We start from the raw sequence: 144,179 nt of genomic DNA, 5'->3' as shown, positions 1-144,179 counted from the left end.
TAGGAACCTTAAAAATGTATGTCATCATCTAATGGGTTGATCGGCCCATTTCAATGATTCTAATATGTCCCTAAGTGTCTTGGGACCCCTAGGGACATATGTCATCATGTAATGGGTGAAATGAGGTCATAGGTAAACCTATGACCACCTTTGACCCATAAGAATGATTCTAATATGTCCCTATAGGTCTTAATACCCCTAAGGACATATGTCTTCATGTAATGGGTTGAAAGGGTTCATTGGTCAATCTATGACTTGCTTTGATCCATAAGAATGATTCAATTATGTCTTTAGGGGCCCTAGGACCCATAAGGACATATCTCGTCATGTAATTGGTCGAAGGGGGTCATATATGAATCGATAACCCCGTTTGACCCATAAGAAATGTTCTAATATGTCTCTAGGGAACTTAGGACCCCTAGGGGCAAATGGTGTCATGTAATGGGTTGAAAGGAGTCATAGGTCACACTATGACCTTCTTTGATCCATAAGAAAGATTCTAATATGTCCTTAGCGGTCCTAGGACCCCTAGGAACATATATCATCATGTAATGCCTCGAAGGGGTTCATTAGTCAAACTATGACCCACTTTGACCCATAAGAGTGATTCTAATATGTCACTAGGGACCATAGGACCCCTAGGGACATATATCGTCATGTAATGGGTTGAAGGGGGTCATAGGTGAACTAATATTCATATTCAATCCATAAGAAAGATTCTAATATTTCTTTAGGTGGCACAGGACCCCTAGGGGCAAATGTCATCATGTAATGGGTCGAAGGGGGTCATAGGGTAACCTATGACCCCATTTGACTCGTAAGAACGATTCTAATATGTCGCATGGTGTCCTAGGACCCTTAGGGAAAAGAAAATTATGTACTAGGTCGAAGGGGGTTGTAGGTCAACCTATGACCCCCTTCGACCCATAAGAATGAGTCTAATATGTTCCTAGGGGCATTAGGACTCCTAGCGAAAAATGTCGTCATGTAATGGGTCGAAGTGGCTTCGACCCATAAGAATGATTATAATATGTCCCTAGAGGTCGTAGGACCCCTAGGGACATATGTCGTAATGTTATGGGTCGAAGGAGATCATAGGTCAACCTATGGCCACCTTCAAATCAAAAAAACTATTCTAATATGTCCCTAGGGGTCTAAGGACACCTAGCAAAAAATGTCGTCATGTAATGAGTCGAAGGGGGTGATAGGTCACCCTATGGCCCACCTTGACCCATAAGAATTATTTTGAAATGTCCCTATGGGCCATATGTCGTCATGTAATGTGTCGAAGTTTGTCATAGGTCACCCTATTATTCCATTAAACCCATTAGAACGATTCTAATATTTTCCTAGGGGTCCTAGGACCCTTAGGGGCATATGTCATCATGTAATGGGTCGAACGGGGTCAAAGGTCACCCTTTGACAACTTTCTACCGATAAGAACAATTCTAATATGTCCTTAGGGGTCACATGACACCTACGGAACAATGTCATTTTGTAATGGGTCGAACGGGCACTTCGACCCATAAGAATGATTCTAATATGTTCCTAGGGGCATTAGGACCCCTAGAGACACATGTTATCATGTAATAGGTCGAAGAGGGTCATAGGTCACCCTATGACCTAGTTTGACCCATAAGAATGATTCTAATATGTCCTTCGGGGCCTTAAGTAGCTCTAGAAATATATGTTGTCATGTAATTGGTCGAATAGGGTCATAGGTCACCCTATGACCCTATTCGACCGATAAGAATGATTCTAATATGGCCTTAGGGGTCCTAGGACCCCTACAGACAAATGTCATCATGTAATGGGTCGAAGGAAGTCATAGGTAAACCTATGACCCCCTTTTACGCATAAAAATGATTCTAATATGTCCCTAGGTGTCCTAGGACCCCTAGGGACATATGTCATCATGTAATGTGTTGAACGAGTTCATAGGTGAACCTATTACTCGCTTTAACCCATAAGAATGATTCTAATATGTCTCTAAGGGTCCTAGGACCCCTAGGGACATATGTTATCATAGCTCACCTTGTGAGCTCCTTCAACCGATAAGAATGATTCTAATATGTCCATCGGGGTCCTAGGATCCCTAGGGATAGATGTGATCATGTAATGGGTTCAACGGATATATAGGTCAACCTATTACCCCTTTTGACCCATAAGAATAATTCTAATATGTCCTTAAGGGACCTAGGATCCCTAAGAAATATGTTGTCATGTAATGGGTGGAAGGGGGTCATAGGTCACCCTATGACAACATTTATAATATGTCCTTGAGGGTCCTAGGACACGTAGGGAGAAATGTTGTGATCTAATGGGTCGAAGGGGGTCATAGGTCACCCTATGACACCTTTTGACCCATAAGAATGATTCTAATATGTTCTCAAGGGTCCTTGGACACCTAGGGACATATGTCATTGTGTAATGGGTCGAACGGGGTGATAGGTCAACCTATGACCCCCATCGACCCTTAAGAATGATTCTAATTATGTTCCTAGGGGTCCTAGGATCCCTAAGGACATATATCATCATGTAATGGGTTGAAAGGTGTTATAGGTCAACCTATGACCCCCTTTGACCCATAAGAATGATTCTAATATATCCCTAGGGGTTCTAGGACCCCTAGGGACATATTTTGTCATGTAATAGGTTGAAAGGAGTCATAGGTCAATCTATCACCCACTTCGACCCATAAGAATGATTATAATATGTCCTTAAGGGCCTTACCACCCCTAGGGACATATGTCATCATGAAATGGGTTGAAGGGGGTCATAGGTCACCCTATGACTACCTTCGTTAATATGTCTCTTAGGTTACTAGGAAAACCAGGGACATATGTCATCAATTAATAAGTCGAACGGAGTCATAGGTCAACCTATGACCACATTCAACCTATCAGAACGATTCTAATACGTCCCTAGGGTCCTTCAAACCCATAGAGACATATGTCATCATGTAATGGGTTGAAGATGGTCATCGACCCATACGAAACACTGTAATATGTCTCTAGGGGTACTAGGATGCTTAAAGACATATGTCATCATGTAATGGGTCGAACGGGGTCATAGGTTAACCTATGTCCCCTTGCGACCAATATGAACAATTCTAATATGACCCTACGGGTTCTATGACCCATAGGGATATATGTCATCATGGAATGGGTTGAAGGGGGTCCTACGTAAAGCTATGACCAACATTGGCCCATAAGAATAATTCTAATATGTCCCTATGGGTCCTAGGAACCCTAGGGACATATGTCATCATGTAATGGGTCGAAGGGGGTCATAGATCAACCTATGACTCCCTTTGACCTATAAGAATGATTCTTATATGTCCCTAAGGGCCCTAGGACACTTAGGGAGATATGTTATCATGTAATGGGTCAAATTTGGTCATAGGTCACCCTATGTCCCCCTTTGACTCTAATGATTCTAGTATGTTCCTAGGGGTCTTAGGATCTTTAGGGATGTATGTCGTCATGTAATCGGTCGATTGACCCATTTCAACCATTCTAATATGTCCTTAGGGGTCATAGGACCCCTAGGGACATATGTCATCATGTAATGGGTGAAATGAGGTCATAGGTAAACCTATGACCACCTTTGACCCATAAGAATGATTCTAATATGTCCTTATAGGTCTTAATACCCCTAAGGACATATGTCTTCATGTAATGGGTTGAAAGGTTTCATTGGTCAGTCTATGACTTGCTTTGATCCATAAGAATGATTCAATTATGTCTCTAGGGGCCCTAGGACCCCTAAGGACATATGTCATCATGTAATTGGTCAAAGGGGGTCATATGTGAATCGATAACACCCTTCGACCCATAAGAAATATTCTAATGTCTCTAGGGGACTTAGGACCCTTAGGGACAAATGGCATCATGTAATGGGTCGAAAGGAGTCATAGGTCACACTATGACCCCCTTTGATCCATAAGAAAGATTCTAATATGTCCTTAGCGGTCCTAGGACCCCTAGGAACATATATCATCATGTAATGTGTCAAAAGGGTTCATTAGTCAAACTCTGACCCACTTTGACCCATAAGAGTGATTCTAATATGTCACTAGGGACCATAGGACCCCTAGGGACATATGTCATCATGTAATGGGTTGACGGGGGTCATAGGTGAACCAATATTCCCATTCAATCCATAAGAAAGATTCTAATATGTTCCTAGGTGGCATAGGACCCCTAGGGGCAAATGTCATCATGTAATGAGTTGAAGGGGGTCATAGGGTAACCTATGACCCCATTTGACCCATAAGAAGTGTTCTAATATGTCCCATGGTATCCTAGGACCTTTAGGGAAAAAAAAATTTATGTACTAGGTTGAAGGGGGTCGTAGGTCACCCTATGACCCCCTTTAACCCATAAGAATGAGTCTAATATGTTCCTAGGGGCGTTAGGACTTCTAGCGAAAAATGTCGTCATGTAATGGGTCGAAGGAGCTTCGAACCATAAGAATGATTTTAATATGTCCCTAAGGGTCCTAGGACCCCTAGGGACATACGTCGTAATGTTATGGGTCGAATGGAATCATAGGTCAGCCTATGGCCACCTTCAAACCAAAAAAACTATTCTAATATGTCCCTAGGGGTGTAAGGACACCTAGCAAAAAATGTCGTCATGTAATGAGTCGAAGGGGGTCATAGGTCACCCTATGGCCCACCTTGACCCATAAGAATTATTTTAAAATGTCCCTAGGGGCCATATGTTTTCATGTAATGTGTTGAAGGTTTTCATAGGTCACCCTATTACTCCCTTCGACCCATAAGAACGATTCTAATATTTTCCTAGGGGTCCTAGGACCCTTAGGGGCATATGTCATCATGTAATGGGTCGAATGGGGTCAAAGGTCACCCTTTGGAAACTTTTGACTAATAAGAACAATTCTAATATGTTCCTAGGGGTCATAGGACACCTACGAACAAATGTCATTTTGTAATGGGTCGAACGAGCACTTCAACCCATAAGAATGATTCTAACATGTTCCTAGGGGCATTTGAACCCCTAGAGACATATGTGATCATGTAATAGGTCGAAGAGGGTCATAGGTCATAGGCCTAGTTTGACCCATAAGAATTATTCTAATATGTCCTTAGGGGCCTTAAGAGCTCTAGGGATATATGTTGTCATGTAATTGGTCGAATAGGGTCATGAGTCACCCTATGACCCTATTCGACCCATAAGAATGATTCTAATATGGCCCTAGGGGTCCTAGATCCCCTACGGACAAATGTCATCATGTAATGGGTCGAAGGGAGTCATAGGTAAACCTATGACCCCCTTCTACGCATAAAAATGATGCTAATATGTCCCTAGGTGTCCTAGGACCCATAGGGACATATGTCGTCATGTAATAGGTTGAACGAGGTCATAGGTCAACCTAGTACCCCCTTTAACCCATAAGAATGATTCTAATATGTCTCTAAGGGTCCTAGGACCTTTAGGGACATATGTTATCATAGCTCACCCTGTGAGCTCCTTTGACCCATAAGAATGATTCTAATAAGTCCATCGGGGTCCTAGGATCCCTAGGGATAGATATCATCATGTAATGTTTTCAACATGTTTATAGGTCAACCTATTACCCCTTTTGACCCATAAGAATGATTTTAATATGTCCTTAGGGGACTTAGGATCCCTAAGAAATATATTGTCATGTAATGGGTCGAAGGGGGTCATAGCTCAACCTATGAACCCCTTTGACCCATAACAACATTTCTAATATGTGCTTGGGGGTCCTAGGACACATAGGGAAACATGTTGTGATCTAATGGGTCGAAGGGGGTAATAGGTCACCCTATGATGCCCTTTGACCCATAAGAATGATTTTAATATGTTCCTAAGGGTCCTTGGACACCTAGGGACATATGTCATCATGTAATGGGTTGAACGGGGTCATAGGTCAACCTATGACCCCCTTTCACTGTTAAGAACAAATCTAATTATGTTAATAGGGGTCTTAGTATCCCTAAGGACATATATCATAATGTAATGGGTTGAAAGGTGTTATAGGTCAACCTATGACCCCATTTGACCCATAAGAATGATTCTAATATATCCTTAGGGGTTCTAGAACCCCTAGGGACATATTTTGTCATGTAATAGGTCGAAGGGGGTCATATGTCAACCTATCACCCACTTCGACCCATAAGAATGATTATAATATGTCCTTAGGGGCATTACCACCCTTAGGGACATATGTCCTCATGTAATACGTCGACCTATGACCCCTTTCGATTGATAAGAATGATTCTAATATGTCCCTAAGGGTCCTAGGACCCCTAGGAACATATGTCATCATGTAATGGGTCAAAGGGGGTCATAGCTCAACCTATGACCCCCTTCAACCAATAAGAATGATTCTAATATGTCCCTAGGTGTCCTAGGACCCCTAGGGACAAATGTCATCATGTAATGGGTGACCTATGACCCCCTTCAACCCATAAGAATGATTCTAAAATGTTCTTAGGTGACCTAGGACCCCTAAAGACATATATCATCATGTACTAAGTCGAAAGGGGTTATAGGTCACCCTATGACCCCTTTCAGCCCATAAGAATGATTCTAATATATCCCTAGGGGTTCTACGACCCCTATGGACATAGGTCTTCATGTAATGGGTCAAACGGGGTCATAGGTCAACCTATGACCCCCTTTGAGAGATAAGATCATTTCTAATATGTCCCTAACAGTCCTAGGACCCCTAGAAAAATATGTCACCATGTAATTGGTCGAAAGAGGTCTTAGGTAAACTTATGACCCGCTTTGACCCATAAGAATGATTCTAATATGTGCCTAGGGGTCTTACGACCCCTAAGGATATATATCATCATGCAATGGTTCGAAGCAATTCATTTGTCAATATATGACCCCCTTTGACCCATGAGAATAATTCTATTATGTGTCAAGGCACTCTAGGACTCCTAAGGGCATATGTCATCATGTAATGGCTCGAAGGAGGTCAAAGGTCAACTGGTGACCCTGTTCAACCCTTAAAAAAGATTCTAGTATGTCCCTAGGGGCCTTAGGACCCCTAGGATCAAATGTCATCATGTAATGGGTTGAAGGGGGTGATAGGACCTTCGACCTATAAGAACAATTGTAATATGTTCCTAGGGCACTTAGGTCCTCTAAGGACAAATGTCATCATGTAATGGGTCTTAACTATGAAACCGTTTGACCCATAAATATGATTCTAATATGTCCTTAGGGGTCCTATTACCCCTAGGGACATATGTCATCATGTAATGGTTCGAAAGGGGTCATAGGTCAACCTATGAACCCCTTTGACCCATAAGAAAGATTCTAATATGTCCCGAGGGGTGCTAGGATCCCTAGGGACATATGCCATCATGTAATGCATTGAAGGTTGTCATAGGTCAGCCTATGACCCCTTTCGACCCATAAGAACGAATCTAATATGTGTCTAAACATCCTATGAACCCTAGGAAGATATGTCATAATGTAATGGGCCGAATGGGGTCAAAGGTAAACCTATGACCCCATTTGACCCATTAGAATGATTCTAATATACCCCTAATGGTCCTAGGACCCCTAGGGACATATGTCATCATGTAATGGGTCGAAGAGGTTCATTTGTCAAACTCTGACCCCATTCAACCCATACGAATGATTCTCATATGTCCCTAGGGTCTTCATGCCCCCTAGGGACATATGTCATCATGTAATGGGTCGAAGGGGGTCATACTAAAACCAATGACCCCCTTCAACCCAAAAGAATGAGTCTAATATGTCCCTAGGCATCCTAGGACACCTAGGGACAAATGTCATCATATAATGGGTCGAAGGGGATCATAGGTCACCATATGACCTAGTTCAACCCATAAGAATGATTCTAATATGTCCCTAGGGGCCTCAGGACCCTTAGGAAAATATGTCATCATGTAATAGGTTGAAGGTTGTTGTAGGTAACCCTATGACCCCCTTCGACCCATTAAATGAGGACATATGTCCCTAGGGGTGTTAGGACCCCTAGGGACATATGTCCTCATTTAATGGGTCGAAGGGGGTCATAGGTCAACCTATGACCCAATTCAATTGATGAGAACGATTCTAATATGTCCGTAGGGTTCCTAGGATCCATAGGGACATATGTCATCATGTAATGGGTTTAACGGGGTCATAGGTGAATTGATCACCCCCTTTGACCCATAAGAAAGATTCTAATATGTCCCTAGGGGCCTTAGGACCCCTAGGGACATATGTCATCATGTAATGGGTTGAGCGGGGTCATAGGTCACCCTACGACCCTGTTTGACCCATAAAAATGATTCTAATATGTCCCTATGGGTCCTAGAACCCTTGGGGACATATGTCATCATGTAATGGGTCGAAGGGGGTCAAAAGTCAACCTATGACCCCTTTGAACCCATAACCATGATTCTAAAATGTCCCTAGGGTTCCTAGGACCCGTAGGGACATATTTCATCATGTAATGGGTCGAAAGGGGTTATAGGTCAACCTATGACCCCCTTCGACCTATAAGAATGATTCTAATATGGCTCTAGGTGTCCCAGGACCCTTAGGGACATTTTTCATCATGTAATGGGTCGAAAGGGGTCATAGGTCACCCTATGATCCCCTTCAACCCATCAGAACAATTGTGATATGTCCCTAGGGGTACCGGGATGCCTAGGGACATATGTCATCATGTAATGGGTGAAACAGAGTCGTAGGTCAACTTAGGACCCCCTGCGACCCATAAGACCCATAAGAATGATTCTAATATGTCCTTAGGGGTCCTAGAACCCCTAAGAACATATGTCATCATGTAATACGCCGAAGGGGGTCATAGGTCAACCTATGACCCCCTTCAACACATAACAACGATTCTAATATGTGCCTAGGGTTCCTAGGACCCGTAGGGATATATGTCATCATGTAATTGGTCGAAGGGGGTCATATGTCAACCTACTACCGACTTTGACACATAAGAATGATTCTAATATGTCCCTAGCTATAGTAGGACCCTTGGGACATATGTCATCATGTAATGGGTCAAAGACCAACAAAATTGATTATAATATGTTGCAAGGGACCCTAGGACCCCTAGAGACATATGTCTTCATGTAATGGGTCGAAGGGGGTTATAGCTCACCTTGTGAGCTACTTCAACTCATAAGAATGATTCTAATATGTCGATCAGGGTCCTAGGATCCCTAGGGATAGATGTCATCATGTAATGAGTTCAACGGGTTTATAAGTCAAACTATTATTCCTTTTGACCCATAATAATGATTCTAATATGTCCTTAGGGGTCCTAGGATCCCTAGGACATATGTTGTGATGTAATGGGTCAAAGGGGGTCATAGCTCAACCTATGATCCCCTTTGACCCATAACAACAATTATAATATGCCCTTTAGGGTCTTAGGACACTTAGGAAAAAATTTTGTGATCTAATGGGTCGAATGGGGTCATAGGTCACCCTATGACACCCTTGGACCTTATAAGAATGATTCTAATATGTTTCTAAAGGTCCTTGGACACTTTGAGGCATATTCCATCATGTAATGGGTCGAACTGGGTCATAGGTCAACCTATGACCCCCTTCGACCCATAAGAACCATTCTAATTATTTATCTAGGGGTCTTAGGATCCCTAAAGACATATGTCATCATGTAATTGGTTGGAAGGTGTTATAGGTGAAACTATGACCCCCTTTGACCCATAAGAATGATTCTAATATGTCCCTAGGGGTCCTAGGACCCCTAGGGACATATTTTGTCATGTAATAAGTCAAAGAGGGTCATAAGTCAACCTATCACCCACCTCGACCCATAAGAATGATTATTATATGTCCCTAGGGACTTTACCACCCATAGGGACATATGTCCTCATGTAATAGGTCGACCTATGACCCCCTTCGATCGATAAGAACGATTCTAATATGTACCTAGGGGTCCTACGACCCCTAGGGATATATGTCATCATGTAATGGGTCAAAGGGGGTCATAGGTCAACTTATGACCCCCTTCGACCCATAAGAACAATTCTAATATGTCCCTAGGTGTCCTAGGACCCCTAGGGACAAATTTCATCATATAATGGGTTGAAGCGGGTCATAGGTCACCTTATGACCCCCTTCGACCCGTAAGAACAATTCTAAAATGTTCCTAGGTGACTTAGGACCCCTAGGGACATATGTCATCATGTACTGGTTCGAAGGGAGTTATAGGTCACCTTATGACCCTCTTTGGCCCATAAGAATGATTCTAGTATATCCGTAGGGGTTCTACGACCCCTATGGACATAGGTCATGTAATGGGTCGAACGGAGTCATAGGTCAACCTATGACCCCCCTTCGAGAGATTAGATCATTTTTAATATGTCCCTAAGGGTCCTAGGACCCTTAGGAAAATATGTCACCATGTAATGGGTCGAAGGAGGTCTTAGGGAAATCTATGACCCCCTTTGACCCATAAGAACAATTCTAATATGTCCCTAGGGGTCTTAGGACCCCTAGGGACATATATCATCATCTAAAGGGTCAAAGTGGTTCATTGGTCAACATATGACCCCCTTTGACCCATGAGAATGATTCTATTATATGCCAAGGCACCCTAGGACTCCTAGGGACATATGTCAGCATGTAATGGGTCGAAGGGGGTCATAGGTCAACCGATGACCCCGTTCAACCCTTAAGAAAGATTCTAATATGTCCCTAGGGGCCTGAGGACCCTTAGGGAGAAATGTCATCATGTAATGTGTCAAAGGTGGTCATAGGACGTTCGACCCATAAGAATGATTCTAATATGTTCCTAGGGGCCTTAGGTCCCCTAGGGACAAATGTCGTCATGTAATGGGTCTTAACTATGACCCCCTTCGACCCATAAGAATAATTTTAATATGTCCCTAGGGGTCCTATGTCCCCTAGGGACATATGTTGTTATTTAATGGGTTGAAGGGGGTTATAGGTCAACCTATGAACCCCTTAGAACCATAAGAAAGATTCTAATATGTCCCTAGGGGTGCTAGGATCCCTAGGGACATATGCCATCATGTAATGCATTGAAGGTTGTCATAGTTCAGCCTATGACCCCCTTCGACCCATAAAAATGATTCTAATATGTCCTTAAAGGTCCTATGACCCCTAGGAAAATATTTCGTAATGTAATGGGCTGAACGGGGTCATAGGTAAACCTATGACCCCCTTTGACCCATAAGAATGATTCTTATATATCCCTAATGGTTCTTGGACCCCTAGGGACATATGTCATCATGTAGTGGGTCGAAGGGGGTCATTGGTCAAACTCTGACCCCATTCAACCCATAAGAATGATTCTCATATGTCCCTAGGGTCTTTATGGCACCTAGGGACATATGTCATCATGTAATGGGTCAAAGGGGGTCATAGTAAAATCTATGAGTCCCTTCAACCCACAAGAATGATTCTAATATGTCCCTAGGCATTCTAGGACACTTAGGGACAAATGTCATCATGTAATGGGTTAGAAGGAGTCATAAGTCACCCTATGACCTAGTTTGACCCATAAGAATGATTCTAATATGTCCCTAGAGGCCTTAGGACCCCTACGAATAGATGTCATCATGTAATGGGTCAAAGGGGGTCATAGGTCACCGTATGACCCCCTTTGACCCATAAGAATGCTTCTAATATTTCCCTAGGGGTCCTATGACCCCTAGCGACATATGTCGTCATGTTATGGGTTGAAGGGGGTCATAGGTCAAGCTATGACCCCCTTCGACCCATAAGAACAATTCTAATATGTCCCTAGGGGTCCTATGACACCTACAGATAAATGTCATCATCTAATGGGTCGAAGGGTGTCATAAGACAACCTATGACACCCTTCAACCCATAAGAATGATTCTAATATGTCCCTAGGGGTCCTAGGACCCCTAGGGACATATGTAATCATCTAATGGGTCGAAGGGGGTTATAAGTCAACCTATGACCCCTTTCGACCCATAAGAATGATTCTAATATGTCCCTAGGGGTCCTAGGACACCTCGAAAAAAATTTCATCATTTAATGGGTTGAAAGGGGTCATAAGTCACCCTATGACCCACTTCGACCCATAAGAGTGATTCTAATATGTCCCTAGGGGCCTTAGGATCCCTAAGGACATATGTCGTCATGTAGTGGGTTGAAGAGGGACATTGGTGACCCTATGTTCCCCTTTGACCCATAAGAATGATTATAATTTGTGCATAGGGGTCTTAGGACCCCTAGGGAGAAATGTCTTCTTGTAATGGGTTGAACGGGGTCATAGGTCATCGTATTACCCCCTTCGACTCACGAGAACTATTCTAATATGTCCTTTGGGGTCCTAGTACCTAAAGGAACATATGTCATAATGTAATGGGTCGAAAGGACCTATGACCCACTTTGACCCATAAGGACTATTCTAATATGTCCCTAGGGGTCCTAGGAACCGTAGGGACATATGTCTTTATGTAATGGGTCAAAGGAGGTCATAGGTAAACCTATGACCCCCTTTAACTCATAAAAATGAGTCTAAAAATTTTCGGACATATGTCATCATGTAATGGTTCAAAGGGGTTCATTGGTCAACTTATGACCTCCTTTGACCATTAAGAATGATTTTAATGTCCCTAGGGGCCCTAGGACCCTTAGGGACATATGGCATTAAGTAATGGGTAGAATCGGGTAATCAGTCAGCTGATGACCCCCTTCGACCCATAAGAAAGATTCCAATGTATCCCTAGGGGCCTTAGGACCCCTAGGGACATATGTCATGATGTAATGGGTTGAGCGGGGTCATAGGTCAGCCTAAGACCCCCTTTGACCCATAAAAATGATTTTAATATGTCCCTATGGGTCCTAGGACCCCTAGGGACATATGTTGTCAACCCATAAAAATGATTCTAAAATGTCCCTATGGTTCCTAGGACCCGTAGAGACATATGTCCTCATGTAATGGGTCGAAGGGGGTTATAGGTTAACCTATGACCCCCTTCGACCTATGAGAACGATTCTAATATTCCTCTAGGTGTCCTAGAACCCTTAGGAATATTTTTCATCATGTAATGGGTCGAAAGGGGTCATAGGTCACCCTACGATCCCCTTCGACTCGTCAGAACAATTGTAATATGTCCCTAAGGGTACTAGGATGTCTAGGGACATATGTCATCATGTAATGGGTTAAACGGGGTCGTAGGTCAACCTAGGACCCCCTACGACCCATAAGAATGATTCTAATATGTTCCTAGGGGTCCTAAGAACTGTAGGGACATATGTCTTCATGTAATGGGTCAAAGGAGGTCATAGGTAAACCTATGACCCCCATTGACCCATAAGAATGAGTCTAAATTTTTTTCCACATATGTCGTCATGTAATAGTTCAAAAGGGTTCATTGGTCAACTTATGACCTCCTTTTACCATTAAGAATGATTCTAATATGTCACTAGGGGCCCTAGGATCCTTAGGGACATATGGCATCAAGTAATGGGTAGAATCAGGTAATCGATCAATAGATGACCCCCTTTGACCCATAAAAAATATGCTAATATGTCCCTAGGGACCTTAGGAATCCTAAGGACAAATGTCATCATGTAAAGGGTCGAAGAGGGTCATAGGTCACCCTATGACCCCCTTCGACCCTAAAGAACGATTCTAATATGTTCCTAGGAGCCCAAGGACAACGAGGGACAAGTGTCATCATGTAATGAGTGGAAAGGGGTCATAGGTCACCCTATGATCCCCTTTGACCCATAAGAACAATTCTAATATGTAAATAAGGGTCCTAAGACCCCTAGGGACATATGTCATCATGTAATGGGTTGAACGAGTTTTTAGGTCAACCTATGACCCCTTTCGACAGATAAGAATGATTCTAATATGTCCCTTGAGAACCTAGGAACCCTAGGGAAATATGTCATGATGTAATAGGTCAAAGGCGGTCATAGTTTAACTTATGAACTCCTTTGAGCCATAACAACAATTCTAATATGTCTTTAAGGGTCCTAGGACCTCTAGAGACATATGTCATCATGTAATTAGTTGATGGAGATCATTGGTTAACCGATGACCTCCTTCAACCCATAAGAAAGATTCTAATATGTCCCTAGGGACCTTAGGACTCCTAAGGACAACTATTGTCATGTAATGGGTCGAAGGGGGTCATAGGTCACCCTATGACCCCCTTTGACCCTAAAGAATGATTCTAATATGTTCCTAGGGGCCTTAGGATAACCAGGGACAAGTGTCATCATGTAATGGGTGGAAGGTGTTCAAAGGTCACCCTATGACCCCATTCGACCCATAAGAATGATTCTAATATGTCCTTAGGGGTCCTAGGATACTTTAAAAAAAATGTCATCATGTAAAAGGTTCAAGGGGGTAATGGGTCACCCTATGACCCCCTTTGACTCATAAGAATGATTGTAATATTTTTCTAGGGGCCTTAGGTCCCTTAGGGACAAATGTCATCATGTAATGGGTCGAAGTAGTTCATAGGTTACGTTATGATCCCCTTTGACTCATAAAAATGATTCTAATATGTCCCTAGGGATCATATGATCCCTAGGGACATATGTCATCATGTAATGGGTTGAAGGGGGTCATAGGTAAACCTATGACCTCCTTCGACCCATAAGAACAATTCTAATATATCCTTAGGGGTCCTAGGACCCGTAGCGACATATGTAGTCATGTTATTGGGCGAAGGGGGTGATAGGTCAAACTATGACCCCCTTCGACCCATAAGAATGATTGTAATATGTCCCTAGGGTCTTTAGGACCCCTAGGGGAAAATGTCATCATATAATGGATCAAAGGGACTCATAGGACACCCTATGACCCCCTTCGACCCATAAGAATGATTCTAATATGTCCCTAGAGGTCTTAGGACCCCTAGGGACAAATGTCGTCATGTAATTTGTTGAAGGGGGTCATAAGTCTACCTATGATCCCCTTCGACCCATAAGAATGATTTTAATATGTCCCTAGGGGTCCTATGACCCCTAGGGACTAATGTCGTCATATAATGGCTCGAAGGGGATCATAGGTCAACTTATGACCTCCTTCAACCCATAATAACAATTCTAATATATCCCTAGGGGTCCTAGGACCCCTAGCGACATATGTGATCATGTAATGGGGCAAAGGGGGTGATAGGTCAAACTACGACCCCCTTCGACCCATAAGAATGATTATAATATGTCCCTAGCGTCCTTAGGACCCCTAGGGACAGATTTCATCATATAATGGGTCGAAGGGGCTCATAGGACACCCTATGACCCCCTTCAACCCATAAGAACGATTCTAAGATGTCCTTAGAGGTCTTAGGACCCCTAGGGAAAAATGTCATCATTTAATTTGTCAAAGGGGGTCATAAGTCAACCTATGATCCCCTTCGACTCAGAAGAACAATTCTAATATGTCCCTAGGTGTCCCAGAACACCTAGGGACAAATTCCATCATGTAATGGGTCGAAGGGGGTCATAGGTCACCCTATGACTCACTTTGACCCATAAGAGTGATTCTAATATGTCCTTAGGGGCCTTAGGACCCGTAGGGGCATCCCATCATGTTATGACTCGAAGGGGGTTCATAGGTCACCCTATGAACCCTTTGACCCATAAGAATGATTCTAAAATGTCCTTAAGGATCCTAGGACTCCTAGGGACATATGTCACCATGTTATGGGTCGAAGGGGGTCATAGGTCAACCTATGACCCCCTTCGACCCATAAGAACGATTCTAATTCGTCCCTAGGGGTCTTAGGACCCTTAGGGACAAATGTCATCATATAATGGGTGGAAAGGGGTCATAGGTCACCTTAATAATTCTAATGTGTCCCTAGGTGTCCTAGGATCCCTAGGGACATATGTCATCATTTAATTGGAATGAGGTAATAGGTCAACTTATGATCCCCTTCGACCTATAAGAATGATTCTAATATGTTGCTATGGGTCTTAGGATCCCTATGGACATATGTCGTCAATTAATGGGTTAAAGGGGTTCATTGGTCAACCTATGACCCCCTTTGACCATTAAGAATGATTCTAATATGTCTCTAGGGGTCCTAGGACCCTTAGGAAAATATGTCATCATGTAATGGGTGAAATGGTGTCATAGCTCTACCGATGACCCCCTTCGACCCATAAGAGATATTCTAGTATGTCCCTAGGGACCTTAGGTCCCCAAGGGACAAATGTCATCTTGTAATGGGTCAAAGGGGGTCATAGGTTACCCTATGACCCCCTTCAACCCATAAGAACACTTATAATATGTCCCTAGGTGTCCTAGGACCCCTAGGGACAAATGTCATCATGTAATAGTTTGAAAGGGGTCATAGGTCATCCTATGACCGCTTTCAATCAATAAGAATGATTCTAATATGTTCTTAGGGGCCTTAGGACCCCTAAGGACAAATTTGATCATGTAATGGGTCAAAAGGGGTCATAGGTCACCCTATGACCCCCTTTGACCCATAAGAATGATTCTAATATGTCCCTAGGGGTCCTATGACCCCTAAAGACATATGTTGTCATGTAATGGTTCGAAGGGCACCATAGGTCAACCTATGACCTCCTTCGATCGATAAGAATGATTCTAATATGTCGCTAGGGGTGCTAGAACCCCTAGGGACATATGTCATTATGTAATGGGTTGAAGGGGGTCATAGCTCAACCTATGAACCCCTTTGACCGATAAGAATGGTTTTAATATGTCCCTAGGGGTCCTAACACCTATAGGGACAAATGTCACGATGTAATAGATGAAAGGGGGTCATAGGTCACCCTATGACCCCGTTTGACCCATAAGAATGATTATAATATGACCTTAGGGATCTTAGGAACCCTAGGGACATATGTCCTCATGTAATGGGTCGAAGGGGGTCATAAGTCACCCTATATCCCCCTTTGATCTAGAAGAAGAATTTAATATATCCGTAGGGGTCTTTAGACCCCTAGAGACATGTGTCATCATGTAATGGGTTGAAGGGGGTCACAGGTCACCCTATGACCCCCTTCGACCCTTAAGAATGATTCTAATCTGTCCCTAGGGTTTACATATGTCATCGTGTAAGGGGTCGAATGGTTTCATATTTCACCCGATGACCCCTTCAAACCATAACAATGATTATAATATTTTCCTAGGGGTCCTAGGACCCCTAGGGACATATGTCATCATGTAATGTGTCGAAGGGGGTCATAGGTCACCCTATAACCCCTTCGACCAATAAAAATAATTCTAATATATCTGTAGGGGTCCTAGGACCCCTATTGACATATGTCATCATGTAATGGGTCGAAGGGGGTCATAGGTCACAATATGACCCCCTTCGACCCATAAGAATGATTCTAATATGTCCATAGGTGTCCTAGGACCCCTAGGGACATATGTCATCATTTAATAGTTCGAAGGGGGTCATAGGTCACCCTATGACCCATTTCGACCCATAAGAATGATTCTAATATGTCCCTAGGGACCTTATGACCCCTAGGGACATATGTCATCATGTAATGGGTCAAAGGTTGTCATAGGTAACCCTATGCCCCCCTTCGACCCATAAGAACAATTCTAATATGTCCCTAGGGGTCTTAGGACCCCTAGGGACATATGTCATCATGTAATGGGTCGAAGGGGGTCATACATCAACTTATGACCACCTTCGACCCATAAGATAGATTCTAATATATCCCTATGGGTCTTAGGACCCCTAGGGACAAATGTCATCATGTAATGGGTTAAAAGAGGTCATAGGTCAACCTATGACCTCCTTTGACCCATAAGAACTATTCTAATATCTCCCTAGGGGTCTTAGGACCCCTAGGGACATAAGTCATCATGTAATGCATCAAAGGGGGTCATCGGTCACCCCATGACCCCCTTCGACTCATAAGAATGATACTAATATGTCCCTAGTTGTACTAGGACTGTTAGGGACATATGTTGTAGTGTAGTGGGTCGAAGGGGATCATAGGTCACCCTATGACCCCATTTGACCTATAAGAAGGATTCTAATATGTCCAACATATGTCGTCATGTAATGGGTTGAAGGGGGTCATAGGTCACCCTATGACCCCCTTCAACCCATAAGAATGATTCTAATATGTCCCTAGGGGTGCTAGGATCCCTAGGGATATATGTCATCTTTTAATGGGTTGAATGGGGTCATAGGTCACTTGATGACCCCCTTCGACCTATAAGAATGATTCTAATATGTCTCTAGGGGTCCTAGGACTCCTTGGGACATATTTCATGATGTAATGTGTTGAAAGGGGTTATAGGTCACCTTATGATCCCCTTTGACCTATAAGAATGATTCTAATCAATCCCTAGGTGTCCTAGGACCCTTAGGGACATATGTCGTTATGTAATGGGTTGAAGGGAGTCATAGGTCACCCTATGACCTCTTTCGACCCATAAGAATGATTCTAATATGTCCTTAGGGTTCCTAGGACCCGTAGAGACATATTTCGTCATGTAATGGGTCAAAAGAGGTCATAGGTCACCCTATGACCCCTGTCGATCCATAAGAACGATTCTAATATTTCTTTAGGGGTCCTAGGACCCCTATGGATATCTGTCTTCATGTAGTAGGTCAAAGGGGGTCATAGGTCAACATATGACCCCTTCGACACATAAGAATGATTGTAATATGTCGGTAGGGGTCCTAGGACCCCTAGGACAAATATTGTCATGTAATGGGTCGAAGGGGGTCATAGGTCACCCTATGAGCCCCTTCGACACATAAGAATGATTCTAATATGTCACCATGGGTCCTAGGGGCCCTAGAAACATATGTCATCATGTAATGGGTCAAAGGGGATCATAGGTCACCCTATGACCTCCTTCGACCCATAAGAATGATTCTAATATGTCTCCAACGTCTTAGGACCCCTATAGACATATTTCATCATGTAATGGTTCGAAAGGGGTCATAGTTTGCCCTATGCGCCCCTTTGACCCATAAGAACAATTTTAATATGTCCTTAGGGGTCCTAGTACCCCTAGGGACATATGTCATCATGTAATGGTTCGTAAGGGGTCATAGGTCACCCTATTGACCTATGACCCTTTTTGACCCATAAGAATGATTCTAATATGTCCTTAGTGGTCCTAGGACCCCTAGGGAGATATGTCATCATGTAATGGGTCGAAGGAACCTATGACCCCCTTCATCCCATAAGAAAGATTCTAATATGTCCCTAGGGGTCCTAGGACCCCTAGGGACAAATGTCATCATGTAATGGGTCGAAAGAGGTCATAGGTCATGCTATGAGCCCCTTTGACTCATAAGAATTCTTCTAATATGTCCCTAAGGGTCCTAGGACTGCTAGGGACAAATGACATCATGTAATGGATCAAAGGAGTCCTCAGGTCAGCTTGTGACCCCCTTCGACGCATAAGAATGATTCTAATATGTCCCTAGGAGTCGTATGACCCCTAGGGACAAATGTCAGCATGTAGTGGGTCGAAGGGGGTCATAGGTCACCCTATGACCTCCTTCGATCGATAAGAACGATTCTAATATTTCCCTAGGGGCCTTAGGACCCCTATGGAAAAATGTTGTCATGCAATGTGTCGAATCCTTCGTCCCATAAGAATAATTCATTTGTCATCATTTAATGGGTCAAACTTGGTCATAGGTCAACCTATTACCTGCTTCGACCCATAAGAATGATTCTAATATGTCCCTAGGGGTCCTAGGACCCCTATGAACATATGTCATCATGTAAATTGTTGAAGAGGGTCATAGGGTGACCTATGACCCCCTTCAACCCATAAGAATTATTCTAATATGACCCTAGGTGTCCTAGGTCCCCTAGGGACATATATATTAATAACAAAGCTCATAATAATAATAATTTAATATAAAAATATATATTATATTTTAAGATTATAATAAGAATAACATAATATATTATTAAATATTAATGGATTATATGTTATATATTTACATTATGTTATTATATATATAAATATTTAATATTATAATATATTTTTACATAGTAATATAACTCAAATAATTGATAAGTTATAAACTATTAACTCACAAATTTGATTTTCCCTCCAATATGACTTTAGAAGGCATATCGCATATTTGGTATTACTGGCATCAATTTCTAACATATTCCCTGTCCCTGCAAACCCAACAACATCATTTTTTGAGTTTTTTTTCATGAGTTTTACAAAAAGTTACATTTTGGGGCCCAATCAATTGAAAAAAGTTCAAAAATATAATAACCCTAGGTGTCCGATATTGTCATCTGAATGGGGAGCAGTGGTCATCAAAAGGCTAAACACAAAAGGAAGATATCCAATGAAGACATTGCGACATATAGGGAAAGGGACAAAATGGAACACTGAAGAAAAAGACAAGGTATGCGAAATATCAGTCAAGTTGACGATGAATTAGTTGAAGGTGAAATCATAGAGTCAGATAATGAATATGTATAGTTGGAGAATAAAAATATACCTATTGAAAATGATAATGTCGAAATTGAAAATTTAGAGAATGAAAATTTTGAAGACGAAATGCTACCAAGTCATAATCCAAATTGCATAATTGACCATGTCGAACATGACAATGCACATGAACCTAATGCACAAAAACCTTACATATCTTCTAATTATAATCGACATGAAGGTTCTAAAACACCAAAATGGATAATTGAAATTGTTGAAATGATCATTACTAATTTAGAAGGAAAAAAATTAGAAAGAACCATTCGGTTATGGGCTTCAAGACTATATAAGATGCTTTTAGACAACAAGACAGTAGTAGAGCAATATCAGCTTTTCATGCACTTATTAAAGATAATAGAGTTTCTCTAAGGGTTATTACAACCTCTTTGATAAGTCATCGTTTGAGAAAGGGTAGATATATAAGACAACCTTGTATTGATTTGAATTTAAATCGTACTACTTTGAGAAGAGCACTTAGTCAACAAGAGAAAATTGATGATCCTCTTCAAAATGAAACATGGGCATTTGACGGGAGACTTTCACATTTTGATAAGAAGCTATCCAATGATGTGAAGGAAGAAATTACACAATTTTGGCAATCTAACTCATGAGTATCACCCAATGCTAAAGATGTGTTAAAGTTGAGAATTAGCATTAGAGACCGCATGCCACATCCTAAACACTATTTGGAGGTAAGTCAAACTATGTTCTTCAAAAAATTTAGAGAGAGTCATCCAAGTCTTCATATATCACAAAGGGCATTTGAATCTTTGAAGCCATTTTATTGTGTGCCACTCAAAATTTGAAATACATGTTGTTGCAAATATCATGTTGAGTTTTCTGTGCACCATGAACTATTACGTTCCATTCATTCTACTTTGCATAGTAAATAAATGTTAGAGGATTCTGGTGCTAGTGAGCTTCCAAAATCATCAAGAGACTTGCTAGATCAACTTTTATGTCATAGAGTTGATGGTTGTTTCTTTTATAGAAATGTTTTCTTAAGTTAGAAGTATTCAGAATGTGGTGGCTTATCCAAATTTGACACATGTTTCCATGAGGGGTGCGAACAAGATCTTGGAAAGACAATAGTAAAAAAAAAGGTATATGAAATGGTGAAATACATATTGAAGAGTGGAGGTGAGAGCTCTAGATGTGAATTGGTTGAAAAAGATATCAGTGTGGCTAGTTTTATTTCAGATTTTAAGGAAATTTTTTTTACAAGTATGCAAGACATAGTCATAGGTCTTAGTGGTTGGATCAACAATTTAGAATGTGCAAGGAGATTTTTCCCATTGGCACTATTATATCAGTTGTCGATTTTGCTGAGAACTACACATTGCAACCTCAAAATGAGACATAATCTCAGTATTACAACTCTATTCAGATTGCTATTTTTGTTCACATAACATATAGACATGCCCCTAATAGTGTGGAAGATAATCAGAAGATTATTAGAGAGTATCATTTTTATATGAGTGATAATAGATCTCACTCTCACGAGTTTGTGCAACATTGTTTTGAGAATTATTTTGATTTCTTACATGAGCATGCAATTTCTATGGATAGACATATCATTTGGTCAGATAATTGTACAGGTCAATTCAAGAATGCTCACATATTTTATTGGTTGTGTAGGATGCACATAGAGAGAGGGGTGCCTCATATTTGGAGTTTCTTTGAGTTTGGCCATGGAAAAGGGGAACATGATGGAGCAAGGGCATGTGTGAAGAGAGCTCTAGTTAAGGAGCAACTGAAGACTTTAGCAACAGAGTTTCTTGATGCTCATAGCATTGTTGATTGGTGTAGTTTAGCATTATCACAGGGGGGGGCCTCTTGATTTAGTGGTACACAGGTTCTTTTGGTTGGTTGAGGAAGGGTCCATAGCTGATAGATCAGATTGTGCTATAGTGAGAGACTCATAAAAAATGCATTCATTCCAAAGCTCTGATTCTAGTACATGGACCATTTGGACACGACAAATAGCTTTCTTTTGTCCTAGTTGTTTTCAGTGTGATTGGGATCACTATGATTCAAGTGAGTGGGTGGACACATGGGCTCCACATTATCTTACTCCATTGTCTATCATACCCTCTATCAGAAATGATGATATGGAAATTTCACTTGAGCATAACCATCTATCAGATCTACTTCAGCTAGGACATGTCTTTCCATTGGTTGCACCACAGTGGAATGATGAGAAATCTAATTATTGGTTACCACATTGTGTAAGAGGTAAACAAAAAATTGCACAACTAATCACAGATGATGATGGATTCACATATCCTACTGGTTCAGTGGTTGTGGCTGGAACATGGCTACGGACATACATGCTTAGAAGGAACAAAATTCTTGCATTTAAAGACTATCAGAAGCACAAAATAATTCTCATGTATTTGCATCTTATTGTAGCAACAAATGTAAAGTTGTTGAAGCATCAAGGAAGACCAAAAGTAAAAGAACTTTTCACTATTGCTAATTCTAATCATGAAGCCCTGTTGGAGACCCTAAAATAGAGAGAGGACCCTATTGGAACACTCGACTAGGTATATTTACTTCTTCTGTTATTTTTTTCATAATGATTAAATGAACTGATGATTATCTTGTTTAATACAATAAGTTACTATTTTTTTTATGATATTGGAATGTAGGTATATTATGAAGAGTTGATGGGGGGAGAGGTGTGGTATTGGGGAGAATTCTTAAGATTTATGATGTATTATGATGTAAAATGTGAACTCTTTTTGTATATGGTTTTTGTAATAATGAAAAAGATAGGTTAAATTGGTTGCATATTCTAATTTGTATTTTGGTAGGTTCTTTGTAAGGAATTATAAGAGGAAGATATTGAACAAGTTCTTGAAAATCATATTTGCATGTGATACAAGGCTATAAGGATAATTTTAAGAGCATTTATAACTATATGAAAGATAATTGCTTGCAGATATCTTATTACAAGTTTGGCTTTTTCCTTATTTGACATAAAGCTGACATTATGATTATTAAAACTATTTTTATCAAACTAATCAAATAAGAAAAATCTAGAAAGTACGGATGAACAATTATAATACTTGATTTCTTCCATTTTGCAACCAATCATGGCATTTGAAAGCATAAAGAGTCATAATATTGTATAATGTTTTGAAAGACTTTCATATTGAAAAGTTGTAAAGGACTATGAGATTTGAATTTTAGTAATGTCTAGGTTTTCATAGGGTAAGTGAGTCATTAGATAGGTCCTAATAAGGTCTCATAATAATCTCAAGTCATTTCATAAGTTGAAAAATTCAATAAGTCACTTAAAATTTAGCTTATTGCTTTAGAAAATTCAAATCTTGAATGTAATAGCTACATGAGCATTTTGGAGGGAAACTCCATAGTTTAAATTTTATGAAAGAATAGGAAGTGAAAACAATTGGAGGTGGTTGAGGGGGTTATTAACCATCCCTTGAAACTTATAAATAGTGTTTGTACGAACTATAAGGACAGTATGTACAGACTGATTCTGAATTCTGAATAAAAAAGCTTGGATTTTAATAGCAATTTGAAGGTTCTTTGGAGTTTCTGAGTTCTTTATGATATTCTAATGCGTTGAAGCATCTTCTAAGATCTATAAGGAAGTTTAGGACCAAGTTTCAATTTCATTTTTGAAGGGTTATTCATCTAACTTGCTGATTGTTGGTTGTAGTAGTCCTTTTCAGAAGCATTCAGACAAATTTTTCATCTAATCATGGTCATTTCATGAAATGCTTACCTGATTCTTCATGGAATGCCATTTTCCTAACATATATAATGTCTTCTAACCCTGAAATGATCAACTAACCAGAATAATTGGTGGCCACCAAACATAAAAGGGTGAAAACAAGGGTTGAAAGTGAGGGGACACTCCTATAGGAAGAGATTTTCCTTAAAGAGGGTAGTGTTTGTGAGTTGATTCATGTTTATGGTGATAAAACATAGATTTCTTAATTTTGAATTAGTCCAAGAAGGCTTGGCACATGTGAGATTGGTGATGCCCTAGGAACAAGGGTTTTGAGAAGGCGAATTGGGGCTTTTGGGGTTAGAGAACCCATAGACTGAAATTGAGAGTGGATTTTCCTAATTGAAGTCATTTTAGGAGCCTATGAAAAGTTTGGAGTCCAGATCTTAAGTCCTTCTAGTGGTTGCTTTGTAAATGCATCTTTTCTACATTGTTAAAAAATAGGAGAAGTGTGAAAGTTCATTGATATTTTTCAAAGAAAGGGTATCTAAGTCTTATATATATTTTGTGAAAGGATAAAGGGTATCCAAAAAATCCATTTATTCAAGGAGTCTTTTGGAAAAAATAAAAGTTATTTTCCTATTTGTCTTGCTGCTGTCACAGAATTGAAAAGTTGCATAGACAACATTTTGGCATGTTGTGCATTTTGGCTTGAAAAGTATTGAAACTCAAGGGTAAGTGTTGGAACATGGTGAAAATGTCAAAACAAACTCATTGAAGCCTTAAAACCTCCTAGAGTTGACCATTTGTGAGATTTGACCATCAAGACTTAGAAGGGTCACTTGGCACATTGTTACAAATTTTCTCATTTTAGGTTGTTACTTGGGTCCATCACCCTAGCCTCTGCATCACTTGTATATTGTCAATATTTGGGACTAAAGAAATATGTTGCATTTGATCCTCTCCATAATCATCTTTATGTTCAAGTGCATCATGGTTCATAGTGTTTCTCCTTTTTGTTGGTTCATCATGGTTACCATGCATTATTACAACCATGCCAACTCTTCCTCCATTGGTTACCATGCTTAGAATCATTGGGAAAATTGATATACTCTGAATTTTTAGTAGCAAGGTTCTTACAAAAAACTTTTACAATACTATAAAAATAATCTTCTAAGCTTTGGTTAGCTACCATTTCCAAATGAGCTATTTATTAATATGGTGATTTAACATCATTCTAATATGTTGAGCTCTTAGGCCCACCCCTTGAAACAAGAGTAAAATCGATAAGAATTTTTTTATATGTAGTCTCAAGCCTCCCCAACTGAACTAGTCATTACCAAGGTGGTTCAACATCACCCATTAGTGTTGAACCCTTAGGCCCACCCTTCCAATAGAGAGAAAAATGGGTTCTTAGTCCAATAACATTAATGAAATACAGGGAACACTAGTGCAAAGCACCTAATCATTTTTCTTTTCTTGATGTAGTAAGGTCTAGGGATAGATCTAATGATCTCCCTGTGACCATCCACATTTGTAATGGACACAAGACCCCATGGTGCAACTATAAGCCTTGGCCATCAATTGGTCCAATAAAGTGGATTTTTGGTAAATTCCATGTTTTTTAGGTAAGTCTAGATGTTTAGAACATTATTAGGGTCCCTAGGAGTTTGTAGAGTCCATTTGCAATAAAACTTGTCTTAGCGCAAAAATTGCAAAAAAGTTGCTTAGCAACTTTTGCAATTTTCTAGACAACTTTTCAAAATTTAACTCCTAACGGCTATAACTGTTTGAATTGTCAGTACCATTAGCTTCGGGTGGGTGGGTGAACCCTAGTAACACCCTTGTTCTAGCTAAGGAGACCATCCATCGTCCATGGCCACCCCGTACCGAGGAGTCCCAAAGGTTCTCTAAGTGCATTTTGAGGTCGATCTTCCAATGGTCATAACTCAGAGCTCGTGAGGGCTATCGATGAACTATTGAATGCTAAAAGATGGTGATGTTGAGGTCTAAAATAACCTATCCCATTTTTGAGAGATCACATTCCATTTTCATTCGGCACAAAAATCTCGCTCGATGCCAAAACTTGTAGTGTGCCTTAGTTCATAGGTGCACCATAGTATAACTTTGATACCGCTGATCTTGGCATTGAATTGTCAACCCCATTAGCTCTGGGTGGGCGGGTGAACCCTAGTGACACCCTTGTTCTGAACCTAGAGACCATCCATCATTTGTGGCCACCCCGTACTAAGGAGTCTCCAAGGTGCTCTAAGTGCATTTCGGGGTTGATCTTTCGAGGGTCATAACTTGGAGCTCGTAAGGGCTATTGATGAAATGTCAAATGTTGTGGCCTAAAATAACCTATCTAAAATGCTACCTGGGATAGTGATGCTGAGGCCTAAAATAACCTATCTCATTTTTGAGAGATTACATTCTGTTTGGATTCGGTATAGTGATCTCGCTTGATGCCAAAACTCGCAATGTGCCTCAGTTCATAGGTGCACCACAACGTAACTTTGAAACTGCTAATCTTGGAATCAAATAATTAGTGCCATTAGCACTGGGTGGGAAAGTGAACCCTAGTCACACCCTTGTTCAGGCCATGGAGACCATCCATCATTTGTGGCCACCTCGTACCGAGGAGTCTCCAAGGTGCATTTTGAGGTCAGTCTTTCGAGGGTCATAAATTGGAGCTCGTGAGGGCTATTGATGAACTGTAAAATGCTACAAGATGATGATGCTGAGATCTAAAATAACCTATCTCATTTTTGAGAGATCACATTCTGTTTGGATTTGGCACAGTGATCTCGCTCGATGCAAAAACTCGTAGTGTGCCTCAGTTCATAGGTGCACCACAGTGTAACTTTGAAACTGCTGATCCTAACATCGAATCATCAATTCCATTAGCTCTAGGTGGGTGGGTGAACCCTAGTCACACCCTTGTTTCGGCCATAGAGACCATCCATCGTTGGCGGCCACCTCGTATCAAGGAGTCTCCAAGGTGCTCTAAGTGCCTTTCGAGGTCAATCTTTTGAGGGTCATAACTCAAAACTCATGAGGGCTATCAATGAAATATTGAATGCTACAAGATAATGATGTTGAGGCCTAAAATAACCTATCTCATTTTTGAGAGATCACATTTCGTTTGCATTCGGCACAACGATCTCGCTTGATGCCAAAACTCGCAGTGTGCCTTAGTTCATAGGTGCACCACAATGTAACTTTAAAACTGCTAATCTTGGCATCGAATCATCGGTGCCATTAGCTCTGGGTGGGCAGGTGAACCCTAGTCACACCCTTGTTCTAGCCATGGAGATGATCCATCATCCACAACCACCCCGTACTGAGAAGTCTCTAAGGTGCTCTAAGTGCGTTTTGAGGTCGATATTTTGAGGATCATAACTCAAAGCTCATGAGGGCTATCGATGAACTATTGAATGTTATAGGACAGTGATTTTGAGGCCTAAAATAACCTATCTCTTTTTCAAGAGATCACATTTTTTTTGCATTTGGTACAACGATCTCGCTTGATGCCAAAACTCATAGTGTGCCTTAGTTCATAGGTGCACCACAACGTAACTTTGAAACCACTAATCTTGGCATCGAATCATCAGTGCCATTAGCTCTAAGTGAGTGGGTGAACCCTAGTCACACCCTTGCTTTGACCATGGAGACTATCCATCGTCTGTGGCCACCCCATACTGAGGAGTCTCCAAGGTGCTCTAAGTGCGTTTTGAGGTCGATATTTTGAGGGTCATAACTCAGATCTTGTGAGGGCTATTAATGAACTATTAAATGCTATAGGATATTTATGTTGAGATCTAAAATAACCTATCTCATTTTTGAGAGATCACATTTAGTTTGGATTTGGCACAATGATCTTGCTTGATGCCAAAACTCGTAGTGTGCCTTAGTTCATAGGTGCACCACATCATAACTTTGAAACCGCTAATCTTGGAATCAAATTTTTAGTGCCATTAGCTCTAGGTGGGTGGGTGAACCTTAGTGACACCCTTGTTCTGGCCATGGAGACCATCCATCATTTGTGGCCACCCCATATCGAGTTGTCTCCAAGGTGCTCTAAGTGCATTTTGAGGTCAATATTCTGAGGGTCATAACTTAGAGCTCGTGAGGGCTATCAATGAATTGTTGAATGCTACATGACGGTGATGCTGAGGCTTAAATAACTTGGAGCTCATGAGGGCTATCGATGAACTATCCAATCAAGTCTCTTAAGTTGAGATATTTTGAAGTTATGTTGAAATTGAAAAGTTGTAGTATGAGGACAATAACAAAGTGAAGTGCTAGTTATCAAAGATTATGAATCTATGAATGACTTGGTGGTTGAGAATATAATCCATGGTTGAGGAGTGGAGTCCTTAATTGTGTTGAGGATAGATTTTAAGAAAAGAGTTAGTTTCAAGGTTGAAGGTGGAGTTTAAAACCAGATCTGGGGTTATCTGAACCTTATGTAGGAGGTTAACAAGTGTGTTTATGTCATGATAGCACTTCAAATTATACATTGCATCCAAATTTGATAATAAAGGTTGTTAAAATGTTATTCAAAAATTATTGCATTTGAATCGAATATAACAAACATGAACAATACACATGATCCATGATAAATTGAACAATACTACATACTAAATTAATATGTATATCATTGTGCACATAAATGACAAAAATATATATCAAAGTACATGTATCCATAGAAAAAACTTCACACAAATATATATCAAATATCATGTATCCATAGACAAAGTACTCAAATATATATCAAAATACATAGATCCATATACAACATGTGGCTGATCATTCCATCAGAATGTGTATAATATCAATGTTTCTATATACAATGTGGCATATGCCATCTCAAAATGTCTCATTGATGCATCCTACGACAACTATACTATCCTAGGGTGTTGGTGGATGATCAAAATGTAGCCTCTTCGCTACACTAGGTGGATCGGATGCCCCCTACATAAACAAAAAAGGAAAACCTAAAGTTAGACTACTAAATTTATATGATTCTTTGTATCTAACATTGAATTACTCAAATGCATAATGATATTTTTTGTAATGGAGATTTATACTATCAAAATTTCATAATAAATACCTCTCTCATTAAACTCCTGCACGAATCAAGAGTCCTCTTGTATGCCCTTGGCAATGCTAGTACCTCTCTGATTGTGGGCTGTATATGTTCAAATACATTTGTTAGATGAATCTAAAATTTAAATTATAACATTATAATTCATAGCATGATAAATTTATAACATATTTAATCATGAATTCAAACTACAACTTACTATTGTAGGCTCCTTCTTAGGAGTGAGTGGCCATGTCATCAAATCTACATAACTCTCCCATCAGACTTCATGTGCACTAGGAGTCTCCTATGAGATACAAAATAGTAGTTGTTAATATCACGGAAATCAATTTTGAATTTATTACGAAGATAAGGATAATAAAAAATAAATGATACTTATACATACAATGGGGCTCTCAGTGCAAATGGAAATCCTTGATGGTCTACGACGCAAAATCTGTACAGGCTCATGTTGCCAGTAACCACACCCTTTATACAATAAAGAATGTAATTAAATGGCATTACCACAAACATTTTACAAGAATGCATTGATATTTAATCAAATAGAAAGCACCTAATTACCTTTCCTTTTTCAATGCATGCTGGCTCAGCTCCCATACTTTGTCCACCCAGGATAGGTGGTACCTGCAAGATAAAAGAAAGATTAGCAACTATATATTCTACAATATCAAATAGAAAAAAAATGTGAACATAACATAATGTACTGTAGATGTCTCAAGGCCAAATGAAATGGCTGAGAGCGTGGCATCATTAATCTATTTGAGCTCCTCCTTAGTCATCAACTAAACATGAATGAAGATTAGAAAATATAAAAGTTAATATAGCTTAAAAATTAAATTTACTCTATTATAAAGATTAACTTTAAATCACATATATCATAGCAAAAAAATATATACACGTACCAACACCGAAGGAGTCCATGCCTCTTCATTTCCCTCCTCTCTCACATCAGGGTCTGTAGCCTTTATGTGTGTGTCTAGTGTATCCTCATCTAATACAAAATGATACTTAGGAAGATCACCTATGGGATCCAAGAAAATATTCTTGCATGTAATGCAAGTGTGAGGCACACAAATGTGTGATGAGCTAGCCAATGATGAACTGGCACCAACATCATCAACACGAGGAGGCAGGACTGACCTAGCCTGAGATATCATTAGGCTACTCAGCCTATGAATGGCTCTGATGGTCTGAGAGCTAGGCTCTATCATAATATCTAGATGTTGCACTCAAGGAGGAGGGGAGATATTAGTGGGGGGGACAAAAGTGCTAGCTTTATTCTATTGGGAAGAGGGTCTATCCTGAGGAGCTCCTAATCCTACACCCATGTTGGGCTTCATGCTCTAATAGTTCACTTTAAGTTTCAACACAAATTCTGCATATAATTTTTTAAGGAAATAAAATGCCATGTCTACATTTCCATGTGGAGGGATATCAAAGACCATCCACCGATGATCCTAAAAGTTTGCACGCATGGCATTATTTGTGCGCCATTTAATTGATAGTTTGGATTTTTTTGGGTTGACTAGTAAACCTATTTTGGGTTCGTAAAAAGGCTAGCCAAATCGTCTTTGCTTATGTTAAGGGCTCCAACCTCATCATAATCCAAACCATCATCAAACATCTTGTGCATTTCATCACGCCAATGAAGAGTGGCATTTTGTTGGTTCGTAAGGGTTTTAATGTTATCCACTATGGTGTTTAACGTGGATAACATAGGAGCCAATGCAGGTACATTAGTCTATATTCTATGCAAACCTCTCAACTCAGTGAGATTTTCATTTATCAAATCCTTGATTCGATGAGGGTTTTGAGGGGGTAGAGGATCATTTGGTGGATGGTTTTGTGGGGGTACTAGATCGTTTGGTGGGGGGTTACAAGTAATACTATTTCTTGCCTTGGTGTCATCATTCTGATCTGCCATTCCCATTGAATTGCAAAACGTAATATATATTAAAAAAAAATGTTAATTTTAACCATTTGTTTCAAAAAAATCCTAGATTCAACTAAAACAAACAAAATCATCCTAAAATCTATTGAATTTAGGTTAAAAATGAGTTGGAAAAAAAAAAACATGCCTTAATATCTGATATCCGATCATGAATCGTATATGCAATCGCCCATGCAATACTAGCCCCAAATTAGCGTAATAAGAGGGCTCGCGGGTATGTGTTTTTATTTTTATGTTATGCATAGGTATTGGATATCCGATATGCATGCAATATTATATATAAATTATAACATATAATATCTTACATTTTTATTATTATATTATATTTTATATATAATATATTACATTCTATATATTATAATATAATATATTATTATATTATTATAATATAATAATATAATATAATTATATTATTATAATGTATTATATTATATTATTATAATTTAGAATATATTATACTTTTTTATTATATATTATATTATATTATATTATTATAATATAATATGATTATAATATAATAATAATAATATATTATAATATAATAATAATTATTGTAATAATATTATTATATTATTATAATATACTAATAATAATATTATATTATAGTATAATAATTATAATAATTATATTGTTATAATATTATTATGCTAGTTATCGTATATTCAATATGAGATCGGATATTCGATATCAAATCAGATATCCGATGTCAAATCGGATATCTAATAAGGCTTGGCCTTACCTTCCAGGTTTGGTACCTAGATAGGTGAAAAAAAGTCAGAGCAGATTTTGAAGTGCTTTTAGATGTCTTCAAACTCTACTTTTTTCACATCGCCACTTTTTGGTATACCATGATCCTACACATACCCAACTCCTAGATGACAACTAATAAATAAATGCATTTAACCTAAGTAAACTTAAGTAAAGCGTAAATAATAATAATTTACTCAAACATAGCTGACAACTTTTTTCTCCAAAATTTGATAAAATGAAAATGATTTCTTAAGAATGTTCTAGGCTTTCCATAAATGTAAGGTTTGTCAAATTAGGAGTTATATAGGTAATTATTACTTATTTTCTTAATGAAGTTATGTATAAAGTGTTGATTGACACACTGCTTGAAAAACAACTATAACTTTCAAATGGTAAACATTTTCCAAACCCAAAAGATGCATCACATTATATGCTCCTACTGTAACAAAAAAGAAAGAAAAATTAATTTTTTGCAGAGTTTTGAATTAGTAAAGGTGGTCAGACACTAGATTTTTTTAATTCTAAAAATACTAAAGTAGAAAATTAATAATTATTTATTTATTTAGAATAAAAATAAAAAACAATATGTGTCACATCTAGGCATGAGTCTACTTCTTCTATCTAGAATATTATTTAAAAGTATTATTATTTAATTTTGATTTAGATGGTCAGACATACATCTATTTCTTATTTTTTCTTAAAAGTTTTGTATTATTGCATTAAAATTCAAAAATTTTGACCAATCAATTTTTTAATTTTTTTCAGTTAAGGCCTAGTATTTTAGAAATCAAATTCAATTTCCTAGATATTCTTTTGTCTCAAATTTTAGATATAAAGTTTATAACAAGTATAAAATTGAACATCAAATTGGCATAACTTTGAATTGCTGATTTTTATTGCTACTTAAGAGCATAGTTTTGTTGACTATGATCTTGCATATACCCAAAAGTTGAAGAGTGAAATAAAATTTGAGAAAGAAACAAATGGGAGACTGAAAAGATTAGAGGAATGTATCAAGATGCTAGATGAAAAGCTTGGAGGAAAGACGCAATTGAGAGATATATTTGGTCTAGACTATACTAAGCATTTTACTATTGAGCAAGGAGAATCTTCTAAAAGTAAAGCTAAACAAAGGAATGTGTACACCAATCTGAAGCAAAAAAAACCTACACACTCCCACTATGGAAAGCTTGGACACACAACAAATATTTGTAGGAGAAAAAATGATAAATCCAATGTTACTACCAAGTTTGATGGTTATTGTTATCATTGCAATAAGTATGGTCACCAAACATATGAGTGTAGATCAAAGTTCAAGAAGACACCTAAGAAGTATACATTCAATGAATACTATCATGCCTACAACAAGTTTGGACATAAGTCTCAAGATTTTAGATCACAAATGTAGTTTAATTGGTCACCAAGAAAGAAGGGTAATACTCATTTTAATATATGTTTATACTAGAAATCACACTTTGGTGTGCAATAGGTATGCCAAAGATATTTTAAAAAATTATTAAGAAAAAATATGCTTTTTATACAATTGTATCTTTATTAAGACAACATTAAGTAGACTGGTCTAACATATCAAAGATCAAGATATGTATATCATTTTAAATTATAAAATATATAATAATAATTTCCTAACAATTTTAAAGAAGGCTAAATTTTGATATATAAATTTAAAAATGTAAAATGACTACTACATTTTTTTACATTAAATTGGCCTAAAATAAAGAAGAAGGTTTCCCTTTGTCAATATCACCTAGATACAATGAGTGCTAAGTGTTCTATTCATTCTCGTGAGGTGCAATGAGTGCTAAGTATTCTATTAATTATTGTGAAGTACAATGAGAACTAAGTGTTCTATTCATTCTCTTGAGGTGCAATGAGAAATAAGTCTTTCATTCATTTTCATGAAACATAGGCCAATTAGTTTGAATAAAAAATCACATACTTGATTTCTTGTAGTAATATCATAATTTGACTTGTAGAAAATATCTCCTACTTATTAAGTAATTTGTAATTAATTAATTTGATAATTTTTAATTGAAAATCTAAAAGTTAGTTAGAAATAAAAATAATTAGATAAACTCCAAATATTTAATTTAATAATATTATTATTTTAACTACATTTTAAAGTTAAATCTCAATACAGAAATTAAGTTCAAAGTCTTAATATTAATAAAAATATGGCAAAAATTAATATTAAATAAAAAAATTAATTTTGTAAACAAATAAATTTTTTTACAACTAGTTAATTAATTTAATAAAATTCAAATCTTGTTATAATGTGTACTTTCATTTTTTATTGATATATTAAAAATAAAAATAATATTAATTCATTCAAAATAAAATTTCTCAGGTTAGTTGTAAAAATTATGTAACTTTAAAAGACTAGCACATTAATGATAATTAAGTATAATTAATTTGTTCAATAGGGTATGTGTAGGATCATGGTGTGCCAAAAAGTGGTGATCTAAAAAATATGTTGTTCTTAAATGCCTCAAAGCATTTCAAAATCTATTCTATCCTTTTTCCCACCCATCCTAAAATGAAACCAAATTATTAATACCTTTGTAAGGCCTAGTATTTCTTTGGATACTAACTCTATATGGTCAACTTAAAAAATGTCACAAAAACATGTTTTTTGGCATGTTCCTATGTGTTTTTTAGTTTAAACATGTGTCTAATGACTTCTTTTTCACACAAATTTGATGAAATAAAAAGGTTTTCTTAAGAATATTTTTAACTTTCCATAAATGTAATGTCTAACAAATTATGAGTTTAGTAAGTAATTATTATTCATTTTCTAATGGAGTTATGCATAAAGTGTTGATTGACACATTGATTGAAAAGCAAATATAACTTTCAAATGGTATAACATTTTCAAAATCTAAAAGATGCATCACATTATATACTTCTTCTACTATAAGAAAAAATGAATTTTATAAAGTTTTGAATTAGTTAAGGTGGTCAGACATACGCCTACTTATTTTTGTCCTAAAATTTTCGTACTATTACATTAAAATTCAAAAATTTGACCAATCATTTTATTCTTTCTTCAGATAAGGCCCAACAGCTTAGAAACCAAATTCAATTTCCTATAGATTGTTTTCTAACAAATTTTTGATTGAAAGTTCATAACAAGTTCAAAATTGCATGTCAAGTTGACATAACCTTGATTTGTTGATTTTTCATTGCCACTTAAAGACATAGTTTGGTTGACCATGATCCTCCACATATCCCAAAAAAAAATTAATAATAAATATTATTAAAAATTAAATATAAATTTAAACAAAATTTTAAACAGATTTGGTTTATGTTTTTGAAAAAATGACACATTTGAATTAAAAAGCTTACCCTATTTAACGATGTTTATAAAATTTATATAAAATTTGTAAAATTTAATTAATTAATTAGGGCCCTCCTATCTATTTAAGGTTCTACCTTATTATATTACAAAGGAAGGATATGAAATAGGGTTTTAGTTTGCATCAAAGTTTTGTAGTAAGGAGATTAATTTTATTTGTGTTCCTATTATAATTGGAAATGTTTTCATGGCCATTGATAGCCTCCTAGAGATAGTGCTTGGGCCATGGTGTAAAAGATAGATGTTTAATTTTTTTTTGGACATAGTAGTTGGAAAATGAGGTCTGATGCAAAATTGCATAGAAATACTTTTTATCTATAGAAATTTCATCACAAGTAGTTAGTTTTAAAATAGCTACATCCAAATTAGGTGCATTGGTGCTTATAACCTTTTCTATATTAATGTTTGTCTGATTCTTGACACCTCTAATGATTTTTTTAAACTTACAAGGCCTCTAAAAATAAAAATAACTTGACCAAATTAAAAATAAATAAATCTAGAAATAACAAAAATTCCAACTCAACTTTGACACAATTTCACAAAATAAATGAATGTCCAAATCTACCTAGCATAACTTGAATTTCCTACAATTAATGGTAAAGTGGGCCACAGATAACAAAATTAACAACCTCAATTGCATAATACTCTTAAAACCCACTCAATTCATTTTATCCAATCAACCTACACCTCCAGCAACCGATTTTTGAATTAAAAATAAAGTCTGTGAGATTACATGGCCTTCCAATTACAGACAAGTCAGGGAAGAACACACAATAAATTAAGCCACAAACATCTAAACACTTAATTATTATAGTATCAAGTAAGTATAATAGACAAGTCAGGGAAGAACAAACAATAAATTAAGCCACAAACATCTAAACACTTAATTATTATAGTATCAAGTAAGTATAATTTTTTTATTTTCAAGCCTAAATGATTTAAAAACTTGCATGCCTGCTCCATCTTCTCCTTCTTTCTCGACTATTGACCTACACATCTTTAGTTGCCTTCACTTGCTCCCTCACAATGGTTGTACTATAGAGGAAGCTATATTACTTGAATTTCCTACAATTAATGGTAAAGTGGGCCACAAATAACAAAATTAACAACCTCAATTACAAAATACTCTTAAAACCCACTCAATTCATTTTATCCAATCAACCTACACCTCCAGTAACTGATTTTTGAATTAAAAATAAAGTCTGTGAGATTACATGGCCTTCCCATTACAGACAAGTCAGGGAAGAAAAAACAATAAATTAAGCCACAAACATCTAAACACTTAATTATTATAGTATCAAGTAAGTATAATAGACAAGTCAGGGAAGAACAAACAATAAATTAAGCCACAAACATCTAAACACCTAATTATTATAGTATCAAGTAAGTATAATTTTTTATTTTCAAGCCTAAATGATTTAAAAACTTGCATGCCTGCTCCATCTTCTCCTTCTTTCTCAACTATTGACCTACACATCTTTAGTTTCCTTCACTTGCTCCCTCACAATGGTTGTACTATAGAGGAAGCTATATTACTTGAATTTCCTACAATTAATGGTAAAGTGGGCCACAGATAACAAAATTAACAACCTTAATTACAAAATACTCTTAAAACCCACTCAATTCATTTTATCCAATCAACCTACACCTCCAGCAACCAATTTTTGAATTAAAAATAAAGTCTATGAGATTACATGGCCTTCCCATTATAGACAAGTTAGGGAAGAACAAACAATAAATTAAGCCACAAACATCTAAACACTTAATTATTATAGTATCAAGTAAGTATAATTTTTTATTTTCAAGCCTAAATGATTTAAAAACTTGCATGCCTGCTCCATCTTCTCCTTCTTTCTCGACTATTGACCTACACATCTTTAGTTTCCTTCACTTGCTCCCTCACAATGGTTGTACTATAGAGGAAGCTATAATTTTATTTAATAGTTACTGGAAAATTCAGGTTCTGCCTAGGTAGAAACATCCGCAAATGTGTAAAACTCTTACCAAATTTTTTGAGAAAATTTCTCAAAGATATTTTTAAAAAAAACTTCTATTATTTTTATATTCATTTTCATACCCTCTTGACTACCTCATTGTCTAGCTTGGGAAAAAAATATTGATAAGAAGCCTTGTGTAATCAATCCACTCCCCGTCATCAAAACACTTTAGTTTCATTACTCTTTCAAACTTATCCCATGCCTTAATGCTTAAATTATCCACTACTACCTAAGACACACATGATTTTCTTTTTTGACTTATGTCAATATAACCTCAACTATGTTCTTTCACCAAATTCCATGGCTTGTGGAAAACACCTTACTATTGTGTATACACTACACTAATTTGAGTGGTTCAAATTTCTTTTTAAATTTCCTGTATTGTTATTTGATGTTTGTCATCTTGTTTTAGTTTTTTATGATTAATTATTAGGAACAACTATAAATGTTACCTCTATCTTGTTTATAATGATTGAATCTCCATTCATTTCCAGTCGCAACACTTTTTTTCACCATTTCTCTTGTCTACTCTTAAAGATTTATTCTTCTCCACCCGTTGGTCTACTATACACATCAAACCACAATGGCCTTTAACTTCTCATCTTTATCCTTTCAATTACAATCTGCTCTTTCCATCCCAGGGATTCTTCACTAAATGCATGCATGCTAACGCGAATTTCAATAGAAAGTCTGATATAGTATCGAAAGAGTTTGGTTAGAAGCAACAAAATTGCTATAATCCTAGCACAAATTTGTCTTCCTTTAACAATTTGGATTATCATTTTGGAGAAATTGATACGCACACCAATTGCTTGTATTTTCATGATATGATAGGATACGACCTTTCTTTTGTTGAATAAAATCATATCTTTACTTGCATTTGCCACCAAGCTTCTCCTCTTCCTCTTTTTGCATGTTGGCCCTGTCTATTTTTCTTGCTTCCCCACACATTTTTGGCTTCCTCATTTATAAGCCATGCATTTCAACCCACTTGAACACCCATAAACTACTTATGGCATGTATATGATATCAAGAGGACTATGAATTCAAGGAAGGATTGCCCATTGAAGGAAGGATCTGCGATTTATGGCCAGTCAAACCCAACTGTTGAATAAACAAGATACAGAGGAGAAACTCATAAAAGAGCTCTAAGATTGCATTACTAAGTCATAAAATATATAGAGAAATAATAAAAAAATTTAATTACACTAAATCTTAGTTAGATGTGGTATTAATTGTAGACGGTGCATGGACATTTATGCAATTGACCAAATTGGGTGGCTGAGAGGCTAGAGTCGGGGCTTTGTCTATACTAACAATTTGTCTCCATAAGTATAATTAATTTACACCTTCTAACATCACTCCATAAATTAACTATGTTGATTGCTTTTCAGATATCTCCTATAATCAAAGAACTATGGGTCCTAGCCTACAGCTTTGTTAGGCACCCATTTACAATCACTTATCAAATACTATCATTCATATTATTTCTCTTTCATCAAAATTACTTTGGTTTTTATGATTTACCCCTAACAAATATTCTAAAGTGGTTTCAAGCTCACCATGAACTTGACAAACATCACATGAATGGTTTTAAGATCACCGTAAACTTTGCACTCAAGTGGTCTACAAACCAAATACTCACTAGTTCTAATGACCACAAATCATCATTACAAGGAAACTTTGGAACTTTCTCCTTCTATAACTACATGAAAAATGCTTATTAATTATTATTGAGTCCATATTTAAAGAAATCCATCTATCAAAATACATGGGTACCTAGTTGAGCTGTACTCACTAATTCTATAGGAAATCTTTTCAGATACATGATTCATCGATATGCTAAATTAAACTCTAAAGTGTTAGATACAAAAGATAATGCACCCCTTATAATAGGTACTCATTTTACTCACCAATCTTAACCTTCTACTCAAATAAATCTTCTATCATATTCAAATTAATAGCTCATCCTTCAACCAAAAACTACTTCACCAAGCCTTGATTTCCTATGCCACTTTATTCTTGGAAAATGCAAGCATAGCATATATTTAAACATAGCTTCAACAACTTAATACATGCAATATCATAGAGTTACACGATACCTTGTTTTCTTATGGCAATGTCTAACACTTGACTTCCATATGCAACATTCTTCACTATCAACAACTCTTTGGGCACAACCTTTAACAATTGACTGAGATCTATCTTCACAGACCCGAGATCTTCCTTCCAGCAACTAGCATGAATCTCTTTTTTGCTTTATTATTTTTTATCTTTTTTCTTCAACCTTTTGTTAGCTGACTTCAACCTTGTCTTCTATAACCACAATTACAACTATTATAGTTGATGTCTTCAAACTCAACATACCCTTGGATCCAATAGCTAACATTCTAATGCAAAAAATTTCTTCTCACGTAATGATTTTTATTTTACCTCTTTTTCTTGAATAAATGAGCTTATTTGAATAGCTACAACAATAGATGGACCACAAACATTAACTCTCCTTCACAATTTATTCTCAGCAATCTCTTTACAAAATTGTAGATCCACTTCCACACTTAGGAAAATGGTTTTTCTCTCTTGACGTGGCAATGATTTTTCTTTTATCTTCAATGATTACAATGATCTTCTTACAAATCATTTTACTTGACCATGAGCTGGAAGTTCTCTTCCTGATTGGCTGCAAATCTCTCTTCTTACTTTGCATTGCTTCTTCTTTTCTTTAAGAGCTCTTCCTATAAACAAAGCACAACCTCAATTCTATCTACTCCCTAGGACTTTCAGAATCAGACCAACACTCCAATTCATCAGCCCCTACAAGTTCTTGGAATTAAAGTAGCTGCTGTAGAACAACATTTAGTATGCAAAGAACATTAAAAAATAAAGTAAACATTCACAAACCAAAAACTAAATTCACATATATGCTTAGACAAAGAAAGAAAACAAGAAGTGCAAACCTCACAAGAGAAAACACTCCATGCTTTCTGGATTCTGTAGATGTGTCCTTTTGCTGTGGATGTATGCTCAAGATGCTCAAAAGTTGCTTCAATGGAGATGGGTAATGGCAAATTGGTAGCTTTGTGAGCTCTCAATTTGGCATTATAAGGGTAAGATTGATGGCTTTGGTTCTCAAAATAGCATGGTAACTTTAGCTCAAAGATTGTTGATGAAATGGCTTGGGATGGGATTCAATTTATAGGCTAAGGGGTAGAGGGATGGAGGGCTTAGATGCAAGGATGGATGAAGGCTTAAGGAGGGCTAGGATGCACTCAAATGAGAGCACATGGATTGTGCTTGTTTAGCACTAATGGGAAGGTGACACTTGTCACAAGGAGGATGAGTGTGAGAGGGTAGGGTAAAGGGTTGGTTAAAGGCATGATGAGTGGGGTTGAGTATGTAAGAGGGATGTAAGAGGAATGAGTGTGGAAGAGGGAAGAGTGTGGAAGATGGGTGTAAGAGTCATGAGTGGGCTTGTAAGAGTCTTTTATGTTTTGTAAGAGCACTCATGACTTAGTGGTTGGGTTTTTTGAGGGGAGACTTTGGTTTGGATTAGGAAAGTCTTAAACTTTTTTAAGGAATGTGACAACATTAGGGGGTGGATTAGGCTTGGGTTTAGGATTAGATTAGGGATGTTAGAGATGTGCAAGTGGATGGCATTAATGAGGGTGGGTGAGTTAGTGGCTAAGCTTGGTTAGTATGGGTGGATGGGGTGGATTAGGCTAAATGGAGGATTAGAGATAGGTTAGGGGTTTTTGAATTTGAGGATTTCATTTATCAAATAGATTTATTTAATAAATGAGGATTTTTGGAATTAGATAGGAGAAAAGGATTTAATTGATAAATAATAGATTATTTGATTTATCAATTAGGACTATAGATGATTAATTAAATTAATCAACTAGGGATGGCAAAGGATTAATTAAATAAGAATTTAATTAATGATGCCTTTAGAGATGGCTAAATTAGATTACCAAAGTAGTGTAATCAAATTTAGGTGTCTACATTTTGCCCCTCTTTGACATAGTGTTGAAACAACACTATTTCAAAGAAGTTCAAATGAAGACGACACTAGGAAGATGTTTTAGCAACAAGGTTGCCCCAGTCTCGGATAAGAAGAGGAGAGACTAGACTTAGATGATGCCCCCCCAAAGGCAGCGGGGAGAGAAATGAGGCTTGATGACTTCTTGAAAAGTACAAGAAATTGAGACGAGCTGAGATGCAGGTTGGCGAAGAGAAGGGGCTGAATTATCTCAAACTCTCACTACGGGAGAATGATAAAGGGAAATCAGAGGCACAATAGTAAAGCAAGCTTAAGACTCTCCAGGATTGGGGGGGGGAGATGGAGGAGCAGAGCACTATAAAAGGAATCCATGGTAGAGAGATGGATGATAGAATGATAAAGCTGATGCAACAGGATTTCAAAGAGTCAGACTGGCGAAAGATGAGTTTCGGAGATCCCTAGGACTAGGATTGTGGATCTCGAAAGATGAGGCTTGGTGGATTGATTTGATTGGTGGATCCCTAAGACTAGGATTTTGGATCCCTAAAGCTAAGTGTGAGGAGTGATTCAAAGAGATAGTGATGCATAAGCTGGGGTAGGAGCGACAGATGTAGGATATGGAATGGGGATAATGGAGATGAAGGGAATCCATTGAAGCTTTTTGAGTGGGGGGATACTTCAAAGAGAAGTACCACCATGTAGTTGAGCACTAGATTTGCTATAGGACTGTTGGTTAATTGCCAGGGTTACCAAGAACATCAAGGCCTTTTTACCAACCGTCCAGAGGACTGACGACCTGACTCAAAACAAACACACAAGGATTTCCTCAGTATCACACATGAATCCCAGAGGAAGCAGCGTGGAAATGACACTAGGTAACCCACAAGCAGAAAAAGAAAACAAGAAAAAGACCTAATCAAGACCTTACGCTCTAATTGCCCCATTCGCAGCATACCATGATATGGAAGATCGTGGCAACTTTGAGGAGGGAACAAGGAGATTGCTTGGAAAAGATATTTCAAGACCCAAAAGGGAAGATCCCAAATCAAAAGAAAGCGAAAATCCAAAAGAGAACTGTTTGCCAACGAGATGGGTAGGACGAGGTACTAACGGACCAAGATCAGACATGAGGAAAGCTATATCCTGCAAGGATCTATCAGAGAGCACCTAAGATAATGGATCTGGATGAGTGATGTGTCTGGCAAGCTGAACTAAGAAGGATAACACTTTGGTGAGAGGAGATCTAGCTAAAGGATGCATTGGAATATCTAACCAAGGTGTGCGATGTGTGCAAGATGTTGACCAAGGATGAACTAACACGAAAGCCGAATAGATACAATGATACTAAGCTAAAGAGGATGTACAAGCTGACAGACCAAGATATGTTACAAATGTACAAGTTTGTTCATGTTTTGGTTTTTTGTGAGATGAAAATGTTTGTGAAGGATGGGATGTCTATAATAGTTGATAGGTGGATAGGTAGATGGTTTGTGAAAAGCTTAAGGAAAATGGGATTCTGTGTGTGCATGTGATAGGATACAGGCTAGGATACAAGATTATTTACAAGCTGGAATATGGTACAAGCTTTGGACAAGATTTAGATATATACAAGGTATGGTACAAGATTTACAAGGTATAATACAAGCTTTGGTACAAGATTTACAAGCTGTACAGGAGGTATTGACAAGCTCCATCAGATTTTGGATATTTGATTGGAACACCAAGGGAACAAGCAGGTGTTTTATGGGATGGTGGGTGGATGGATGAGGGATAGGATAGTGATAGATAATGGATTAGTCTTTAGCACACAAGGCGCCTGAATTACCAGGTTTTCACCAAGGTACCTATCCAAGGCGCTTGAATTGCCAAGTTTTCACCATTGGATGCTTATTTCTCTTTACTATTTTTTTGTATTTTTCAAAAGCTAGGTATACCAAAGATCTTCAAGCATAGAACTTCTTGAGATGAATGATGTTAGTGGGATCATTCAAGAGTTATCCTTCTAGTGTAGATAATTGATAGGCTTCGGAGCCAAAGGAGGCAGTAACCACATAGGGACCAAGCCATGTAGGTTCAAACTTGCCTTTCTTTTCTCGATCTGCTTGGACTTTCATATTTTCTTTGAGGACCATATCACTTGGCTGAAAGTGTCATGGGAGCACCTTCTTGTTGAAATTCTTTTTGAGACGAGTTTGGTAGACTGTGAGATGGTCATAGGCTTGTTGTCTCTTCTCGTCTAAGATATCTAGCTGGGTGAGTCGAGCTACTCTATATTCTTCATCTGAGATTTGTACTCGCAAAGATATGCGTAGTGAGGGAAGTTCAAATTCTATAGGTAATACCGCTTCGGCACCATAGACTAGGGAGTATGGAGTTGTGCCTATGGATGTACGGAAGGAAGTTCGATAGGCCCATAGAGCCAAATTTATTTGAAGGTGCTAATCACGGCCGGAATCATTGACAACTTTCTTTAGGATTTTGAGGAGGGTTTTGTTAGTTGCCTCTGCCTGGCCGTTACTTTGTGGGAAATATGGGCTAGAAAAGAGGTGATGGATGTGGAGGGAAGTGCATAATTCTTCCATGTTGAGATTTTCAAAGTTACTTTTGTGGTCAGTGAAGATGGTGGATGGGATGCCAAAGCGGCAAACAATGTGGTACAAGATGAACTTGGAGACTTGAACTCCTGTAGCTGAGACTAGGGGGACTGCTTCCACCCACTTAGTGAAATAGTCTGTAGCTATTATTATCCATTTATGTCCATCAGATGAGAGAGGGGTGATAGTTCCAACTAGATCAAGGCCCCAACAAGCAAAAGGCCAAGGTGGTGCAATAGGCTGTAGATCTTGTGCTGGAGCGTGCACAAGATTTGCATGTTGCTGACATGGGAGACACTTTCTAACAAAGTCATAAGAGTCTTCTTCAATGGTAGGCCAATAGTAGCCTACTCTAAGGATTTTTCATGCTAGGACAATACCACTTGTGTGGGCACCGCAAAGTCTAAAATGTACTTTTTTTAATGCCATCGTGGCCTCATTTTCATCTAAACATCGAGAGAGAGTATCGTGATAACCCCGACGATATAGGGTATTGGCTATGATAACATAGCAGGATGATTTTCAAATAAGGTTCTGGCGTTGGGTGCGTGTGAGGTGAGGGGATATGATACCATCATTGAGGTAAGCGTGAATTTCATGGTACCAAGGGGATTGGGGACCAACCATGATATAAACACGGTTTGAATCCTCATTCGCATAAGCGGGTGTGAGGAGCTACTCAACTAAAAATTCATACTGCGTAGCTTCTTAGGGAATTTCCAAGAGTGAGCCGATAGTGGCCATGGCATCTGCTGCCTTATTCTGCATTTGAGGCACTTGTGTAAACTGAAGCTTTGTAAAATGCTGTGTCAGCTGATCAACTAGCTCTTTGTAGGGTAATAGCTTTTCATCTTTGGTTTGATATTCATTTAAGACTTGTTTGATGATGAGCTGGGAATCGCCAAAGATTTCTAACTCAATGATATTCCATTCTGCAGCTATCTTTAATCTTGCTACAAGAGCTTCATATTCTGCTATATTGTTGGTGCTAGGGAATTGTAGCTTGAAGGCTTTTGGAATGTAATCTCCTTGAGGTGTAACTAATAATATTCTTGCCCCTGATCCATGAGAGGTGTATGAGCCATCAAAATAAAGCTTCCATGGGGGCTGTTCTTCAATTAGGCAGATATGATCATCTGGAAATTCTGTGAGCAAAGGATATGCATCTAATAGAGGTGTATCAACTAGGTGATCTGCTATAGCTTGCCCTTTGATTGCCTTTCTGTCCACATACTAGATGTCAAACTCACTTAGTAGTATAACCCACTTTGCTAGCCGACCTGTGAGTGCTGTTCTAGAGAGCATATACTTGAGAGGATCAATCTTAGAGACTAGTTGGATGGTATGACTTAGCATGTAGTGGCGAAGCTTTTGAGTTGAGAAAACAACTGCCAAACAAGCTTTTTCCATAGGAGTGTAATTGAGTTCATAACCAACTAGGGTTCTATTGATATAGTAGATGGCTCTCTCTCTGCTATAATCATCATGTTGTGCTAGAAGTGCCCCTAGAGTAGTAGGTGTTGCTGATATATACAAGATCAAGGGACGACCAGGAACTGGTGGAACCAAGATAGGGGGATTGGTGAGATACTGCTTGAGCTGATCGAAGCTGAGCTGACATAAAAGATCCCACTTGAAGTTCTCATTCTTCTTTAACAAGTGTGAAAATGGTGTACACTTATTTGCAAGTTGGGAGATGAAGCGCCGGACAGATTGAAGTTTTCCTTGAAGAGAGCGAAGCTGTCGCAGTGTCTGGGGAGGAGGCATGTCTAAGATAGCCTTGACCTTTTTGGGGTTGATCTCTATACCTCGTTTAGAAACTATGAAGCCTAGAAGCTTGCCAGATGTGACCCCAAAGACACACTTCTTGGGATTTAGCATGAGATGATATTGGGCCAACCTATCAAAGACTTTTTCCAGGTCAGCAAGATGATCCATGAAGGTGTGAGATTTGACTAGGATATCGTCCACATAATCTTCCAAAATTCTATGGATAAGATCATGGAAAATGGCTATCATAGCTCTTTGATAGGAAGCTCCAACATTCTTTAGGCCAAAAGGCATCATGGTGTAGCAAAAGGTTCCCCAAGGGGTAGTGAATGGTATCTTATGCTGGTCCTCTTCTGCAATCTTGATCTGATTATACCCAAAAAATCCATCCATAAGGGACATAATTTCATGTCCAGCTGTAAGATCTACAATCATGTCTATGTTGGGCAAGGGAAAATCATCCTTTGGACAAGCTTTGTTAAGATCTTTAAAATCAGTGTAGATTCTGATGTCACCGGAAGGCTTAGTGACAGGGACCATGTTGGAGATCCATTCTGAGTAGTCAATAGGTCGGATAACCTTAGCAGCTAACATTCTTTCTAGTTCAGCTTTGACTAGTAAGGCCACCTTGGGGTGCATTTTTCTAAGCTTTTGTCTTACAGGCTTGATCTTTGGATCGATTGCAAGATGATGAACTAAAAGCTTTGGATCAAGTCCTGGCATGTCTTGATATGACCATGCAAATTGGCCAATGTTCTCTCGTAAAACCTCAAAGAGGAGGTCAGCTTGGTCTTGTGATAGGGATGCAGCAATGTGAACAATTCTAGGGATCTCTGAAGAACCAATGTTGACTTCTCTAGTATCCTCTATTAGAATAGAAGATGCCTCTGGTCGATTATCTTGAGGAGGCAATACTAAATCCTCATGTTTTACTTGTGGCTCTGGATTTTCTTACTGAGGGGTTCTCTTCGCTGCCTTAGCTAGTCCCAGATTTACCTTAGTTCCAATTTTGGGTGTATCGAAACTAGGTTGGGGATTTTCTCCAAAACACCCCTTGGGATCTAGCTTGTAGATGTAGGTAGAATCTGGCTTTGTCTTCTTATGAGGAGTTTTGGCTCCCATGAATCTTAGAAGCACTTCCTCTGATGCGAACTCATCAATATGTATGACACTTGGTTGGTCCCAATCTATGAGTTGTGGATAAGCAAGTGGTAGGTCAATGAGATGGATGGATAGTTTTTGGAGAACAAAGTCTCCTAGGAAGATTTGGTCTGGGATATCGTCGTAGGCTCTCTTTTCAACTTCCTCAGGAATGTCTTCGATTTCGACAAGGTCGCGGTGGATGTTCGAAAAAGCGTGACCGTTCTCGTTGGTGCCCCCAGTTGTGGGTATGCCAAAGCCAAGTCCTGACTTCATTTCCCAATTATGTGCTTCGATAGGACATTGCATGCCCCTTTTTGCTGGTCCTAGTCCACCTCCTTGATAGTTCCATTTTTCAGTGATGAGCTTATGTTGTTGGGGATACTTTTGGCTGAAGTGATCAAGGCATGCTTGATTTTTTGGAGGTGCATCCTTATGTAACCAATTGTTGATATCTAGAGTGAGCTCTTCATGAAGAGGGGTTTTTGAGGACACAAAGGTGGTTGGCCCAAACTATTTGTATCGAGGAGGTGGAATCTCCTTAGCTTTGTGATATGTCGGTCGTCCATGGGTATGTGGATCAAGTGGGATTGCTCCAACAGCAAATGCATCTGACAGACTATATTCTCCACAACCTTTGTTGTTGATCTTTACGGTAGATAGGGTGGAGGCGAGGATGGTTTCTGCGTCATTACAAGTGTGGGATGATCTGGCGATGGATGTGCCGATGTCTATTCCAGGGCAATGGTTTGTATATGAAGCTTCAACCACATTGTAGTAAGCAAAGGGTTCTGGATCGACATGGATGGTTACCTCAGTGCCCTGATGCGGAAATTTGATGCACTGATGGTAGGTGGATGGAACGACCTTCATAGCATGAATCCATGGGCGACCGAGGAGGATGTTAAATGGTAGGTTTAGATCAACAACATGGAAAACTGTCTCTTGGATGACTGGCCCAACCTTGATTGGGAGCAAAATAGTCCCTTCTGTGGTTCTTTCCAAGTTGTCATAAGCTTTGATGGTGATAACTTCACTTATCATATCTGCCTCAGTATACCCAGCTTGTTTTATGAATTTTAGGGTGCAAATTTTCAAGGCTGATCCATTATCTATCATTACTCTTTTTACGGCGAAATTGGATACCATGATGGCTATGTGAAGCGGAAGGGTGTGATTTGGCTCAACCGCGAGTATGTCGGTGGGTTTGAAAGATAGGGCACATGAGGATGAAAGGTGTCCAACAAGATTACAAAAATTAGTAGTATTGATGTCAGAAGGGACACGATATTCTATGAGAGCACTGTCAAGGATGTCTCTGTACATAGGACTAGTGCAGAGAAGGTCTAAAATGGAGATTTGGGCTGGCATGTTCCCAAGGTGTTCCAAGATATTGTACCGGCTTTTTGATGGAGCTGATGGTGCTGATGAAACTAGTGGGCCTGCGATGTTAAAGTGCGCTCTTCGAGTGGTGACCACACACTCATTGTCTGGTCCTTAGATATTGATAACATTGACAAAAGGCTCTTTCTCAGATATACAACCTATAAGGCTACCATAGTCTATATAGGATGAAGTGTGGTCATTGTTCTTCCCATGCTATTGGTTTGGCTGGCGGCTGTTGGTGTTGTTTTGGATAGGTGCTTTTCCAGGATTTTGGTTTTTGTGTGGAGGAAAAGCATTTTGATAAATCTGTAAGCCTGCATTGGGAGAGGTTTGGGCACCAACAGTGATTTCCTTCCGATCAATAAGGTCCTGTACATAGTCTTTCAGTTTCATGCATCTGAGGGTGGTGTGACCGTTTACCCTATGGAACTTGCAATACTCATTGTCCTTGTACCATGCAGCTTTGGATTGGCTTGGATCAATTTTCTCGATAGGAGGAAATTTGATGAGGTTTTCCTTAGCCAATTTCTCAAAAATAACATCCAATGGCTCACCAAGGGGTGTATAGTTTTTAGGTGCAGGTTGGAATTTGGGCTTTTGCCCTGTAGCTACATTGATGGCATTAGCTTGATTGTTAGACCCTTGAAAGTTGGGTCTTGTATTGTGGTTTTGATGGCTTTGGTTATTTCGTTGTTGGTAATTGATAGCTTGTTGGTTGTTTGTTTGATATGGTGGGTTAGACTGGTTTTGAGAAGGACCAACAATATTCACATGTCTGGTGTCAGTAACCCCATCTGTTGCAACATGCTTGTTTTTGTTCCAATACCTAGACCTGTAATTGGAATGTGATTGATTTTGGTTTGCCTCTTTGTAAATTTTTACCACACCATCTTTGATGAGTCCTTGCTCAAGGATCATTCCTTTCTCTTTGATATCCTTATAGGTCTGTAAACAGTTCATGGTCATGTGGTGAGCCAAGCTAGGATGTGCATTATCAATAAAAATTTTCACCACATGGCGTTCTGGCAAGGTGCAGGATATGCGGGTGGTAAGGGTTTGCCATCTTTGCAGGTATTTGGCAAGGCTTTCTCCACCTTTTTGCTTGGTGTGGACAAGATCAACTATTGATAGCTTTGTTTCAACAAGATGGGCATATTGGGCTACAAATGCCTCAGATAATTCAGCAAATTTTTTAATTGTGCCATAGGGGATTCTATAAAACCATTCAAGAGCAGGTCTAGCCAAGCTTTTGGGAAAAAGGCACAAGAGGAAGACATCATTGTATGCCACATCCTGGCAGTACATGTAAAATTCTTTGATATGTGTGACAGGGTCTCCTTTTCCTCTGAATTTGTCAAATTTAGGTACCTCAAAGTGTTCGGGAAATGGTGTCGTGGTAATGGCTCTGTCAAATGGGTAAGGACACACATTCTCAAACTTGAATGTCTTTGGATCATTCCCTTCTTGGATGGCTTTCAGAGCTGTCTTCATTTGCTCCCATTCTGCATTGATAGGTGATGGCTGGGGTGCCCCCAATGTAGGAGTGCCTTGAGGTAGGTATGTGCTGGATGGTGCCATTGAATATGGATGGTTATGAGGGATTTGCTAATAGGGATTGTACATTGTTTGGGCAGCTGCATGGTGGATGACAGGTTGTTGAGGGGGAGGTGGCGCGTATTGCTGCATGTGCTGCGAGGCTTGCTATTGATATGGGATTTGAGGTTGGGATTGAGGAACATAAGCTAGCTATGGGATAAATGGATTGCTTTGTGGAGGTAAGGTACAAGATGGTTGTGAGGCTTGAGGAAAGGATCAGAGGGCTTGTGGGGTTTGACAAATATATGTGGGTTGTGCCCCCATTTGGGATGGTATCTGCAAATAATTGGTGGTTGGCTGGGGTGGTGGATTACCTCCTAGAAGTGGCATTGAAAAGTAGTTGGTAATAGGAGGTAATGGATTAGTTGGTGGTGGAGGTGGTGGGAATTGAAAGCTTGGGAATGGAATTAATGGGGTTTGATAGCTTGGTGGCTAGATTTGGAAGCTTGGTATAGTGGTGGCGGGAGCTGGGGTCACTTGGGAGCTTGGTAGAAGATTGGCAGTAGCTTGTGGATTTTGATAGCTTTGTGGAGTGAAGGTAGTAGCTTGTGGATTTGTGGCTGGTGGTATTGAGCTGCCAAGACCTAATGGAAATGATAGGATTGTGCTTTGGGCTGTGGTGAACAAGCTGGGGGCGATGAAAGGTTGATTAATTGGCCCCATGGGTGGCATCCCTATTGTATATTGCTGAGGTTGGCCAAAGATGCTAGCACTGATTTGGGAGATGGGTGGATTTGGAAGGCTGGGTTGGGGAGCAGCAGCAATAGTGAAGGGGGTGAACAGTGAGGTGTTTTGGGTAAAGGGGGTTTGGAGCAGAGAGGTATGAACCAAGGATGAAGTGGTGGTGGCTAGGTTGGCTTGCAGAATGGAGATTTCAACTTGGGTGGATGATGGTATTTTTGGGTCTGTTGGGTCATATGGATTGGCTAGAGGCTCTTCTTTTGGAATATATTGAGGATAATTTGGATCATAAGAGCCTATGGGTGGTGGTAGCTACCCAAACAATGGGTGAGATGGATTTGATAATGGAGGGGGTCTTCCAAAGTCAAAGGTTCCTACATTGTCCCTTCGAAAATTAGCCATGATTGTCTCCTTATTTTTGTCTATAATGGCATTTACCAATACTGCATTTCCTGGTTGGTTCATGAAAGCTTCAATGTCAGTAGGTGATGGCATAGCTTGCTTTGCGCTGAAGGATGGTTGAGTGCTCAAGGGGGGTGAGGCTATTCAATCCAAATGATAGGGCTCCATTATTTCTTTCTTCTTGGCTAAGTGAGTGACGAGTGGCATGAAAAATGCTCCTAGGGATGAGATGCAATAATGCTGATGGATGCAAAAGGGGGAAGGCTTTTCTATGCAAATGATTTCCTAGGTTGAGGCAAAGCTATATGACAAAACCTAAGGAGGATTGGGTTGGGGATTCTAACTTCAAAGATATGCTGTCAAAGTACAAAAGGTCTACTTTCCTATGTGCAAGCTTGGTGGTGATTGTGTCAACTTAAGGATAGATTGATGATCCTTTAGGAAGAACACGAGATTGACCACTTGCAGATCCCAACCTTTAGCTCAAGGTGATGAGGGATAACAAGTGACAAAGCTAGATTACCCTAGACAAAGCTCTATCAAAGTGATAACCTTGGTGAGATTGGTGGATTTGGAAGATTTTAGGAATGGCAAACTTTTAGCAAGGTGACAACAATTTTGAAAGCTTAGATGTGCAAATTTTCGATTGCTGGCTAGATGGTTTGATTTTAAATGAGATGGATGAGCTAATAATGCTTAAGGGGATAACCTAAGATGGCTGGCTTTTCTACAAAGATGACTCTAAAGTGAAGCTTATCCAAGAAGATGTGGAGAAACAAGGGTGTCTAATCATAGAAATCATGCCTAGTTGGTAAGGCATAAGCAGTATTAACTCCTGGATGTTGGCTAAATTTGATGGTGCGCTCTAACCAGGCCTCTTGAAGTGCTTCGTCGGTAGCTTTGTCTTCTGCTTTGTGGAGTTTGGCAATTCGTGGGCTTGGTGTTATTTCTTTTCTCTTGGCTGAAAGTTCTTGGTATGCTAGAGATGGCTTGAGTTTGACTTTGTGAAACTTCTGTTTGGGTTTGGGTTGTTCCGACATAAATTCCTGAATTTGCTTGGCTTTGGGAGATTTTGGTTGTTTTGCTTCAACCTGTTCAACTTCTAAAATAGGCAGTGACTACGCTAAGTGTACCCTAAGCTAGGATTGACCAAGTTTGGCAAACATTCATTCAATAAATAAAAACAAGCAATAGATAGGAACACCCAGATAGAAGTTTGTGGTTCTCATAATGTGATACCTGCGCCGAGGAGTGTGTATGTTCTACAAATGTTTTGATCAGTCACTCCAAACACATTAACATCCTAGATGGTTTTCTGCAAGGCTAACAATTGGTTTAGCTAGGGAGTCCTCGATATACATAAGGTACGTGAGGCCCAAATCCGTAGATGAGACCAAAAGGATGTCACACAGTCGAGAGGAGCGGTAACCCACTTCTCCTCTTTCACTTCTCAAGGGTATAAAGTTCCTTGAGGCTTAGCCCAAATGACAAAATCTTGATCCCAAGAGAGGTGTCTTTCGATTCACCTCTCGATTCTTATACTCCACTGGAATGCTGGAGTTGAGGTCGTCCAAGGGGTGATGAAATCCCCAAGCAGGCCTCCTAAAAAGAAACAAGGTTTTGGATCCTAATCTTATGCACCCAAGATGGCCTCGAAAGACGACAAGGGGAGTAAAGACTTGGATGACCTTGGGCTAAAAAATATGCTTGTTCTTTTACCAACTGACTCTTATGTGTGCTAATCTAGACTTTGCAAGCACTCATGTTTAAGAGACAATGTTCAATTCCAACTTGAAGCGCCAACAAAAGTAAATCGATCGAAGAATGAAAACAATAAGAAGAGTTAGGGTAAACAAAAGAAAACTCGCGCACCAGGAGGCCCTCCACGTCAAGTATCGATTAATTTTCTTTAAGGCATTCAAGATTGAGTGTGAGTTTGTTTTAAGCCTAAAACAAAAGTGTGTGAGATTCGATTTCAAGCACGCACCCGGAGGCTCTCCACGTCAGTTGTTGTTCAATTTTAGTGCCCAAACTTGAAGTTTGATCGATTTAATCTAGAGTTTTGGCCATTTAAGAATTTTGATAAAGTTAAAGCAAACATTCAAAGACCAAGTGAGTGAGTTAGATTGTGGAACATTTAACACCTTTTTCAAGTAGACCCATCCCCATAAATGGCGCTAAGATTGCAACCAATGGTTAATATTTGATGGGTTATTATAAAAGAGGTGAGTCCAAGGAACAAAGTTTCTTAAATGTCCAAAAATCAAACTTTACCTAGATTGCATGTGGAAAAGAGATTTGTTTTGTTCAATTTTAGAAGCTCCAAATGAAGTGTTTGATATTGCAATGGTTAATTGATCCTTGGAATTCAAGATTGGATTTGTTGTTTTAAGCATGCATTCCAAGGAAAGTTGATTTTAATCCATGACATTCAAGAGTGTGTTTTGAGCAACATTCATTCAATAGAAAATGTGTTTAACCATTCAAGTTCATTTTTTTTTTAGCAACATGCATTCAAAGACAAATGGTTAAACATTCAAGTTCATTTTTTAGCAACATGAAAACCTGCAAGAAACATGGTTAGTGGTTCCATATGTGCTCCAACCTGCAACGAGACAAAAAAAAGCAATTTAGTTAGTTAGCCAAAATCTTCAAAAATGAGAGCTTAACTATGAAATTTTTTTTTAAAACTTTTTTTGCTGTTTTTTCTATGCGTAAAAATGCTTAAAATGGTCTAAATCCTACGGAACCACTAAAAGTGTAGAAATAAAGATTTTAAAATAGAAATGCAACATAAGTAGGTAGAGACGACATTCTATCAAGCGGAGATGCCAAAATACGAAGACGCTGAAATACAGAGACGCTACTATTCGGAGACGACAGAACAGATTTACGGCATAGAAAATAGGTGACAAGCAGAGACACCAATTTGCGTAGATGCAGATTTTCGCAGACGACGATTTGGATTGGCGGTGGCGGAGATGTCAATTCGCACAGACACGGATTTTCGTAGATGACAGAACAGGTTGCAGATGCCAAAACTGCAGAGACGACACTGAACGAAAAAAGTTGAAAAACGCAAATTTTTTTCAGAACTTTTTTAATTTTTTGCTATTTTTGGATTTTTAGATGGTATTTATTCTTCCTAAGTGCGTTCTTTAACCTGTAAAAATATGCAAAACACCCTCACAACACACTCAAACAACAACAAACATTAGATGGTTAGAAAAAATGACATATAGATGAAAATAGATGATTAAATGACCCATAGTGGGGTCCCACCGGGCGTGCCAAAATGTAGAACAAGATTTAGTATGCAAAGAACATTAACAAATAAAGTAAACATTCACAAACCAAAAACTAAATTCACATAAATGCTTAGACAAAGAAAGCAAACAAGAAGTGCAAACCTCACAAGAGAAAACACTCCATGCTTTCTGGATTCTGTAGATGTATGCTCAAGATTCTCAAAAGCTGCTTCAATGGAGATGGGTAATGGAAAATTGGTAGCTTTGTGAGCTCTCAATTTGGCATTATAAGGGTAAGATTGATGGCTTTGGTTCTCAAAATAGCATGGTAACTTTAGCTCAAAGATTGTTGATGAAATGGCTTGGGATGGGATTCAATTTATAGGCTAAGGGGTAGAGGGATGGAGGGCTTAGATGCAAGGATGGATGAAGGCTTAATGAGGGCTAGGATGCACTCAAAGGAGAGCACATGGATTGTGCTTGTTTAGCACTAATGGGAAGGTGACACTTGTCACAAGGAGGATGAGTGTGAGAGGGTAGGGTAAAGGGTTGGTTAAAGGCATGATGAGTGGGGTTGAGTATGTAAGAGGGATGTAAGAGGAATGAGTGTGGAAGAGGGAAGAGTGTGGAAGATGGGTGTAAGAGTCATGAGTGGGCTTGTAAGAGTCTTTTATGTTTTGTAAGAGCACTCATGACTTAGTGGTTGGGTTTTTTGAGGGGAGACTTTGGTTTGGATTAGGAAAGTCTTAAACTTGTTTAAGGAATGTGACAACATTAGGGGGTGGATTAGGCTTGGGTTTAGGATTAGATTAGGGATGTTAGAGATGTGCAAGTGGATGGCATTAATGAGGGTGGGTGAGTTAGTGGCTAAGCTTGGTTAGTATGGGTGGATGGGGTGGATTAGGCTAAATGGAGGATTAGAGATAGGTTAGGGGTTTTTGAATTTGAGGATTTCATTTATCAAATAGATTTATTTAATAAATGGGGTTTTTGGAATTAGATAGGAGAAAAGGATTTAATTGATAAATAATAGATTATTTGATTTATCAATTAGGACTATAGATGATTAATTAAATTAATCAACTAGGGATGGCAAATGATTAATTAAATAAGAATTTAATTAATGATTCCTTTAGAGATGGCTAAATTATATTACCAAAGCAGTGTAATCAAATTTAGGTGTCTACTGCTGCAAGTTCACACCAATGCTAACAGAATGCAACTTCCAAAGCCATTTCATGTTGGCCTACAATGCCTTGGTCTTAGCATAAAAAAATACTTAATAGCTAGCACTTTTCATTTCACACAATCTAGCCAAAAACCTTCAATATCACTTTACCATTAGCTCTTCCAATGCCATTTCATGTTGGGCTACAATGCCTTGGTCTTAGCAAAAAAAAAACTTAATAGCTAGCACTTTTCATTTCACACAATCTATCCAAAAACCTTCAACATTACTTTACCATTAGCTCTTCCAATGCCATTTCATGCTAGGCTAAAATGCCTTGGTCTTAGCCAAAAAGTACTTAATAGCTATCACTTCTCATTTTGTACAATCTAGCCAAAAACCTTCAACATCATTTCATCATTAGCTCTGATATCATGTTGAAAGAAAGAAGATATAGAGGAGAAACCCATAAAAGAGCTCTGAGGTTGCATTACTAGTTTATCCAATATATAGAAAAATACATAATAAATTTTAGATGCACTGGATCTTAGTTAGATGCAGTGTTAATTGTGGATGGTGCATGGATATTAGTGTAGTTGACCAAATTGTGTGGCTTGTTGGAATGTTAAATGCAATGGTCATTTGTCCCTGGAGCCAAATGCCCACCTACCATCCCTGACGACCTGAACAACAAATGTGTTAAGTGAGTTTTGAAATTAGGAAAGAGGGGGAAAATGTTTTTGGAAGCATGACAAAAGGAATGTTTTAAGATTCATTCTGATCGTTCGATAGAGTAGATTAGAGACTCAATTTAGAGTTCAGCAGAGCAGATTGGAGAGTCAGTTTAGAGTTCAAAAAAGTAGAGTAGAGAAAAGAAGGAAGAAGAAGAAAGTGATCAATAGATCTAATCTCTCCAGTTGCACATGTTTCCTATGTTCACTCTGTAAGTTTTTTGTTGTTATATTTGTCCTGTTGAAATAGTGATTGCTCCAAGCACCATTATATACAGCCATTAGAGCTGCAAGTTTAAAGTTTATTGAAGCTTGAAGTTTTTACTAGTTTAGGGTTATTTTAGGGTTTTTCTGGTTGAAGTTGAATGATCCTAGATATTTTAATGGTTTAATCAAAGTTGAATAGAAAGAAAATAGGCATACTTGAATCCATTGCTCTTCTTCTATTCATTGCATTTGAGAAGTCTGTTTAGAAGCTTCAAACTTTGGCTCTTTAGTTTTAATGGTGAAAGAATTCACATTGAAATTCTTCTAAGTTATATTTATCTTCCAGTTTGAGCCGAGCTCACTTGACATCCACTACTTCCAAGCATTTCCCTTTGTGTGCCAAGCTTAATTGACTTCGTCTTGTGCTAAGCTAGCTTGGCACCTGTTGCCTATCACTCAACACCTTCAAGTGCCGAGAAAACTGAGGAAAACTAGCACTCGGCACCTTCATGTGTCGAGAAATTTTTTAAGGTTTTGGAGTTGTGAGTTTTAATTGAATTTTATATTTCTCACATGATATCAAAGCTTTAAGGCCTCACATCCACAGTGAGTTAGAGCATTTATTTTTTTTGAATATTTGACATAGCAGTAGATACAAGAAAGATATGGTAGCAACCACCATCCTTTAATGGTAAAAATTATGATACATGGGAAAAGAAGATGAAAACCATAATGGTTGCAAATGATTTATGGGAGTTTTTTATAAATGGGTTCAATGATGTGATAGACCCAACTTAGTATGTTGCCCTCACAAATGCACAAAAGACTCATTTGAAAGAGTTAAGGAGGAAAGATGCAAAGGCATTAAGTCTTATTAAAGTAGCAATGATAGAGATAGTATTTCCCAAGATTGTAGCAGAAAATTATGCAAAGGAAGCATGGGATATCCTTTAGACAAACTTCAAGGGGACTGATAAAGTTTGTACAATAAAGCTATATAATATAAGGAGGGAGTTTGAGAACCTTCAGATGAAGGAAAATGAATTAGTTGTTGATTTCAGTTCAAGGACCTCCAATGTGATTAATCAACTGAAGTCAAATGGAGAAGACTATCAAGAGTAGAGGATAGTGGAAAAGATATTGAGGAGTTTACCTCATAAATATGACAATTTGGTCATGACCATAGAAGAGGCAAAAGACCTCACTATTTTGACAATGGATGAGTTGATGGATACTCTTCAAACCCATGAACATAAGATCAACAAATCTACATCTTCTTCTTCCCAAGAGCAAGCATTAAAGGCTCAATCAAGTCCAAGAGGAAGGGGGAGAGGAAAAAATGGCTCAAGCAAAAACTCCAGAGGCTGAGGTAATGGAGGATAAGAAAATGTTGCAGCAGAAAGCTCAGGAAGAGCAGATGGAGCAAGTAGCTCACAAAATACTTCAAGAAGAGGTAAGAAAAACTACAACTCAAATAAGAGTAATGTAGAATGCTACTACTATCATAGATATGTGCATTATGCAAGTGAATGTTGGAAGAAGAAAAATGATCAATCAAGACAAGTAAATGTGGCTGATGTGAACATGGGAAGTGGAAAAAATGCCACTGCCTTCATCATGTGTAATGTTCGTGAAGAAGGAAGCCCTAAGGTTCAATACCTTGATAGTGGATGTAGCAACCACATGAGTGGTAATAAAACCTTGTTTTCATTCATTGACAAGAGTTTTAAATCTGAGATTAAAATGGGTAACAATGGAACCCTACCAATAGTGGGCAAAGGATCTATTATGGTCTGCACCAAGCAAGGTGAGAAGAAAGAAATAAAAAATGTATATTTTGCCCCTGGTATGAAGCACAATTTGATGAACATTTATCAGCTCATTCAAAATGGATACAAAGTGTTGATCGAGAATGACAAGTGTGTCATTCCTGAAAAGGATGGAAGAAAGAACTTACTTATAGTAGTTCAAATGAAAAAGAACAGAATGTTTCCCTTGAAGATAGAGACATGTTTCACATCTCAAGTTGGTGCTACACCTCCCACATAATCAGCTCTAAGGAGTGTGATTGAAGACCCCTCATGGCTATGACACCTCAGGTATGGTCATCTTAGCTATGCTAGTTTAAATTTGTTGTCAAATAAAAGAATGGTAGAAGGTTTTCCACATTGTTGGAAATGATTGAAAAGCTCAAGAATGAAGAGTGATAGAACTGGCAAACAATGTTCTCAATCATTGTTTTGTCATTGATGTCAAATTTGCTACTTGCAAGAATGACAATTGCTTTAGTGATCCAAATACTATCAATTGGTTGATTGACAAGGAGGAGGCAATCAATAAGATGTAACTAGAACACTTAGAGAAAGGTTGAAGTTATGATGTTGTAAGGAAGTACAAGGATTAGCTAAGCCATTAATGAAATAGTGTATTGATGACATACTCTAAGACACAGAGAATGGACACACTAAAACATATCAAAGATGTAAGGGTTAGCTAAGTCATTTGTAAAGCCTAACTAATTTTATTAGAGAGAGAGTCTAGCACGCTAGTTAATGCCAAACAGATTCTTAGTTGAAGCTGAGCAAGTTCAGCTTCTTCAAGTGCTGAGTGAATAGCAAATGCCGAGTGAAGATCAAGTGCTGAGTGAATATCAGATGCTAAGTAAAGATCAGATGCCGAGGAAAAATTAGATGCCAATTGAAGATCAGGTGTCGAGCATGATATAAGTGTTGAGTAACACAAAAGGTTCCAAGCATTAGTAAAATAATGATGCCGAGTTGCTGCATTATTTTGAAGATCAAAGATTCACCAGATCTGAGTTGACATGGTAGTTATCTCAAATTTTGTGAACCAGATAGAAGATAAGAGTGATGAGCTGGTGGCACAAAACACTGTGTAAAACATTTTTTTTGGCGAATACAATTGGATTCTATACAAAGTTTCTAGATAAGAGCAAGATATGGGGTAGATACATTGTATACTACCTAATCTATTAAAACCCTAAAGTTGGAGAGGGAGAATTGAGTAGAAAAGGTAATCCAGATTTATATTTAAGGAGTCATAAGGTCATGAAGTAGATATGATGGTCAAGCATGACAGCATGAAGTACTGAAGAAGGTGCTAAGGAGAAAGAGAGTACATTTACTCTATTTTGAAAGATGACCACAGATATGGTTTCATTGGTATGATGAGCAAGAAGACTCAAGGAGATGAAGCTTGAGATGACAAGCTGTCAGAGCTGAAGTGATTAAAGCCAAGCAAAGGATTGAACAGAAGTGTGATTTGTAATCTGCAAGATATGTTGTAAGTTGTATCAGATCAAAAGCCATTATTGTTACTCTCTAGCAATTGTAACAGTTAGTATAAATCCTATGGACTTAGGTTGGTTTAATAGCCATGTTGTAAATCCTTTAACATGGTGACATTCCAAGTGAATGTTCCAAAGTCCTTTGACCAAGCCCATTCCTAACATTATGGTGAAATCCTCTAACAAGGTCACATTTAACAGTGTGTTGTAAGCCTTTAACAGGGAAAAATTTTAATAGGGCATCACTTTAGAAGAGTGAGAATTAAGTAGCATGTTACTAGTAGTTTTTTCCCAAATTGGGTTTCCATGTAAATCACTGTGTCATGTGTTGATCTTGCATGTTTTATTTCTACATGTTGATTTCTTGTAACTTGCTAAGATGATTGATTTAAGCTTAGATGGATGAATAGTTTAATGGGCTCACTATAATTGGTGAAAAAGTATTATTAGGGCATATAGACCTTGAATAACTGATTCAACCCCCTTCTGAGTTATTCTAAAGAATTCTAACAATTGGTATCAAAGCCTAGCTACTGATTTAGTTTAAAGGGGCTAGAAGCAGAAAAGATCTAAATGCCTAAGAGAGAAGTTCCCAAGCTCAACAAAGACAAAATTTTTGCATGGAAAAGTTTGATGAATCTACATTTTCGATCCATAGGAGATCATGCCCAAAATTTAATTGTTACTGAACATGTTGATCCAATTGGTACTCTTACTGCAGAAGATTTGAAAAACAAATAGGAACACAATCAGACAATGATGGAAATTGCTTCTTCACTCAACTATGCTGAATTTGATGATATCAAAGGATGTGACACTACATTCAAAATGTGGAAATCCCTATTAGACATTTATGGAGGAAATTTGAATGTCCAGAGAGCAAAAAGAGAAAGCCTCAGAGGAAAGTTTGATGATATGAAAATGGAGGAAAGTGAGAATGCTACTTAGTATGCCTCTAGAATAAAGGAAGTGGTAAGTGCAATAAGATGTTTGAATGGTCAATTATATGACGATACTATTAATAGTAAGCTCTTAAGAACCTTGCTCCCTATCTATGCTATTAGAGTATCATCTATACAAGAACTAAGATGTGTACTAGGAAACAATCTAAGTTTTGAAGGAATAGTGGGTAGACTCACTGCATTTGAGTTATCTAACTTTGACAACTACAAACTTGAGAATGTTGAATTTGCTTTCAAGGCCAAGCTATCACTGAAAGATGTTGAACAAGTGAAATCAAAGAAGGGAAGAAAGATGAAATATGTTTCCAGTGATAGTAGCACTAATGAGGAAGATGTGGAACAATTGGAAGCATTACTAGCTAGAAGATTTCATAGAGGCAAAGGAAAATTCAAAGGTAAGATGCCTATCATTTGTTTCAATTGAAATGAAGTAGGACATATTGCTGCAATATGTACACAGAAAAAGGATTACAAGGAAGGCAATAAGTACAAATATAGAAGAGAAGATGATAAGACAGATTACAAAGACAAAGGCAAGAAGTGTTATATTGTTAAAGAGGATTCTGATGATAATGATGATGAAGTTTTTTATGTGGCCATGAAGGACCAATTTGATGAAGAAGAACCTATAGCACTGGTAAGATCTATGAACAAGAATGATAGATGGATCATAGACAGTGGATGCTCATATCACATGACAAGAGACAAAAGTAAGTTTGTTGACTTTACTCAGTATGATGGAAATAGTGTTAGATTTGGTAATGATGCTCCATGTCAAATCAAAGGAAAAGGCTCCATTAAACTTACAGAGAAAATTTCATGTGATAATGCATACTATGTTGAAGGACTAAACTACAACTTGCCGAGTGTCTCACAGTTAGGCAATGTAGGATGCAAAGTGGAATTTGGAAATAAAATTGCAAAAATCTATGATACTGATGGTAAATTGATAGGAAAAGGAGATCAAACAAGAAGTAATCTATTTTACCTTGATATGGAAAATGTTTATTATTTTGTTGCAAAATTTGATGATGAATGGTTATGGCATAGAAAGCCATGTCATGTCAACTTTGATAATCTGGTCAATATTAGTAAAATGAAGAAAGTTAGAGGTTTACCTAAACTGAAAAAGCCTGAAAACATCATGTGCAAACAATGTTAGCTAGGAAAGATGAAAAAATCAAGTTTCAAAAGTAAAAACTATACATCTAAAGAAGTACTTGAGTTAGTCCATACTAACTTATGTGGTCCAATAGAAGTACAAAGCTAGAAAGGAGATAAATATGTAATGTTGTTTGTTGATGACTATTCTAGGATGATGACAGTTATGTTCTTAAAGAAAAAATCTAATGCTTTTCAAATGTTTAAGAGGTATGTGGCTAGAGTTGAAAAGGAAACATGAAAGAGTTTGAAATTCCTAAGATCAAAGAGAGGTGATGAATTCGCATCAAATGAATTCGAGACATTTTGCAATGACAAAGGAATCAAGAGACAAACATAAGCTCCTAGAAATTCTCCACATAATGGAATTGTTGAGAGAAGAAATAGATATGTGATTGACTGTGCTAGAACATTAATTATGGAAAAGACTATTTCTCTAAAATATTGGAGAGAAGCTATAAGTGTGGCTATTCATACACTGAACTGAGTACAGGTCAAGAAAGGTACAAGTGCAACACCTTTTGAATTATGGTATGGTCACTCACCCAATGTAAAGCATTTCAAAGTATTTGGTTGCAAATGCTTTATCCTTAAAAATGCTAGAAATGGAAAATTTGATGCAAAAAGTGATGAAGACATATTCCTTGGTTACTCCACTAGAAGTAAAGCATATAAGTGTTTGAATACTAATACTAACAAAATTGTGGAAAGTGCAAATGTAAACTTTGATGAGCATAGAAAAATCCAAGTTGAAGAATCAAAGAGAATGGATGAATACAAAACATTTGTGTATTCTTATGAAGGAATGCCTGTTGATGAGGATGTTGTCAATCAAATTGGGATTCAACAAAAAGTTTCAGTTTCAACCGAGTCACAACTAGTAAATGTTGAGCTACATTCAGAAGCTAAGTTGTAGAATGAAGGAAATACACATTCTGATCCTGAAGTCGGTACACATGAAAGAGATTAAGAACAACCTGACAACAAAGTGCATAGTGACCTTGAATCTGAAAGATCAAACATGAAAACAAGGATAGAACCAAGATTATCCAAATATGTAAAAATATATCACGTTTCTGAATAGATAATTGGTGACTAACTAAATTTGATAATATGAACTAACCACAATAAAATTAAATTAAAACTAAAGATAAATTAACTAAATTAACATTCCCGATACTATCCTAATCTACTTTATAACCTACCCCTACACCCACATCACCAAAAATTTCCCCCAAAACCCCTGCACACTACCTAGCACTTCCTCTTAAGCACTCTACCCCAAAACACATGCGCTGCCCAACACATAGAATGATGGCGCCCAAGGACAGAGGGTAGAAAGCATGTCAGACGAGGGGCAGAAAGGTAAGCAAAACAAAACAATTTTTTAAAACAAAAAATAAAACTAGCAACGTGCATGAAGATGTCCACTTTAAACATTTGCTCAGGGAAGTACATGTTACATGGGCCTCAGTTTTGGTGATTGCAAAATTCGCATGGGTGGAAAATGCTTGGGTTAAAAGCCAAGTCAAAATACATGGCCCCAAGACCAAGTTTTATCTTCATTTTATATCATTTTTATTATTCTTTGTACACCATAGCATTTAATACCTGCCAAAACTCATTTCGCCTAGGAAGGAACAAGATGGAATTTAACTCAAAAGGTTTAGTTGGTGGCCTTGCTAAAATAGGATAACAAAATTTAGCTATTTATAAGTATATATCATTCATTTATATAATTAGCATCTATGAGCTTGAGAAATTCAATTTTATTATATATATTTGTCTAATGACTGTTGTAGGAATTAAAAAAAACTAAGATATTTTCTCATACATTTTACAACATCTTGTAGGTGGGTATTTTGAACTTTTAGTTTTATCTTTTTTCTTCCTTTTGAAGTATATGTATTTTTTTAATTTTTTAACTTTCTAGCGATAATATTTGAATCCAATTTCAATAATTTAAAGAACAATTTGAGGGGGTAAGAAACATATATCTCAACTCAAAACTAATGGTTTAATGACAATTCTAATAGACAATTAAGTATACCTAAAGTAGGTTCATCCAAGGACTAAGTTTTTTTTTTGATTTAGTAAGAGGGGTTATATTATTTTTCAATAAATCTAATGGGACCTATTTTATATTAAATATACCAAGGATTTGAATGATCCATTATAACTATAATGCGAAAATTTTTTTGCTTCCAATAATCTTGAAAACTGAACTTACATTCATAATATAAATTTTATTTTCAACATAAAGAAAACTTGATATTCTACTTAATTAAACCATCATCATTTCATCCTATTTTTGATGTGCAATTCAAATAACTAAAATTAAAATTAAACCAAAAGATAAGAAATAATACTCAATCACCAATTTCATTGGCAAACCTGATTCACAGGCTCAGCCGGGAAAGAACCAGGAAGAAAACCCGGCGCCGCTGCCATTACAACAAATTTTGAAAAAAAAATTACATAGGATATCAATCCCAATTACAACAATTCAATTGAATTTTCTTCATGACCCTCATCAAGGGATCCATAACTATTTTAGCAACACATTTCTAGAACCATGGAGGGAACAGAATCTGATCGGGTGACAACCAAGCATAACCAAGAGTCAATCAAACATACATATTCATACATGATTTACACAATAGAATTCACAATGAATCAAAACTAGGAAAGGGTGGATTCTTCCAACCACGAGAAGTCAAGCACAACACCAACAAATGCCCAATCGGGGCTATAAACCAAGAACTTTCGTTCTTCCCTTTCAACATACCAAAATCATACAAGGTTTGTGCTAACAGGTAGGGGCCCATAACACCCTACCCTTTCTCCCTCTTCTCATCCTAAGAAGAGACTCTACACTAGTTGGAGTCCGACTAAATAGACCTTTCCCAAAATTGGTCACTTCTGCCCTATCCAAGGGTGAGTAATACAAAAACACCCATGCAAGAAAATCTCAAAATAAAAAAATTGCGAACATAAACATGAAAGGAAGTCTCCCAAAAATAACATGGTTTTCAAATCTTCCCAACATACCCACAAACATACAACCATTTAAACAACAACAAGGTAGCATAAGCATGAAACAAGAATAAAATCTGAACAAGGGAGAAGAGAAATCCAACCTTCACAAAGAGGTAATGGAAATGAAAAAGTTTGAGTAGATCTTCCCTTTCCTTGCTTCAATCTTCAAGAACTCCTCTCTAAATGTAGAGATTGGGTAACAACCTCCACTAGTCCAAGAAAGGCCTCTAAATAAGCTTCCAACTCAACCACCAAAAAGGAGCAATAACTACTACCACCCACTAGAAAATTCTAGAAACTCCTAACTCAACCCATACTATGGTTAGACACCAAAAGGAGGTGGGGTGAGGCATCTCATGGAACGATAGTCAATTTTCGCACAAAAGCAAAAAGAGACTTTTTGAGTGATCTTAAAAGTCAACAAAAGGGGCTTAGGGGTTGGAAAAGACCCCTAACCCATACCCATACCCCTTGGGTATAATTATCTCATGTTTTAAAGCCTTATGAATAGGTTTAGAGCCACACAAAGGCTAGGAAATAATTAGGACCCACTAACAACTCTTAAAAAGTAGATTAAGCACTAATCCAGATTAGGGATGACTAAACTCGATTAAGAACCCAATTAGCAAACTGACACTAACTTAAACTGACTTAGGTCCAAAGGCTACACAACAACCCTAGCTAGCACGCAAAGAACATAAACAATTTACGAGTGTCAAGTGACACCAAAAGAACATAATTACGAGACATTCACATTTACTGAACATGAAAAGATACATACATACATCTCACAATACAATACGTGAATTACGAACAACAAGGTTTCCAAAATTAACACATAGAGATCAGTTATGTTCCTTCGTCGATTTCCTAGACTAAAATATTTGTACACTCATTGCACACATCAGTAGTCCTGAAAATCACATGTACATATATACATATCAGAAATTCACATAAATTGAACCATACATCAATTAGGGTTTCTTCCATCCTACTTAATTCTTAACCATTTAAAATATCTTAAATCAAAGTATCAATCATACATTTACCAATTTCATCAACATACATACACATAAAACATTAAATGACAAACATCAATATATCTGAAAGTAACATGAAATAGTATAATATGTTCTAAGTATTAGATAATGTCTCAGCATCTCGAGTCATGAGTGTCAAAATGATAAAATAACAACTAAGGCTACGAAGGGTTGGGGCGAGGCCTCACAAGTACATCAACTAAAATATGGTATATTTGTGATACAATCAAAGTACATCAAAGAGATACTTAAAATGTTTGGATTGGAGGAATCCAAACCAGTCAGCACACTAATGGCTATAGGAAATAAACTATCCAAAAATGATGAATCAGCTAAAATCAATCAAACAATGTATAGATCCATGATTGAAAAACTACAATATGTTGTACATAGCAGACCAGATATAGCATTAGTAGTTGGAATAGTGGCTAGATTCTCTATTAATCTTAAAGAAAATCATCTCATAGTAGTAAAAATAATAATGAGGTATCTCAAAGGAACTGATGATTTTGATCTATATTACAAAAAGAATGAGAAGTTTGAGCTCAATGCATACACAAATGTAGATTAGGGAGGCAACATTGATGATAGGAAAAGCACAAGTGGAGGTGGATTACTTTTAGGTAAAAGACTAGTTACTTGGACTAGCAAGAAACAAACATGTACATCTCAGTCCATTGCAAAATTAGAATATGTGGCGGTAGCAGTCAATTGCACAAACATTGTGTGGCTCACACATCTATTGAAAGGAATGAAAGAAGAGGTAACCAAACTTGTGATATTGTATTGTGATAATACAAGTGCTGTAAACATATCCAAGAATCTAGTGATGCATGCAAAAATCAAACATATTGCAACCAAGTATCACTATGTCAGAGAATTGGTAGAAGACAAACAAGGGAAGATGGAGTACATTCACACAAAATAATAAACTGCAGATATCTTCACCAAACCATTGCCCAATGATGCTAATGAATATCTTAGAGGCAAGTTGGGGGTAATGCCCCTAAATCAAGTAGTTTAAAGCAACAAAGAAGCTGCCTTGCATCAAAAGGAACAACTCATTGAAATATTAGAAGAATCATGTAGAGGATGACATCAGGAGCAAAAAATCCAAATCAGTCACAAGCATGGTGATAGAGGGAGAAAAAATGAGATAAAAAGCTTATTTTTTGCATGTTAAAGATGCTACATCTTTGGCATTTATGTCAAAGAGGGAGATATATGCAAAAAATTGATCAATACAAAGTAGAAGGAAAAATATATATGAAAGAGGGAGATTTATGAGAAACTGAAAGGTAAAAATATGGAGATGAATGAGATCAGTAGTAAGGATGCTACAGTCAAGAAGGAGAAGTAGAAAGTAGTAGAAAATGTATATAATTTTGATGGTAACTAAGTTGATCAAATGAATAGTTTGGTTTGCCATCAATGCCAAAGAGGGAGATTGTTGGAAATGATTGAAAAGCTCAAGAATGAAGAGTGATGGAATTGGCAAAGAATGTTCTCAATCATTGTTTTGTCATTGATGTCAAACTTGCTACTTGCAAGAATGCCAATTGCTTTAGTGATCCAAATACTATCAATTGGTTGATTGACAACGAGGAGGCAATCAATAAGATGTAACTAGAACACCTAGTGAAAGGTTGAAGTTATGATGTTGTAATGAAGTACAAGGATCAACTAAGCCATTGATGAAATAGTGTATTGATGACATACTCTAAGACACAGAGAATGGACACACTAAAACATATCAAAGATGTAAGGGTTAGCTAAGTCATTTGTAAAGCCTAACTAAGTTTATTAGAGAGAGAGAAATTTGAGCGAGCTAGTTAGTGCAAAAAGATTCTTAGTTGAAGCCAAGCAAGTTTAACTTCTTCAAGTGTCGAGTGAATATTAGATGTCAAGTGAAGTTCAAGTGCCGAGTGAATATCAGATGTTGATTAAAGATCAAAGGTCGAGTAAAAATTAGATGCCGAGGGAAGATCAGGTCCTGAGCATGATATAAGTGCCGAGTAACATAGAAGGTGTTGAGCATCAGTAAACTAATAATGCTGAGTTGCTGCATTATTTTGAAGATCAAAGATTCAGCAGATCTGAGCTGACATGGTAGTTATCTAGAATTTTGTGAACCAGATAGAAGATAAGAGTGATGAGCTGGTGGCACAAAACACTATGTAAAATATTTTTTTTGGTGAATACAATTGGATTCTATATGAATTTTCTAGATAAGAGCAAGATATGGGGTAGATACATTGTATCCTACCTAATCTATTGAAACCCTAAAGTTGGAGAGGGAGAATCGAGCAGGAAAGGTAATCCAGATTTTTATTTAAGGAGTCATAAGGTCACGAAGCAGATATGATGGTCAAGCATGAAAGCATAAAGTGTTGAAGAAGGTGCTAAGGAGAAAGAGAGCATAATTACTCTATTTTTATAGATGACCACATATATGGTTACATTGGTATGATGAGAAAGAAGACTCAAGGAGATGAAGCTTGAGATGACAAGCTATCAGAGCTGAAGTGATTAAAGCCAAGCAAAAGATTGAACTGAAGTGTGATCTGTAATCTGCAAGATATGTTGTAAGTTGTATCTGATCAAAAGCCATTATTGTTATTCTCTAGAAATTGTAACAGTTAGTATAAATCCTATGGAATTAGGTTGGTTTAATAGCCATGTTGTAAATCCTTTAACAGGGTGACATTCCAAGTGAATGTTCCAAAGTCCTTTGACTAGGCCCATTCCTAACAATATGGTGAAATCCTCTAACAAGGTCACATTTAATACTGTGTTTAAGCCTTTAATAGGGAAGGCTTTACTAGGGTATCACTTTAGAAGAGTGAAAATTAAGTAGCATGTTACTAGTGATTTTTCCCCAAATTGGGTTTCCACGTAAATCACTGTGTCATGTGTCAAACTTGCATGTTTTATTTCTGCATGTTGATTTGTTGTAACTTGCTAAGATGATTGATTTAAGCTTGGATGGATGTATAGTTTAATGGGCACACTATAATTGGTGAAAAAGTATTATTAGGGCATTTAGACCTTGAATAACTGATTCATCGCCCCTCTCAGTTATTCTAAAGAATTTTAACACACATATAGGAAATTCACGTGACAAGTGTGAGGCTTCTATTTTTGGTAAGCAACATAGGCTTCCCTTTAATTCTAGAAATTCTAGGAGGGCTAGATATCCATTAGAGTTAGTGCATATTGACCTAGTCGGTCCTATGTAGGTTACTTCTACTGGGGGAGTACTTATTTTATAACATTTATTGATGATTTTAGTGGTAGGACATGGGTGTATTTCTTAAAGAATAATATGAAGCATTTGATAAATTTGTAGAATTAAAAGTCCAGGCTGAAAGAGAATGTGGACACTATATCAAAGTCCTAAGATCAGATAGAGGAGGGGAGTATACCTCCAATTCTTTTGTAAATTTTGCAAGAAACATGGCATAAAGAAAGAGCTCACAACCAGCTATACACCACAGTAGAATGGAGTGGCTGAAAGAAAGAATAGGACCATTGTTGAAATGGCAAGGAGCATGATGAAAGAGAAAGCTCTCCCAACTAAATTTTGGGGAGAGGTTGTGGCAATAGTAGTTTACCTAATTAATCGGTGTCCTACAAAGGCAATCCATGATAGAATTCCAATGGAAGCAGGGTCATGAGGAAGATGTATAGTTGAACAACTAAGGGTGTTTGGATGTGTTGCATATGCACATGTGCCTAAAGAGAAAAGGAAAAAATTGGATGACAAAGGTGTGAGGTGCATCTTCATAGGGTATAGCTCAGTATCAAAGGTATATAGATTGTATGACCCATTGAACAATAAGATGATTCTCTCAAGAGATGTATAATTTCTTGAAAATTTGTCTTGGTATGGTCCAACTGATAAGTCACTAAGAACTTTAAGTAAAGTGCCAATTATGAGTGAAGAAGATGATGATGAACAGCAAGAAGAAGGAGCAAATAGAAGAAAAGGCAAGCAACGTTACTCATTTCTGAGCTCCTCTAGGCATGATCGAGTGTTAGTGCCGAGTACCAGTGAAGACCAAACTAGTCGACAAAGTAGCAGCAATGAAGATTCTGATCCCACACTCTCCTCCCTATTACCAAGAAAGACCAAGAGTCTCAGGGAGATATACCAAGATGAAAGGTATGAAGATTATGATGAGAGTGTTAAGTTTGCATTATTTTCTTATAGTGATCCAATATATTTTGAAGAAGCTATTAAGGAGAAGAAATGGTGTAAGGCCATGGATGAGGAGATAGATGCTATAGAAAGAAATGAGACATGGGAGCTAATTGATTTGCCTCCCAAGAAGCAAGTGATTAGAGTGAAATGCATCTACAAGACCAAATGCAATGCTAAAGGCAAGATTGATAGGCATAAAGCAAGGCTAGTAGTCAAGTGCTACAAATAGGAGTATGGAAGAGATTATGATGAGACATATGCCCCTATTGCAAGAATGAAAATCATGCATGCAATCATAGCAATTACAACTCAGCACAAATGGGAAGGTATACCAAATGGATGTCAAGTCCACCTTCCTAAATGTTGTATTGAAAGAAGAAGTCTATGTGGAGCAGCCACCTGGTTATGAAATAGTAGGTGAAGAGAACAAAGTATATAGATTGAAGAGAGCTCTTCATTGGCTCAAGCAAGCTCCAAGGACATGGTATAGTAGGATTGACTCATATTTGATGAACAATGGCTTTAGCAAAAGCAATGGTGAGCCTACTCTCTACATCAAGGCAACAAATGTTAATGTGTTGATTGTTGCGTTGTATGTAGGTGAATTGATTTTTACTGGTAATGACAAGGCTCTAATTAGTGAGTTCAAAGAGGCCATGAAAAATGAGTTTGAAATGATGGACCTAGGTCTCTTGAAATACTTTCTAGGCGTAGAAGTAAAACAAATGCATGATGGCATCTTTATCTCTCAAGAAAAGTATGTAGGGTAGATCTTGGAGAGATTCAAAATGTAGAATAGTAAGGCAGTAGGTCTGAAGTTGAGCAAGGAAGACTCTAGCAAGAGAGTGGATCCAACACTATACAAGAGTATGGTTGGAAGTTTAATGTACTTGACTAGAATTCAACCAGACCTAATGCATGTAGTAAGTTTGATTTCTAGATTTATGAAAACACCAAAGGATTTACAATGGCAAGCGGGAAAGAGGATCCTAAGGTATGTGAAAGGTACCAAGGGATTTGAAATTTCGTATGCTACATCAAATGAATTCAAGTTGGTTGGTTACATTGATAGTGATTAGGCTAGAAGTATAGATGATAGGAAGAGCACTTTTAGATACATGTTCCATATGGGATCAGGTGCAATTTCATGGGCATCAAAGAAGCAACTTATTGTTGCTCAATCTATAGCAAACATTAAATACATAGCAACAAATGTAGCAACATGTCGAGCAATTTGGCTAAGGAGGATCTTGATAGATTTGAATGAAAGGAAAGAGGATGGAACCACAATTTATTGTGACAACATCTCATCAATTGCATTGTCCAAGAATCTAGTCTTTCATGGGAGAAGCAAACACATAGAGATTAGATATCACTTCATTAGAGAGTTGGTGGGGAGTGGGGATATCAAGATGGAATTTTGCAAGTCTGAGCAGCAGCTAGCAGACATTTTAACTAAGCCATTAGGAATTGGAACTTTTGTACACCTAAGATAGAGTCTTGGTGTAGTTGATTTGGATCAGTAGTGATCCTTTTTTATTTGGCTCGAGACAAAGGGGGAGGGTTGGAATGTTAAATGCAATAGTCATTTGTCCCTGGAGCCAAATGCCCACCTACCATCCCTGATGACCTACACAACAAATGTGATAGGTGAGTTTTGAAATCAAGAAAGAGGGGGGAAATGTTTTTGGAAGCATGACAAAAGGAATGTTTTAAGATTCATTCTGAGTGTTCAATAGAGAAGATCAGAGAGTCAGTTTAGAGTTTAGCAGAGTAGATTAGAGAGTCAATTTAGAGTTCAGTAGAGTAGAGCAGAGTAGAGAAGGAAGAAGAAGAAAGTGATCAGTAGATCTAATCTCTCCAATTGCATGTGTTTCCCCTATTCACTCTGTAAGTTCATTGTTGTTAGATTTGTCCTGTTGAAAAAATGATTGCTCTAGGAACCATTGTATGCAACCATTAGAGCTGGAAGTTTAAATTTTATTGAAGTTTGAAGTTTTTACCAGTTTTGGGTTATTTTAGGGTTTTTCTGGTTGAAGCCGAATGCTCCCAGATTTTGTAATTTTTTAATCAAAGTTGAATAGAAAGCAAGCAGGCATACTTGAATCCATTGCCCTTCTTCTATTCATTGCATTTGAGAAGTCTGTTTAGAAGCTTCAAGCTTTGGCTCTCTAGTTTTAAAGGTGAAAGAATTCACATTGGAATTCTTCTAAGTTATATTTATCTTCTAGTTTGAGCCGAGCTCACTTGGCATCCACTGCTGTCAAGCATTTCCCTTTGTGTGTCGAGCTTGCTTGGCTTCCTTTTGTGTTGAGCTAGCTCAACACCTATTGCCTATCACTCGACACCTTCAAGTGCCGAGCAAACTGCCACTCAGCCCCTTAAGGTGTCGAGAAAAATTGGCACTTGACACCTTCATGTGCCGAGAAATTTTTTTAGGTTTTGGAGTTGTGAGTTTTAATTGAATTTTATATTTCTCACATGGATGAGTGGCTAGAGACAGTGCTTTGTCTGTACTAACAATCTATCTCCATCAATACCATTAATTTACACCTTCTAGCATCACCATCCCTCGAGTAATAATTTTATGGTGGATCTCCACAATAGCGCCAATAAATAACAATAGGTCATCCATTGTTCTTGAATTGGACTATTTGTGAATGTGTTTTTTTCAGTTACTAATAGTTTTGGTGCATTTTGGTTTAATGAAGAGCGAGAGAAGATAGAAGGAACTTAATGGCACCCAGTTCTATAATGCTCATTTCATTTATAGAGGCTTTTGAGCTTCAACCAAGCATTAGTGTGGCCAATTGGTTCTTGTCTATAATTTGTGTAAACTGCCATTTCTTTGGTTTGTGGAAATTTGGAAATGATTTCTAGAATAGAGAAAATAAATCATAACTCTTTTGATCCTATACTGAACTTAATCTTTTGTTGAGGTGCAGTATTGAATTTTGTACAAAAGCATATTTTGACTGGAATAGTGTTCATCGACACATTATTGCAAAGAAAGTTTCTATTTTTGTGTGGGAAATAAAAGGTAGAGGGAAAACACAAAAAAAAATCTAGATAAGTGATGACACCTCAAGAAAAGAAGAGTATGGAGAAAATTGGTTGGTGGAAAAGTAAAGACAGAAAATAAAAACCGAAAAAAGGACACTACAGATAAGGATGATCCAGATTATTTATATGGCCATCTTTTTTCAACCAATCATGGATTGTCTAATTTATTTTTTGCATCTTATATAGGGAAATGACCTAATAATAAAAGAATTATATCACAATTGAAATACACTAGCAATTGCACACTATTGTGTACAATAGGTATGTCGAATAAGTGTGGAAAATTCAATAGGAGTAAATTTAAAAATAGACTTGATGAGAAAAAAAATTATTTCAATTTTAAAACCACCATAAAAAATCTATTTAATAAATATAGCTAATTTTCCTTTCAAACTCTAAAATATCTACCTTAAGCTCTTTGTAAATGGATAAATTTTATCACCAAGTGCAAACCACATTCTAAATATACTTTCAAAACCCAATTTTTTTAAAGTTTAATATATAGTCTACATAAAGAACAATAATAAAATAATTGATATAAATTACTGGCCCCAAGTATATTTGTGTATTGATCAATTTAAATTTTTTTGAGCCCTAAATGAATGACTCAGATTTGTTTGATCATCTTTCATTTTCTTGCATAAGTAAAATTTGGGTCAAACACTAGATTTGAGATGACCTCTTCAATGTAAATACAAGAAACACAATTGATATCCTTATCTCACTCCCAATTACTTTACCTAGTATCAAGCCTAGGAGTTTTAGTATCTTTTTCCAAGAAAGCAATGAAAACCATAACCATCCTTTTCATAAGATCAACTTGTGTTCCCCATTTAACTATTGCTGACATATATGAATTTGTTGAGGACATTTTATGTACCCAAATTTTAAAAAGTACTACTCTGTTAATATTAATTATTAGTTCCCTTAAATCAACTTAAATAATATACCATTGTGCATAATAAATACAAAAGAAATTATCATAAATACATCAATAAAAAAAAATTGATATTTTTTCCTAAAATTATTGGTAGAGTTTCTACACATATTCATAAATATAATGTAGGCTAATTTAGAAATCTTTTAATTAAAAGTATAAAATTTTCAAAATCCATGTTGAATACATGTTTCTTTTGGAATTAATTGTGAAAATATAATTTAAAAAGTTGATAAAGAATAATCTGAAAGAAGCACATATGTAAATTGTCTAATTCCCACCATAAGGTAACAACTATGATAAGCCAACATTTTGAATATTAATAAAAACATTAAGAAAATAAATATCACTCACTTCCATCACATATCATTGCATGAAATTGAGTTAACTATTTGATGTTTAAAAGTGGAGAAATTGGATGTGTATAAACTTTACCAAATTGATGAATGTGAAATATTATTTCATGGGGAGGGATCATTCAAATTCATTTCTATCAGAAGAGAAAAACCAATGAATTCTACACCATTGATCAAAAATTCAATGAGAACATTGGTGTACTATAACAATTCCTTAATCATGTATAGTAACAAACATAAATGTGAAGGACCTTGTGTTTTCCTTAAGCACACTTAGAGTTACTCCAATGCATCCCTCTACATTCACTTACTTTTTAATTACTACAACATATTTACTAATTAAAAATTAAACTCCCACCACCTTGTAAAAGTCAACAACAACATTGTTCGACTTACAGGTGAAACACAGGGAGGAGCGCACGAGCTAGTCCAACCTCAGGGACTATTCATACTTCCACCCCTTTATTTGTATTGGTTCATACTTTAGGTATTCTTGCTTCAAGAATGTAGGATTAAAACTATCATGGGATATCACATTGGCTAGCATAATCATCAAAGAGGTTACCAGTCCAATGAACAATACAAAGAAATCTTGAATCATTAGTGATATTTTATAGTACCAATTATATGTATGCTTCATTAGATACCATTCTCTTTTCTATCTTTTTGCACATAGCTACCATTCCCTTTACGAGCTTGTTGTTGAAAGGTCTTACACACAGATTAAAAAATTGCGGTTAACAAACATTCTATTATGAAATAGGAGGAATATTTCACTATGATATATAAGATGTAATGGAGTGATTTGTTGAGTTGGCTTCTTATAAATATGGTATTTTTAAATTACTATGTTTTTAATTAATATAATCAAATGATTATTTGGACATTTAATTAATCATTTATTTGGAAATTGAACAATTCGTAACAAATTATGTATTGATGTTTGTAGATAATTACAGAATTAATTAGTTGAAAATATAGTTTATAAAAACATGTATTAATTAAAAATATTTAATAATTAATTGACACAAATTATTTAGATAGTAAAATGTGGTAATAAATGGTTGATGGTATGACCTCAATTAATGTTAATGGGGAAATCTAGAGCTATGGTTGAAAGAGGCTGGTTGGTTATTTCATTTTCCATGTTAATATTGGTGTGTATTATAATAGAAGATCCAGATATCCCACTTTTGGCCTGTGGATGTACCCTGATCCTTAATAACAACATCACACTCTTTGTTGAAATTTTGAAGAAGGCTCTGACACACATGGTGGACAATATTGTTCCATCTGAATTTGTATAAGATATAATAAATAATATATTACATTTAAAAAGATACTTGTTAAGGTTAAATGTAGAGGTGATATGAAAAGTTATCATGTAAAAGAGTTAGTCATTATATAATATGTCAATTCATAATTCTATTAATTTTTTATCAACACAAAATCATGATAGTTGAAGGGTTTTCAATGGCATCTGCAGTTTAAATCTATTTACTCTACACAAAAACTAATATCAAAAGCAAAAAATGACTTGATGTCTCAGTTTGAAATCTTATTTAATTTATTCATGGCTATCCAACTGAAATAGTAAGATCACACTTGGTAAACTATGATTATTAGTTTCATGTTTAGATGTTTCATATAATTGCTTGGTGTAATAATAACATTTAATAAATGCCCTACCATTAATATATTTGTATTTTTAAATTTTTGGGCAATTGTTGAAAGCTTAGGGTTATTTGATTATAGAATTTACCATATTTCTCTCTCATTTTAGTGCCTAGTAAGCTATATTTCATAGGTTGCATGGAACAACTTATAAATAATATCAATAATTCTCTAAACAATGAAAGGATAAATGTAAACAACAAACAATGACAAGTAAGAAGAAAACATGATAATTTTTTTAATTTAATCCTAGAGTTTCATTTCTCTATTGTGGTTCTCCTAATGATATATCATTTTCTTCTTGCAATGTTTAAAAATAATTAGAAAAAGAAAATATAGAAAAAAAAATCAACAACCCCACCTTTGAAAGCTAGTGCAAGGGCTAGATTAAGGTGGAGCATGGTTTTTGGGTTGTTGAGTATCTAAGAAGTTACATTCATTAGTGAGATCTAAGGGGAATATAGGGCCTATTCTTATGTTGGTGCATGCCATTTCAGCCATGGCCCTCATCAATTAATGTGAAAAGATATCACCAAGGGTCTCAAATAATGATAATGTAACATGTTTAATGGTTAAGTTGTGTTGGATGATAAAATGTATTGGATAGTCTCATACTTATTGTGTTGCATATAAAACTATATGATTTAATATGTGTAGAAAGATATATTGATTTAAATTACTCTTGAAAATATATAAAATAAGTGATTTTTTATGTATACAATAATAAAACACAATCGTGACTATAGATGCATTAGCAAGGCATGAAAAAATGGGGAAGCAAAATAATAAAATTAGTCCATCTATTTTAGGCTTTAGTATTGAAATCACAACCTGCAAAATGAAGGGTTTGATTTATGGCTATTTAAATTTTTTCTCTTCCTTTCAACTCTAGATTATCAAAAAAGCTAACTATTTAATATTCTAGCTTATTTTGTCTGTATGGTACTTTAGCTGATAGAGATTTCAGCATATCAAATTTTTTAAAGGGATGCTTAGTTTAAAATTGCAGGCCCATAGCTTATAACAACATGTGAGAAACATGTCACCCTAGTTTTTGAAGTGAGGTTCAAAGCAAGTAGTTCACCAATTTTTGTTTGCCTATCTTCTAAGGTTGTTTTTTGGGTTCCTATTTATATTTCATTCTTAATTTCAAATCAAAAATAAATTTAAGAATAAAGAAAAGGTTAATCTATAGAGATTTTATTAAAAAAAAAGTCTTCAAACAAGTTTGTAGCTAAAATTCATATTCCCTACCAAAATAATTGAGATGACATATGATTTGAATGAGTCAGAATCCCAAAAAGTATCAAAAGTATGAAAAACTACATGTTTACTATTATCCTACAAAAATCCACTTCTCAATCCTATAAATTGGAAAAATAAAAATAAAATTTAATTAAAAATAAGATTGGTTGATAAAATTCTCATGATGAATAAATTTCAATTCATTCTTCAAATTTGAAGTTTTGTACTTAATTATTAATCTTACACATAGTTTTTCTATATTCTTAGCAAACAATTTATAAAAGCATTTTTAACTTTAAAAAAAATTTATCCTTAAGTTAAAATATTTCATTCTCAACCTTTTGTTCTTATCCTTTTGCTTACAATTCTTTTCATGGACATGTTGAAGTTACTATCAATGTTGAATTGATTTAAAAATAAAGATATTATTTTTCTCCAAAAATTTATCCTTAAGTTAAAATATTTCATTCTCAACCTTTTGTTCTTATCCTTTTGCTTACAATTCTTTTCATGGACATGTTGAAGTTACTATCAATGTTGAATTGATTTAAAAATAAAGATATTATTTTTCTCCACTACTGTCAACATTGAAAATCAATGGTAAAAGTTAGTGAATTAATTTGTCTATTTATTTAAAGAGATAGTGGTTTTACCACAATGATATAACGTTTAATCTCTTCTATAAAAATTGACCCCATTAATGACATGTGGTCATTTCATGGGAGATTTAAGCTTGGAAGAAAATGGGCATACACTTTCACTTTTGATAAAAATTATGAATCAACTTGGGAGAATGTCAACAAGTTTTAAATTAATGAGTACTTTGTTACCTCCATTAAATAATTATATAAATTATATGTAAAGTCTATAAATCCCACAAACTTTCTCATCTTCTAACATAGGAAAGAAATGATTATTGAGTCTCTAATGCCTATTGTTAGTCATTTATTATTTACCAAAGTAGAAGATAGAGATTCACTATCTTGATTTTATTGAGTATTAGATAGAGAATTCAATTTGTTAAATTTATAGAGTATAAGATAGACCATTCTTTATACTAATTGATACTTAAAAGTAATGACAAAGGTGAGGCGATCTTACTAGGTGGCAACCAAGAGGGATACCTATATGAGGTGTAAGGTTTCTTTTACAAGGGTATTTTCCATCCACTTCTTCGTGATTCTATAAGATTGCTAAAAGGGTTTGAAACCTTGATGGAGATAATATTTTTTTGATTTTCCTATTTTCAATTTAGATATCCACATTTATACACATGTTCCATTCATTAATATGCAATACACATTTGAAAGTATCTCAACTACATTTATTCTAAATGAGAGGTGCTTGGAGCCCAACAAACCATCTATTTTTAATTCTTGTTTATAATTTGATTTGCATTGGATGACTTTTTTTCATTTTAAAAACAATTTTATTCCACATGCACTATTCAAAAGTAGATGAAGAAGAAATATTTCATTTATTCTTCCAACTATTCTTGCCCAAGTTTGAAATAGTTAGCACTACATATTTTCTGGGTTCTTAATTTTATGACCACACATTTATAGGATTGCAATTGATGTAATCAACTATTATTCAATGTTCAATGACTTGATTATGTTTGATACAATACCTATGGTGAATTTTTCTTTACATTTTGAAATATTAAATCCTCATGTATACTAATAATTGTAAGATACAAATAGTGTATATAATACAAATTAAAATATAATATTATATTTATATTTATATTATATAATAAATAAATTATAAATACAATATTAGGCTAGGTAATTATTCAAATAATTTTTTATAGAAAAAATTAAATTAACATATTATTTTAAGTTATAAGTTTGATTGGTCTTTGAAGAGAAAGCTAGAGAGATGAGGAAAAATAATGAGGGAAGACAAATAAAAAAAGTAGAAGAAAAATTCAAAAGAAAGAGAATGAGAGATAGTATAAAAAGAGAAATTATAGTTTACATTTAAGACTTCTTTCGTGTACTAAGTGGGTATGTGTAGGATCATGGCATGTCAAAAAGTGGTAATGTGGAAAAAATAGAGTTTGAAGACATCTAAAAGTGCTTCAAAATCTGCTCTGAATTTTTTCATCTATCGAGGTACCAAACCTAGAAAGTAAGGCCCAAGCCTTATCGGATATTCGATATTATTAGATATCTGATCTAATATCAGATACTTGATAAGATGGAGAAATATATATCAAACAATAAATTAGTTATTAGTATAAATATAATATAAATTTAGTATAATATGATAATATGATATAATACAATATTATAATATAATAGTATAAGATATTATATAATATATTATACTATAATATAATAATATTATTATTATATTATAATAGTATAATATATTATATAATAGTATAATATATTATGTAATATTATATAATATATATATATAATATAATATAATATAATAATAATAATATTATATTATAAATTATAATATAATATAACAATATTATTAATATTATATTATAATATGTTATATAAAAATATTATATTATGTAATATAATATAATATAATATAATATAATATAATAATAAAAAAGTAATATATTATAATATAATATATAATATATAATATATAATATATCTAGTAATATATGAATCGGTGCAAATATCAAATATCAAATATTATATTGGATATCTTATATAATATCAAATATTCGATGTCTATAACACAATATATAAAAAAACAACAGAGATCGTGGGCTCATTTCAACAACAGTTTTCATACCCATGATCAGATATTGGATATCAAATCAAATATACAATGTTAAGGTTTTTTTGTTTTGTTTTTTCAATCATTTTAAATATAAATTCAATAGATTTTATCATGATTTTGTTAGTTTTAGTTGAATCTAGGGTTTTTTTGAAAAAAATGTTAAAATTAAGGTTTTTTTTAATATATATTATGTTTTATAATTTAATAGGAATGGTTGATCAAAATGATGACACTGAGGCAAGGAATAATATTCCTTGTAACCCCCCACCAAACGATCTAGTGCCCTTACAAAACCGTCCACCAAATGATCCTCTACCCTCTCAAAAACCTCCTCAAATCGAGGATTTGATAAATGAAAATCTCACCAAATTGAGGGGTTTGTGAAGAACATATAATAATATACCCACATGGGCTCCTATGCTATCCAAATTAAACACCATAGTGGATAACATTGAAACCCTTACCAACCAACAAAATGTCACTCTTCATTGGTGTGATAAAATGCATGAGATGTTTGATGATAGTTTGGACTATGATGAGGTTGCGGTCCTCAATATAACCAAAGATCATTTGACTAGCCTTTTTGTGACGCTGAAAATGGGTATACTAGTCAACCTAAAAAAATCTAAACTATCGATTAAATGGTCCACAAATAAGCCATACGTGCAAACTTTTGGGATCGTTGGTGGATGGTTTTTGATATCCCTCCACATAGCAATTTAGATGTGCCATTTTATTTCCTTATAAAATTATATGCAAAATTTGTGGTGAAACTTAAAGTGAACTATTGGAGCATGAAGCCCAACATGGGTGTAGGACTAGGAGCTCCTCAGGATAGACCCTCTTCCCAGCTAAAGAAAGCTAGCACTTTTGTCCCCCCTACTGATATCTCCCCACCTCCTCGAGTGCAACATCCTCATATTATGGTAGAGGCTAGCTCTCAAAGCATCAGAGCCATTCATAGGCTGAGTAGCCTAATGATGTCTTGGGCTAGGTCATTCCCACCTCCTTGTGTTGATGACATTGGTGCCAATTCATCACCAGCTAGCTCATCACATGTTTGTGTGCCTCACACTTGCATTACATGCAAGAATACTTTCCTTGGTCCCATAGGCGATCTTTTTGAGTATCATTTTGTATTAGATAAGGATACACCAGCCACATGCACAAAGGCTACAAACCCTAATGCAAGGGAGGAGGGGAATGCAGAGGCATGGACCCCTTTGGTGTTGGTACATATATAGATTTTTTTGTTATGACGTATGTGATTTAAAGTTAATTTTTATAATAGAGTAATTTTAATTTTTAAGCCATAGTAACTTATACATGTATGTGATCTTCATTAATTTTTAGTTGATGACCGAGGAGGAGCTCAGATAGATTAATGATGCCATGCTCTTGGCCATTTCATTTGGCCTGGAGACATCTACAGTACATTATGTTGTGTTCACATTGTTTTTTCTATTTGATATTGTAGCATATATGGTTGCTAATCTTTCATTTACCTTGTAGGTACCACCTATCCTGGGGGGACAAGGTGCAGGGGATGAACCAGCATGCATTGACAAAGGAAAGGTAATTAGGTGCTTTCTATTTGATTAAATATCGATGCATTCTTGTAAAATGTTTATGGTAATAAAATTTAATTGCACATTCTTTACTGTATATAGGGCGTGGCTACTGGCAATGAGCCTATACAAATTTTGTGTCATAGATGATCAAGCATTTCCATTCACATGGGGAGCTATTTTGTATGTATAAGTATCATTTATTTTTTATTTTCCTTATCTTCATAAATAAATTCAAAATGAATTTCCATGATATTAACAACTACTATTTTGTATCTCATAGGAGACTCCTAGTGCACATGAGGTTTGATGGGAGAGTTATGTAGATTTGATGATGCAACCACTCTATTATGAGGAGAAGCCTACAATAGTAAGTTGTAGTTTCAATTCATGATTAAATATGTTATAAATTTAGCATGCTATGAATTATAATTTTATAGTTTAAGTTGTAGATTCATCTGACAAATGTATTTGAACATACACAACCCACAATCAACAAGGTACAAGCATTGCTGAGGGCATATGAGAGGACTCTTGACTAGCATAGGAGGTTGATGAGAAAGGTATTTATTATGAAATTTTAATAGTATAAATCTTCATTACAAAAAAGATCATTATGCATTTGAGTAATTCAATGTTAGATACAAAGAATCATATAAATTTAGTAGTCTAACTTTGTTTTCCTTTTTTTTTATGTAGGAGACATCTAATCCACCTAGTGCAGTGAAGAGGCTACATTTTGATCATCCACCAGCACCCTAGGATAGTATAGTTGTTGTAGGATGCATCATGAGACATTTTGAGATGGCATATACCACATTGTTTACAGAAAACATTGATATTATACACATTTCAATGGCATGATCAGTCACATTTTGTATATGGATCTATGTATTTTGATATATATTTGAGTACTTTGTCTATGGATACATGTATTTTGATATATACTTTTGTCATTTATGTGCACAATGATATACATATTAATTTAGTATCTAGTATTATTCAATTTATCGTGGATCATGTGTATTGTTCATGTTTATAGAATATCATTAATTTTGATTATGTTTGTTATATTCAATTCAAATGGAATAATTTGTGAATAACATTTTAACATCCTTTATTATCAAATTTGGATGCAATGTTTAATTTGAAGTGCTATCATGAGATAAACATACTTGTTAACCTCCTACACAAGGTTCAGATAACCCCAAATCTAATTTCAAACTCCACCTTCAACCTTGAAACTAACTCTTGGCTTCAAATATAATCTCAACATAGGTAAGGACTCCACTTATCAACCACATATTCTATTCCCAACCATGAACTCATTCCTAGACTCATAATCTTTGATAACTAACACTTCACTTTGTTACTATCTTCATACTACAACTTTTCAATTTCAACATAACCTCAAAATATCCCAACTTAAGAGACTTGATTGGATCAAACCTTTTTCCCTTTTTACTATCTCTCAAAAATGAGATAAGTAAATTTAGGCCTCAGCATCACCATCGTGTAGCATTTGATAGTTCATCGATAGCCTTCATGAGCTTTGAGTTATGACCCTCAAAAGATCAACCTCAAAATGCACTTAGAGCATCTTGGAGACTCTTTAGTATGGGGTGGCCGTGGATAATGGATGGTCTTCGTGGTTGGAATAAGGGTGTCACTAAGATTCACCCGCCCACCTAGAGCTATTGGTGCTGATGATTTGATGCCAAGATTAGCAGTTTCAAAGTTATGCTGTGGTGCACCTGTGAACTAAGCCACACTATGAGTTTTGCCATTGAGTGAGATCATTGTGCCGAGTCCAAATAGAATGTGATCTCTCAAAAATGAGATAGGTTATTTTAGGTCTTAGCATCACCATCTTGTATCCTTTGACAGTTCATCAATAGCCCTCACAAGCTTCGAGTTATGAGTCTTGAAAGATTGACCTCGAAATGCACTTAGAGCACCTTGGAAACTCCTCAGTATGGGGTGGCCGCGGATGATGGATGATCTCGGTGGCCAAAAAAAGGTTTTCACTAGGGTTCACCCATCCACCTAGGGCTAATGGAGCTGACAATTTGATGCTAAGATCAATGGTTTCAAAGTTACATTGTGGTGCACCTATGAACTAAGGCACACTACGAGTTTTGGTATCGAGCGAGATCGTTGTGCCAAATCCAAATGGAATGTGATCTCTTGAAAATGAGATAATTTGTTTTAGGTCTCAGCATCACTGTTCTATAGCATTTGATTTTTCATTGATAGCCCTCATGAGCTTCGAGATATGACCCTGGGAAGATTGACCTTGAAACGCACTTAGAGCACCTTGGAGACTCCTCAGTACAGGGTGGCCGCAGATGATGGATGGTCTCCATGGCTAGAACAAGGGTGTCATTAGGGTTCACCCACCTACCTAGAGCTAATGGCACTAATGTTTTGATGCCAATATTAGTGGTTTCAAAGTTATGTTATGGTGAACCTATGAACTGAGGCACACTGTGAGTTTTGGCATCAAGCGAGATCGCTCTGCTGAATCCAAACAAAATGTGATCGCTCAAAAAGGAGATAATTTATTTTAGGTCTCAACATCACCATCTTGTAGAATTTGATAGTTCATTCATATCCCTCATGAGCTTCGAGTTATGGCCCTTGGAAAATTGACCTCAAAATGCACTTAGAGCACCTTCACGACTGTTCAGTATGAGGTGGTCGCAAACAATAGATGGTCTCTATAGCTAGAACAAGGGTGTTACTAGGGTTCACCCATCCACCCAGAGCTAATGGCGTTGATGATTTAATGCCAAGATAAATGGTTTCAAAGTTATGCTATGGTGCACCTATGAACTAAGACACACTACGAGTTTTGGCATCGAGCGAGATAGTTGGGCCAAATACAAATTTAATGTGGTCCCTAAAAAATGTGATAGGTTATTTTAGGGCTCAGTATCACTATCTTGTAACATTTGATAGTTCATCGATAGCCCTCATGAGCTCCGAGTTATGACCCTCAGAATATCAACCTCGAAACACACTTAGAGCATCTCTGAGACTCCTCGATACAGGGTGGCCACGAATAATGGATGATCTTTGTGGCCAAAACAAGGGTTTCACTAGTGTTCATCCACCCACCTAGACCTAATGGTACTAATAATTCGATGCCAAGATCAACAGTTTCAAAGTTACATTGTGGTGCACCTATGAACTGAGGCACACTATGAGTTTTGGCATTGAGGGAGATCGTTGCACTGAATCCAAATGGAATGTGATCTCTCAAAAATGAGATAGGTAATTTTAGGTCTCAGAATCAGTATCCTATAGAATTTTACATTTCATCAATAGCCCTCATGAGCTCCGAGTTATTATGCTTAGAAGATTGACCTCGAAATGCACTTAGAGCACCTTGTAGACTCCTTAGTATGGGGTGGTCGTAGATGATGGATGGTCTTCATGGCTAGAAGAAGGATGTCAATAAAGTTCACCCACCCACCTAGAGCTAATGGTATTGACGATTTGATGTCAAGATCAATGATTTCAAAGTTATGCTATGGTGCACCTATGAATTGAGGCACACTGCTAGTTTTGGCATCAAGTGAAATCATTGTGCCGAATCCAAAGAGAATGTGATCTCTCAAAAATGAGATAAATTATTTTAGGTCTTAGCATCACTATCTTATAGCATTTGATAGTTCATTGATAGCCCTCACGAGCTCTGAGTTATGACCCTCAAAAGATCGACCTTAAAATGCACATAGAGCACCTTGGAGACTCCTTGATACGAGGTGGCCGCAGATGATGGATAGTCTCCATGGCTAGAAAAAGGGTGTTAGTAGGGTTCACCCACCCACTTAGAACTAATGGCATTGATGATTTTCTGCCAAGATCAGTGGTTTCAAAGTTACGTTGTGGTACACCTATGAACTGAGGCACACTGCGAGTTTTGGCATTGAGCGAGATCGTTGTGCTGAATCCAAATGAAAGGTGATCTCTCAAAAATGAGATAGGTTATTTTAGGCCTTGACATCACTGTCTTGTATAATTTAACATTTCATTAATAGCCCTCACAAGCTCTGAGTTATGACCCTCAAAAGATCGACCTTGAAATGCACTTAGAGCACCTTGGAGACTCCTCAGTATAGGGTGGTCATGGATGATGGATGGTCTTTGTGGCTAGAAAAAAGGTGTAACTAGGGTTCATTCACCCACCCAGAGCCAATGGTGTTGAAAAATTGATGCCAAGATCAACAGTTTCAAAGTTACACTCTGGTGCACCTATGAACTAAGGCACACTATGAGTTTTGGCATCAAGTGAGATCATTGTACTGAATCCAAATGGAATGTGATCTCTCAAAAATGAGATAGATTATTTTAGGCCTTGGCATAACTATCCTATAGAATTTGATGTTTCATCGATAGCCCTCACGACCTCTGAGTTATGACCCTTGGATGATCAACCTCAAAATGCACTTAGAGCACCTTGGAGACTCCTCGGTATGGGGTAGTTGTGGATGATGGATGGTCTCCATGGATGGAACAAGGGTGTCACTAGGGTTCACTTGCCTACCCAGAGCTAATGGCACTGACAATTTGATACCAAGATCAGCAGTTTCAAAGTTATGCTCTAGTGATTCTTTAATGTTAGAATGTTATTTTTATGCACTTTTATGGACGTGTATTTGGAAATTGAATAACTTTTGCAAATTGAATAATTCAAAAACTTGGAAACTAATGTGTCATGTCTAAAAGATAGAGACTAATAATTATGAATCTAATCCTTAAGTAGTCTAGTCAGTTCAATATTATATTATAGATCTCTTTAGATGGGTGTATAGATCTCTTTAGGTGGGTGTATCGATAAAGACATTGGCTATAAAAACTTACCAAGGGGAATTTACTATGCTTAGTTTTCTTCATGAAGAGAATAAACATTTCCCACATGCCCATTTTTTTAACTACTTACAAAATGAAGAAAAAATCAGAAGTGTAATTCGATGACAATAATTCAACTCTTTAGTTACAGATTTAATAATATTAATATTATCTAATATTTAATATTAAAAAGTCTAATTTTCTTTATTTTTTTGATATAATTGGATACCTATAAATGTTTTGTGAATTCTAGATGTTTCTTTTGATGAATGCCCCTTTTATTGTTAAAGAACATTCAAAGCCAAAAATTTTGAGTAAAAATGGAGGATATTATTTAATGAAGCTTGTGCACACTATAATTTTCCAGAACAAAATCTTGAGATTGTTACTTGCAATAAATTGATTATATAACAAATAATAGCATACATTAATAATTTAGAGAGAAAGTTGTATAACATGTGGCTAAAAAAGCATGGAGTTATAAGAAGGATAAAAAGGAATATTTCATACATTTAATTTATGTTAACATCAACACTAGCTTTGTGATCAAGTTGTCTTGTAAACCATCATGGGTCTTGGATAGGTTGGGTTACATTGGTGTTCACTAGGTTGGGGTCTTGGCTTATGTAAGTGACACAATTTTTTTTATAGGGTTTACATTTCTAGCTTGGAGGGTGTCTTCATGTTGGAGTGCTTGAGATAGGTTTTGTGTTTCCCAATACAACCTAGCTCTATGTTCAATCTCTTGCTTCTTCTCTTAGTGGTGACTTTATTCTCTCTTACTCATGATTATTCTCTTTTCTTACCTATGGTGAATGGCTATGTTGATATGTGAGAGTAATGTTAGGCAATTTGTGCGAGATCAAGATTCTATGCTATTTCTTTGGCCTCGTCTCTCTTTATCTTGGTGATGATATTTGAATACCCTTTGTGCTTCAAGGTTTATTCTTTTTTAAAATCTATGTTTGTGGTAGTTGGATGCAACTTTAATAGTAAGTATGGCGTAGTAGTATGTGTCTTTCTCCTCCATTTGATTTTTCTCCATGCAGATTTTGAGAACTTTTTGGGGACTCTCTATAAGGACTCTTCATTTCTTCTATAGTGTCTCTATTTCTCATTCTTCTTAGAAGATTAAATTTCTTATGGTTGTTTTTGGTGGATCATCTTACATGGTGGAGATCTCCCCTCTAAAGGGTGGGAAGTGTTCTATTTCTTTAATAGCATTTTTTTCAATATCTAGAGGTTGTATGGTTGAAGATCATTTTTTATTCCATGCCATGATTTTTGCACTAGGAAATTAGCTCAAAGAAGAAAAATAATGAGGTTTTCGTACTTCTCGTTGAGTGATGGTATAACTTCTCTTTGGGGATCAATTATTGGTTTTGAAGATGACAAGGATTATTTTTGGGATGTGTCTGCAGGAGTTAAAAATACTTATTATTTCCTTATGGAAGGGTTGTTGGCTCCCAATTTTTGAGCTTTAAAGTTCTTTTCTATTATTTTCTCTTTTTGTGTTTTTATGTTTAGGGGGTTTATTTCTCTATATTACTTGCTTCCCTTTTGGGTTTCTATATAAAGGGGAGAAATGTTTCCTTTGTATTGGTAGATATAGTTATTTTTGGTTTTTCTCTAGTTTTAATAACAATGGTTGATAGTTTAAAAGGGTGTTTTCTAGATATATGTTTTCTTTTGTTGGGAAGACATGGAAATTTTGGTAGACTTGGAATGTTTAGGATCCTTAGAAAAATCATTGAATGTTTGGGATGCTTTTCAAAACCCTACAAGGTTTTAGGTTCCTTTCAAAAATCCATTGGACTTGTCTTTGGAGACCTACCTCCTCAACAAAGTTTCTTTTTATGTTTGTTGTTGTTCTAAGGATCTTCTCACTATAAATGGTTTCAAGGGCCTACCAACCCCTTCATATGTAGAAAGTAAAATATGAAATGTAACTAAAGAGTAAAAATCTTATAGAAAGTTTATAAAAATTGAAAAACCACCTCTCTATGAAATTAATATATCACAATTTGATGTAAAAGAGACAATCATGGAATAAATTAAATTGATATTTTCTTTTCAAGTACTAAATTATATCATGTAATTTAGACCACTCATCATAAATAAAAATAGAATAATTCAAATCTTTTGCATGTATTTGGATGTGTATGTGTTATTTTGAATAAGTTGTCATTTTCATTATTACAAAATCCATATACAAAAAAGTTTCACATTTTACATCATATTACATCATAAATCTTAGGAATTCTCCCCAACACCCCCACCCACCCCAATCTTCATGATGTACCTACATTCCAATATCATAAAAATTACTAAATTATTTTGAAGAAAATAACATAAGAAGTAAATATACCTAGTCGAGTGTTCCAATAGGGTCCTCTATCTATTTTAGGGTCTCCAATAGGGCTTCATGATCGACATTAGTAATAGTAATTTTTTTTTTTTACTTTTGGTCTTCCTTGATGCTTCAAAAAATTTACATTTTTTTCTATAATAAGATGTGAATATATGAGAATTATTTTGTGCTTCTGATAGTCTTTGAATGTAGGAATTCTGTTCCTTCTAAGCATGTATGTCCACATCCATGTTCTAGTGACAACTGCTAAACTAGTAGGATATGTGAATCCATCATCATCTTTGATCAGTTGGGCAAGTTTTTGTTTACCTCTTACACAACGTGCTAACCAATAATCAGATTTCTCATCATTCCCCTATGGTGCAACCAATGCAAAGACATATCTTGGCTAAAGTAGATCTAACAGATAGTTATGCTCAAGTGAACTTTCCATGTCATTATTTATGATATAGGGTATGATAGACAATGGATTAAGATAATTTGGATCCCATGTGTCCACCCACTCACTCGACTCAAAGTGATCCAAATCACATTGAAAACAACTAGGAAAAAAGCAAGCTAGTTGTCGTGTCCAAATGGTCCATGTACCAGAATAAGAGCTTCGAAATGAATGCATTTTTTATGAGTCTCTCACTATAGCACAATCTGATCTATCACCTATGGACCCTTCCTCAACCAACCAAAAGAATCTATGTACCACTAAATCAAGAGTCCCCCCCTGTGATAATGCTAAACTACACCAATCAACAATGCTATGAGCATCAAGAAGCTCTACTGCTGAAATCTTTAGTTGCTCCTTAGCTAGAGCTCTCTTCACACATGTCCCTGCTCCATCATGTTCCCCTTTTCTATGGCCAGACTCAAAAAAACTCCAAATATGAGGCACCCCCCTCTCTACATGCATCCTACACAACTAATAAAACATACGAGCATTCTTGAATTGAGCTATACAGTTATCTGACCAAATGATATGTCTATCAATAGCAATTGCATGCTCATGTAAGAAATCAAAAAATTTCTTGAAACAATGTTGCACAAACTCGTGAGAGTGAGATCTATCATCACTAATATAAAAATGATACTCTCTAATAATATTTTCATTATCTTTTACACTATTAGGGGCATGTCTATATGTTATGTGAACAAATATAGCAATCTGAATGGAGTTGTACTACTAAGATTGTGTCTCATTTTGAGGTTGCAATGTGTAGTTCTCAACAAAATCAACAAATAATGTAATAATTCCAATGGGAAATGTCTCCTTACACATTCTAAATTGTTGATCTCACCACTAAAACCTGTGACTATGTCTTGTATACTTGTAGAAAAGATTTGCCTTGAAATCTGAAATAAAACTAGCCATGCTGATATATTTTCCAACCAATTCACATCTAGAACCCTCACCCCCACTCTTCAATGTTTATTTCACCATTTAATATACCTTTTTTTTTTTACTATTTTATTTCCAAGATCTTGTTCACACCCCTCATGGAAACATGTGTCAAACTTGGATAAGCCACCACATTTTAAACACTTCTCCTTTAAGAAAGCATTTCTATAAAAAAAAACAACCATCAACTCTATGACATAAAAATTGATCTAACAAGTCTCTTGATGATTTTGAAAGCCCACTAGCACCACAATCCTCCAAAATTTTCTTACTACGCAAAGTAGAATGGATGGAGTGTAATAGTTCATGATGCATAGAAAACTCAACATGATATTTGCAATAACATGTATTTCAAATTTTGAGTGGCACACAATAAAATGGCTTCAAAGATTCAAAAGCCCTTTGTGATATGTGAAGACTTGGATGACTCTCTCTAAATTTTTTGAACAACATAGTTTGACTTACCTCCAAATAGTGTTTAGAATTTGGCGTGTGGTTTCTGATGCCAATTTTCAACTTTAACAAATCTTTAGCATTGGGTGATACTTGTGAGCTAGAGTGCCAAAATTGTGTAATTTCTTCCTTCACATAATTGGATAGCTTCTTATCAAAATGTGGAAGTCTTCCAGCAAATGTCCATGTTTCATTTTGAAGAGGATCAACAATTCTCTCACGTCGACTAAATGCTCTTCTCAAAGTAGTACAATTTAGGTTCAAATCAATACAAGTTTGTCTCATATATCTACCCTTTCTGAAATGATGACTTACAAAAGAGGATGTAATAACCCTTCAAGTAGCTATGTTATCCTTCTCCTTGCTATTTTTTCCAATGCTATTGAGAGCACTAAAAAGATTCTTCACAATGATGGCATTTCTTTCCAACTTTGTATTGACACGAATCTTCAATTTGAAAAACATAGGTATCATCTTTTGCATCTTTAATAAGTGCATAAAAAGCTAACATTGCTCCACCAATGTCTTGTTACCAAAATACATCTTATATAGTCTTGAAACCCATAACTGAATGGTTCTTTCTAATATTTTCCCTTCCAAATTGGTAATAATCATTTCATCAATTTCAATTATCTATTTTGGTTTTATATAACCTTCATGTTGATTATAATTAAGAGATATGTAAGGTTCTTTTGCATTAGGTCCCTGTACATTGTCATGTTCGGCATGGTCAATTATGCAATTTACATTATGACCTGGTAGCATTTCATCCTCAAAATTTTCATTCTCTAAATTTTCAATTCTGGTATTATCATTTTCAATTGGTACATTTTCATTCTCCAACTGCATATATTCATTATTTGACTCTATGATTTCACCAAAGACTAATTCATCGTCAATTTGACTGACATTTAAGATACCTCATCTTTTCCTTTGGTGTTCTATTTTGTCCCTTCCCTATATGTTGCAATGTCTTCATTGGATAACTTCCTTTTGTCTTTAGCCTTTCAACGACTACTACTCTCCATTTAGATGACAATATCAGACACCTAGAGTTATATTATCAAACATTTTTCAATTGGTTGGCCCCAAAACATGAATTTTTGTAAAACCCATGAAAAAGACCCACAAAAAGTGATATTGTGGGGTCTGGAGTGACAGAATATTTGGGAAAAATCATACCAGCAATATCGGATATCAGATTTGAGATTGGATATTGGATTTCACTTTGGATATCCAATATTGGTGGCAAAAAAAATTGGAGAGAAAAACAAATTTGTGAGTTATATGCCTAATTTGAGTTATGAAATATGTAAAGATATAATATATAATCTATTAATATGTAATAATATATATTATTATATTATACTATTATTATTTTTACTATATTTTTATTAAATATAATAACATTATATATATATATATTTATATATATATATGTTATTAATATATATTATTAGTACTATCATCTATAAATTATAATCTATAATATATTATTATTATGACCTATGTTATATAATTTTTGGTTCTGGATTTGATTGTGTCATTTTTTTGCATCAACGTTTCAGATCATACTCTGTGATCCATCATTAGGATGAGAGAATGCAAGAATGAAAAAGTGTGATCTAAAATGTCGATGCGAAAAAATTGACACAATCAAATCTAGAAGCAAAAATTATACTCTAATGGATTGTGGAAATCTAATAAGATTGATGACCTATGTTATTAATATATAATATAATATTATGTTATTATTATTACAATCTATAAATATAATATATAAATAATTATTATCCTATGACCCCTTTCGACACATTTCATGACAACATATGTCCCTAGGGGTCATAGGACCCCTAAGAACATATTAGAATCATTAATATGGGTCAAAGGGGGTCATAGGATGACCTATGACCCCTTTCGACACATTCCATGATGACATATGTCCATACGGGTCTTAGGACCCCTAGGGACATATTAGAATTGTTTATATGGGTTGAAGGGGGTCAGTAGATGATCTATGACCCCTTTCAACACATTCTATGACGAAATATGTTCCTAGGTGTCCTAGGACCCCTAGAGACATATTAGAATCATTTATATGGGTCGAAGGGGGTCAAAGGATGACCTATGACCCCGTTTGATATATTCCATGACAACATTTGTCCCTAGGGGTCCTAGGATAATAAGAGACATATTAGAATAGTTTATACAGGTCAAAAGTGGTCACAGGATGACCTATGACCTCTTTTGACACATTCTATGATGACATATGTCCATAGGGGTCAGACACATTCTATAATGACATATGTCCCTATGGGTCATAGGACCCCTAAGGACATATTCAAATCGTTTATATGGGTTGAAAGAGGTTGTACGATGACTTATGACCCATTTCGACACATTCCATGATGACATATGTCTCTAGGACCCCCAGGGACATATTGGAATCAATTATATGTGTCAAATGGGGTCATAAGATGACCTATGACCCCTTTTGACACATTTCATGATGTCATATGTCTTTAGGGTCCTACAATAGCTAGGGACATATTAGATTCATTTATATGGGTCGAAGCGGTTCATAAGATGACCTATGACCCCTTCCAACACATTTTGTTATGACATATCCTTTGGGGTCATATTACAATCGCTTATATGAGTTGAAGGGGGTCATAGGATGACCTATGACTCCTTTTGACACATTTCATGATGACATATGCCTCTAGAGGTCCTAGGACACTGAGGGACATATTAGAACCATTTATATGGGTTGTAGGGTGTCATAAGATGACTTATGACCCCTTTTGACACATTCTATGATGACATCTGCCCCTAAGGGTCCTAAGCCTGCAAGGGACATATTAGAATCATTTATATGAGTCAAAGGGAGTCATAGAATGACCAATGGCCACTTTTGACATATTCCATGATGACATATGCCCCTAGGGGTCCTAGCACCCCTAGGGACATATTAGAATCATTTATATGGGTCATAGGGGCTTATAAGACATCCTATTACCCCTTTCAAGATATTTCATTATGACATATGCCCCTAGCGGTCCTAAGACCCTTAGGGACATATTTAAATCATTTATATGGGTTGAAAGGGGTCATAGGATGACCTATGACCACTTTCAACGTATTCCATGATGATATATGTCTCTATTGGTTCTAGGACCCCTAGGGACATATTAGAAGTGTTTATATGGGATGAAGGGGGTAATAGGTCTTTCAACACATTCCATGATGATATATGTCCCTAGGGGTCCTAAGACCCCTAGGGACATATTAGAATCATTTATATGGGTCGAAGGGAGTCATATGATGACTTGTGACACTTTTCAACACATTTCATGATGACATATGTCTCAAGGTACCCTTAGGGACATATTATAATTGTTTATATGGGTCAGAAGGGGTTAGAGGATGACCTATGACTCCTTTCAACACATTCCATTATGACATATGTTCCTAGTGGTCTTAAGACTATTAGAGACATATTAGAATCATTTATATGGGTCAAAGGGGGTCATAGGATGTCCTATGACCCCTTTCAACACATTCCATGATGACATATATCCCTAGGGGTCCTAGGAACCCTAGGGACATATTGGAATCATTTAAATAGGTCGAAGCTGGTCATAGGATGACCTATGACCCTTTTTGACACATTCCATGATGACATATGTCCCTAGGGGTCTTAGAAACCCTAGGGACATATTAGAATTGTTTAAATGGGTCGAAGGAGATAATTGGACAACTTGGTACCCCTTTTGACACATTTCATGATGATGTATATCCCTAGGAGTCCTAGGAACCCTAAAGACATATAAGAATCATTTATATGGGTCGAAGGGGGTCACAGAATGACCTATAACCCCTTTTAAGACATTCTATGATGACATGTGTCCTTAGGACCCCAAGGGATATATTAGAATCATTTATCCTTTTGACACATTCCATGACGACATATGTCCCTTGTTGTTTTAAGACCCCTATGAACATATTAGAATCATTTATATGGGTCAAAGGGGATCATAGGATAACCTATGACCCCTTTCAACAAATTTCATGATGACATATGTCCCTAGGGGTCTTAGGATGCCTAGAGATGTATTAGAATCATTTATATGGGTTGAAAGAACACATTCCATGATGACATATGTGCATAGGGATCCTAGGACCCCTAGGGACATATTAGAATTGTTTATATGGGTCAAAGGGAGTCAAAGGATGTCCTATGACCCCTTTAAACACATTCCATGATAACATATATCCCTAGGGATCATAGAACCTCTAGGTACATATTAGAATCGTTTATATGGGTCAAAGGGGGTCAAGCGATGACTTATGACCCCTTGATGACATATGTCACTAGGGGTCCTAGGACCTCTAGGGACATATTATAATTATTTATATGTGTCGAAAGGGGTCAGAAGATGACCTATGGCCCCTTTCATCAAATTTCATGATGACATACGTTGGACATATTAAAAACATTTATATGGGTCAAAGGGGGTGATGACATATGTCAGACATATTAAAAACATTTATATGGGTCAAAGGGGGTAATAGAATGACCTATGACCACTTTCCACACATTCCATGATGACATATGTCCATAGGGGTCCTAGGGATCTTAAACACATGTTAGAATCATTTATATGGGTCAAAGGGAGTCACAAGATAATGTATGACCCCTTTCAACAGATTCTATGATGACATATTAAAATTATTTATATAGGTTGAAGGTGGTTATAGAATGACCTATAACCCCTTTTGACACAATCTATGACAACATATGTCCCTAAGGTTCCAAAGAACCCTAGCCACATATTAGAATTGTTCATATGGGTTGAAGAGGGTTGCAGGATGACTTATGAGCCCTTTTGACACATTGCATGATGACATGTCTCTAAGGGTACTAGGACCCCTAGCATATTAGAATCATTTATATGGATCAAAGAGGGTCATAGGATGATCTATGACCCCTTTCGACACATTTCATGATGACATATGTCCCTAAGTGTCCTAGAACCCCTAGGGACATATTAGAATTATTTATATGGGTCGAAAGAGGACATAGGATGACTTATGACCCCTTTTGACACATTTCATGATGACATATGTCCCTAGGTGTCCTAAGACCCCTAGGGACATATTAGAATCATTTATATGGGTCGAAGTGGATTATAGGATGTCTAATGACCCCTTTTGACACATTCCATGATGACATATGTCTCTAGGGGTCCTAGGACTCCTAGGAGCATATTAAAATCATTTATATTGGTCAAAGGGTGTCATAGGATTACCTACGACCCCTTTTTACATTTTGTATTATGAAATATGTCTCTAGGGGTCCTAGTACTACTAGGAATATATTACAATTGTTGTTATGGGTCGAAGGGGGTCATAGGTCCTTTAGACATAGTCCATGATGAAATACGTTTAATATGTGTCGAAGGCTGTCATAGGATAACTTATGGCCACTTTCGACATATTCCATAATGGCATATGTCTGTAGGGGTCCTTGGAGCCCTAGAGACAACACATTCCATGATGACATACGTCCTAGGGGGTCCTACGAACCTTAGGAGCATATTAGAATCATTTATATGGGTCAAAGAGGGTCAAAGGATGACCTATGACACCTTTCAATACATTCCATCATGACATATGTCCTTAGGGGTCATAGGACCCATAAGGACATATTAGATTCATTTATATGTGTCAAAGTGATTTATAGGATGACAGATGACCACTTTCGATACATTCCATGATGACATATGTCCATAGGGGTCGTAGGACCCCTAAGAACATATTATAATCATTTATAGTGGTCGAAGAGGGCCATAAGATGACTTATGACCCCTTTCGACATATTGCATTACGACATATGTCTTTAGGGGTCCTATGACCCCTAAGGACATATTATAATTGTTTATATTGCTCGAAAGGGGTCAAAGGATGACTTATGACCCCTTTTGACACATTCCATTATGACATATGTCCCTAGGGGTCTTAGGATCCCTAAAAACATATTATAATCATTTATATGGGACCTATGACCCCTTTCAATACATTAGATGACAACATATGTCCCTTGGGGTCCTAGGACCCTTAGCAACATATTAGAATTGTTTATATCATTTGAAAGGGGTCATATGCTGACTAATGAAACCTTTCAATAGATTCTATGATGACATATGTCCCTCAGGGTCCGTGGACTCTTAAAGACATTTTAGAATCTTTTATATAGGTCGAAGGGGGTCACAAGACAACCTATGACTCCTTTCGACACATTTCATGATGACATATGCCCATAGGGGTCCTAGCACCCCTAGGGACATATTAAAATCATTTATATCAGTCCAAGGGGGTCACTAGATGACTTATAACCCCTTTTGATACATTCCATCATGACATATGTCCCTTGGGGTCGTAGGACCCTTAGGGACATATTAGAATCATTTATATGGGTCAAAGAGCGTCATGGGATGATCAATGACTTTGTTTGACACATTCAATGATGACATATGTCCCTAGGGTCCAAAGACCCCTAGTGACATATTAGATTCATTTATATGGATCAATTGGGGTCATAGGTCCTTTTGACATATTCTATGACAATATATGTCCGTAGGGGCACTAGGATCCCTAGAAACATATTAGAAAGACTTCTATATGTCAAAGGGGGTCACTTGATGACCTATTACCCCGTTAGACACATTTTATGATGACATATGTCCTTAGGGGTCCGAGGACCCCTAGGGACATATTAGAATTATTTATATGGTTTGAAGGGGGTCATAGGATGAACAATGACTCCTTTCGACACATTTCATGATGACATATGTCTCTAGTGGTCCTAAGACCCTTAGGGATATATTAAAATTGTTTACATGAGTTGAAAGGGATCATAGGATGACCTATGACCCCTTTCGACACATTCCATGACAACATATGTCCATAGGGGTCTTAGGAGCCTTAGGGACATATTAGAATAGTTTATATGGGTCAAAGGTTGTCACAGGATGTCCAATGACCCCTTTTGACACATTCGATGACGAGATACATCCCTAGGACCCCTAGAGACATATTAGAATCATTTATGGGTTGAAGGGGGTCATTGGATGACCTGTGACCTTTTTCGACACATTTCATGATGGAATATGTCCATAGAGGTCTTAAAAATCCTTGTGACATATTAGAGTCATTTATATGGGTCAAAAGAGGTCATAAGATGACCTATGACCCTGTTCGACACACTCTATGATGACATATGTATTAGAATCATTTATATGGGTTGAAAGGGGTCACAAGATAACCTCTAACCCCTTTCGAAATATTCCATGATGATATATATCCCTATGAGTCCTAGGAACCCTCGGGACGTATTAGAAACGTTTATATGGTTCGAAGGGGGTCATAGGATGACTTAGGACCCCTTTCAACACATTCCATTACAACATATGTCCTTTGCAATTCTAGGACCCCTAGGGATATATTAGAATCATTTATATGAGTCAAAGGGGTTCATAGGTCATTTCAATAGATTCCATGACAATATATGTCTCTAGAGGTCCTAGGACATCTAGGGACATATTAGAATCATTTATATCGATCGAAGGAGGTCATAGGATGACCTATGACCCCTTTCGACACATTCCACGATGACATATGTCCCTTGGGGTCCTAAGACCCCTATATGAGCTCAAGGGGGTCATTGGATGACCTATGTAACATTTTGACACATTCCATGATGACATATGTCCCTAGGGGTACTAGGACCTTTAGGCACATATTAAAATTGTTTATATGGATTGAAGTGGTTCATAAGATGACTTATGACCCCTTTCAACACATTCCATGATGACATATGTCTTAAGGGGTCTTAAGACATCTACGGACATATTAGAATTATTTATATTTGTCGAAGGGCATCATATAGGATGACCTATGACCCTGCTCGACACTTTTCAAGATGACATATGTCTATAGGGGTCATAGAATCCTGAAGGAAATATTAGTCATTTATAAGGGGTGAAGGTAGTTTTCGGATGACCTATGACCCCTTTCAACACATTCTATGATGACATATGTCTCTAGGCTTCGTAGGACCCCAAAGAAAATAGTATAATTTTTTATATGGGTCGAAAGGGGTCATAAAATGACCTATGACCCTTTTCGACACATTCCATGATGACATATTTACATAGGAGTCCTAAGACCCCTAAGGACATATTAGTATCATTTATATGGGTCGAAAGCCCTTTTGACACATTCAATGATGACATATGTTCGTAGGGGTCCTAAAACCCCTAGGGACATATTAGAATTATTTATATGGGTCGAAGGTGGTCATAGGTCACCCTATGACTCCTTGTGACATATTCAATCACAACATATGTCCTTATGGTTCCTAGGACCCCTAGAGACATATTAGAATCATTTATATGGGTTGAAAGGGGTCATAAGATGATGTGTGACCCCTTTTGACACATTTTATGATGACATATGTTCATAGGGGTGTTAGAACATCTAAGGACATATTACAAGTGTTTATATGGGTTGAAGGGTGTCAAGAGTTCATCTATGAGCCCTTTGGACACATTCCATGACAACATATGTGTCTAAGGGTCTTAGGACCGCTAGGGTCATATTAGAATCATTTATATGGGTCAGAGGTGGTCACAAGATGACCTATGACCCCTTTCAACACATTAGATGACAACATGTCCCTTGGGGTCCTAAGATTTCCAACAACATATTAGAATCATTTATATCATTCGAAAGGGGTCATAGGATGACCTATAACACCTTTCAATAGATTCTATGATGACATATGTCCCTGGGGGTCTTTGGACCCCAGTGACATATTAGAATCTTTTATATGGGTCATAGGGTGTCACAAGATAACCTATGACCCCTTTCGACACATTTCATGATAACATCTGTCTCCAAGGGTCCTAGGACCCTTAGGGACATATTAGAATCATTTATATGGGTCGAAGGGGGTGATAGGATAAACTATCACCCCTTTTAATATATTCCATGACAACATATGTCTCGAGGGTTCCTAGGACCCCTAGAAAAATATTAGAATCATTTATAAGGGTTGAAGGGGGTCATAAGATGACCTATGACCCCTTTTGACACATTCAATGACAACATATGTTTCTAGGGGTCGTAGGACCTATAGCTACATATTATAATTATTTAAATTAGTCAAAGGGGCTTATTGGATGACCTATGATCAATTTTGACACATTCCATGATGACATATTTTTTTAAGGGTCCTAGGACCTTTAGGGACATATTATAATTGTTTATATAGGTAGAAAGCAGTCATAGGATGACTTATGACCCCTTTCAACATATTTCATGATGACATATGTTCAAAGGAGTCCTAAGATCTCTAGGGACTTATTAGAATCATTTATATGGGTGGAAGGAGGTCACTGGATGATGTATAAACCCTTTTGACACATTACATAATGACATATGTCCCTAGGGTTGCTAGGACACTTAGGGACATATTAGAATTATTTATATGGGTTGAAGGGGGCATATAATGACTTATGAACTCATTTAACACATTCCATGACAACATATGTCTCTAGGTGTCTTACAACCCTAAGGGACATATTAGAATCATTAATAGGATGACCTATGACTCATTTCAACACATTCCATGACAACATATCCCTAGAGGTCTTAGGACCCCTAAAAACATATTAGAATTGTTTATATGGGTCAAAGGGTGTCATAGAATGACTTGTGACCCTGTTTGACACATTTCATCATGACATATGTCTCTAAGAATCCTTGGAGCACTAGGGACATATTATAACTATTTATATGGGTTGAATGGGGTCACAGGATGACCTATGACCCCTTTCGACACATTCCATGATAAAATTCATCCTTAGGGGTGCTAGGACTCCTAGGAACATATTCGAATTATTTATATGGGTCAAAGGGTGTCATAGGATGACCTATGTCCCCTTTCAACACATTCCATAATGACCTATGTCCCTAGAGGTCCTAAGACTACTAGGGACATATTAGATTTCTTTATATGTGGGTCGAATGGGATCATAGGATAACTTATGACTCCTTTTGATAGATTCCATGATGACATATATATTAAAATTATTTATATAGGTCAAAGGGAGTCATAGGATGACTTACAACCCCTTTCGACACACTCTATGATGATTTATGTCTCTAGGGGTGCTAGGACCCATAAGGACCTAGTATTATTTTTTATATTAGTTGAATGTGATTAGAGGATGACCTATGACCCCTCTTGATACATTCCATGATGACATATGTCCGTAGGGGTCAAAAAGGGTCATGGGATGACCTATGACTCCTTTTGACACATTCCATGACGACGTATGTCCCTAGGGGTCCTAAGACCCCTAAGTAGATATTAGAAATATTTATATAGGTCAAAAGGGGTCAAAGGATAACCTGTGACCGCTTTGAACATATTTTATAATGACATATGTCCCTAGGGGTACTAGGACCTCTAAGAACATATTAGAAACATTTATATCAGTCGAAGGGGTTCACAAGATGAGCTATGATCCCTTTCGAGACATTCCATGATGACATATGTCCTGAGGGGTTCTATGAACCCTAGCAACATATTATAATTATTTTTATGGGTCGAAAAGGGTCATAGGTCATTCGACACATTTCATTATGACATGTCTCTAAGGGCCCTACGACTCCTAGGGACATATTAGAATTGTTTATATGGGTTGAAAGGTGTCATAGGATGACCTATGACCCCTTTCAACCAATTCCATAATGACATATGTTCCTAGGTGTCCTACCTCTAAGGATATATTAGAATCATTTATATGTGTCAAAGGGGGTCATAGGACGACCTATTACCCCTTTCGATAATTTCCATGATGACATATGTCCCTAGGGGTCCCTAGGGACATTACAATTATTTATATGGTTTGAAGGAGGTCATAAGATGACCTATGACCCTTTTTGACACATTCCATGATAACATATGTTTCTAGCGGTCTTAGGACCCCTAGGGACATATTCGAATCTTTTGTATGGTTCGAAGGGGATCATATGTAATCCTATGACCCCTTTTGACACATTTTATGATAACATATGTCTCTAGCTGTCCTAAGACCGCTAGGGACATATTAAAATTATTTATATGGGTTGACAGGTGTCATAAGATGACTTATGACATCGTTTGATACATTCTATGACCACATATGTCTCTAGGGGTCCTAGGAACCCTAGGGACATATTATAATTGTTTATATGGGCTGAAATAGGTCAGAGGATGATCTATAACCCCTTTTGACACATTTCATAATGAAATACATCTCTAAGGGTCCTACGACCTCTAGGGACATTTTAGAATTGTTTATATGAGTTGAAAGTGGTCATAGGGTCACTTATGACCCATTTTGACACATTTCATAACGACATATGTCCCTAGGGGTTCTAGGATACTTAGGGACAGATTATAATTATTTATATGGGTCCAAGAGGGTCATAGGATGACCTATGAGCCCTTTTGACACATTCCATGATGACATATGTCTCTAATTGTCTTAGCACCCCTAAAGACATTATAATTATTTATATTGAAAGTGGTCAGAGGATGATCTATGAACCCTTTAGACACATTCCATGATGACATATGTCACTAGGACCACTAGATATATATTAGACACATTCCATAATGATATATGTCCCTAAGGGTCCTAAGCCCCTAGGGAGATATTGCAATCATTTATATGGTCAAAGGGGGTCACAAGATGACCTATGAAGACACTAAACACATCCTGTTATGACATATGTCCCTAGGGGTACTAGGACCCCTAGGGACATATTAAAAATATTTATATAGGTTGAAGGGTGTCACAGGATGAGCCATGATCTGTTTTGACACATTCTATGATGACACATGTTTCTAGAGGTTCTACGACCCCTAGGGATGTATATTATAATCATTTATATGGGTCGAAGGGGGTCACATGATGAGCTATGATCCCTTTCGACACATTCCATGATGACACATGTCCCTAGGGATCCTAAGACCCCTAGGGACATTTTTGAATCCTTTATATAGGTAGAAGTGGCTTATAGGATGACCTATAAGGACCCCTAGGGAAATATTAGAATCATTTACATTGGTGAAAGGGGGTCATAGGATGACCTATGACACCGTTTGACACATTGCATGTTCACATATGTCCTATATTAGAATCATTTAAATGGGTTGAAGGTGCTCATAAGATGACCTATAATCCCGTTCAACACATTTCATGATGACATAGTTTTCTAGTTACCCTTAGGCACATTATAATTATTTATATTGGTCGAAAGGGGTAAGAGGATGACCTTGGACCCATTTCGACACATTTCATGATGACATATGTCCCTAGCGGTCTTAGGACCCCTAGGGGCATATTAGAATCATATATATGGGTCAAAAGGGGTCATAGGATGACCTATAACCCCTTTCAATACATTTCATGATGACATATATCCCTAGGGGTCTTACGAACCCTAGGGACATATTAGAATCATTTAAACAGGTTGAAGGGGGTCATTGGATGACCTATGACCCCGTTCGACACATTCTATGATGAGATATGTCCCTAGGGGTCCTAAGACCAGTAGGGACATATTAAAATCATTTATATGGGTTGAAGGGGGTCATGGGATGACCTATGACCCCTTTTGACACATTCCATAACCTAGTTGTACTATGACCCCTATGGACATATTAGTATCATTTATTTGCGTCGAAGGAGTTTATAAGATGACCTATGACCCTGTTTGACACATTCCATGAAGACATGTTTCTAAGGGTCCTAGGACCATTAGGGATATATTAGAAATATTTATATGCATTGAAAGAACACATTCTATGATGACATATGTCCATATGTGCCTTAGGACCCCTAGGGATATATTAGAATTGTTTATATGGGTCGAAGGGGGTCACAAGATGTCCTATGACCACTTTCAACAAATTTCATGATGACATATGTCCCTCAGGGTCCTAGAACCCCTAGGAACATATTAGAATTGTTTATATGGGTCAAAGGTGGTCAAACGATGACTTATGACCCCTTGATGACATATGTCTCTAAGGGTCCTAAGACCCCTAGGGACATTATAAATATTTATATGGGTCAAACAGTGTCATAGAATGATCTATGACCACTTTTGACACAATTTATGATGACATATGTCCATAGCAATCCTAGGAATCTTAAAGACATATTAGAATCGTTTATATGGGTCGAAAGGGGTCAGAAGATAATGTATGACCCCTTTCGACACATTCGATTATGACATATGTCCCTAGGAGTTTTTGGACACCTAGGCAAATATTAAATTCATTTATATGGGTTGAAGGGGGTCACAGGATGACCTATAACCCCTTTTGACACAATCCATAATGACATATGTGCCTAGGGGTCCTATGGACATATTAGAATTATTTATATGGGTTGAAGGGTGTCACAGGACAACCTCTGACCCCTTTCAACACATTGCATGATTACGTATGCCCTTACGAGTCCTAAGACCCCTAAGGACATATTAGAATAATTTATATGGGTCAAAGAGGGTCACGAGATGACCTATGATCCCTTTCAGGGATATTAAAATTGTTTATATGCGTCAAAAAGGGACATAGGATGACCTATAAGTCCTTTTGACACATTCAATTATGACATATGTCCCTAGGTGTCCTAGGACCCCTAGGGACATATTAGAATTATTTATATTGGTTGAAAAGGGTCATTGGATAACCTATGATCCCTTTTGACACATTCCATAATGACATATGTCTCTAGCCATCCTAGGACTCCTAGGGACATATTATAATTTTTTATATGGGTCCAAATTGGTCATAGCATAACCTGTGACACCTATCGAAAACTTCAATGACAACATATGTTGATAGGGGTTGTAGGAGCCCTGGGGACATATTAGAATCATTTATATGGGTGTAAGGGGATCTCAAGAAGTCCTCTGAACCCTTTCAAAACATTCCATGATGACATATGTCCCCAGGGTTCCAAAGACCCCTAAGGGCATATTAGAATCCTTTATATATATCAAAGGTGGTCATAGGATGACCTATGATGCCTTTCGACACATTTCATGATGACATATGTCCCTAGGGGTCCTATGACCCCAAGTGACATATTAGAATCATTTATATGGGTTGAAGTTGGTCATAGGATGACTTATGACCCCTTTTAACACATTCTATGATGACATATGAGTTTAGGGGTCCTAGCACCTCTAGGGACATATTACAATCATTTATATGGGTTGAAGAGTGTCATAGGATGATCTATGACCCCTTTTGACACATTATATGACAACATATGTCCCTAGAGGTCTTAAGCCCCTTAGTCACATATTAGAATCATTTATATGGGTCGAAGGGGGTCATAGGATGACTTATGACCCTTTTGAAACTTTCCATGAGGACATATGTCTCTAAGGGTCCTATGAACCTTAAGGACATATAATTTTTTATATTATTTGAAAGAGGTCAGAGGATGATATATGACCTTTTTCAACAAATTCCATGATGACATATGTCCCTATGGGTGTTAGGACTCCTAAGAACACATTAGAATCATTTATATGGGTCGATGTAAGTCACAGGATGACCCCTTTGAACACATTTCATGATGACATATGTCCCTAGGGGTCCTAAAAATCCTAGGGACATATAAGAATCATTTATATGGGTCGACGAGAGTCATAGGATGACCTATGACCCCTTTAGACATATTCTTTGATGACATATGTCTCTAGGGGTACTAAGTTTCTTAGAGAAATGTTAGAAATATTTATATAGGTCGAAGGGGGTCACAGGATGACTTATGATATTTTTTGACACATTTCATGATAACATATGTCCTTAGGGGTCCTAATAGGGATCTTAAGACCCCTAGGGACATATTAGAATCATTTATATGGGTTGAAGGAGGTCATAGGTCCTTTCGACACATTCGATGATTGCATATGTCACTAGGGGTCCTAGGACCCCTAGATATATATTATAATTGTTTATATATGTTGAAAGGGGTCATAGGATGACCTCAGACCCCTTTTGACACATTCCATGACAACATATGTCTACAAGGGTCCTAGGACCCTTAGAGACATATTAGAATAGTTTATATGGGTTAAAGGGGGTCACAAGATGTCCTATAACTCTTTTCGACACATTCCATGATGACATATGTCCCTAGGACTACTATAATCTATAGAGACATGTTAGAAATGTTTGTATGGGTTTAAGGGGGTTACAGGATGACCTATGATCCCTTTCAACACATTCCATGATGAGATATGTTTGTAGGGATCCTAGGACCACTACAGACATATTAGAATCATTTATATGGGTCATAGATGGTCATAGGTCCTTTCGATACATTTTACGATGACATATGTCGCTAGGGGTCCTAAGACACATATGGAAATTATAATTGTTTATATATGTCGAAAGGGGTCATAGGATGACCTATGACCCCTTTCGAAACATTCTATGATGACATATGTCCATAGGGGTCCTACGACACTTAGAGACATATTAGAATAGTTTATGTATATCGAAGGGGGTCATAAGATGAACTATGACCCCTTTCAACACATTCAATGAAGACATATGTCCTTAAGGGTCCTAAGACCCCTACATACATATTAGAATGGTTTATATGAGTCGAAAGGGGTCATAGGATGACCTCTGACCCCTTTCAACACATTCCATGATGACATGTCTTTTAGGATTCTACAACCTTTAGGGATATATTAGAATCGTTTATATGGGTCGAAGGGAGTGATAGGATGACCTATGACTCCTTTAAATAGAATCCATCATAAAATATGTCCGTAGGGCTCTTAGGACACCTTGGGACATATTAAAATCATTTATATGGGTCGAAGGGGGTCACAGGATGATGTTTGACCCCTTTCGACACATTCCATGATGACATATGTCCCTTGGGTTATTAGGAGCCCTAAGGACATATTAGAATCTTTTATATGGGTTGAAGGTCCTATGACCCCTTTCGACACATTTCATTATGACATATGTCCCTATGGGTCTTAGAACCCCTACACACATTTTAGAATCATTTACATGTGTCAAAGGGAGTCATAGGATGACTTATGACCCCTTTTGACACATTCTTTGATGACATATTTTCATAGGGGTCCTAGAACCCCGAGGGACATACTAGAATCATTTATATGGGTCGAAGGTGGTCATAGGATGATCTATGATCATTTTTTACAATTTTAATAACAACATATGTCAATAGGGGTCCTAAAACCCCTAGGGACATATCAGAATCATTTATATGGGTTGAAAAGGGCCATAAGATGATTTATGACCTCTTTTGACACTTTCTATGATGACATATGTCCTTATGGATCCTATGAACCCTATCGACATATTAGAATCATTTATATAGGTCGAAGAGGGTCATAAGATGACCTATGACCACTTTCAAAATATTTTACGATGACATATGCCCCTGGAGGTCGTAGGACACCTAAGGAGATATTAGAATTGTTTATATGGGTCGAAAGGGGGTCATAGGATAACTTATGACTCTTTTTGACGCATTCTATGATGACATATGTCCCTAAGGGTCCTAAGACCCCTAGGGACACATTAGAATTGTTTATATGGGTTGAAAGGGGTCATAGGATGACCTATGACCCCTTTCAACACATTCTATGACAACATATGTACCTTGGGGTCCTAGGACCCCTAAGGACATATTAGAATCATTGATATAGTTTGAAGAGGGTCATAGGACATGCTATGACCCCTTTTTCAAGATTCTATGACAACATATGTCCTTAGGGGTCCTAGGAGCCCTAGGGACATTAGAATCATTTATTTGAGTCGAAGGGGGTCACAGGATGACCTGTGACCCCTTTCAACACATTCTATGATGACATTAGTTCCTTGGGGTCCTAGGACCCTTAGGAACATATTATAATTGTTTATATGGGTTGAAGATGGTTCTAGGATGACTTATGACACCTTTCGACACATTTGATGATAACATATATCTCTAGGGGTCGTAGGACCCATGGGCACATATTAAGATCATTTATATGATTTAAAAAGGGTCATAGGATGACTTATGACCTCTTTTGACACATTCCATGATGACATATGTCCCTAGTGGTCGAAGGACCCTTAGGGACATATTAGAATCATTTATATGTTTCAAAGGGTGTCATAGGATGACCTATGACCCGTTTTGACACTTTCTAGGAAGACATATGTCTCTAGGGTTCATAGGACCCCTAAAGAAATATTAAAATCATTTATAAGGGTCAAAGAGGGTCATATGATGACCTATGACCCTTTCTGACACATTTGATAACAACATATGTTTCTAGGGGTCATTGGACCCCTAGCTACATATTAGAATCATTGAAATTTGTTGAAAAGGATCATTTGATGACTTATGACCCCTTTCGACACATTCCATAATGATATATTTGCCTAGGGGTCCTAAGGACATATTAAAATCATTTATATGGGTTGAAGGGTGTCATAAGATGACTTATGACCCCTTTCGACACATTCCATGATGACATATATCTCTATGAGTTCTAGGAGCCCTAGGCACATATTATAATTATTTATATTGATGGAAAGCAGTCAGAAGATGACCTATGACCCCTTTTGACACATTCCATGAGGACATTTATACTTAGGGGTGCTAGGACCCCTAGGGATATATTAGATTCATTTATAAGGGTTGAATGGGGTCATAGGATGACCTATGACCACTTTTGACATATTCCATGATGACATATGTTTGTAGGGGTCATAATTTCTCTAAAGACATATTATAATTGTTTATATTGATCAAAAGTGGTTAGAAGATGACCTATGACCCCTTTCGACACATTCTATGATGACATATATCCCTAGGGGTTGAATGGAGTAATGGGATGACCAATGACCCCTTTCAAGACATTCTATGATGACATATGTGCCCAAGGGTCCTAAGACCACTAGGGACATATTAGAATCATTTATAGAGGTCAAAGAGGGTCACATGATGACCTATGACTGCTTTGAACATATTCCATTACGACATATGTCTTTAAAATTTTTAGAACCCATAGGGACATATTAGAATTGTTTATATGAGTCAAAGGGGGTCACAGGGTGACCTATGACCCCTTTCAACACATTCCATGATTTTGTATGTCCTTAGGGGTCCTAAGACCCATAGGGACATATTATAGTTATTTATATGGGTGAGAAAAGGTCATAGAATGACCTATCACCCTTTCAACACATTCCATGATGACATATGTCTTTAGGGGTCCTATGACCCCTAAGGACATATTAGAATCCTTTATATGAGTTGAAAGGGGTCCTAGGATGACTTATGATCCCTTTCAACAAATTTCATGACGACATATGTCCCTACGTGTTCTAAGACCCCTAAGAACATATTATAATCATTTATATGGGTCAAAAGGGGTCACAAGATGACCTTTGACCCTCTTTTGACACATTCCATGACAACATATGTCTCAAGGAGTCCTAGGACCCCTAAGGACATATTAGAGTTATTTATATGAGTCGAATGCAGTCATAGAATAACCTATGACCCCTTTCGATACATTCCATGATGACATATGTCTTTAGGGGTCCTAAGACCCCTAGGGACATATTAGAATCATTTATATGGGTGGAATGGGGTCATAAGATGACTTATGACCTCTTTAGATACATTCTATAACAACATATGTCCCTTGGGGTCCTAGGAGCCCTAAGGACATATTAAAATCATTTATATGATTTGGAGGGGGTAATAGGATGACGTATGACCCCTTTTTACAGATTCCATGATGACATATGTCTATATGTACCTAGCGATTGTAAGACACTTAGGGACATATTAGAATCATTTATATGGGTCGAAGTAGGTCACAGGATGACCTTTGACCCATTTCGACACATTCCATGATGAACGATGTCCCTTGGGGTCACATTAAAATTGTTTATATGGGTTAAGGGGGTCATAGGATGACCTATAACCCCTTTAGACACTTTTCATAATGATATTTATCTCTAAGGTTCTTAGGACTCCAAAAAAAAATTAGAATCATTTAAAAGGGTTGAACGAGGTCATAGGATGACCTATGACCCCTTTAGACATTCGATGATGACATATGTCTATAAGGGTTATAGGACCCCTAGCTACATATAAGAATCATTTGAATTGGTCGAAGGGTGTCATTGGATGACCTATGAGCCCTTTCGACACATTCCATGATATCATTCTTCCTTAGGGGTTCTAGGACCACTAAGGACATATTGAAATCGTTTATATCATTCGAAGGGGGTCACATGATGACCTCTATCCCCTTTCAACATATTCCATAATGACATATGTTCCTAGGGGTCCAAGGACCCCTAAGAAAATATTAGATTCATTTATATAAGTTAAATGGGGTCATAGGTTGCATTCCATGATGACATATATATAAGAATCATTTATAAGGGTTGAAGGGGGTCATAGAATGACTTATGACCCCTTTTGACACATTCTATGATGACATATGACTCTAAGGGTCCTAAGAACCCTAAGCACATACTATAATTGTTTATGTTGGTCAAAAGTGGTTAGAGGATGACCTATGACCCCTTTCAACACATTCCATGATGACATTTGTTCTTAGGGGTCAAAGAGGGTCATGGGATGACTTATGACCGCTTTTGACACATTTTATGATGTCATATGTCCCTAGGGGTCTGGGCATGTTATAATCATTTACATGGATCAAAGGGGGTCACAAGATGACCTATAACCATTTTTAGCACATTCTATGATGACATGTCCCTAGGTGTACTAGGATGCCTAGGAACATATTAGAAATATTTATGTGTTGAAAGGGGTCACAAGATTAGCTATGATCCCTTTCGACACATTTCATGACGACATATTTTCCTAGGCGTGCACCCCTATGAACATATTAGAATTATTTGTATGGGTGGAAGGGGGTCATAGGATGACCTATGAACCCTTTCTACACATTCCACGATGACATATGTCTCTACGGGTCTTATGACCCCTGGGGACATATTAGAAGCATTTATATGGGTGAAAGAGGGTCACAGGATGACTTATAACCCCTTTTGACACATTTCATGATGACATACGTCCCTAGGGGTCGAAGAGGGTCATGGGATGACATATGACCCCTTTCGACATATTCTATGATGACATGTCCCTAGGGGTCTTAAGACCCCTAGGGATGTATTAGAATCATTTATATGGATCAAAGGCAATCGTAGGATGACCTATTACCACTTTGAATACATTCTATGATGACATATATCCTTAGGTGTAATATGATGCCTAGGGACATATTAGAAACATTTATATGTTTTGAAGGGGGTCACAAGATGAGCTATGATCCTTTTTGACACATTCCATGTTGACATATGTTCTTAAGAGTGCACCCCTAGCGACATATTAGAATTATTTAGATGACCTATGACCTCTTTCAACATATTCCATGATGATATATGTCTCTAGGGATCTTAGGACTATGACAACATATGTCCCTAAGGTTCGTAGGTCTCCTAGAGACATATTGAGATTTTTTTTATGGGTTGAAAGGGGTTATAGGATGACCTATGACCTCTTTCAACATATTCCATTATAAAATATGTCTCTAGGGGTCCTAGGACCCATAGGGAAATATTATAATTGTTTACATGGGTCAAAGGGCATCATAGGTCCTTTTGACACATTCGATGATGACGTATGTCCAGGGGCTGATAGGACCCCTAGGGACATATTACGATCATTTATATAGGTTGAAAGGGGTCATAGGTCATTCAATGAATTCCATGATGACATATGTTCCTAGGGGTCTTAAGACTTGTAAGAACATATTACAATCTTTTATATGGGTTGAAGGAGGTCATATTTCATCCTATGACCCTTTTCAATGTATTCCATGATGACATATGTCCTTAGTGGTCCTAAGACACCTAGGGACATATTAGAATTATTTATATGGGTCGAAGGGGGTCATACGACCTATGACCTCTTTGAATACATTCTATAATGACATATGTCCCTAGGGGTACTATGACCCCTAGGGACATATTAGAAAAATTTGTATAAGTCAAAAGGGGTCATAGGATGAGCTTTTAATCCTTTTGACACATTCCATGACAACATATGTCCCTATGGGTTCTAAGGGTTCTAAGACTCCTAGAAAAATATTATAATCTTTTATATGGGTCGAAGGGGATCATAGGATGACCTATGACCCCTTTCAACACATTCCATGACAACATCTATCACTAGGAGTCCTACAACCCATAAGGACATACTAGAATCATGTATATTGGTCGAAGGGGGTCACAAGATGACCTATGACCACTTTTGACACATTTTATAATGACATATGTCCCTAGGCATTCTAGGACCCCTAAGGACATATTAGAATCATTTATATGGGTTGCAAGAGGGTCACAGAAAAATCTCTTACCCTTTTTGGCACATTCCATGATGACATATATCCCTAGGGACATATGTCTCTAGGTGTCCTTAGACCCCAAGAGACATATTAGAATCATTTATATGGGTTGAAGGGTGTCATACGATGACTTATGATGCCTTTTGACATATTTAATGATGACATATGTTTTTAGGAGTCAAAGGATGACCTATGACCCCTTTCAACACATTCCGTAACAACATACATCCGTCAGGGTCCTAAGACCCCTAGAGACATTAAAATCATCTATATGTGTCTAAGGGTCGTAAGACCCCTAGGGACATATTAGAATCATTTATATAGATCGAAGGGGGTCAAAGGATAACCTAAGAGCCCTTTTGACACATTCTATGATAACATATGTCCCTAGAGTTCTTAGGACCCCTAGAGACATATTAGAATCGTTTATGTGGGTCAAGGGGGTCACAGGACAACATATGACCCCTTTCTACACATTCCATGACAACATATGTCCCTTGGGATCCAAGGACCCCTAAGCAAAAATTACAATCATTTATATGGGTCAAAGGGCATCATAAGATGTTCTATGACACCTTGCAATAGATTTTGTGATGACATATGTCCCGAGGAGTCATAGGACCGCTTGAGAGATATAAGATTCATTTATATGGGCTAAAGGGGGTCACAGGATGACCTCTAACCCCCTTCAAAATATTTCATGATGACATATGTCCCTTAGGTTCCTAGGACCCCTAGGGACATATTATAATCATTTATATGGGTTGAAGGGGGTTATAAGACCTTTCGACACAATCCATGACAACATATATTCCTAGTAGTCTTAGGATCCCTAGGCACATATTAGAATCATTTATATGGGTTGAAGGGGGTCATAGGATGACTTATGATCCTTTTTGATATATTTCATGATGACATATGTTACTAGGGGTCTTAGGACACTTAGGGACATATTAGAATTGTTTATATGGGTTGAACGATGTCATAGGAAGACCTATGACCCCTTTTGACACATTTCATGATAATGTATGTCTCTAAGGGTCTTAGAACTCTTTGGAAAATATTAGAATCATTTATATGAGTTGAAGGGGGTCATAGGATGACCAATGACCCCTTTCAATATATTACATGACCCTAATATGTCCCTAGGGGTCCTAGGACCCCAAGGGACATATGTCATCATGGAATGTGTCGAAAGGGGTCATAGATCATCTTGTGACCCCCTTTAACCCATATAAAAGATTCTAATATGTCCCTAGATATCTTAGGATCCCTAGTGACATATGTCATGATGGAACATGTCAAAAGGCATCATAGGTCATCCTATGACCCCCTTTAACCCATATAAATCACTCTAATATTTTTCTAGCGGTCTTAGGACCCCTAGAGACATATGTCATCATGAAATGTGTTGAAAGGCATCATAGGTCATCCTATAACCCCTTTCGACCTATATAAATTATTCTAATATGTTCGTAAGGGTCCTAGGACCCCTAGAGACATATTAAAATTATTTACATGGGTCGAAGGAGGTCACAGGATGACCTATGACCAATTTTGATATATTCAATGACGACATATGTCCCTAGGTGTCCTACATCCCCTAAGGAAATATCATAATATTTTATATAGGTCAAAGGGGGTCATAGGATGATTTATGACCCTTTTTGACACATTCCATGATGACATATGTCCCTAGGGGTCCTAGGACCCTTACAGACATATAGGAATTTTTTATATAGGTCGAAAGGGGTCATAGGATGACTTGTGATGCCTTTCAACACATTCCATGATAAAATATGTCTCTAGAGGTTCTAAGAGCACTAGCAAAATATTCGAGTGATTTATATGCATTGAAGGAGGTCACAAGATGGCCTATGATGCCTTTCAACACATTCCATCATAACATATGTCGCTAGGGATCGTAAGATATCTAGGAACATATTATAATCTTTTATATGGGTTGAATGGGGTTAGAAGATAATCTATGACCCCTTTCGACACATTCTATGATGACATATATCCCTTGGGGTCCTAGGACCCCTAGAGACATATTAGAATCATTTATATGTGTCAAAGGGGGTTATAGGATGACCCATGACCTTTTTCAACAGATTCCATAATGACATATCCCACTAGGGGTCTTAGGATCCCTAGGGACATATTAGAGTCAGTTATATGAGTCAAAGGGGGTTACAAGATCACCTATGACCCCTTTTGACACATTCCATAATGACATATGTCCCTAGGGGTCATAGGACTCCAAGTGTCCTAAGACCCCTAGGGACATATTACAATCAATTATATGAGTCGAAGGGGGTCATAGGATGACCTATGACCCATTTCAACACATTCTATGATGACATATGTCTACAGGGGTCCTAGGACCACTAGGGACATATTAGAATTGTTTATATGGGTCAAAGTGGGTCACGGGACGACCTCTAACCCTTTTCAACACATTCGATGATGAAATGTCCTTAGGGGTCCTAGGACCTTTAGGGACATATTAGGATCGTTTATATGGGTCTTAGAGATTCATAGGTTCTTTCAACATATTCCATAATGACATATGTCTCTAAGTGTCTTAGGACCCCTATGAAAGTATTAGAATTGTTTATATTGGTCGAAAGGGGTTATAGGATGATGTATGACCCCTTTCGACACATTTTTATGAGGATATATGTCCCTTGGGGTTGTAGGACTCCTAAGGACATATTAAAATTGTTTATATAGTTTGGAGGGGGTCATAGGCCCTTTCGACACATTCCATGATGACATATGTCATTAGGGGTCATAGGACCTCTTGGCACATATTAGAATTGTTTATATGGGTTGAAAGGGGTCAATAGGATGACTTATGACCCCTTTTGACACTTTTCATGATTACTTATGTCTCTAGGGTCCTAGGACCCCTAGGGACATATTAAAATTATTTATATAGGTGGAAGGGGGTCATAAGATGACCTATGACCCCTTTCAACACATTCCATGATGACATATGTCTCTAAGGGTCTTACAATCCCTAGAAACATATTAGAATCATTTATATTGATCAAAGGGCGTCATAGGATGACCTATGACCCCTTTTGACACATTGCATTACAACATATGTCCCTAGGGCTCCTAAGACCACTAGGGACATATTAGAATCATTTGTATTGGTTGAAGGGGGTCATAGGATGAACTATGACCACTTTCGACACATTTCATGATATATTAGAGTCATTTATATGGGTCGGAGGGGGTCATCCTATGACCCCTTTCTACATATTTTATGATAACATATAGAATCATTTAAATGGGTTGAAGGGGGTCATACGATGACCAATGACCCCTTTCGACACATTCCATGATGACATATTTCTATAGGGGTCATAGGACCCCTAGGGACATATTCAAAACATTTATATAGGTCAAAGAGGGTCACAAGATGACCTATGAACTATTTTGACACATTTAATGATGACATATGTCTCTAGTGGTCCTAGAACCCCTAGAGACATATTAAAATCTTTTATATGGGTCTAAGGGGGTCATAGAATGACCTATGACCCCCTTTTGACACATTACATGATGGCATCTATCCCTAAGAGTTGTAGGACCCCTAAGAACATATTAGAATGATTTAAATTAATTGAAGGGGGTCATAGGATGATTGATGACCCCTTTCAACACGTTCCACGATGACATGTCTCTAGGGGTTCTAAGACGCTTAAAGACATACTATAATTGTTTATATTAGTTGAAACTAGATTGATGATGACCTATGACCCCTTTTGACACATTCTATGATAACATATGTTCTTAGGACCCGTAAGGACATATTAGAATTATTTATATGGGTCGAAGGGGGTTATGGGATGACCTTTGACCCATTTCGACACATTCTATGATGATAAATGTCCCTAGGGGTTTGAAGATCCCTAGGAGTACTAGGACCCATAAAGATATTAAAAATATTTATATTGGTTGAAGGGGGTCACAGAATGAGTTATGATCCCTTTCACCACATTTCTTGATGACATATGTCCCTAAAGGTTATAGGGGTTCTAGGACTCCTAGGGATATATTAGAATCATTTATATAGGTCGAAGGGGGTTATAGTATGACCTATGACCCATTTCAAAATATTTGATCATGATATATGTCTCTAGGGGTCATACAACCCCTAGAGACATATTAGAATCATTTATATTGGGTGAAGGGTGTCACAGGATGACCTCTAACCCGTTTTGACACATTTTATAACGACATATGTCCCTTGGGGTCCTAGGATCCCTAGGGACATATTAGAATCCTTTATATGGGTCGAAAGGGGTCATAGGATGATCTATGACCCCTTACAACACATTTCATGACAACATATGTCTCTAGGTGTCCTAGAACCCCTAGGGACGTACTAGAATCATCTATATGGGTCATAGTGTGTCATAAGATGACTTATGATGCCTTTCAACATATTCCATGATGACATATGTCTATAGGGGTCAGAGGATGACCTATGACCCCATTCAACACATTCCATAATGACATACATCTGTAATGGTCCTAAGACCCCTACGAATATATTAGAATTGTCTATATGGGTCGAAGGAGGTCATAGGATGACCTATGACCTCTTTCAACATTTTCTATGACAACATATGTCCTTAAGGGTCCTAAGACCCATATAAATATATTAGAATCATTTATATGGGTCGAAGGGGGTCACAAAATGACCTATGACCTTTTTTGACACATTCCATAAAAAAATATGTCCCTTGAGATCTTAGGACCCTTATGGACATATTAGAATCATTTATATGGGTCGAAGGTGGTTATAGGATGTCTTATGACACCTTTCGATAGATTCCATAATGACATATGCCTGTAACGGTCATAGGACCCCTAGAGACATATTAGATTCATTTATATGGGTTGAAAGGGGTCACAGGATGACCTATGACTGCTTTCAACACATTTCATGATGATGTATGTCCCTTTAGGTCATAGGAACCCTAGAGACATATTAGAATTGTTTTTATGGGTTGAAGGGGGTCATAGGCCTTTTTGACACAATCCATGATAACATATGTCTTAGCACCCCTAGGCACATATTAGAATAATTTATATGGGTCAAAAGGGGTCATAGGATGACTTATGACCCTTTTTGACACATTCCATGATGACATATGTCCAAAAGGGTCCTAGGACCCCTAGGGACATATTAGAATGGTTTATATGGGTGGAAGGGTGTCATAGGAAGACCTATGACCCCTTTCAACACATTCCATGACAATGTATGTCTCTAAGAGTGTTACAAACCTTAAGGAAATATTAGAATTATTTATATGGGTCAAAAAGTTTTGACACATTCTATGATGACATATATCTTTAGAACCCATAAGGACATATTATAATAGTTAATATGGGTCAAAAGGTGTCATAGGATGACCACTGACCCTTTTTGACACATTTTATGATGACATATTTCCATAGGGGTCCTAGGACCCCTAGGGACATATTAGAATCATCTATATGGGTTAAAGAGAGTCACAGGATGACCTATGACCCATTTCAACATATTCAATGACGACATATGTCCGTAGGTGTCCTAAAATCTCAAAGAACATATTATAATTTTTTAGATAGGTTGAACTAGGTCATAGGATGACTTATGACCCCTTTTTACAAATTTCATGATGACATATGTCCCTAGGGGTCCTAGGACCTATAGGAAAATATTAGAATCATTTATATGGGTTAAGGGGGTCATAAGTCCTTTCGAAACATTCCATAGAACATGTCTCTAAGGGTCCTATGACCCATAAGGATATATTAGAATCATTTGTATGGGTTGAAGGGGCTCACAAGATGACCGATGACACCTTTTGACACATTCTATGATGTCATATGTCCTTATGGGTCCTAGTACCCCTAGGCACATATTAGAATCATTTATATGGTTTGAAGGGGGTTACATGATGACTTGTGACCCCTTTCGACACATTCCATAATGATATATGTCCCTTGGGGTCCTAGGACACCTAGGGTCATATTAGAATCATTTATATGGGTTGAAGGTTTTGATAGATTCGATAATGACATGTCCCTAGGGGTCGTAGGACCCCTAGGGACATATTAGAATTAGTTATATGGGTTGAAAGGGGTTACAAGATGACCTATTACCCCTTTTGACACATTTCATGATGACATATGTCCCGAGGGGCTTAGGACCCCAGTGGTCCTACGACCCCTAAGGACATACATGAATTGTTTATATGGGTCGAAGGTGGTCACAGGATGACCTATGACCCCATTTGACATATTCTATGATGACATGTCCATAGGGGTCTTAAGACACCTAGGGACATATTATAATCATTTATATAGGTCGAAGGGGGTCACAGGATAACCTATGATGCCTTTTGACACATTCCATGATGACATATGTCTGTAGGAGTCCTTAGACCCCTAGAAACATAATAGGATCATTTATATGGGTCAAAGGGGGTCATAGGATAACATATGATCCATTTCAACATATTCCATGACAAAATATGTCTCTAGTGGTCGTAAGACCATGAAGAAAATATTAGAATTGTTTATATGAGTTGAAGGGGGTCATAGGTCATCTTATGTCCTCATTCGACATATTCCATGATGACATATGTCCTTTAGGGTCCTAGGACCCCTATGGACATTTTAAAAATGATTATATGGGTTGGAGGGTGTCATAGGCCCTTTTGACACATTCCATGACAACAGATGTCCTTAGGGGTCCTAGGAACCCTAGACACATATTATAATCATTTATATGGGTTGAAGGGGGTCATAGGATGACCTATGACCTCTTTTGACACATTTTATGATGACATATGTTTCTAGAGATCCTAGGACCCGTACAAACATATTACAATCATTTATATGGGTGGAAGGGCATCATAGGATGACTTATGACCCCTTTTGATGCATTCTATGATGACATATGTCCTTAAGGGTCCCTAAAGCTTTAGGGAAAGATAAGAAATGTTTACATGGGTCAAAGGGGGTCACAAGACGACCTTTAATCCCTTTCGACACATTCCATGATGGTATATTTTTCTAGGGCTCCTAGGACCCCTAGAGACATATTATGATCATTTATATAGCTCAAAGGTTGTCACATGTCCCTATTACAACATATGTCCCTAGGGGTCCTAAGACCCATAGGGACATATTAGAATCATTTATACGGGTCAAAGGGGGTCACAGGATGACCTATGACATGTTCTGACACATTTTATGGTGACATATGCCAGTAGGGGTTGTAGGACCCTTAGAGACATTTTAGAATCATTTAAATATGTTGAAGGGGGTCATAAGATGACCTATGACCTCTTTCAAAGCATTTCATGATGACATATGTCCGTAGGGGTCCTCAGACCCCTAGGGGCATATTAGGATCGTTTATATGCATCGAAGGGGATAATAGCTATGACCTCTTTTGATACATTACATGATGAAATATGTCCACAGTTGTCCTAGGACCCCTAAGTACATATTATAATCATTTATATGGGTTGAAGTGGGTCATAGGATGATCTATGACCCCTTTTGACACATTCTATGACAAGACATGTCCCTAGGCATCTTACAACCCCTAGGAACATATTTGAATTATTTATATGGTTGAAAGGGGGTTACATGATGATCTATTACCCCTTTTGATACATTATATGATGAAATATATTCCTTAGGGTCCTAGGACCCCTAAGGACATATTAGTATCATTTATATGGGTCAAATAAGGCCATTTCGATACATTCTATGATGACATATGTCCTTAGGGGTCTGAGACCCTTAGGGACATATTGATATGGGGTCAAAGGGGAACATAGGACGACCTATGATGCCTTTTGACACATTTCATGATGACATATGTCCCTAGGGGTCTTTGGATCCCTAGAGATATATTATAATAATTTATATGAGTTAAAGGGGGTCATAGGATGACATATGACCCGTTTTGACACATTCCATGATGACATATGTCCCTAAAGGTCCTAAAACCCCTAGGGACTTATTAGAATCATTTATATGGGTCCAAGAGGGTCATTGTTAGGATAAGCCATGGAAAAAAATAAAACTCTATGCAAATATAACCAATAATAGAAAATAATAGGTCACACAGAAATGAACACAAGGGACCAAGATTTAATGTGGTTCACCCAATCCGTGGGCTATGTCCACCAAACAGAAAGTTCAATCTTATTACAATCCAGTGATTACAACTTAATTATAATTCATAATCTCTTATAGCTCAATACCATAGCAAGAACCAATTTCGCATCACAACATAATGAAAATACCTAACCCTAAACCCTTTTATACAAGTATTTTATGCCATTTTAGGGTTACAATATTTTGGCCATATGTCAGCCATAACTTTAGTGGCAAATCTATGAATGGCATATAGTACCAAAAAAATTGCTACGAATGGCGAATCGTACCAAAAATTTTTTCGAGGTGATGCCCTGAACCCCACTAATTATGAAGTATGTATAGTACTTTTCTGATCAGTCACCATAATCTAACAATCTCCGACTTGGGGACTAATCAAGCTCCACACTAAACATCAATCTCCCATTTGGAGACTGATCCTATAGCAATACCACTACCGCATGGGGGTCCCATTGGATCAAACCACCCTGGACTCTACTGTGCTTTTATTCATGTTTAGTCTAAAAGACCAACCAAAGTTGAAGAGGAGTTCAAATTCTCCCTTGTTCCAACCTTTGTCAACATATCTATTGGATTATCATTTGTATGTATCTTCTCCAACTTTAACTATCCATCCTCCAAAATTGACCGAATGAAATGGTACCGCAACTGTATGTGTTTGGTCTTAGAATGTAGAGCTGAATTCTTTGCAAGATGAATGGCACTTTGACTATCTGTGAACAAATAATTATCCTTCTAAGGATGTCCCAATTCTTCCAAGAAGAATTGAAGCCATATCATCTCCTTGGCTACCTTGGTAGCTGCAACATACTCTACCTCTGTAGTGGATAAAGCATTAATCTTCTATAACTTAGAAACCTAGCTCACAGCTGCCCCACCAATAGTAAAGACAATCCACTTATTAGATGTCCCTCTCAAATATTTGAGAATCCACTTGACAACATTCCAATGCTCAAATCCTGGATGACTCATATACCTGCTAACGACTCCCACAGCATGTGCAATATTTAGCCTAGTGCATACCATAGCATACATCAAGCTTCCTATAGCTAAAGCATAGGGTACCTTGGCCATCTTGTCCTCCTCTTCCTATGTCTTAGGACACATCTCCTTAGTCAATTTCAAATGACCAGGTAAAGGTGTGTTGACATCTTTAGCATTCTCCATAGAGAAATGTTACAACACCTTCTCAACATAATCAGCTTGAGATAGCATCAATGTTTTGTTCTTTCCATCTCTGCAAATCTTCATACCAAGGATTTGTTTTGCTGCCTCCAAATCCTTCATAGCAAATGCATGTGCTAATTGGAATTTTAGCCCCTTAATATGATCCATGTTAGACCCAGCTACAAGCATATCATCAACATATAAACATAAAATAATGTAGCTATCATCATCCAACCTCTTAAAATAAACATAGTAATTTGAATGACACCTGTTATATCCATGCTCATGCATAAAACTATCAAATTTCAGATACCATTGCCGAGGTGCTTGCTTTAAGCCATATACACTTTTCTTCAATTTGCACACTAAGTTCTCCTTACCTTTGACCTCAAAACCCTATGGCTGAGCCATATATATTTCTTCATGCAAATCACCATGAAGAAAGGTTGTTTTAACATCTAGCTACTCTAAATGAAAATCTTTAGTAGCCACAATACTTAAAACAACATAGATAGAAGTCATTTTAACAATAGGAGAAAATATCTCATCAAAATCAATTCCCTTTTTCTGTGTAAATCCTTTTACAACTAACCTAGCCTTAAATCTTTTCTTACCTCCTTCCTCTTCCTTCAACCTGTAAACCCATTTATTCTGTAAAGCCTTTTTACCTGTAGGTAACTTGCACAAATCTCATGTCTTATTTTGTAGCAAAGAGTCCATTTCATCTTTCATTGCAAACTCCCACTAAATTTTAGTATCCACCTGCATAGCTTAATCATAACTTTCAGGTTCACCAGCATCAATAAGTAAAATAGAATACACAGAGGGAGAAAACATTTGTAGAGGTCTAATTTGCCTTTTTGACCATCTAACATTCACTGGTGTGTGTGGTATTTGTTGTTGCAATTGTTGCACATCATGAGGAATGGCTAGAACATCAGCTTTTGGAGTATCATCCAATACTACATAATCATCTTCTTTCTTCTCATGTTGCTGCAATAGATCTTTGTACAACACTTTCTCATTGAATATGACATCTCGACTTCTTATAATTTTATGATTTTCAAAATCCCAAAGCCTATAACCAAATTCATTAATGCCATATCCAACAAAGACACATTTCTTTGACTTAGCTTCTAGCTTGGTTCTATTTTCAGAGTCTATATGAGAAAAAACTTCACAACCGAAGGTCTTGAGAAAAGAATAACTCACCTTCTTACCAGTCCATGCCTCCTCTAGAGTACCATAGCCCAAAGGAGTAGAGGGACCTCTATTAATCAAATATACTATAGTATTGATAGCCTCCACCCACATGTGTAAGGGCAACCCAACATGCAACCTCATGCTCCTTGCACGCTCCATTATAGTCTTGTTCATGTGTTCAGCCACTCCATTTTCCTGTCGAGTCCTTGGAATAGTTTTCTATCTATGAATACCATTAGTGGAGCAATAATATTCAAATTCATGATTGCAATACTCACCACCATTATCAGATCTGAGACATTTTAATTTCTTACCAGTCTCATTTTCAACCAAACATTTCCATTTCTTAAAAGTTTGAAATACATCAGATTTCTATCTAAGGAAATAAATCCATACTTTTCTAGTTGCATCATCAATAAATGAAACATAATAATGAGAGCCACCAAGAGAAGATACCTGAGTTGGACCCCATACATCTTTATGCACAAACTCTAATTTCTCCTTTTTGTTTTCCTTCCCAGTCTTTACAAAACTCACTCTCTTTTGTTTTCCATACACACAACTTTCACAGAAATCCATATTAACACATTTCAAACCTGGTAAAAGTTTCTTTGAATGAATTACTTTCATACCTTTCTCACTCATGTGCCCAAGTCTGTTGTGCCATAGCGTTGTATCAGAATCTACAACAGCTATTTGTTCTCCCTGCTCAACTGCAACAATTATTCCTAAACATTTATTTTTCTCTAAAACAATCAAAGTAGAAGGAACAATATGACCTGTACAAAGATATAAGGTGCCTACTTTCACACCTTTTTCTACTACAAGAGAACCTTTTGAAACCTTCCAATTTTTATCATTAAAAGTAACTACACAACCCTCATCACCGAGTTGCCTCGCTGAAATTAAATTCCTACTCAGCTTTGGAAAATGTCTTACCTCATGTAGTAGACAATGATTCCCATTCTACAACTTAATCTTAATTTTTCCCTTTCCAACAATTTGACAGGGTTCATTATCCCCCAAATAAACAAGCCCAAAATCCCCTTGGATATGATCAATGAAATAACCTCTATGAGGTGTAGCATGAAATGAAGCACCAGAATCTAAAACCCATGAATCATCAACACTTTCTAAAGACAGAAGCAAAGCATCCTCTTCGGATTTGTTACTTACCACATTTTCCTCCTTGTCTCCATTTGATTTATCTCCTTCATTTTTCTTTCGATTCCAACAATCTTTCTTTTTATGACCTGGTTTGCTACAGTACCAATAGTCATTCAGTCCTCTCGATTGAGACCTCTTCCCCTTTGACTTTCCTCTTGATTTTTCACGATTTTTAGAGTTATTTCCTCTCTCAGTTGTTCTGCCCCTGCTTAGTGCATTCAAAGTACTTCCTGATGTAGATCCACCTGAGGATTTTCTACAAGTTTCCTCACTTAAAATAACACGAATCACATCATCATATTTTAGGGTACTAGATCTAGGAACAAAATTACTCACAACCATTACCAAGCCATTCCAGCTTTCAGGCAAAGAACACAAAATCAAGAGAGCCCTAATTTATTCATCAAAATTGATACCCACAGAAGATAATTGACTAGTAATAGTATTAAAATCATTTAAATGATCTGCAATAGATCCACCTTCTGCCATTTTCATATTAAATAAATGCTTCATGAGAAATACCTTGTTTGAAGCAGAGGGCTTTTCATACAGTGTCACTAGGGTTTTCATCAAATCTTCTGTTGTCTTTGCTTTTGTAATATTAAATACAATCGATGGTGCCAAGCATAACTGAATGCTTCCAAGTGCCTTTCTATCCAAAAGATTCCATTCAGCCTCTGACATAGTTCCCCGATTCTTGGCTTTTTCGTCCAACGGCTTCGATAAATCCTTTTGATATAGATATTCTTCCATCCACATCTTCCATAGCTAGAAGTTCTGCCCATTAAACCTGTCAACCCTCAGCTTACCCTCATCTGCCATTGCTCCCACTCAACCATGAGAATCCCACTTAACTGTGAGACTTTCCTGCAGAGGATAACTGAAAGACAACCTCGCTCTGATACCACTTGTTAGGATAAACCACTGACAGAAATAAAACTATATGCAAATATAACCAATAATAGAAAATAATAGATCACATAGAAATGAACACAAGGCACCAAGATTTAACGTGGTTCACCCAATCCCTAGGCTACATCCACCAAATAGAAAGTCCGATCTTATTACAATCCAATAATTACAATCCGTAATCTCTTATAGCTCAATACTGCCACAAGAACCAATTTTGCATCACAACATAATGAAAATACCTAACCCTAAACTCTTTTATACAAGTATTTTATGCCATTTTAGAGTTACAACATGTCGGCCATATGTCAGCCATAACTTTAGTGGTGAATCTATGAATGGTGAATAGTACCAAAAAAATTGCTACAAAAGTATGTACAATACTTTTCTAATAAGTCACCATAATCTAACAATCATAACATGACTTATGACCCCTTCAGACACATTCTTTGATTACATATGTCCCTAGGGGTCCTATGACCCCTAGGGACATATTAGAATCATTTATATGAGTTGAAGGGGGTCACAAGATGACCTATGACCTATTTCGACACATTCTATGATGACATATGCCTCTAGGGATCTTAGGACACTTAGAAAAGTATTAGAATCATTTATATGGGTTGAAGTGGGTCATAAGATGACCTATGACCCCTTTTAACACATTTCATGATGACATATGTCTCTAGGACTCATAGGACTCCTAGGGACATATTATAACTTTTTATATGGGTCAAAAGGGGTCATAGGTCCTTTCGACACATTCCATGATGAGATATGTCCATAGGGGTCCTCAGAGTGCTAAGATCATATCTAAGTCTTTTATATGGGTTTAAAGGGGTCACAAGATGACCTGTGACCCCTTTTGACACATTCAATGATGACATATGTCGGTAGGTGTCTTAGAAACCCTGGAGACATTTTAAAATCATTTATATAGGTTGAAAGGGGTCATAGGTCCCTTTTGACACATTCCATGATGACATATATCTCTATGGGTCATACAACCCATAGGGACATATTAGAATCATTTATATGGGTTGAAGGTCCGATGACTCCTTTCGACACATTAAGTGATGACATGTCTCTTGGTGTCCTAGGACTTGTAGGGACATATTACAATTATTTATATGGGTCGATGTGGATCATAAGATTATCTATGACCCTTTTTCACACATTCCATGATGACATATGTCCTTAGGGATCGTAGGAGCCCTGAGAACATATTCAAATCATTTATATAGGTGAAAGGGGGTCATAGGATCACCTATGATGCCTTTCGACACATTCCATGAGGACATATGTCCCTAGGGGTCATAAGACACCTAGGTACATATTCGAATCATTTATATGGGTTGAAGGGGGTTACAGGATAACCTATGACCCCTTTTGACACATTACATAGGGACATACTATAATTATTTATATTGGTCAAAGGGGGTCACAGGATGACCTATGACCTCGTTCGACATATTCCATAATGACATATGCCCTTAGGAGTCCTAGGACTACTAGAGACATATTAAGAACGTTTATATGGGTTGAAGGGGGTCATAGGTCCATTTTGACACATTTCATGATGCCATATGTGCATAATGGTCCTAGGACCCCTAAGGACATATTAGAATTATTTATATGGGTCGAAGGGCTGACAAGATGACCTATGAGCCTTTTTGACACATTGTATGACAACATATGTCCCTAGGGTTTTAAGACCCCTAAGGACATATAAGAATCTTTTATATGAGTTGAAGGGGTTCATAGGATGACCTATGACACCTTTCGACACATTCCATGATGATATGTCCCTAAGGGTCCTACAACTCCTCGAGACATATTAGAATCATTTTTATGGGTCGAAGGGGGTCACAAGATGACCTATGTCTCATTTTGACACATTCCATGATGATATATGTCGCTAGAGTTCCTCAGACCACTAGGGACATATTACAATCGTATATATGGGTCGAAGGGGGCCTTTCGACACATCCCATAATGACATATGTCCTTAGGGGTCCTTAGACCCATAGAGACGTATTATAATAATTTATATGAGTCAAAGTGGCTCATAGGATGACCTATGACACCTTTCGATAGATTTCATGATGACATATGTAGCTAGGGGTCTTAGGACCCCTAGGGACATACTATATTCATTTATATGGGTCGAAAGTGGTCATAGGATGACCTATGACCTCTTTCGATACATTTTATGACGACATAAGTCCCTAGGTGTTTGATGACCCCTAGGGACATATTAGAATCATTTATATAGGTTGAATGGGGTATAGGACAACCTATGACCCCTTTCGACACATTCCACGATGACATATATTAAAATTATTTATATGGGTCGAAAGGGGTCACAAGATGACGTTTGACCCCTTTCGCCATATTCCATGATGACATATGTCCCTAGGGTTGGTAAGACATATTACAATTATTTATATGGGTTGAAGGGGGTCATAGGATGTCCTATGACCCTTTTTGACACATTCCATGATGACATATGTCTCTAAGGGTCTTAGGACCCCTAGGGACATATTATAATCATTTATATGAGTTGAAAGTTCGACATATTCTATGACGACATATGTCTCTAGGGATCCTAGGACACTTAGAAAAATATTAGAATCATTTTTATGGGTCGAAGTGGGTCATAGGATGACCTATGATCCCTTTCGACACATTTCATGATGACATATGTCCCTAGGGGTCTTAGGACTCCTAGGGACATATTATAACTTTTTATATGGGTCGAAGGGGTCATAGGATGACCTATGACCCCTTTAAACACATTCCATGATGAGATATGTCCATAAGGGTCCTAGGAGTGCTAAGGACATATTAAAGTAATTCATGTGACATTAAGGGGGTCACAAGATGACCTATAACCCCTTTCAACATATTCAATGATGACATATGTCGGTAGGGGACCTAGAAACCCTAGAGACATTTTAAAATCATTTATATGGGTCAAGGGGGGTCATAGGTCCCTTTTGACACATTCCATGATGACATATATCTCTAGGGGTTGTACCACCCATAGGGACATATTAGAATTGTTTATATGAGTCGAAGGTTCCATGACTTCTTTTGACACATTAAATGATGACATGTCTCTAGGTGTCCTAGGACCTGTAGGGACATATTACAATTATTTATATGGGTTGACGGGGATCATAGGATTATCTATGACCCCTTTTGACAAATTCCATGATAACATATATCCCTAGGGATCCTAAGAGCCCTAGGGACATATTAGAATCATTTATATGAGTCAAAGGGGGTCATAGGATCACTAATAATGTCTTTCAACACATTCCATGATGACATATGTCTCTAGGGGTCATAAGACACCTAAGTACATATTATAATCATTTATATGGGTTGAAGGGGGTCATAGGATAACATATGACTCCTTTTGACACATTCAATAGGGACATATTAAAATCATTTATATTGGTCGATGGGGGTCACAGGACAACCTATGACCCCATTTGACACATTCCATAATGACATTTGTTCTTAGGGATCCTAGGACTGCTAGAGATATATTAGGATCATTTATATGGGTCGAAGGGGGTCATAGGATAAATTATGACCCATTTTGACACATTTCATGATGACATATGTCCATAGTGGTCCTTAGACCCCTAGAGACATATTAGAATTGTTTATATGGGTCGAAGGGCTAACAAGATGACCTATGGACCCTTTCAATAGATTCTATAAGAACATATGTCCCTAGGGTCCTAGGACCCCTAGGGACATATTATAATCTTTTATATTGGTCGAAGGTTGTCATAGGATGACCTATGATGCCTTTCGACATATTCCATGACATATTAGAATCATTTTTTTGGGTCAAACGGGGTCATAGGATGATCTATGTGTCCTTTTGACACATTCTGTGATGATATATGTCTCTAGGGGTCCTTGGACCGCTAGAGACATATTACAATAATTTATATGGGTCGAAGGGGGTCATAGGATGACCTATGACCCCTTTCGACACATTTCATAATGACATATGTCCCTAGGGGTCCTAAGAGCCTTAGGGACATATTAGAATAATTTATATGGGTCGAAGTGGCTCATAGGATAACCTATCATTCCTTTTGATAGATTCCATAATGACATATGTACCTAGGGGTCTTAGGACCCCTAGGGACATATTAGATTCATTTATATGGGTCGAAAGTGGTCACAGGTCATTTGATATATTTTATGACGACATATGTCGCTGGGTGTCTAAAGACCCCTAGGGACATATTAGAATAATTTATATAGGTCAAAAGGGGCCATAGAACAACCTTTGACCTCTTTCGACACATTCCATGATGACATATGTCCCTAAGTTTCCTAAGACCTATAGGGACATATTATAATTGTTTATATGGGTTGAAGGGGGTCATAGGATGTCCTATAACCCTTTTTTATACATTTCATCATGACATACGTCTTTAAGGGTCTTAGGACCCCTAGGGACATATTGCAATCATTTATATCTGTTGAAGGGGGTCATAAGATGACCTATGACCCCTTTCAACACATTCCATGACGACATATGTCCCTAGGGTTCCTAGGGGCCCTAGAGACATATTAAAATTATTTAGATGTGTCGAAAGGGGTCATAGGTAATCCTATGACCCCTTTCGACACATTCCATGATGACATATGTCTCTAGGACCCCTAGAGACATATTAGAATCATTGCTAATTTTTGAAAGGGGTCATAAGATGACCTATGACCCCTTTCAACAAATTTCATGATGACATATATCCCAAGGGGTCCTAGGACCCCTAAGGACATATTATAATTGTTTATATGAATCAAAGTTGGTCACAGGATGATCTATGACTGCTTTCGAAACATTCCTTGATGACATATGTCCCTTGGGGTCCTAGGACCCCTAGGGACATATTACAATTTTTTATATGGATTGAAGGGGGTCATAGGATGATGTATGACCCCTTTCGACACATTCTATGATGACATATGCCACTAGGGGTCCTAGGACCCCTAGGAACATATTAGAATCATTTATATGGTTCAAAGTAAGTCATAGGATGAATTATGACCCCTTTCGACACATTCCATGAAAACATATGTTTCTAGAGGTCTTAGGATCCCTAGGGACATATTATAATTATTTATATGGGTCAAAAGGGGTCAGAGGATGACCTATGACCCCTTTTGAGACATTCTATGATGACATACATCCCTAGGGGTCCTAGGATGACTAGGGACATATTAGAATCATTTATATGGGTTAAAGGCGGTTAAAGGATGACCTATGTCCTATTTTGACACATTCAATGATGACATATGTCCCTAGGGGTCCAAGGACCCGTAGGGACATATTAGAATTATTTATATAGGTGAAGTGGGTCATAGGATGACTTATGACTGCCTTTGACATATTTCATGACAACATATGTTCCTAGGAGTCCTAGAACCCCTAGGGACATATTAGGATTTTTTATATGGGTCAAAGGGTGACACAAGATGACCTATGACCCCTTTTGACATATTCTATGATGACATATGTCCCTAGTGGTCATAGGACCCCTAGGGACATATTTGAATTATTTAAATGGGTTAAAGGGGGTCATAGGATGACCTATGAATCCTTTCGACACATTTCATGATGACATATGTCCCTAGGGGCGACCCTTAGGGACATATTATAATCATTTATATGAGTTGAAGGGGGTCATATGATAGCCTATGACTTCTTTTGACACATTCCATGATGACATATGTCCTTTGGGGTCCTAGGACCCCTAGGGACATATTATGATTGTTTATATGGGTGACACATTCCATGATGACATATGTCCCTAGGGTTCATAAGGCCCCTAGGGACATATTTGAATTATTTATATGGATTTAAGGGTGTCATAGGATGATCTATGACCCGTTTTGACAGATTCAATGACAATGTATATCTCTAAAACTCCTAGGACCCCTAGGGACCCATTGGGAATGCATCAAAAGAGGTCAATAGGGGCCCTAGGGACACATGCTATCATGAAATGCGTCAAAATGAAGCATTTTATGACATTATTATATTTAATAATTATATAATAATGTATATTTTAATATAATAATAATATATTATTAGATTATATAACAATAATAATTATATATGTTACTAGATTTTAGATTAAGTAATAATAATAAGCATATATATTATTATATATCATAATTTAGTCATATAATATTACTATATATATTTAATAATAATAATCATACATATTACTATATTATATTTAGTTATAGTAGTAATAATTATATTTATAACTATATTATATTTAATAATAATAATCATACATATTACTATAATAAAATTATAATTATAATAATATATAATAATAATAATATCAATGTCCACACTTTTCCAGAATAAATTTCCCTCTAAAATAGTTGAAAGTTTCCCTATTAAATTTATTTTCTCTCAAATTTCCCTCCCTCCAAATTTAAAATTGAAAAAAATCTCCCCTCTTAAATTTCTCTTCAAATTGGTGTTGAAATTTTTTGGATGTGATCAGATATCCAATTTCAAATTGGATATCCAATTAGGCTTGGTATTTACCAAGCCTATTCGGTCAACCCAAAAAATGTGTTTGAGAAGGGTTTCACTAACACTCAGACTTCGAGTAGCCATTTGACAATGTTATTTTCATTGAAATTAAATGAAACGAAAAGAGTTTCTTTATATCACTCTCAAGAGTCCATCGATATAATTGCTGTTAAATTTGTAGTTCGATAAGTATTTATTAGTTAATTTTCAATGAAGATTACTGTAAAGTGTTGATTGACATATTGATTGAAAAATAGCTATAACTTTCAAACGGTATAACATTTTTTAAATCCAAAAGTTGTGTCACATTCTATGCTTTACCTAGTATAAGAAAAATAAAATAAAAATAAAATTTGGTAAAATTTTCTATTAGTTAAGGTGGTTAGACACAAGATTTTTTTTTTCGAAAAAGTTTTAGTAGAAAATTCATATTTCATTATTTATGCGGAATAAAAATACCCAAAAATATGCGTCACATCAAGGCATGAGTCTACTTTTTATATCTATAATTATATTTAAAAAATATTATTATTTGAATTTGATTAAGGTGGTCAGACATAGACCTACTTTTTATTTTCACTCTGAAATTTTCATAGTACTGTATTAAAATCCAAACTTTTGACCAATTAATTATTTTTTCTCTAGATAAGGCCTAGTAGTTTAAAACCTACATTCAATTTCCTATAGATTATTTTCTTACAATTGTTTGATATAAAGTCCATAACCACTTTAAAATTATGTGTCAAGTTGACATAATCCTAATTTGCTGATTTTTCACTACCACTTAAGTTTGGTTGACCAAGATCCTACACATACCTAAGTACACACTTATTATAACTCTAGTACAAACCCTCTATCTATATCTCTCAACATTTCTCTAGTTTTTTTCGATTTTTAAACATGGCACCTTTGTTATTATAGAACTGGCACCTAACATTCAAATAAAATAACAATATCGTGATAGTAAGATTTAAATAAAGACTAAGATATTAAGAAATCAGCTAAAAAGAGCTTTCTCAAAACAATAATGGTAAACAAAATTTCCTAGAGGTCTAGGAGATTGAATATCACCAGAAGTAGATTATTATTGATTTTAATCTATAAGGAAAATGAGAGAATCCTCCGATAATTAATATAACAATGAATGCATATGTACTAGTGAGTTGTATGTCAATTTATTTTTATTGAAAAAACATGGAAAGGGACAAGGATTGGTTTGAAGCAAACATCCTACAAGACTCCAACATAACAATGCAACTCAGAAAAATAAAGCTTTGAAATGCAGCACAAGATAATTATGGCTCATGAGACATTATATAGCCCATGTTATGGATGTGGAAGCATTAACCATAAACAATATACTTATAGACAAATTTGATACAAATAAATAATAAGAGAAAAAAATAGCAATAAAAAGAGAAAAAACAATACATAGATATACATAGTAAAACCTTGACAATATGTCAAGGAAACATCCACAAGGCAAGTATGCTATTCTTCTTGCTCAAAAGAAACTTATTACATCTCCAACTTCACAGTTGCTACTGCAATATTTCTATTCTGACATGCATTATGCCTCCACAAAGAAGAAAGATATATGACCTCTTGAAGGTAAGAGAAAAACTTGTCAACATAGAATAAAACTCGATTCATTCCTCAAAAACATAAATTTTCCTTTTGAATATAAAAACTACTCTTAATCTAAAATAGAAAAATGATTTTTTTCACAATCTTCTTTTTTCTAATTTTCTTCAATTGATGTCATTATCTAACAATCTCCACCTTGACAACAATTTATCTAATGTGTTCCCAAGCCCATGCATCACCCCTATTGCAAAGCAAGAGAAGCCACAATCCATTTTGGCTTCTCTACCAGCATTGGTTGAGTAAACACATATGCACAATTTTTAGGTGTATGGACCTTTTCAAGAGATACTCCACCTTATTCAATAACAAGTCTTACAAAATGAAACTTAATCTCAATGTGCTTAGTTTTACTGTGATAAGCTAGATTTTTAGCCAAATGGATAACACTTTGACTATCACAAAATATAATCACATTATCCAAGTCACTTTTCCAAACTCACCCAAAAAACCCTTCAACCAAATTACCTCTTTACATGCATGTGAGACAACCATATATTCTACCCCAGTTGTAGATTGAGCAATCGTCGCTTGGAGTTTCACATCCAACTAATTGGTCCACCTGCAAAAGTAAAGAAATAACTTGAAGTAGATCTCCTTTTGTCCAAATCACCAGAAAAATCAAAACCAACATAACCACACATTGAATCACTACAAACCTTATAGGTAATACAATAATTACTTGTGCCTCTAAGATACTGAAGCACCCATTTCCCTGCTACCAAATGCTCTTTACCTAGATTTTCCATATATCTACTCATACCACCCACTACATGTGAAATATTTGGTCTTGTACATATTATCACATACATTAAACTTCCTATGCATTTGCATAAGGTACATGAGACATATAATCCTTTTTTTCCTTAGTACTAGGACATAAACTTTAAGAAAGCTTAAATGGGAAGCCAAAGGAATATTAACAAGTTTCATATTTTGCATAGTGAATCTAATGAGAATCTTCTCCACATATTTCTTCTATGATAACCAAAGCTTACCATATTCCCTGTCTCTATGTATCTCTATACCCAAAAAATTTTTTGCTACTTCTAGATCCTTCATATCAAATGTCTTAGCCTATTGAGCCTTTAACTTATTAATTTCAGCCACTCTTTTACTTGCTACAAGCGTATCATCAACATATAATACCAAGATAATGAATAAGCCATTTTCTAAACTTTTAAAGTAAACACAATGGTCATACTCACTTCTTACAAAGTTTTGACTCACCATGAAGGAATCAAACTTCTTGTACCATTTCTTGGGTGATTTCTTCAAGCCATACAATGATTTTTTGAGTTTGTAAACAAATTTTCTGTTGTGATCTTGGACAAAAACTTTTGGTTGTTCCATATATATATCCTCATCGAAATCTCCATGTAAAAATGTCATTTTAACATCTATTTTCTTTAACTCAAGATTAAGTAATGCAACTAATTCTAATACAATCTAAATAGAAACAAGCTTAAAAATTAGTGAAAAACCTCATGAAAATCAATACCTTCTTTTTGAGAATATCCTTTTGCAACCAGCCTTGCCTCGTACCTTTCAATTTTATCATCAACACCCTTCTTCAGTTTGTAGACCCACTTGTAACCAACAACCTTTCTATCCTTTGGAAGTCCTACCAAGTTCCATGTCTTATTCTTCTAAGGCATCTATTTCTTCATTCATTGCTATTCTCCATTTAGCATTACTCATTGCTTCCTGATAACAACTTGGTTCCCCATCGTTAGAAATTAAAACAATTGATGAAATGAAATCATCATACCTTTTAAGAGGATTCTTAACTTGTGTAGATCTTTTAAGAGATGGTTGTTGTATTTTCACAATTTCATGTATATTTTCTAAATATCCACATTCTTCTTCAAAGAGATCTTCTTTCTCTTTTTCTTTTGTAGAAGGAGTTTCCAATTGAACTTGTTGATATTGTGGTACTTCCTCTTGTTCCAAATTATTTTCTACAAAATCTGATTTTGTTAGAGAGGATTCATCAAATAATACATCTCTTCTAATGATGATTTCATGTGTAGTAGGATCCCACAATGTATATCCCTTAACTCTATCACCATAGCTGACAAAGGAGTATTTCTTGGATTTGGAGTCTAACTTAGAATGTTGATTATAGAAATAAGAGCATAAGCATCACAACCAAATATTTTCAAATTTAAAAAATAACATGAATGACCTATCCATACCTATTTAGGAATCTTGCAATCTATTGCAATTGATGGTGACCGATTTACTAGATAGCATGCTATATTAACTACTTTGACCCATAACCTTTTCTGCAATTTGGCATTACTAAGCAAACTTCTTGCTTTCTCTAGAAGAGTCTTATTCATGTGTTCTACAACACCATTTTGTTGAGGAGTGTAAGTTGTGGTTTTATGCCTTATGATCCAAACTTCTTTGTAATAGTTCTTAAACTCTAAAGATGTGAACTCACCTCCATTATTTGTTCTCAAATACTTCATTGATCTACCTATAATATTTTCAACAAAAACTCTAAATTGTTTGAATACACCAAACACATCAACTATACTTTTAATAAAAAAGACCCATACTTTTCTTGAGTAGTCATCTATAAATGTCACAAAATATGACTCTTCTCCAAAAGAAACAATAGGGGATGGACCCCGAATGTTTGAACGAATATAGTCTAGAATAACTTTTCTTGTATGGCTACCAAATTTAAACTTCTTCCTACATTGCTTTCCAAAGACACAATGCTTGCAAAAATTCAAATTCAAAGATTTAAAGTTTGAAAGAAACTTACAATTTACTAGTACCTTAAGCCCTTTCTTTCTCATATGACACAATCATTGATGCCACAAATGAGTAAATTTGCCACTTTCCTTAGATACCACTATCACATGATTTACATATGTACTTCCTTCTAGCCTATAGAAGGTTTTCAACTTTTGTAGCCTTTATCACCACAAAAATTACCTTAGACACTTTAAGAAATCCACCTTGACAAGAGAATTTATAACCACCAAAATCCAAAACACCTAGGGAAATTAAATTCTTTTTTAGTTCTAGTACATGTCTTACCCTTGTTAGTGTCTTTACAGTATGATCAAACATCTTGATTCTAATACTCCCAATCCCAACAGTCCTACAAGAAGCATTATTTCCCATAAAAACAAAACCTATAAAACCAACTTCTATGTGGACATGTGTGATTAGAAGCACTAGAATAAAAAATCCTTTCATCTTGATTTTGTAAGGTATTACAAACATATAACACTTCACCAACCATACCTAAATTTTCCTTAGCTAGACTTGCTTCCTTTTTGGATTCACCATTCTCCACTTCTCTTACTCTGCTTTATTGCAATATCAACATTTTCTCTTACTCTTTTTGCCTCTTGACTTGGATCTGGATTTATCTCTCAAACCTTCCCATTTTTTCTATGGAATGACCTCTAGACACAATCATGAGAGGTTTCCATTTATACTTCCTTCATACCTCTTTAGAAAACAAAGACCTCACAAAAGAATCAAATTCAAGGGAGTTAGTTGTACTAAAAGTAATAGAAGTAACTAAGTGATTCCAGGATTTGGGCAAAGAACATCAAAGAGTAATTGCTTTGTCTTCATCTTTTCTTTTTACATCCATACTACCCAATTAAAAAATTAGAGTATTGAAAATATTTAAATGATCAACAATTTTTGTACCTTCCTTCATTCACAGGTTATATAGTTGCCTCTTTATGTAGATTTGATTTGTCAAGGATTTTGTCATATAAAGACTCTCCATTCTACCCCATAAAGCTACAACTATTTCTTCTTCAACAATATTAAAAGGAACCTCATCTACCAAACACAACCAAATTGTGCTTAGGGCTCTCATATCCAAATCTTTCCAATCATCCTTTATCATAGCTATCAGTTTCATTGACTTTCTAGCTAATGCCTTATGAAATCTCTGCTGCATTAACAAATCATGGGTCTTGAGCTTCCATAGCTCAAAGTTTATTTTTCCATTAAATTGCTCCACCTTGAATCTTACATTCGAAACCTTTACCATTTGGTGCTACAAAAAACTCAACACCAAATTGTAATACAACTATTGTAAAATGAAATTGCTCTAATACCACTTGTTATGGATACAGAAGCATTAACCATAAACAATACACTTAGATCAGAAATTAGATACAAAGAAATAATAATAGAAATAAATAGCAATAACTAGAGAAAGGACAATACACAAATATACATGGCAAAACCTTGACAATATGCCAAGGAAAAATCCATGGGGCAAGTATTGATATTCTTAATACTCAAAAGAAACTCATTACATCTCCAACTTCATAGTTGCTACTACAATATTTCTATTCAGACATGCATTATGCCTTAACAAAGAAGAAAGATATATGTGTTGATCTTAGATTGGTTTTGACAAGTGAGTGTCAATACACTTAAATCATTTAATTAGTTCAAGCTAAAATAGTAATACATGTTGAGCACAACATATAAATATTAGACCATGCCAAGTTGCAATGAGTGTTGACACACTCATGTGCTGAGAACATAGAGTATGTCAAATGAATTCAAGTGCCAAGTAAATAGTAGATGTTGAGCAGTTCAGGTGCCAAGCTAGAACTAGAAATACAATGTATGTCGAGCATCAAAGACTTCATATGCCGAGTGACATAGTTTGGACATACTTGTTTGTAATGGCACAAACAACTATGTAAACCATTTTTGAACCAACTTAAGGATAGATTTCAATATTTTGGAGATAAGGATGAATCTATGTGCAGATTCCCTATGCAATTGCATGCAGCCAATCAAATAATAGGAAGGTTTAAGTGGTAAAATGGATGAATATTAGTTGTAGATTCATACCTAACCCTAAGCCACCAGAGTCTTCTTAAGGAGGACAAAGCCCTAAAATTTTCATGGAGTAACAAATGGTGAATGATTGAATTGAAGGAGTGAAAAAAGATAGTTTGCAGAGCTTTCAAGTTGACCTAGCAGTAATAGTGAATTGTAGAATCAGTTAAGTGAAGAATATAGGATAGAGAAGGATACATCATTGATACATCAGATAATGAAGGATCAATCAGAGATTGGGTAGAGGTGATTTGTTGTCAGGCAAGCAAGTGCCAACCATAAGATCTATGATGAGACATTTTGACAAGTGATTTCAGTTAAATCTCTTAATAGAGTAGTCCTAACAGGCTGTATAAAATCCTTTAATAGGGTGCTTACTTAATTATAAGTTGAACTACTCTAACTAAGCACACTTCTAACTGGGTGTTGAAATACTCTATCAAGGTGGGACTTAATAGTCTTTGTAAGCCTTTAATAGGGTAGGCTTTTCATAGGGAAAATCATGATTCATGGTCAAACCATTGTAACCTTCATTGGATACTCTTTATTGCTACAGCAGTGAAGATTTGTGGGTGTCATCCCCACCCCATTTTTACCTTCTCACTTGGAGGGTCTCTGGGTAATCATATATGGTGTTATGTGTGTTTGATTACATGTTTACATGATTGATGCATATGCTTTATATGTTATTTCAGTATACTAATGCATGTGATGTATGAATGGTGAAAGTTTTATGGGTCTAAATTTAAACTCCTAATTCACCCCCATAGCCGGTTCCCCACCCTAGAATTTTACTCTCTTCCCAATTGTAATTCTAACAATATGACCTCTTGAACATAAGAGGAAAAACTTCTCAACATAAAATAAACCTTGATTTATTCCTCAAAAACTAAAGTTTCCTTTTGAAGATAAAAACTAAATTCTTTTTCTAAAATAGAAAAAAAATTGTTTTCACAATCTTTTTTTTCTTCCTTTTCTTCAATTGTTGTCATTATCTAACAACCCAATAGAAATTCATAGCTAATGCTTAACTTATCAAGGTCAGTGAACTGAACAAACACTATAAAATCAAAACCTACAATTTGACTTCTCATCAAGCATTCTCTTCCACTAGAATTCCTCCCTAGAAGTTTATAACATTTGTCCCTTTAATTCCTTGCATTGTTGGTGAAGGATTTGCATTGGTCTCTTCACCTCTTTTTCAGTTGCTTCATGTTTGGATTTCATATTCTTCAGAAACTATCCATGTTCTAAAACCTTCTAGCTCTTAACCTTTGCAGATTTGCCTCTATTTTCTCATCAAAACTGCTCTTTCCTTTTTCATTAACCTCTTATTCCTCGACATCTCCTACTGGCTAGCATTGACACTAAACCTTCTGTGGATGAGAACATTTTTCTTAATATTCTACAAAATTTTCTTCGATTCTACACTTTGTAAAAGGATATTCCAAACATGCAACATTTTCCCCAGATAATTTTTTTTGAGACCTTTAGGAGAAGGAAGAGATTTTCTAGAAGATAAATATAGCCACTAAGGCTCGCACCCAATTTCCTCCTAGAGCCATTCTAAAATTGCTCTTGGCTGAAAAACACTACTCCTTGAATTCTGCATAGCTTTGTACCTATAAAATCTAACTAAAATTCAGATCAAACTGATGCAATAGAGTCCAAATAGATGAAAATAGATCAAGAAACAAAAAAAACCTCTTTGGAACCAAATTGTGCGGCATTTTGATAGCTTTACAAATTTATCCTCTGAATTTTATTATCATGTGCATCAATTTATTACAACCATGTGTGTATAAAGGCTCCTAAAGGACCCATGAGAAAGGCCTTGTAAAGTGAAAATCGGCTAGGGAAAATCAACCAATGAAACACTTTTTATGGTTGTCCATGGGCTTTGGTGGATTTTTGACCTTCAATTCTAAAACTTATCTCATGATTCATATAGGAATGTCTTCAGGGTAAATATATTAAATTAAATAAATTTAAGAATCAATAAAAAGGGATGTTTCTATAATTAAAAATAAATTAAAAAAATCACAATGCAACATCCAACAGAAATGTGTTATTAATAAAATAAAGTTGTAGGTATATGCACACAATTAAATAGGTACACAACTATCCTTCCTACAAATTGTACCATTGACTAAATTTCAAAACAATGAAAACACAATGATTTTTTTTGAAAATTTCAGCATTTGATCTTCATGATCTGTATATTTTGTGTTCGAAAACAACAAAATTTTTGAGAAAATTTTGCTATATTTTCATGAATCTGAAAAAGAATCATGTTTGACCTTTTTTTCTTTTTTTTTTCTTTTTTTGTCTTTGGTGCATTTTGTCTAGAAATTAGTAAGCACCATTAAATAGAAACAATGAGACAAAGTAGAAATAGGATCCAAAACTAACAAATATACTAAGTCAAATCTTAGTGTGTTATCTTTAGGCTAGACACATGCATAAATGCAAGATCGAATATATTAAACTACATACAATGCTATGCTAGCTGGTGGTCGATAGTAATAGGAAAGGGTCAAAGGATTTTTACCTTTGTGATAAATTGAATTAAAAGTTCTATCAAACTTTATTTATTTACTTTGAATTTGATGATTTTTATCTATCATTAGTTGCACAATATTATAGTGTTCACGTTGAAATATAACTTTTCAATTTAAATTTCTAATTACAGGACTTTATTTTTCTAACGACTTTTTTATCTATATGATTTTAATAACTATTATTTTTTTCATAATTTAACATAAAACATTTACCTCTTATTTTATTGGCTAGTTTCTTACGATCATGTTTGAGACTTTTGACTTTTTAAATTTATAAAACTCAATAGTTTTTCTTTGAATTCTTCATGCATTCTGTGGTTGCAAAAGACAAAGTGATAAGATAAAATTAAAAAATCTGCCAAAAAAATTCACTTCATAAAGTTTGTAAAATCTAAATAATCTTTAACTTTACTACCTCTAATGTAATTCACTTTGGAAAGTTTGTAAAGTCTAGAAAGATCTTTAATTTTAATTTTACTTCTCCTACTAAAATTTACTTTAGGAATGTTTGTAAACTATAGAAAGATCTATAATTTATTTTTTACTATCCCTAAAAAAGTGTTCATTTAACACTTATTGCCTTGGTTTTCATAGTGAGTCAAACTTTTCAAAAAAGTCATTGTGTTTGACCAAAAATGCATTAAAAAATATCAAAGTTTCCTTCTTTAAAATAATCAATCATCCAATTAATTTTTGGTTGAATTTTCTAAATTAGAGTTTCGAGCAAAAAATTGTGTTGGTTTGAAATTAGGGTGCTAAATTTTAAATCATTTAAAAGTTTAAAATCTAAAATTTGAAAATATTAACTTTTAAAAAGTTAAGAATTATAATTATAATCTTAACTTTTAAAAACTTAATATTGTAGCTTTCAGTTTTTCTTAACTAAAAGATTAAGATCTTAACCAAAAAGGCTAAGAAATTTAAGATTTCAACATTTGGTACAATATCTTAACTATTAAAAAGTTATAGAATTCATAAAGAAGAACTCATAACACAAACTCCAACTTGGTGATAACTATCATATTGAAAATCATGGGAAAATGTTTTTACAATAATCTTTCTAACTTCTTCAAGAGGCACCTGCTAATTTTTACAAAATGGTGTTCAAAGGGTACCCAAAATAGATGCAAAGCATGTCATTTCTTAAAAAACCTCAGTCTCTTGTTTACAACTCAATTAAATTTAAAAAAATGTGCCCAAATGCCAAATCCAATTAAATTTCACTTTAGTTGGAATCCTCATTTTCAAAAAATGGGATTTAAAATGGGAATTCCAAACAACATTTTTAGGGAAGATGAAATTCTTGTTTTGGGGGTTAAATGTGGATACCAAATCCACATTTCTCCAAATTCTAGTTTCTATTTTGTAGACCCAAACAATGGATTATGATATTTTTTAAAATTCTAAATTCCAATTCCTACTCAAATCCATGAGCGAAATAGACCCTACTGACTACTCACAAGAGACCTAGGAAGAGGGATTTCCAAATAGAGAAAATGCTTATAGTTGTATCTAGGAGCTTGAGAACCTAATTTACTTCAGCTCACCACTTATTGGCACACCATGATCCTGTACATACCCAATACTTCAGCTTATTCAGGAAGAAGTTGTAGATGACATGTGACATGAAGTGGAGTTGATTCTAGACTCAAATGTTTTTTTACGAGGCACAATTATTTAGATAGGTTTCTTTGTCCAAAAGTAGAGTATGTTAGGAATCTCAAGATTGGAGTTCAAGCATGATGCTCACAATAGAGTTCAGAGGTACTCTATAGTTACCATCTATTATTTTGCCATGGCATTTATTTTTCTCAACCAGTTAATCGGTTCAAATAGTTCTCTTGGAGTTATCCAAGGAAGGCATCACCTACCATGTACATATTTTGGTTAGAAGATTTTGTCCCTTCAATCTCATTTTTGGCTTCTCTCCAATTTCTCAACTCAATTCCTATGTTGTCATCCTTTTGACTATATACCCCTATTGATAAAGAACTGTTTTTTTTGTCTGTAGGTTCATCCTGCATGACAAATAGTCCTTACCTATGTTGCTGCTCCGATTTCCGTAATAAGTCAATTTTTAAATTTTTTTTTTTTTAAACATTATTTTTTAGTGCATCATAAATGTCAAAATTTCTAGCATTAAAATCATTTATTCAATTCTTGATGATATCATAATTTCAAAATCTACAGTTGTTCCTTAAGCTTCCACCATTTTGGATTTTTAAAATTAGAATTCCAAACCAAAAGTTGTACAATTTTAAAGTTTAGGTGCTAATTTTTGAAAAATAATTAAAATTTTGAAATCTTAACTTTTAAAAATTAGAATTTTAATTTTTTAAAAAGATTAATTATATTTTAATTTTTCTTAACTGTAAGAATTTAACCCAAAAAATAAAACTTAAAAAGACTATGAAGTTAAGATTTCAACATTTTCTTCAATTTTAAAAGTTGAGAAGTAGATTTCAAAAATCAGAACTTAGAAACCCGAATTTCAACTTAGCCATAACTACTGTATGGCAACTCTTGGAAAATTGCAGAAGCATAGACAAGGCATACGGAAAAATTTCTACAGATTATTCCGCCATCTTCCGCACCTTTGTGAAATGGAAATTTTGAATTCAGTGAAGTGACATTAATGTCATGCGTGGAATGGATCTGTTGTGGCATAGAAACTCTCAAATGAAAATGCAGATGGCAGATTTTGCAAATACGTTGGTGGACATGTTGCATGTAGCAGATTGAAATCCCATTCATTGCTATAAACTCACCCCTAGCTAGATGTTGCGGCTAGAGATGTCGAGTTGAACATTCATACACAAGAAATATGGAAGCGGCTTTTCAAACTGTCAAAGTAAATATAGTGGCATGAATGGTTCCACTGCTTTCTACCTTTTCGTTACAAAGTAAAAGCTTTTGAAAGTGGCGTGAATGTCTATTGAAACATATTAATGTATTATTTTGATTAAATTTTTACTCTTGAAGATGCTCCAGCGAAATGGATGTTAAATGCCAAATAATAGGCCAAAATGCATCTGATGAAGTTTAGTTAAAACATATCATGATAATATCATAGCCCAAAACTAGTTGTTTTACATATTGCCACAAAGACACGTCTTCTCCAGAACCTAATGCGATATTGGTCAGATGATGTGATCATGGTGCCAGACTAGGAACTTTTGCGCAGTTGTTTCACAAATTTCCTCAAACATAGAATGTCACTTCATATACTATGATGAAGAGTATATTATTGCAACTGTGGAAATCATAGGCAATGGATCAATCTGTTTGAATAAATCCCTCGAGAAGATTTCATCTCATGAAATGCATGGCTATTACACATCTACAAAAGTATAATTTGCTAAAAGAATTTGAGAAAGCTTTGAACCTAATATATTAAGAAAATATTCAGCTCAAAACATTTTGTAAGTTATATACAAATTGTGAAATCATAGATGATGGACTTCACACATGAATTGTACTATTTGTGTGAATGTTTTGAAGAGATGTCACCTATAGAAATGTGATGATACTATTATAGAATAGGCTAATATGCACAAGGTGTTGGGATAAGGTGTCCAAGCCTTACCAAGTTTTATTGCTTTATTTGTGCTTTCTTGGAAAGTTGCTAAATGAAGCTGCATTCTTCCACAAGAAAAGACTTGGAGTAGAAAAACAAAAAGCTT

This window comes from Cupressus sempervirens, chromosome 9, assembly GCF_028749045.1.
Source record: "Cupressus sempervirens isolate cs-2001-9-10 chromosome 9, ASM2874904v1, whole genome shotgun sequence".
NCBI classification, from domain to species: Eukaryota; Viridiplantae; Streptophyta; class Pinopsida; order Cupressales; family Cupressaceae; genus Cupressus; species Cupressus sempervirens.
Note: the sequence above shows the minus strand (reverse complement) of the source record.